A 144179-nucleotide genomic window follows, 5' to 3' on the forward strand; every position below is an offset into this window, starting at 1 on the left:
GCCTCCGAATTCTCCAATCGAGAGTAGCCCTGTCTGTAATTATATATCGTCATGTGTCTGACGGTTTAATTTCATGGCGTCGGCAACGTTGCACTTTTGTGTTATAGCTTAGACATACAGCGTAGATCCATCTATCTACAGTTTTGGAACAAATATTTGGAAGCATTTCGTAATCCTGTAAAGCAGTTTTTGACAAAAATATTTTCAATTTCTTTTATATATTTTAAGATATGAGCTAAATCTGATGTATTTTTTGTTCCAGTACTGCTATTGTTACTAGAATGACTATCGTGACTGTTATATCCTTTCATATCTGTTCTTGCAGCTTGCGCATTAAGATCTCTCGTTACTATTAGATTTATGTAAGTAATAATTCATATTATTATTATTTGAGGATTTCGGTCTGCAATATCGAATACATTTTTTGGGGGCGGGAAAGTAGAGTTGTTAATATTTCCAATGTTAAATTTCGGAAATGGAGTTTTGACCGGGTATTGCGGTTAAGTTTTTTGTTTTTAGAGAATTTAATACATCCACGATGGGAAGCAGGGTGGCGACCGAAGAAAATCGCAAAAGTGGATGTTTCCAGTTTACTTGGATAGGTGCAGAAAATGGGATTTTGGAGTATAACTCGTAAATAAAAGGCAGATTTCTTTGTATTGCCCTCTACGAAAAATTAAGTTGCTGACTGAAATAAAACTCGGCGTCCTTTTAGACTGTATTATGCTTTAGAAAAAAGTTCTAAAAATCAACCGATTACTAGTTTATTTTTCAAGTAAAGAAGCACTGTTGGCATACCCATATTCTTGTGCAAATCATCAATTAACATTTCAAAATTTCATTGCAAATTCCGCGAATTTTTTATGATATGATGAATTGTCGTCACTCTCTGTAGATCAAGTATCCGATGTACGTTGCTGAAACCTACTGTGATAAAGTTCGTAAGCTGAAGGAACAACTGAACTACAGCACCAAACTCCGCCCATCAATGGCGAAACGCTTAAGACGCTGAACGCTATAAATTTTCCCTGGGTCCCATTCCAGGCAAACGCGTTTGCTTATGGAAGTTTTCTCCGTGTGTAATTCGGATATGAGATTGTTTACCTTAAAAGGTTCTCCTTAAAGGCAAGATACCTTAGTATATATATCTCTCTCATCATCCATCTCTCATCTTTTTCCATTACGAAATAAATCAGATTAAACTAAACGAAACGAAACTAATCAATAGACATTACAGAAGCACAATATATTCCAAACCACAGCTTTGCGTAAAGAAGCAAAACTGTTTTTTGTTTCAAAACCTTCTTTATCGTCTAACCTTCTATGTCGTCATTCCGTTTATTTTGGATCTTGCATTGTCGCTTCGCAAGGGCCCTGAAACTGGTGAGGGCCTTTTCAACAACATTGCACTTGTATTACTTAGGCTCATAAAAGTGATGAAATAAAAACGTCCTAGAAACGGAGCAATATCTTGAAGTAAAAGTATGAGATCCATATATCACCGGGGCCAAAAATGGCGTTTGTTATATGAGAAGAAACACAAGACACGCTGAGGGCTGCACCCACGCTGACGAGAACTGTAGTATAGGTGCAATACTTATCAGCTTCAAGTGCGATAATTTTCAATGAAACCTTTGCAATAATGTGATTTGCCTATTTGCGAGGTAACGTGTTGCCACTAATATTAGAAATTAATTGTGTAACCCAAAATATCTCATCTTCTTCCAGTGATGCCTAGGGAAGCTAAACGGGTAGGTCTTCTCTGGGGATGGGGGGGATCCGCCAGCAGCCCAGGGGTAAAAATACTAAACATTAGCAGCTCTATCGAGGTCGAATCACAAAAAGAAATAGTACGGATCTGTGTGACGTTAAAAGATGCACAAATGTTGCTCACGAAATTATTTTAGCACTTAACACGTTAGACTTATAATGCGTTTTAATATTTGAAAGTTTAACAGAAACACTTGTTATTTATATACTTTAACTGATAAAAAAATCTTGTGGGGGTGTTAGAAAGCGCTTCTGAATGAAACATAATTCAGCTTTTGAAAGCTTACACCACCTTTTTTTAAAGCTTTAGAATCTTCAAACTACACACTTTGTATAACTTGAAGAATGAGCTTTTACGCATATTCCTGAGCATGCTTTCCTAGATAAAGTGTGTGTGTGATTATGGCAAAGCCTCGAGGGCTGTCTGCCTAAAGGGAGGGATGCCTTCATGCAGGACTTTCTGAAGGAAACTGGTTCGTATACACGTTACACATGGGGAAAACCACCTAGATAAGGATTTTAGAATTGCTTTAGAATTCGATCAATATACATCAGTTACAGAATCATGGTCGCACACTCTCTAACTGAGATTTTAGAATTACGTTCCTAAAAGCTTCAACGATAAACAAACAGCAGACCGATAAAAAGACCTCGTTATCAAAAACAATAAAACTAAGATTCTTTTTTCCATAGCCACCGCTCTGCCTTAGGAGGGCAGCGCAGTTTTATTAAAAATTCATGTTGCAGTTAACTCATTTAGCTGAAGTTTGTGTAATTTTGAACTGTATATACCACAAGAGTATACGATAAAACTAGTACGTAACACATTAGTTAGAATGTCTTTCAGTAAATATAATCTCAGTTTCTAAATAATTTTAATCCCTTAACCGTGCCATATACTTCAGAAGAACGCACCACAGATGGAAAATGTGTTTACGGTTTAATTTTGTTTTTTATATCAATACAATAGTGAGAAAGATCTTATTTACTTAAAAGAAAAAAATGAATGCAATAACTACTATATTTTCGTCTTTGGCATACACATAAAAAAGTAATGGATTGCTCACATCTGGCACTGAATTACAACAGATAAAACACAACTTTGAAGTTAAATATCATGTAAACCAATATTATTAAAACAATATCATTTTGAATATTCAAATTTCATAAATCTTTTACTGTACGATATTTGCCCAAACACGATAATGCACTCTTTGCAATAAGCTAGTTCTCACATTGTTTCCTTTTTATGAGATTTACGATAGCATAAAAAACACTGTCTGGTTACAGTAGATTCTTTTTCGTTGGCGAAACATACTGAAAGTATCGATATGTTGGCCGCAGGAAACTTTCACAAGTACGCCCTAGTAACTCAATATTTAGCTTACTTTGTTTGACAATTTTTTGCTCAATTGCTATTCTGTAGTTCATGTTATTTTCCACACGTCCTGCTGAATTAAACATAAAGGAGAAATTCCGTAATGTCTGGTCTAGAAGATGGAAAAATAGCATTTGGTAATACTTTTTACCCCGTTTTTCTTTCAACTGGGTTGTCTGTAACATATTGATCAACTTCTTCAGCACCTACCATGATGTTGGTATAGACATGAGCTGATTTTAGCTTAAGCAAATCCTTCGTAATGGCGCGTACTGTGCCGTACCTATCAATAGAACTTTCTTGCAACAGTACATCGCCCAACTGTGGAGAAGTATAATAATTGAAGGAGACCAGACAATATCCTTTGCCTAGCAGTGGTTTCACCAGTGATCAGACGTACCAAAATGTTCAAACTCATTATCATGCTTTATGCCTTTTCCTGCGTAAATAATACTGGAAAAAATATCCAGTTTTGCTCTCGAATAACACAAATGTCTTGATCACAAAGCAAGATCTTTTTAGCGGCATGTATTGGATCCATCCCGGTCAACCCTTACAGAGCATCAGATTTTCATTTACAGTGACATCGGAATCTGGGATGTATAAGTAAATAAAATGTGGCTCTACACTTATATGCGCTCTAAGATCACCAAATGTGACGATATGTGCTCTGCGCTGGTTTTTGGCGCGATTGCCTGTTGTATGGCAACCCTTTTTAATGAAAACTGTTTTGCCAGAGTAGTTTTATTGTCCGTTCGTTCGTGTCGTGCGTGTTTTTAAATGGCCTATGTTGCAATGAGAGATTTGGTTGCAAGAGGGTCTCGGAGATTAATTTTAGTGGCTGTGCATGATAGAAGTTAGCAAATGCTGATGCAATGTATTAAAGACTGGACTGAGCCTTGTACAACTATTTTTTTGGGATAGCTGGAAATCTTATAAGGATTTAGGAAAAGAAGGTTTTGAACATTTATTTGTGTACCATAGTATGAATTTTCTCGATAGTGTGTCTAGCTATCATATAAATACGATAGTGCTTACTTGGCGCATGTTAATGGCGGTATGAAATTGGTATTTCTTCTGTTCGAAAAAGCATTCATTCATGGTAAGTACATTTTATTTTACTTTTCTTCTTATTTTGTAGAACGTTATGTTCGTTGTGTTTTAGTATGAATTTCTATCGTTATTTTTTTTTTGAATTGTTTGAAACTTATTTTAGTTATTTTAGTTTATTTTGTTGATTAGTGTGTAGTGCCTAGATTGCGCAATTCGTAGATGTTTTTTAAAGTTGAAAAAGAACGCTCTGTACATGGTGTTCTTTGAAATTTATTGTTGTTATGTTAATTTATTAAAGCGAGGTGTTCGTAGATTCGCTCGTTGCTTAGATTGTGAAATTCGTAGATTTTTTTTAATTTAAAACATATCAGTGTGTACATGGATTCTTGTCAAATATTTTGGGTTAGAAACTTTATGGTTCTGCCATCTAAATTTTTTGTTTTTGTTTCGGATTTTTAGCTTAAATTGCGTGTTCAAAACGTGGTTTTGCATGTGCGAAAATCGCGTTTTTGGAGACATTTTAGGCTAAATTTCGAAATTTAGACAAAAAATTTAGATAGTAATATGGCAGCGGGGAATTTGGCGACCTGAGGGCGCAAATAAGAGTAGTTCCGAAAATGTTTCTTTCAGATGTTAAAAAATGGGCGAACTTTTATTACGTTTTGCACTAGGATGTGTTAGTAGAGTAACATCTTCATTGTTCACAACATGCATATATATATTTTGTTATTATCTGAAACTTATTATGCCTCATAACATTGCGGAAGAATGGAATTCAGCACACGCCGTTTTCGACCGAAACATCTCTACAGCTGGCTTCCTTACAAAGCCAGCTGTAGAGATGTTTGTAAAATAGACTGTAGAGATCCTTGTAAAATATCCAAGGCAAGATAAATTTTCCTAGAAAGTCTTTCCCGATGACATCACTTCCCTTTAAGCATACAGGCCTTCCGGATCTGCCATAATCAACTAAACCAAACCAAACATCCCCGTTTCAGCAAGAATCATACAGTTTGGCCAGTCGACTAACAGTACAATCAGTGACAATTACTGGTTAGATCTGGAAACAAACCTCAAAGAATCGGTCGCGATTTTACTGGTATTTCTTCAGGTCTTAACATTAATACGAGCCGTTTTCCTTAGAAAGTCCTCCAGAAAGGTATACCTACTTTTATATTAATGAAACCTCACATACTATTAACATAATCAAATAGTTCGTGAACGGGGAATATACTGCTTCAGTTTACTAGTAATACGAACACTCATTAGGGGTGGATCTGGGGAATATGTTCATTGCGAATATTCGGAGTCCGTATTATAGAATATCAATAAACCGAAAAATTGTAACATTGCGTCCTAAAACATAACCATGCGAAAGAAACACTTTCATCCAGCGATCCTAAAAGTGAAAAATAGCACAGTTACTTGAATGGAAGTGGAAGACGTTTTTCTGCGCGGAATTTTCTAATTTTCAAATAAGAAAAAGAGCAAACGTGTTTGTGATAAGGCCTTATAAAGCTCGTATTTGAAAAATGCAGTTACAGTGATAGAACATCTAGCGTAAAGATTTATTTAATGATAACATTTGATCTAGCCTATATTTCTTCTACATTTTCGGTAACCGCATCTTTTATTTGCATTTCTTACAAGTCCTTTCTGTAGTTAGGTTACATGCAATGTGCTTTGCCCAACCGTGCAGAAAGAATCGCTTCAGCCTAAAAAATTTTAATTTTTGTTTGTGTAATATTGAACTTTGAAATTAGTATTTCTCACTTATGGAGTAATCTGTGAAAATATCACGACTTTATGTTCCATAGACTTTTAGAAATTGAAATTTAACAATCATACGCTTCGAATAGTCTAAAACACCCGTTTCTCAGATTATAGTACATGTACCAGTGGTCGTACATTAGTATGGATATACCACTGGTGGTACAATAGTTTTAGTGGTGCAAATGTTACATAAAAAATTAAGCGAATGTTCAAAATGAATGTAAAATTGTCCCCTTTTAACACTTTGTTTTAATCTTTATTGTTCAAAAACTCATACATTTTTCAAGTTTTTTCTTTTACGGCTCTAGCTTTGATGTGGGCCGATTGACGAAATTCAACGTGCGTTATTCATGCCCCGAAAACGTGACTTAGGATATGTATTAGATTTATATATAGCATTGCTCTAATATAGGTATTTTGACACAAAATCTGACTTTTTCTGAAATGACACGCCAATTCTTTTTCTGTATTTCGATTCTACGACTCAAATTATGCCACAGTGCCTGGTTTTGTAAAAGTCGCAGGAGTAAGTTTTAAGAAATTAGCTTTTAAAATGTTAGCTCTTCAAAGTTAACTAAATTTGATACATATTTATTAATACCTGTTTTTTTATTAAACGTACTTGATTCCTTCTTCCAGAATTCGAAATTTCGGCTTATACAAATTTTAGGATCACTCTTTCCAAGATGAAGTCTCTTTTCTTTATCACGATTATTTTTTGTGAAATTACCAGAAATCTGAATGGAAGAATTTTTTCCGTTCCTATCGTTAATAATTTCTTGTTAGCCCAGAAGGTACGTTAGTCGCGAATGGAATAGTCAGACTCGAAACGTCGTTTTAAGTTGAATCACTATAAATATTTATAATCGATTTTCAAATTGTTGCCACCAAATGCATCGGCCTGGATTATATTTAAAGAAATTAAATAATGAAGAATCTGCACGAATGAATGCACGAATGAATGCACGTTTCTTCCAGTGCGAAAAAACAACGGTGCTTAGAGCCATCCGCTTTTGAGAAACGTAGTCCTCCATCTGACCATGGATACCTGGAAGCCCAGACATTGAATGCCGAATTTGTTTTATTATCTATTTCATATTGTGTAAAACTTTAGTTATGAATTTTTGATTAACAAATTTACCGATTTGAAAGCTAGCTGTAGCAATATTGTACGCAATAAAACATTTTTATCTGCAGCTCATGAGACTGTCTATCGGAAATCCTAAAGAAGTGCTGTTTTTATATATTTTGTGATTTTGCTGTTGAATTGAATTTTATGCGGTGTAAGCACCAAAACGTGATATCTAATAAATAAAGTTGTAGAGGTATTAGGAATTTTTTGGAAGCAAGAGATATTGAAAATAGGAGTAACGCCTTCGCCGGGAATCAAACCACGGACCTCTCAATTACGCGCTGAGCTTGCAGACCACTACACCACGGAGGCCCGCCAAGGAGGCAGGAGAAATACCTTATAAAGTGAATGCACAGTCATAAAAAGACAAAAAATGTTTTGTAAAGCCGAATTGATGGGATTAACTGAGAAAAGACTGAAAAGAACAGAAAAAATATATGCAATAGTTAACGCCGCATCATCGTGAATTCAAACATGTACTGCTATGCTGCTTTTAAAACTTTGTCATTTTGCTGTTGAATTGCATATGGCGTAAATGCGAAGAAAAAGATGTTTAACAATGAAGCTAAAAAGACAAAAAAATGGGTTAGTAGGAGTGAGTGTACCAGCCCACTGATAAATTGTGAAGTCATAGAGGAGGTAAGAAACGATAAGAAACTATTTTGGGTGATCGTTAAATTTGCAAAACCTCCAGATATTTCTTTTAATAATTTTTTAATTTGGCATTGAATTTAAAGACAGGTTTACAACCGCAAAGTAGTTTTATTTCTGTGTGTGTTGTATGTTTGCAGTAGAATCAGGAAAACCATTAAGCGATATTTGATAATTGAAATATCGTCAATAACAACCTTACTATGTCCCTATTTACTTCTTCAAGGAATATTACGTTTCGGTAACGTTTTTTCAGAAGAACGCATCTTTGTCTAATTCTTTCCATTTTTTGAAAATGGATTGTTTGGAAGGATTATTTTGAAGGGTAACTTCCCTTCTTTCAAAATTCAATACGTTTTTAAGACTTTCAAACATTCTTCATTACGTTATCTTTCACACGTGAAACGCGCTGTTCTCACGACACATGCAATTAAAATACAGCATTTCATAAATGCATATTTTCATAACTGTAAAAACATTGCTGATACTTGCAGAAAATAAAAATAACGTACAATTTAAGCTATAATATTGAGATCTCTTATAAAACGTTTAACTATATAAAATGCACTGTATATTACACATTTAATAAAATCACACTTTTCTTTAGGAGCACTTTCAAACACTTTGGACAAAATATTTACATGACAGATATTTTTACTTTGATGAGCAATACGCTTTTATAATTTATAAAGAAATTAATACCCGGAGGGAAAAGACAGTAAAATGCTGTGGAACATCAGGTCAGTCTACTATTTTATTTCTCCGGTTAATTTCCCCTATACACACTGGAGATAAAAAACCCTTTTTTATTTTTGTACAGTGTTGCCATGGCATGCTTTGAAATCGTTGAGTTTGTCAATCAAAAATTCGTTAAAGTTTTACAAAATATGAATTACATAATAAAAGAAATTCCAAGTTCCAAATCTGGGTCTGAGTTTCCTTTTGAATATGTTCCAAGTCTGGGTTTCCTCCCGAATGGAAACGTACGTCATTCAAATTTCGATGGCTCTAGCTACGGTTGATTTTTCACAGTGCGAGAAACATACACAGTCATGCAGATTCTTCATTATTTAATTTCTTTAAATATAATACAAGGCTGTATTATTTCGTGGCAACGATTTCAAAAGTGAATCGACATTTATAGCGAATCAGCGCAAAATGCCAAAACGAAATTTATAGTTCTGGGCAAATTACTCCTTTGGACTAGTTAAACTTTTCGTTGCTGATTATGGGCACTTGTTACAAGAATTTCCATGGGCTGTAAGTAGAGGATTATGACAGTTCCAGCTCGGGAACTTTAGGGAGCGGGAGTTGAGGGAGCTCCCGAGAAGGAAAGGTCAGCCGTGGAAGGGAGGCTTATCTGAAAATGGGGACAGGGAACCTTATCGAGCTGCTACGTCACAGAAAAAATCCAAGTGCTTAGGTTTTATTAATTTGGTGATTTAGGCATTGAGTAGTTATATGATAATGTGTAAACTTGCTTATTGAATTCTTAAAAACATATATCAAGTAGGTGTTTTATTTGACTGATACAATTAATTTCCTTAAACACATATATAATAAAATGTTTTCTTCACAGTCTTTGGAAAATAATTATTTTGTTACATGCCTAAGGTGGAATGTCTATAATACTGCTATATATAATGGGTTTCATTCACACATTCTTAAGTAAATCAGAAGTTTATTAAAATGCAAATCATACTGAATACTATTTTTTAATTTGGTGATTTAGTAGTGATACGATAATGTGTAAACTTACTTATATTGAGTTCTTAGAAACATATATCAAATAGGTGTATTAAGTGACTGATACAATTATTTTTTTAAAACAGAATTTACTGCATAATAAAATGTTTCCTTCACAGTCTTTGGAAGATAATTACTTTCTTACTTATCCTATGACTGAATATCTACAAAACTGCTACATGTCATCACAATTATATTTTACTGATTTACCGGAGGTGATTTCCTTCGTTAATAAATTTTTAGCCTTTGTGTTTTTTCTTCGTATTCCAACTGTTTTACTACGTATATGATGATTATTTCCTAGGTACCCTTAATGACGTTTATTTTCGAATTTAACGATTGAGTGATTCTATACACTCAATTTTACCTTACTTCTTAAATCTTCTTTTTATAGTTTCACATTTACTTTCCGTAATCTTCATTACATTACTCATTTTTATTATTAAATTCATTTTATCCAGAGTTTTTTCATACTTGTTAGCCATACTTTTAACTTACTTGTTATATTTTACGAGTGCAATTACTAAAAAACGCGTTTTATGTGTTATATTATTCCACTTTAGATGTAAACTTTTAGTTTGTTTTGTACATTTTAACCTTCACACTGTTTAATATACTCTAATTTTTAACCAATTTATGTTTTCCCACTATATACGTGACTTTTACTTGATATCTTTCATACATTTTAACCTCCATAATTCCTATATTTTCACATCATATACCTCACTTTTATTTAATTTTAGGTGTAAATTTTAACTTCTTTTCTATTTTTTAACGTTTTTAGTTTCCAACATACTCTTAATTTTAAATAAGTTTCTATATTTTCACACTATGTACATGACTTTCATTTAATTTATAGCTACTTTCATACTTTTTAACCTTCTTAATTTCAAATATACTTTTAATTTTAGTTTAATTCCTATATTTTGTAACCATATATATTTATTTCATTTAATTTTAGATGTAATTTTTAACTTGTTTCGTACATTTTATATCTTCGTAATTTTTAAAGTACTCTAACTTTGAACTTGCTTATTACATTTTCCTACCATATACCTGACTTATTTAATTTCTAGATATAAATTTTAACTCCTTTTCTATTTTTTATCGTCTTTAGTTTCCAAAATACTAAGAATTTTAACTAATTTGTTATATTTTCACATGACTTTCCTTTAATTTGTAACGATTTTCATATGTTTTAACCTTCGTAATTTCAAACAGGCTCTTAAGTTTAGCTTAATTCCTCTATTTTCTTACCATATGTATGAGCTCTAGTTGATTTTAGGTATTATTTTTAACTTGTTTCGTACATTTTATACCTTCGTAATTTATAAAGTACTCTAATTTTGAACTTGTTTATTACATTTTCCAACCATACGCATGAACTTTTGATAATTTTAGATGTAATTTTTATACTTTTCTGACACCGGGTTTCTTTCTTGTTTCCAACATACTCTAAAATATTTAACTCTGTTTTATAATTTGTGGTTGTAATAACGCTTTTGATTTTACTATTTCAGCTAAATTAACATACTTAAATTTCTTAAACATAGAGGTAGATTTCTATTAAGCATTTTATTTTACAACCTTTAACTGTTATTCATATCCAATTAGTTGAGCCCACCAGCGGCCGAGCGGTAAAGTCGCTGAGCACTGGTAGTTCAGTCCGAGGTTCGAATCCCGCAAACGGGCTCGCTGCATATGTGTTTTCGTGGTTTTCCCCATGTGTAACGTGTATACGAGCCAGTTTCCCTTAGAAAGTCCTCCACGAAGGCATCCCTCCCCTTAGGCAGATAGCCCTAGTGTGCTTTGACATAATTAAATACACCACCACACACCACCAATTAGTTGAATAGCCTTTACTTACTCCATATTTCATAGCACTATTTTAATTTGCCAATTCTACAATTTGTCATTTGGCAGTACTCTTACCATGACTTTGTTTACTATTTTACTTCATTATTAACTTCATTTGCATTTTTAAACTTTAACATTTCCTGCATATTCTGGTATTTCCTTTTAATTCTTAATACCCTTTATATCTAAATATATGTTTTCAGGCTCTTCAGTGTTACCAATGTTCAGTTTTGAATCTTGATTCTCATTAAGCTAGTTTGATAGATTCCGAATTTTTAGAATGAAATCTCAACTTTCATCCATAATTTTAGAACCATATTTATTCTTTCATGTACTCATACAAAATTCTTTCTTATTATTTTGAACGCTCAGTACCTTTTAATTCAGTAATTTGTACTAATTGAATGCATTCTACATCACTTTAAATGTTTCGGCTATGCACATTTTCACTTTATTAACTTTTCCTACATGAATGACTTTCATGGGAAATTGACGATTATTTACGTTACATGTACAAAAGAAATTTCTAAGAAAAACATTTCAAGTATTGAATAAGAGATGAAGGATCATCGATTTTACCCCTAGGTTACAATTTCATCTCTTGAAAGTTTGTTTTATTGAGATACATTTATTTATAACGCATAATGTTAACACATTTTTTTTTTAACTTCGTTCAGTTTCAACTTAATTCACTAGAAAATTTCATATATAGACTATTTTATAATTTCTTAGACTAGGATGTTCTCTCGCAAATGTCAATCTGCATTAATTTATTTACCGACTTATTTTCTTATGAACGAAATCTTGTGAAGTATTTTACACAACATATATCATTACGAGTATACCTATACTTACAGAAGGAACCAAAGAGTAAGAGACATTTTACCCAAATCTCCACTATAATTTCGAATATTTGAACCTTCTTCATCACAAATACAGAAATTTCTTCGCAGAATACTCAGCATTTAAATATCCCTTACTAATACACATTTAATAAGGAATAACTCATTTGCAATACAAAATTACACCCAAATAAGTGTTACGTTTTCTTATAATAGTACATATATGTTTGCATTACAGGAACTTTCTATGCATTTTCGAGAAATGTAATTTTCTAAATATTACCTTTTTCCGAGAGAAAAACTCCAAAGACCACCCAAATCATTCATCTTTTCCTGCAGTATTTCCACAGTACAGAATAACTATCTTAGAACTATTTTTTAGTATTAAGAACTACATATGAAGTAAGCATTTTTCACTATAGAATATTTAAGGTTTTACCCAAATCAGGATATAATCTTTACTGAATTTAAGTTATTTACCCAGAATTCAAAACAAATGTTTAGAAAATGGGTGATAGAAAACAATATATTTACCTAAAAAAGGAGTCTTAATACATTTTTATCGGTTCCAGATTGTGGGAAAAACCTGAAGTTCACTTTATCTACCCTTGTCAGTATACCAGAAAGTCATGAATCATTCTGTAGTACAATTAACACTTTACATACATTTAACATTAATCCAAATAATTTTAATTACCTTACAACTAGGATTTTTAAAGAAAAGAATATTTATGCGATACATTATTAAATTGCTCCCACGCGTTGTTAAGGAAAATGTAATTAAATATTCACACTAAGAAACTAGCACACTAAGAAACATCCACTCAAAACATAATAGGAAACAGTTGACAGCTAAATAAAGATACATTTCAATATAAATAAACTATTTTTTATTAAAATACATACTTACTAAAATATTTTTTTTCTTACAAATTTGCTATTCGATCACGTACAGGTGACAACGAAATATTCTTTAAAAAGTCTTCATTATCATAAATACAACAGCAAGTGTCCTTATAAAGTTTTTGAGCAATTCTTTTAAAGTTCATTGACAATATAGCTTTGTCAGTATTATTCTTAGCTTTTTCCTGAGTCGTCTCCATTATACAGGGGTGGCGACGTTGACTTGGATCATCGACCGCACATCCCTCACCGATAAACACCTCGTTGAGACTGGTTAAGTACTCCTCGTAAATAACATTATTAACTTTCTGTATGCATTGCTCGCTAGTTAAATGTTCCAACTGCTGGCATTTTGATTGCCGTTTTCTTATCTCATGCGGTAACACATGTTGAAATAGGTTAGTTTGGATTGTCTGTGTTATTTCACTGTATACATATGAAAGTTTATCGGTTTGATATGACTCTAATTCAAAACAATTTGCTAGGAGGCGGACACCACCGTAGGGACTTTTAAAAATTTCTTGAAGAACACATTGCGCGTTTGCAGAAAATACCGCCAACTGATTATTGGCTATGAAGGATGCTTCCGAATACTTGAAATTAAAGTTTGGTAGTTTTTTCATGAAATCATACCACGTCTCAGGATTCATACTCACACCCTCAAGAGAAGATCCACAGTTGAAATTATTCATTTCTGCAAAGTTGTGTATAAGAATCCAAACATTGTTATTTCTACTTACAACGATGGAAAGACGAGACATCCGTTCTAATGACCAATAATTGATCACTTCATCAAGATTTCGTGATGACTGGTAATGACACACTCAGCCAGTCGTCCTGGGGTATCTCGAGCACCTCATCTTCTAAACATGGTTTCCTTACGAGGAAAAGTTATTTTATTCATGCACGGTATAGGGATTATGTTGTCATAATAACCAAAGTCCATTTCATCAGAAGAACGCTTCGCTTGCGGAGATATAATTTTTCTAAACGTCAAACTTATTCGAATAATCTTCACTTCGAGCTGGGATGGGATACCGTGTTTCCAAACTACATTAGTGGGGGGTTTCATCACTAGAAGCGATCCATGTTCCAGACTCAGAATGTGAGACATATAATTCTCTCTTGTAAAATGCATCACTCCCGTCGCACCTTAACTCAGCGTGGGAATGCAGTAGGAAGGATCCAGGAAGCTTTCATCGTCTTTGTGCGCGGATATCTTGCCATCTCCGTCAGGGTATTTGTTGATCAGAACGTAATTATATTTTTCGTGGGTGAGGGCTTCCACTTCACTTTTAATTTGGTGCAGCATAGGAGTCCAGGCCTGGGCGACGATCGATGTCCCCGAAAAACTGTAGGTGAGTCCATCTTCATCTCCGAAAGCGCAACAAAGTCGAGCTGGAATATATTGGTGGCCGTAAATATTCAGTTTCACAGGTTGGAAAGGATACGTACAGAGTTCCTCAAAAATAGAATTAGCCTTTTCTTTACTATGAAAATCTTTGAAATAGGATAGTATTAACTGATCATCAAATATTTCGGTCATCGTGAGAGTTAAGAATGACTGCTTTGAAGTACAATTCGTCAAGATTAGTAATGAAATGAGAAATCTACTGAGATCGAATATTTCTAAACTTATTTATATAATCATTTACTGATAATAAGGATCATTTGATACATTCTTTTAATCGGTAATCGCCTTATTTATTCCGATAACATCATGGTTTCGAGAACGATGTCGATATATCGAACCTTGTCATGATGAATCATCTACGGATAAACAGATAGGGTAGCCAGTATCACCATAAGTTGGTAAACCTTCGATTAGGGAAATGAAGACCTGTTAAAATAGGATGTGTACACATCCAATTTTAAGAAGCCTCACTTATGTCACTTCCTCTACTACTGTATTTTAAAAAGAATTCATTTTACTTACAATCTGAAAGCTTTCAGGTTTTGCGTTACTCCCAAAGAGGTGTTCATTTACTCTTTTGTATATTACTTTTATTTATTAAATATCATGTTCTTCGCACTTAAACTATAAAATTCAATTCAACAGGAATATCGCAAAAATGGGCAAAGCTTTAGAATTTCCGATACATAGACTCGCACACTGGAGATAAAGATTTTTTCGTACAGTGTTGCCATTGCTCGCTTTGAAATCGTTGAGTTTGTTAATCAAAAATTCGTTAGTGTTACGAAACATGAAATAGATAATAAAACAAATTTCAAATTCCAAGTTTAGGCTTCCAGATGACCATATTCGGTAGAAGATTACGTTACTCAAAATTTGATGGCTCTAGGTACCTTTGTTTTATCCCAATGCGAGAAACATACATACATTTATGGAGATTCTTCATTATTTAATTTCTTTAACTAAAACACATGGCGACAATGTGAAACGTAAACCGACATTTGTAGTAACCAACGCAAAATGCCAAACGAAATAAATAGTCCTTGAGGGCAAATTGCACCTTTGGACGAAAAATAAAAAGTCGTCTGCAACTTGAATCGGCAGCTTTAACTTTCCATGGCAACTTTAATCGTTTTTTTTTTTTTTTTTTTCTTGATCGCGCTCCCGCAGTAGAAAAGTACAATTAAAAGATGTCACAAACGGTATACTTTTCACGAAAATGAGTTTTTCTTGTAGGAATGAAGCTTATGCAGGTTGGGCTGTCAAATACTTCGGAAACTGCATTCTTAAATGTTTGAAAAAATTCACATTCCTTAGTAAAATTCGTCTGACTTAGAAACAGGTTACCATCCGATGATGCCAGCGATATTTAAAATTATATTCACAGTTTGAGATTGTATTATGATAATAATTATATAACCAATTATTTACTCACTAGTTTCCTCATATACTCATGCGTTTTGTCTATTTTAAAATTACAATTAGCTGCATAATTTATTTAAGTTATCATTTTGATGAAACTACTTGCCTACTGCAGGCAAAGTGGTGCCTTTGGAATAATATATTTTTTAGTTATATGTATTGTGGGTGAAAACCGTGGGTATTTTTCCTCTCCGAGGTCATAGCGGCTCTAACAACGTTAATATCGTTATTAATCTCTCGTGCATTTGAAATAGGTGAATAATAAACAATGTGCATGTTACTGGCAATATTGAAACGCAGGCTCGAGAGCCGCATGCATTTTCTCACACGAAGCATGTAATTATTTTTTAAATACATTTTTATGCCTTTTCTTCTCTTGTTTGTATGTCGCCATTTTTTTTTTAGTGTAAAATAAAAGTTATTGCTATGTTCCATCATTGGTGTTTACGTCAAATTGTTTAAGAAGTATTGCAGGGTGTGGGTGAAAAACGCGGGTATTTTTTCCTCTCGGACGTAGGGGATCATTGAGTGCTTTTTTCTTACAATCGTTGAGCAGCGCTGTTACTGACCTTCTTTTACTTTCAAATCTTCATCTTTACGATGAGTTCTAGTGTTCCAGAAAGCTCTAGAAATAAACCTTTCCGAAGCGATTTTAAGAAATAAGAATTTAATGATTACAGTTTGTGATGAAGAATCACAATTAGGAAGACTGACCATCCCAGTTACGCAGCCAACACGCAGAGCGAGTGAGATGACTGGCATTTCTATTGCCAGCATAAATAGAATTCGTAAAGAATCTGAAAGTAAAAGAAAATGTTGAATTTTCTTCCCCTAAAAAAGGAAAAAAAGAGAGAAACTGTTGTAAGTACAGGCTTAGATAATTTTGATTTGGATATTATAAGACGAGCAGTTCAAGACTTTTATATCAAGGAGACGAAAGTGCCAACTATAACCAAACTGCTTCCTGTATTAAAAGACACAATCAATTTTCCTTCGCAAAGAGAAACGCAAAGGAAGACTCTCCGAGAAATTGGTTTCATCTGGAAAAAGTCCCGGAATAATAGAAGCGTTTTACTAGAAAGACCTGACATTGTTTTGTCAAGAACAATGCATTTGAGAAATATTAAAAAGTACAGAGAAGAATCCTGTCCCCTAATTTACATAAATGAAACATGGGTGAACAGCAATTTAACGTTTGGAAAATGCTGACAATCAAATGAAGTCAGTGGGATTTTAGAAACAGGGAATGCCTCTCGACGCATAATAATTTTATGTGCTGGTGGTGAGATGGGTTTCATTCCCAATACTAGTTTAATTTATAAAGCGAACTCTACAACTGCCGATTATCGCGGACAAATGACTCTTCAATATTTGAAAAATGGGCAAACGAGAAGGTAATTTCAAACCTACCGCCAAATTTCGTTATGATTATTGATAATGCGCCTTACCATTCGTGGAGCTAAATAAAACACCCAATGCCTCCCAAAAAAGCAAGATATAATGCAGTAGCTGACAAATCACAACATTTCTTTTTGTCCGAATTTGCGAAAAGTGGAGCTGCTGTATTTAGTGAAACAAAATGCTTCCAAAGTCAAATCTTTCAAATTTGATTGTATAATGGAAGAGCAAGGCCATACAGTTCTGCGGCTCCCACCATATCACTGTGATATAAACGCTATAGAATATGTATGGACTGAAGTAAAAAATTATGTTCAAGTCAGAACATGACTGCAGATATAAGCATGTCAAATTTATTACGTTTCACAAACGAGATTATTGAAGGTGTTTCGGTGAACAACTGGAAGACGTACTGTGATCATGTAAAGAATTTAGAAACTGAATAATGGAGAAAAGATGTTATTATAGAAGAATTGTGTGAACCATTTAATTTTACTGTGACCGACAATTCGGATTCTGAATTCTCTACGAGTTCCAAGGACCCTTAATGCTACGTCACCAAAATAAATGTAAAGGGGGAAAAAGGTATGGCATAACTAATTAAAACTAAAATCATTTTATGCAGCCTCTTCTCATTAAATTGCTTTAATTTATTTATAGGTAATTTGATTATATTTATAAATATATTTTATTAAAGAATATTTAACAGATAAAAGTTTTTCATTCAATGTTTGAAAGTATTAAAAATTAACTAAGATGCATTATATAACTTATTATTAATGTATTTGTTACCTATTAAATTATTAATAAATTAATATTATCAATTAAATATGTATAAACTGATGATGAATTGTATTAAGACAAATAGTTCTTTTCATGGTTTTTCTTTGAAATGTCACGATCTGATGTTTCTGTGCATTTTAATTTAATTCTGTAATTTTAAAATTTCACGGTACATCAGCTTAAAGTGTATAAAGTGCAGACAAAAAATTTCTGTTGCGCAGCACTCGAAAGATAGAGCGTGATATGGAAGAACCATTTAAATCTAAACCGGGTTATTGCACTCACCACTACATCACTAACAGATATGCCCACTTCGCCCCAAGCCGGACGTTTACATAAATCTGGTATTCGTGGTCGGACAGTGCTGCCATATTATTAATTTGAATTACATGCATTCAATTCGGTAAGTTTCACTTATTGACATTGTTCAATTTTTCAACATTGGTCTAAGTTCTTTCCCCACATGTGAGAGATTTCTCATTAAAATTTCTCTAAGATAAATTTACGGTTCTACGATGTTTGTCGGCATAAAATTTAGATAATTGAGTGCAACAATTACAATTACAGCATATGGAAGTTTAGATATCGTTTGAATTATAACAAATTTTAGCATTATTCATTCAAAAATGAGATATGTTTTCTTTATCCCGATGATGTCTTCTGAAATTACTAGAATTTTGAATCGAAGAATTATTTCCGTTTGTATTATTAAGGAATTTTTATCCCAGAAGGGACGTTAGCCGCGAATGGAATAGTCACGCTCGAAATGGCATTTTAAGCTGAACCACTATAAATGGCGTATCAATTTTCAAATTGTTGCCCCCAAATGTGTTCGCCCTGTATTATATTTAAAGAAATTAAATAATGAAGAACCTGCATGAATGTATGCATGTTTCTCGTATTGCGAGAAAAAGGTACTTGGAGCCATCAAGTAAGTAGAGCCATTTTTGAGTAACGTAGTCCTCCATCCGAACATGAACACCTGGAAGCCCAAACTTTGAATGTCGAATTTGTTTTGTGATATATTTCATACCGTGTAAAACTTTAGTAATGGATTTTTATTAACAAACTCAGCGATTTCAAAGTGAGCGGTGGTAACACAGTACAAAATAAAACATTTTTATTTAAGCTCACAAGACTGTCTATCGGAAATTCTAAAGATTTGATGTTTTTAAATATTTTCTGATTTTTTCCTTATTTTTCCTTCATTTCCTTATTTTTATTACTTACTACGTGTAGATTAAAGGCAAAAACCATGTTTCTGTAAAATAAAATATATTATATGTATTCAAAGTAATTTCATATCAGAAGTACTGTGAGATAGTGCTAGTGTTAAGTATTTCAGAATGATAAATATTGTAACATGACACCAAATTTCCAATATTTTAATGTGGATGTAATTTTTTGAAATATATATTTCGTTAGATTTGGAAAGAAAAACTATATGTCCAAACAATGAAGATGTGATTATCTTTGAACTCTGCTTTTTATTTCAGTGATGGTCTACTTTGATTTATAATCTTCTTCATCTCCAGTAAATGTTTTTGTAAGTACATAGGTAGCAAATCTAAACAGATGTATATGTCAGATATTTGAAATCACAATAGCAGGTTAAAAAGTAGTGTAAAACTTTTCTTCAAGAGATAATATTAACCAGAAATCAGAGACTTTTAAAACTTTACCTCAGCCATAAACTTTACATATAGCAAATACCAATTTTCAGTTTGGAAATAAAATAAATATAAAATAAGTATATAAAAATCACACCATATAGGAGTGAGCAGAGTTTTGTAACTCTTTGTAATGTGCGTGGTTTCACCCGAATATCGGGCGATATCTCGCTATCGAGAAGAGCGAACGAAGAAAGGGTCACTACTTTTTTTGTGTGAGAAGGAACCGCTTTTTACTAGAGCGAAAAGTCGCTCCCTCGAGATTGGTGCCATTTTGGCATTACAGGGAGGTGGGATATCCCTCCTTTGGAGTCGGATACTACTCTTTGGAGTTTAAAGTGTAATATAGGGAAAACCAAATGAGTAACAAATTGGTTATACGATTTTTTCCGAGCTCAAACCGTAAATATTATTTTAAAAATCCATGACATTATCGAACAAAAAGTATTCCCATGTCAGATGCATTTTTTGAATAAATATGATTTTTTTTTTCAAATTTGAAGCTCTAAATTTCCGAAGTATTTAAGTGCAAACTATGTATGCTGCATTCATTTGTTTAAAAGTTAGTAATGTTGTACCACAGACTTTTCTTTAAAATTTATCAGAGTGAAGAAATAGTGCCGTTAACAACTATTTAAAAGTAATCCCAAAGCAAGTTTCGTAAAATTCCACATAAGTGTTGATTGAGACATTATTGTTATTTATAATGGAAAATGTAACACAAATCTAAAACGAAGACTTGTTGTAATAAAAGAGTTGTTGTAGTTACTAATCTCGCTTGTCAGAATCAGATCAAGACCACGAAATCCATCGTGGCAAGGGTTCAAGATTGCGCTTGTCTTTGGCAAGTATCATTAAGACCATACATCTGACTGTACCACTTTGTCCATTTCGGCTTTTAATTTTGAACGTGAGTACCCCGATGAAACTTGTCTGACAGTCTACTTCCGATCTTCCACTAGACGCAAACTGTACAGAGGACTTTCAGCTCGCCCGTATATTTGCAATGCTCTCATGCCGCTGGTACAATATTCATTTACAAACATTCAGATCTTCTCCGGAATTCGAGCCCGTGTTCTTTGGTATGCCAGTCAGCGGCGCTAACCACTCTACCGATTGGAATGTATAAAAATACTATGACAAAGCTGAGGCTGTTTGTCTTGTAGTTCAATTGGAAATATTTATAAAGTTTAGTACAAAGTCAACTATATGATGCATTTGCACTTAAGTTAAACTTTTACGTAGCTTACCAGTAGCACAGCCGCTGTCTAATGTTGGCCTTCCGATGCATTTGCCAGGAACTGTAATTTCATGAAGCAGCGGCGATCACTCCACTAGCCGAGTTGAACTGCTACTTCTAAGCTGTGCCTCACTGAGTTTAAATCTGTATAACCGTCTGATCTGAGACAAAATTGTGGCATGAACAAAGAAGGATAGGACACCTGAAAATGTAGGAGTTAATGATTCTTAAGAATAGCTTTCGCAAACTTCCTGAAGGTGAAATATTGTTTATGCTGGTCCGAAAGTAAAGATTTTTTTGCATTCATTTTTGAACACAAAGTTGCAATTGGAAACTAATGAATATTTTTCGATATTTAAAAACTTAAAACGTTCCATTTGGCTTTATTAAGACCGATAAACTTAGAAAACAGAATTGAATCAATTTTTTATGAAATTAATCTAACGAGAAATTCAATCAGATACAGGTTGGTCACTCACGGTATACTCTGGAGAAATTTGCATCTGCATGACAAGAGTTATACCTTTCATTTGCAAAATGTTTAATTTTTATTCCCAAAATGGGAACAGATCCCTCTTCCGTAAGACTTCTTTCGCAAGCAAATGAAATAATCGTTCTACTTAGACACAGGTTCTTCGATAAAGTAACGGCTCGCACAATGTGTACTAAAAATGTCTAAGTGGGTAAAAGATTATGGAGTTCACTTAATAATTGAGCTAAATTGTAATTGTGGTTCATAATTAAGGTAATTATGAATCAGATCTAAGGTTCAGGGTTTGGAGTAGATAAACGCAGAAATATATTACCCCGTAAATTTTATTAATATAAGTTTTAAATTTATTCAAATAGGAAAATAAAGAAAAGTAAACCTACAAAATCTCAAAGGCAAGCAATTAATGCATTCTTAAAATTAATCATAGCTAAACCGTCAGCATAATTCTGCCATTTTAAAAAGGTTAAATTATTTTATATAATAATATTTTCCTTCTTCTTTACGTTAACTGCATATCAGTTTCCTATACGTAACTCTTCTTTAATTCTGAAATGCGTTACTGTAATTTTCAGTAACAGAATTCGGTATTTAGTACGTATGTTTCGACTGGATACGTGTTGACGTGAGAATACCGCGGCAGTAGACTTAATCTAATACAGTTAGTTGTACGATTTTCGATCAGATGATGACATGAAAAGTATGAATAAGTAGAGGGGGGAAGTTCATAGTATTTTGAAGAGAGTTCATATCATAAGCAGTAGTAGAGTAGCATTTCGTGCAGACATCAGTAATTAGGAGACGGTAGTAACAGTGCAGATAGCCTTGAAGTCAGGGGAATAACATACGCGACATCATCCGAACTTTATCTCAGTTGCCTCCGCCTAGGAGTTTGCCGATAGCAGTATGGTTCGAGAAGGAGTGGTTGAATTGTAACTGAAACTGCTGAGCTGGTGGGGTAGTGTCCTACATAGCAGGCGGAAGGAAAGCAAATGGTTTTAATGGGGAACGTAATGCAATGTTGAAGTAGTCTCCGCCCGCCGAAGTTAGCGATTGATTTGTGCGAATTTAAAGCAAAGGCATTTCTGTTTGCGGAACTTGTCTTTTTTTTATGTTGATTTATGAATTGAAGTGTTAGTGCCTTTAAAATCTATTTAAGTAGAATTTGCTCGATGCAGGCTCTCACAACGAAACTGTTGCACTATGAGAAGAGAAAACAAGTGAAATAGACACAGGGGGGCGTGAGATACTAAGGAGCTGGCTGCAAGCGAAAGGTGTAAGTCCTCTCCCGTCCCTTTGGCTGTCGTCATTGAGAGCTTGGGCAATAATGTTAGAAGATAATTATCACGGCCAGCTTTGGACAGCGCGGGACGACCAACAACATGGCATACAGCAGCAAATGTGGCAGCTGTGTCGGATTTGATCATGGCGAACAGGCGCAAATCGTTCAGCAAGATGCAAGAAGAGATAGGGCTTGCTCAAGGAATAGTGCAAGCGATTGTGCATGTGATTTGAAGATGACAAATGAGTGTTCAAAGTGGGTGGACCTCGGACTACGCCTTGCTTGACAAAATTAAGGACGCAGTCAATGGCCAACATGTTGAATCTTCTACCGAATTGCATGCAATTCTCTATATGTAGTGCGCAAACACCTCACAGATTAATTTATCCTTTCGGAACCTCCCAGCCAGATGGCAGAATTGTATTGACATGGGCAGGGATTATTTCTTACTGATGTACTATTACTTTTCTTTAATAAATTGCATTCCGCTCTGAGGCGGCATTTGCGCCATTGATTTCCGTGCGACCTAAGTATATTTGCTTTAAGTATCACCGACCACCTCGACAACAAAACCAGTAAGTAAAAATCGGAATTAAGTATTCGCTACATAGCCACCGCTCTGCCTATTATAAGCAAAGCAATGTCTTTTAAAATGTTATAAAAATGCTGCATGGTTTGGAAGCTCTCCGTGATTTTAAAGTACATATAGCACAGACGTATACGAAAAAACTAGTGCGCAAGTAATTAATTGCAATTTTTTTATAATAAACAGTAAACATAATTTTGAAAATCCATAGCGTCATCGAATCGAACATTGTTTTCATGACAGATGCATTTTATACAGAAATTTCCCGAAGTAATTGGCAGTGCAATCGTTATACGCTGTATTCATTTCTGTAAAAGTTGGTAAAGTGTTAGAGGTTTACTCTTATAGTTAGTCATCAGTGATAAATGCTGTTGGCTGTTTGACTCATAGTCACACATTTTTTCCCATTTTAGATCTCGTTTGCGACCGGTCTGGACATTATTATGTTATGCGCCCTCGGAGCAAATATATCATTGGGCAGGATACACCGCAAGATTACAGAGATTTCCCGGCAATTACATGCATGAAAGGACGCATAGCAATGGACGAGAATACCATGCATTTGTTCAGAAATAGAGCCGAAGTATTTGCGAGATTTCCTGCATGACTAAGTCTCAGTGTATTACTTTTATATTATTCTCTACAAGACTGACATAATAATTGACTCGGACTGTTAAAAGATTTTTTCTTTATGGTTTTGTTTTTAAACTTAATTTTTTAAACATCAAATATTTAATCTATGTGTACATTTACTTAATGACGGAAGTTCTCAATCATCTTCCCACAAACTCTTGTAAAAGTAAAATATTATTATGAAAATTAAATATTCTAACAACTGTTGCAGTGTCAAGTAATATAAATAACTAATTCTATTTATACTAGTATTTGTATGTTACTATATTTACTATTTATTATTAAATTTCAAAGTATTAAATTACCTTCATTAATTTACAGTTACTAAAAACATTCTGAAAAAGAACTACTCCAAGTCTAGCGGCCATCAAAGGCGGATTCAGAAACGAATGCGATCACGGGCGTCTTCATCGCATTTTCCAGGACTGAAAAGAGACTAATGCTCTTTACAGTATGAAAGTTCCAGTAGGCAAGACTGTCTTTTTCTGGAGGAAATACGTGAGTGGGATGACTTATAAAGAAAGAACCCAAATTAAAATTATTATACTTGTTTACAGTTGGCTCATGTACTGGTACAAGAAATCTGCTGATATATACGGTACAGTACGTTAAATTACGAATGAGTTGCCATCTGATTTCAGAAACCGCATTACGTGAGGTGACGTTCGACAACTGAACGCGGAAAAGTGAAAGAAATTGAAGCTAAAAGTAGTTTTCATGACTACAGAACTCCTATGAAAGGTGTCGATAAAGTTGATCAATATGTTACAGACAACCCGGTTGCAAGAAAACGTGGTAACAAGCATTACCAAATGTTATTTTTTATATTTCCTAGATGAGGCATTATGGAGCTAGTTCTTTGTGTATAATTCAGCAGAAGGTTCTTAAAATAATATGAACTACAGAATAGAAGGGTCCGAACAAAGGGTGGAAAAAAGTAAGCCGAATGTTCAGTTGCCAGGGCGTCCTAGTGTAAGTTTGCTGCGGCTAACAGATAGACACCTTTAGAACATTTCACCAACGGAAAAAAATCTACTCCAACCAGAGAGTGATGCTATCGTAAATTCAATGAAAGAGGGAAGAGGATACTCTAAAAGGAGACTCTAAGGAAGAGGTGGGGTGTGGTGGTGGTGCTGTATTTAATATGGCAAAGCACACTAGGGCTATCTGCCTAAGGGGAGGGATGCCTTCGTGGAGGACTTTTTAAGGGAAACTGGCTCGTATACACGTTACACATGGGGAAAACCACGAAAACACCCATGCAGCCCGCCCGTTCGCGGGATTCGAACCTCGGACCGAACTACCCGTGTTCAGCGACTTTACCGCTCAGCCGCTGGTGGGCCCTAAGTAAGAGGATAAGACTCGAGCTTATTTCAGAGTGCAAGTACACGCTTGTTAGCAGTACCGTGTTTTGGCCTTTATCATACTGTAAAAGATTTGCGAAATTTGATTATTCAAAATCATACTGTCGTAATAATATCTGTTTACATTAAGTTTAGCTACAAAATTTTGTTTAATTTGCTGTAATTCAATACCATATGTATCCATACGTAATTCAATACCATACGTGTTCCCTATGTGTAACGTGTATACAAACCAGTTTCCCTTAGAAAGTCCTCCACGAAGGCATCTCTCCCTTTAGGCAGATAGCCCTCGACGCTTTGACGTAATTAAATAACCTAACCGAATCTTAAAGCATTGTCGAAGAAGAGCAGAATTATCTTCGATTCCTGTGGTGGAAGGATAGTGAAAGTAAAGAAATTGAAGTTTTTTTGGCACCGCAGAGTAGTTTTCGGAGTTACCTGCAATCCTTTTGTTCTTGGAGCAGTCCTTCGTCATCATCTACAGAACACATGCACAGAACGTAAAGAAATTTCAGAAAAAGTATTGAGATCGATGTCGAGAACGGCGTCGCTTCACTAGACACAGTGAAACTCAACATTATATAGAAACCTCTACACAGTTAATGCAAAATGCTAAGTTTGATTAGAGAGGCATGGAGTTTACCAATTTTAATATAGTAACTCCAGAACTAGAAATATCTTATGTCTTAGGAGTGCTGTGGATTCGAAGAACTTACTTTATCTTGTGAAGTTGATTTAAGAACTCCAATGATGGAACCATTTACATTTGAGAAACTAATTTTTTAATGTATGGTTCAATTAAAGGGGCTGCAATTCTTAGGATGTTCTGAAAATGTTCCTCCGATATTCGGGTCTAATTTTATTCTTAGTGTAGTTCACTACTGAAAATATTTTTCACAAATGTACGTACTGGCAAATACCGATCGCAACATATAACGCATGACTATACAGTGACATATAATTATACCTCGGTAAAAGTGATTTATAAAATTCCAACAAAGATGCGTCATTAATGTTTCATTGAGCGGAATGCCAGATATTAATTCTGCATATTCTGTTTGAAAATTTGATGGCAGTATCGACTGTGTCTCAAAAATAGAACAAAGTTGATTTATTTTCAGAAAATTTTAAAATTTATTTTCATATCCTTTTATCAACTCAGAAAGTAATGCTGCAAATTTTTACGGTTATTTTTCCAACTTGTTGAAATTAGATGCATTTTTTTCACTCTAGTTTTATCTAGTAATTCAGCACGCATTTTACGTAAGTACAGTTCGAAGGGTCTGGAAGCATGTCCCTCGATCTTGAATACGGGTGTTATATCCCGGTCATAAAGATTAAATATATCCTGAGGGGTGATGTCTTAATATTTTTCTGGCGCTTCTCTCTTTTCTCTTGTGTCGCATTGACCCGCGCTTTGGACACCCCTGCTTTAGTCCTCCGTTGTTAATATTGTTCTTCAGTCAGAATCTACCCGCTTTAAAATCATAAAGTCACAACTAATATTTGATTTTTTACATTTTTTTGTATATATATATATATATTTATAATTTTTTCGTAATTTTTAGTCCAAAGGGGTTTTGTCCCTGAAGGACTGCTCTGTTCGTTTTGCGATTTTGCGTTGGTTCACTATAGATACTCGTTACACTTTTCAAACTGTTGCCACCAAATATTAGAGTCCTGTATTATATTTGAAAAAAATTAAATAATGAAAAATCTGCATGAATGTATGTATATTTCTCTCATTGTGATAAAACAACGGTACATAGAGCAATCGAATTTTGAATGACGTAATGTTACTGCGAATATGGGCATGTGGAAGCCCAAATTTAAAATTTGGAATTGGTTTTATTATCGATTTCATATTTTGTAAAACTTTAACGAATTTTTGATTAGCAAACTCAAGGATTTCAAAGCGAGCCATGGCAACGTTGCACACAAAAACATTTTTATCTTCAGTGCGCGAGACTCTGTACCGGAAATTCTAAAGATATGCTCAGTTTTAAACTATTTTGCGATATTGCTCTTGAACTGAATTTTATGGTTTAAGTGCGAAGAACGTGATATTTAATAAATAAAGGTAGCAGACAAAATATTAAAAAAAACTCCTCTTTGGACGAAATTTAAAATCTAAAACGTTTCCTTCTTTTTTTTTTTTTTTTTTTTTTTTTTTTTTTTTTTTTTCCCTCTATACTTTTATAACATAAATAAATCACAAAGCAAAAACAGAGAGGAAACATTCTAGAGATTAAGAGGCTAAATGGTATATGACGCTAAATCAGAATGTGGTAAAGTTGTGAAAACGCGAGGAAATATCCAAGGCAGGAATTAAGTGGATATGATGTGATTTTTAAAAGAACGGATCGATAACAGTGCAAAGAAGGCCACTTTTCATTTGAACTTCAGTTAAAGATGGCAGTTTGGCACAGTCGGGGAGTAGTAGCGATTTTAAAAAATTGAGACGTCCAATCCTTCACGGCGCCGAGTTTGCAACTGAAAAGTCGAGGCCTGTCTGCGCCTCTAAGCAGCAGGAGACATACCGTAGTCCCGAACCATGGTTCTTAGTCGTTTTTGTGAATACCAAGATAGTAAGTAGGCAGAAGGCGGTTAAGACATAGCGTAGCTTTTGTAAATTTTTAAATATATTTAGAGAAGAAAAAAAATTAGTAAGTATCAAATTGATTATACGGTTTTCGTAATAGGTATAATCTCAAATATTATATTAGTTCAATGTTTTCAAAAAAATATTTAAATTCTCAAATTGGTAATTTTGTTTCACTTGAAAAATGTGCATTTACGCAATGTCTTGAAAATGTGTCTTAGATAAGAGCTTTCAGAATTTCTTTAATTTCCGTCAATTATGCAGCAAATGTTCATCGTCACACACACTCTAAATCAAATTTTTGAATAACGTTCCTGAAGCTTTTCTGGTGAACGTAAACGTGAAGAAAGAACACCAGGTGGATAAGTAAGCAATAACTATAAGAGATATGTAATTTATGCTAAACCCACCGCTTTTCCTGTAAGAGAGAAAGCAGTTTCATATAAAAAGTTTAACAGAATTTACAATTGCGAGTATTAGTTCTGAACTCCATTTTAAAATAAGTGTGTATGAAAAAACTAGTAGTTAAGTTGGTTATGATTTCTCTCATAATATTTGTAATTTCAAACTGTAAATATACTTTTAAAAATCCACGCCATTATAGAATCGAAACATGTTTCCACGTCAAGTGCCTTTAATGAAGAAATCCGAAATTCTTCGAAATGAAGAGCTAATTTTCGGAAGTTTTTGAGAGTTTAACCTGTTTAAACTGCATTCATTGGTTTAAACGTTAGTAAGGGTTATCTTATTTGAAGGAGAGCTATTATTTGGATTACTGGAATTTGACACATTTAAGTTTTTCAAAGCACTACTTATTAGTTAGATTAATAGGTTCAGAAGCCCTTTGAAGGCTTATTTTGTGCAGCAGAAACCGAATTTGGGGTTTGAGCAGTAGGTTTCTCATTGGGGTTTTTGTGCCTGATTTTCTCCATATCTGCGAAGTGCAGCTGAGCTGGTTCTCTCGATTCTAGTTCTTGTACCACAATTCTGTAACTAGTTGATATTTTTGCTCAGCTTAAACTTCGATCATTTTCTTTGCTTGTCATATCCTTCACGAAAACTTAATAACCCAAAGTAATGTTGTACTTCTGTACACTTCCTGATCACTAAAATCTCACTTGAGGTATTGTGAAATTTTGTTGGATAATAGTCCTATAAACGTTTCACTTTGAACTACGCTCTTTCATTTTCTGTAGCATCCCGATATGCATACAGATTCCGTTTCAAAGAATTCTCACTTTAAACTGTCGTTTTCTGAAGAACTGAGTAGACACCTTTACTTTTGGCTCCGAACTCTAGTTTCAAATAACACAAATTAATGCAACATCTTTCGCCTTTAAGAGATTAATATGAAATATCCTATAAGAAATGAAGAGAGCAGTAATCAAAACTGAATGGAAGATTTGATAGCATTGTCAGCAAATCTGAAATCCGAAGCCAATAAATCTCGAACCCACAGCTTGCTCATACTTGTACTCAAATTATAGCCTAATTTAAGAAAGAGAGGTAAGAGAAAACGAGTATGAAAATTTAAAAAAAAAAAAGTGTGTTTTCTGTACAAATGTCAGAACGCTTCAACTAGTGTGTAGTATCAGCGAACTGCAAGATACTTAATTATACTCGATGTCCTTCTTGTTTAAGTTTGTATTTATTATAAAAGTACAGACAAACTTTAGATGAACTTTAACATAAGTAAACGCTGGAATCTTGAAGCTCACTTTCTCGACATAATTTAACAAACATATAAGTTACTTGAAGATAAATATATGATTCAAAAGGAAACCATATTTGTGATTCCTATAATTAATTTTTTTAGAGATAAAATTTTGAAACGAAATATTAACTCTCTAAACTTTTAATTGGCAATGCTGGAAAACTCAATAGAGGTGATGATATTTAAGCTGGAAGCAGGAAAAAGGCATGCATGCTTTTATGCGTGTAGTGACTTTGCGTCGTGCAGGCACTTGAAGTTCTAGCGTTTTTGATTTGGTTTGGTTAATTGATTATGGCAGAGCTCACTAGGACTATCGGCCTAAGTTAAAGGACACTTTCGTGATTGACTTACTAAGGGAATCTCTCTCGTATATGTATTACACATGGGAAACACTCTAGAAACACACATGCAGCTATCCCATTCGTCTGTTATCTATCCGCGATGAGAATTACCAGCGATTCAGCGATTTTGCTTCTCTGCCGCAGCTGGGCGCGAACTGCTATCGAACCAAAAGTCTTTTAGATACGGTGATAATAAGTATGGTGCTCGGGGGACATTTGGATTCGTCCGCTGAGATGTCCTTCAGCAAAGCCTGGAGTGTGACTTCCCCTTCATCGCGAGTGTAATTTGCCCCTTCTGGTGCTGTTCGATGCTCTCGATTATGTGACAGCTAAACGACGAATACCTCTCGACCATACTCCTCGATTGCTTAAGTAGCAAAGTGCCTAATTGTTGAGGTGAGCAGTCTTTGAAATTTTGCAAAACATGAAAATAAAATAAAGTCTGGCGAGGAAACACTGTTTGATATGGAATCTACTGGGAACAAATAAACTACAAGCACCGAAATGCTGTTCAAGTAACAGTGAACCTTATTAAGATGATGACAAGATTACAAACTTTATTGCAGCAGGAACTTAAACACTTATTAGTTTCCGTTTCATTTCAGCAGCAAAAGATTCTAAAAAGAAATGTTAAAATAAAAGAAGTTAAATTTAAATATTATATTTATTAAGCGGACGGTGGACTTTAAAATAGCTAAAAATCAACCAAAATATTGAATTTGATTTTTTACTCTCGTAATATGCCATATATGTAACTACATCGTATGCAAAAAATCGAATTCAAAGATTTTAATTTTTAAAGAAGTTCCAAGCATTTAAAATGTATAAACAATGTAAACTTTGCCCTTTAAATTTTGGAGAAAGTGTTAAAAAATGTATTTGAAGAGCTCTAATTTATATATTTGTTCAAAAGACGTGTTTATTTCTGAAAAAACAAAAGGCTAGAAATGTCAGGATTGGCAACTATTAATGAATTTAACTTTGGTTATGTAAATGCTATACACGTTGAGCATCGGGAAACTCGTTTCCTCTATTCGTTGCAAAAAAGCGTGATCAAAGTCGCTTGAACCAAAGCAAAAAGAGAAGTTTACCAGCTTGGAAAAAAACAGAAATAGTAAAAAACATTGTAAAGCATTAAAAGATAATGTAAATCTGACAAATGAAAGTAAAACATAGGGTGCTATTGAATATTAAAAGTTTCATTGGATATAATGCATAAATTGTTTCTCCATATAACTTTGACTCACAAACCGATTTGAGATATGTTAATATTTGTCATATTAAATATTATGAGATTAAAAATAGTTAAATGATACGAACATGTTATCTAGTGTTTACAAATTCATATTTAAAGTAAATTTTCTGTTTCCCATGAGCATGTATGTAAAGGTAAGTTTGAAGAAAAACTTTAAATTCAGTTTTCACAAAACAAATTTTTTGGCAGTTCCTATGTCTCGAAAATGCTCCATGCGACTCATTTTTCGTTCAAAATGAAAGATATTTGGAAGAAACTACCTTGTTATGTGTTATATTAGAACTGTGTATGCATTTAGATAGAACTGTGTATGCATTTAGATAGTGTTATATTAGGACTGTGTATGCATAGATAACAATTATTGCATAAAATTGATAAGAAATTTCGAAAATTTCTCTGAAGCAATTTTATCGAAAAACTTAGAAATATTTCGTCAATTTACAAATTCCTGAGATTTTGAGAATACAATTTTTTTTTTTTTTTTCAGTTTACGAAACTAATTCACAAATTTCAGGTATATTTCTCATTATGTTTTAATTTCCGTTAAATATGCTACCTTATACATTATATTTATATATATTTATATCTTATTATTATTATAATTTAAAGAAATTTAAAATTAAATTTTAACAAACACGTATAAAAGTAAAAAAGCAAATTTAAAGAAAAAAAAAATTTTTTTTAAATGTGTAAACATATAAAAGATTTAATTCTCGAACTAATCTACAATATCATTTAAATTCAGAAACATAAGCAAATCAAGTGCAAAAACAATCCATGAATATAAATTCACTAATTTAGCAAATTAAAATTAAAATTAATTCAAACAATTTTTTAAAAATGCATAAATGAATGACTGTTGAGCAGGCAGGAGACAGACTTATCAAGGGAAAGTTGCCTCCAAACCTAACTCTCCAATCATTCAATTCGTGTTTCGTCATTCATGCAGGCAAGGGTAAAAGTCAAAACCAAACGTAAAAAAAGAAGAATGTCCAAAAAGAAATACCAATAAAGTGGTATCCTTAGAAATTAGCATTTAAGAATTAAAGTTCTAAAAGGTGTGGTGTATTTAATTACGGCAAAGCACACAAGGGCTATCTGCCAAAGGGGAGGGATGCCTTTCGTGGAGGACTTTCTAAGGGAAACTGGCTCGTATACACGTTACACATGGGGAAAACCACGAAAACACCCATGCAGCCAGCCCGTTCGCGGGATTCGAACCTCGGACCTAACTACCAGTGTTCCGCGACTTTACCGCTCTGCCGCTGGTGGGCTCAAAGTTCTAAAAGGAAAATACTAATGAAGTCGATAACCAAGTACTACCAAAATGTATTAATTTATATATTGAAAAGGGCAGGCATTAACTTTATAATTTTTTGGTTCTTTTTGATATGATAACATTACCTTAAACCTAAGCTGGAGGGTAATGAAGGATATAGAAGAGTAAAGAAATTATTTGTAAATTTTTATTGTAAATAAATTTGTAAATATGTATATTTAATCAATACTGGATTCTTTCTTTTTACTAATAAAGGGCCAACTCTTTTCAAAAGTATCAATTATAGCCCGAATTGAGTGAAGATTTTAATCTTCTTCTTCTAATTTTCCATACTTTAGCTTAGTTAAGTTTTGATATACCAATTGAAATCAAGTTCATTAAACTTACAATATTTTCTTTCATTAAATTTAACTTCTTTAAGAAATTTTTGAGAATTTTCTGGGAATTTTTTTAGAAGTTTCTTTAAGGACTTCGTTTCAAAAAATTTTGGAAAATTTTTAGACATTTTAACTTTTGCTTTAAAACTTAAATTTTAAAACATTTAATTTTTACTTCATTACCTTAATTATTTGCATTACAATATTTACACAATTTTTCAACAGAACACACATTTCACATTACAAACAGTTTACATTTCTTAATTCACAATACCACTTTACTCTATTTTACTTCCAGCAAACTTGATTGGCTTAACTCCCTAAATAAATGATCGTTAAAATTAAAACTTCAATTACATACCTTTAGGATTTTTAATTTTTAATTTAATTCAATTTTTTCTAGATTTATTTTTTTATATTTTAATTAATGTTTGCAAAAAATTTTTAATATGACAAAGATAGCAGCTTGGCACTCAACTTTACCTACATAAGCGCCATCTATTTAATTAATTTGAAGAACACACTTCCTTCTCTATAAAAACACTTTTGCTTTCCTCAACGCTCATATAGTAGGTAAGTTAGAATTAAAACTTACTATTTACTTGCTTTAAGTATTTTTTATGTAGTATTTAAGTATTTTCTAGATATGAAATTATATTTTTAAGTATATATTTGTTTTTTAAAAATTGTGAATTAGTTCTTTTTGTTTCTTATTGGTTTATATGGATTATGTATAATTATTTTTTAGTTTCTTTTTATTGATATGCATATTCGTGTCGGAGAGGTTTCTGTAGACAAGGATTTCTAAAATACATTGGTTTCTAGATTATTTTTTATAAAAAAATATTTTTTTTAATTTAATTTTTTTAAATAAAGTTTAATTTAATACTTGACTTTACTTGCTTGTTTCTCAAAAGACTTCATTAGTATTTTCCTTTTAGAACTTTAATTCTTATATGCTAATTTCGAAGGGTACCACTTTATTGGTATTTCTTTTTGGACATTCTTCACTTTTTACTTTTGGTTTTGACTTTTACCCTTGCCTGCATGAATGACGAAACACGAATTGAATGATTGGAGAGTAAGGTTTGGAGGCAACTTCCCCTTGATAAGTCTGTCTCCTGCCTGCTCAACAGTCATTCACTTATGCATTTTTAAAAAATTGTTTGGATTAATTTTAATTTTAATTTGCTAAATTAGTGAATTTATTTTCATGGATTGTTTTTGCACTTGATTTGCTTTTGCTTCTGAATTTAAATGATATTGTAGATTAGTTCGAGAATTAAATCTTTTATATGTTTACACATTTTTTTTTTGGCTTTAAATTTGCTTTTTTTAATTTTGGCTTTAAATTTGCTTTTTTTAATTTTGGCTTTAAATTTGCTTTTTTTAATTTTGGCTTTAAATTTGCTTTTTTTAATTTTGGCTTTAAATTTGCTTTTTTACTTTTATACGTGTTTGTTAAAACTTAAATTTAAATTTCTTTAAATTTAAATTTCATTCCTTGCAGCAATGGCGCAAAGAATTATTTAATTGAATTTGTATTTAAATTAAATTTAATTAAATTAAATTTATTCTTATTAAACAATTATTATTATTATAGATGCACAGCCCCGATCCTCCTAGCCGACACAAGCCGGCCGTATGATCGAAAAATGGGACTGGCCAGAAAATATATATATATAAGTAAAAACATATAAAGTCTAATAAAATCTGAGTTTCAGTGCCGAATTTCAATTCTATCCTTGTTCGTATTTATAATCTTTATTATTGTCTCTGCAAGTGTACATTTATCGACTAAGTGCCTGGCGTCTCCAAACTTATAATAAATAAAGCATTTATCATTATTCTGCAGATGGAACTGATTAAAATAAGCCGGGAAACACCCTTAATCAGGAAGTATCTGATTTAAATCAACATTATTTATAATATTCATCTTCTTGTTTATATTTTTCATTAACTCTTTTTTCTTATTAGACGACTCCCAATAAAAATTCCATTGTGTATAAATCCAGTTTTCCATTTCAGCAATGGTCTTTTTTCTTGAATCTTGGATATCAGAATTTTCGGTCCCATCCCCAAGTGCGATCCCATCCCCAATTATCAGTCCCATCCCTAAATTTATAACCTATATCAATTAATTTACTGAGATACTGTATTTTAAACCTTTTCTGCTCCAAAATCTGAAACTTAACTCTGATCAACATTTACTTTGATGCTGAATCACAGAAATTAAGCTGAATTATTATGTGAACTCCATAATTTTGCATAACTCCATAGTGTAGGAGCCATTGCTTTCTGAAGACTTTCCGTCAAAGTAGAGCAATTATTTCGTTTGCCTGCGAGTAAAGTCCCACAGAAGGGGATCTGTTGAGTTAACCTTGGATTCAAAAATGAAAGCAAACTAATTCTGAGTTTCGAACGAGCATATAACAATTTGGCATTTAGAAATTTTCTAGCAACTATTCAGAAGTTTCTCTAACACCTACATTTTGAAGTATTCTATTCTTTGCTCACGTTACAATTTTTACTGGGGTCAGAAAATTATACAAATTTAATCTCATTGCGGCAAAAGCTTAAAAGTAGGAATTTAGCTCGGCTAGTGTAGTGATTGTCACTGGCTCAATAAAATGTAGTTGCAAACAAAATCCGTCTGAGGGCAAAAATTAGATAGTGGCTGTACTACTGGCAAGAATTTATGTGTAGTGTAAACCTATCACATGTTTATATTGTTAATTAAACTTTGTGTTTGTAAATATTTCAAATATAGTTAAAAGAGAAATCAACCTCATTCTTGTCATACTACTTATATCACAATATGTCTTCTTTTTAGATTTGTGTTTTATGTTCGGTTATAAACCAGAAGAACGTCTTAATAAGCTTTTATGGATTTTCTCCAAACTTTCTTTGTGATTACAATGAAATAGTGGTTAAGAGCACTAATTCTAAGAGAATAATGCTAACATAATTTTAAATGATATCCGTTAGGTTAAGCGTTCACAGATAGTTTAGCGTTCCTGTTACGTTTAGCCTACCCAACCGAATAGTCTGTAAATCAGGCTCCAATACGGTTAGCGATATCTCAGGTTAGCAAAAATAACGTGATTCCCGAGCTGATGATGTAACATAGTGGAGTCGATGATCTTTTAGACAGAAACTCTGTTAAGAATTAGCATTTCATAATACTTAAAAAACACGAATACTGAAAGCTAATGGTCTGAATTGAGAGTTACATAAGCAATCTTACGCGGCCAGCGAAAACGTTTTCCATTCAGTTAATTAGCATTTTTATGAAATTAAATTTTATATTAAGCATTTGAAGATATCTTAAGCTTTTAATGGTTCAGAGTCTAGTTTTACGTTACTTTGTTTACGATTAAAAACTAACGTGAATAATACCTCTGAAAATTTATAAACGATGATATAAATCTTATTCAAAGATTTGATGATTTATATGACTTGGCATCCAATCATTTTCATAATCATTGTTTTTATAATGATGTTTTACTCTTTTTTGCAGCTTGCATAACGTTGATTTAAGCTTCAGTGCTTACGAACATTCAATCGGTGCACACATTGATTACACACGTGTTGATTACAAAATTATATAAAAAAAATCTTATAACAAAAGAGATCAATATTTTCACAGTCAGAATCAGGTTTCCGTTCATTGTTGAGACACGCGAATTATTCAAATTTATAGAGATTAAAATCAAAATGATATAACTGTGACATGGTCTCAGGAAATCTCACAAATATATCGTTTCTGTTCCTTAACAAATGTATGATATTCCCATTCATTGTTACTGATACATATGAGCATCATATGTACTTTCATATACATATGACTATGCGCAGGACAAGTGGTCAGCTTTTCGCAGGACTTTCGGTGTTTAGTCTTTAAGCGAATTTGGTACTAATTTTATGGACCCATTCATGAGAAGAAAGGCTGAGTCAACCTTGCCCAGCCCGGTGAAAATTGATTCTTCTGATGGCGTTAAATTAAACTGATGCATAGCTTAAAATTCTTACTATACCTAAGTCTATTGAAAGTAGTAAATAATATCATGTTTTGAATAATGAAAATGTTTATAATAATAATGCAATCCCAGAGGTTCAGCGTTTACAACAGCAGGTGAACAATAGCCGGCCCCATCTACTCCTCCCATCTTAGTTAACACTGCCAGTCTATCACATGCAGGAACTTTTATAAAAGGTGACAGAGAGTACTGATGCTAAATTTCTCGGCAAATGAATGAAGAATTCATGAAGATTCTTCATCATAATGAAAATAACCATCGTATACTTAGTGTTTCTTCAAAAAACATGGTGTTGAACATCACGGTTTCAGTTCCAAATATGCTACATTTATTAAGAGTGTATTACGTTGATTAGTCTGTAATTATTTTCTATGAAACCGCGGTTTTAGTAACTCAACTGCCTTTTTATAATTTTCTCAAATCAATAACAGACTTCCTACGAAAATTTCGACATCAAGTGTTGAATATATTTTTAAGTAATTAAACTATTCTGCATAATTTAACAATTCGTTATCGTGAATAGTACTTTTAAACTCAGCCCAAGAATTGTGCCATTTGGGTGTTTCGCCATCAAATATTTTTATTACTAAACTTGAAATTTTAAACTGAACAGAATTCAAACCCGATACTGTAGAATTTGGTTACATACAGTTATTGTGCACTTTAATTTCACATCTGTTTATATAGCTGTTTATGCGCGTTTTGCAAATTAAAATCTTTTCTTTATAATAATTATAATCAATTTAAGAAATTACAACAATTTTCTACACAATTAGTGCTCGCTGTGCCACTTCAAAGTTTGTATAATAAGATCAGCTCTGTCAAATTCTGCAATGAATAACTGTGCCGGGATTCTGAACTGGGAAACAGTAAAGAAATCTTCAACAAATTTAATAAAAGTTTTATCAGTAAATTCACTACTAACGAGGATGTCAAAAATACGGACATAGGCTATACAAAATACATCTCTCAAGAAAGCGTTCGCAACTAATCCAGCCTTCCTATTTCAGGTAATATTATTCAGCTTTACATTCATCCCATCATCTCATATCTATCGATTTTAATTTTTCTTCATGAATAAGCAAGAAAGAACAAGCATGATGTCAAAATGGCAGAGTGAGACTTAAAATTCAGCAGCAGTTATAGTCTTCCTTTTCGCCATCGACAGAACAGCTGGTTCATTGTGTTAGGTGCTCATCAGCCTGTTAAATCCCGGTGAATGTAATAAAGAAAAACCGGAGCTTAGTATGCTCTCTTCCTGGAACAAAATTTCCTAGTTAAAATATTCAAAAAAATTCCCTTAGCTGTGACACCGAAGTTTGTAAAACCACCACTTCGCCATTAAAAGACGAGGCAGTTTCATTAAAAAAAATACCGGACATGTTTTCTTACTTCGAAGTGAGAAAAGCAACCAAAATTTTTATACCGTATAAGTTCAGGAAAAAACTGGTACGTAATTTACGGGCAACATTTGTTTTTTATAAAGAGTACAAAATTTGTTTATTTAATATTAAAGTCGAATACGCTTTCCCATAGGTTCCTGGTTTCAGAAATTCCCTGTGTTGCTGTTTGCAGCTTTGCGTTGTTGGGTATCAACTTACAGATGTCGATGAACACTTTATTTAAAGTACCGTTCTGTTTTGGGGTGAGTTCCAGTAGAATAATAATTAAAATAAGCAATCACGGAAATATAAGCTAAACATCTGTAAATATATATATATATACTAAGAAAAGATTTTAATTGTTAAATGCAAGAGAAAATTAAGAATTTATAATAAAATATTAAACGTAGTGGATGTAAGAATTTATAATAAAATAGCGACATAAAACTTGGTTTATTAGTATCTACAATATTCATAATTTTATATACAGAAATACTACTTATGTAGTTCTTTTCGATCACATTGATTTACTACGTCATCATCTAGTTTTTATAAAGTTAAGTTGAAGTGAAGTGGCAATATTAAGTCACCATGAAGTCAAAAAGAAAAAGGACTCATTATCTCTTTGTGAAATTCGATGTGGAACAATGTAAATAAATGTTAATGTTATAGGCGTCAGAGTAGTGGCTAGCATCCTCCTATATTCCACACATTATCAAAATTATTGTTATTCAAAAACTTTTAATGGATAATATTACCTCCTATAAAAATGTTTAAAAGAAGAGCGTACAAATTTAAAAGCTTGCATTGTCGATTAGTAAATAAACTCATTCATTCATGATACTGCTTAGTATGAGAAATGGAATTAAGTTCTAACTGATATGCAAACATTTTAATAATACAATTATAAACGGAAAAAATTAAAATATCGACTTCATAGTCCAGACGATAAAACGGATTTAACAAACTATTTATCCCTCCTTAGTAGCATACTCCCATCAAATATCATCTCTGAAAGATGCTAACGTTTTGCAAGGCTCCTCCTTAACTGCGCCGTGACAATGAAAAATATTTATTCGCGATTACCAAACCAATATTAATTCGACTATCAGATATACAATTTACGAAATACTCGAATATAACTGACAAATGCCCTTCCAGAATCACTTTCATTCAAAAACGTTTTCCTATATTACCGAAATTAATTTTATACTTAGCTTTGTGGAAAATCATTGACGAGTTGTTTGAAACAATTGACACATTAAATGATTCATCGTATTCTTGCACTGTTTAGAAATTTTGCTTTTAGAGACTGGATATGTTACATACAACAATCTATTTTTGTTAATAAAGGAATTAAACCATTTCAAATATGAGAGTCAGAAGATTTTTCACCCAGCCCATTAGCCTAATCATCTCCTTTGTGTTTACACTTATTTAGGCGTCTCCTCTTTCTCTTTTTATGATTAAATTCTCTACAATATCTTTTTGTTCTTTTGCATTTCTTTCGCTCTTTGTACTTATAATCCCAAAATGCATGCTTATCCCGAATGGGATATCAGTCTCGAAACGACATTTTGCGTCAAAACACTTACATGCTCTTTTCAAATTGTTACCACCAAATATTATTACTCTGTCCAATATTTAAAGAAGTTAAATAACGAAGAATCTGCATGCATGTACGTATGTTTCTCGCACTGTGAAAAAACAACAGCAGCCAGAGCCGTCAAGTTTTGAACAGCGTAGTCCACCACCCGAACTTGTCCACCAGGAGCCCGAATTTGGAATTTATTTTATTCCCTATTTCATATTTTGCAAAACTTTATCGAATTTGTGATTAAAAAAATAACGACTTCAAAACGAGCAGTAGTAACACTGTACGTATTTCTCCTTCGCACGAGACTGTCTTTCGAAAATTGTAAAGCTATGCTGGTTTTAAATATTTTTGTGATTTTGCGGTTCAGTCGAGTTTTATGTCGCCTAAGCGCTAAGAATGTGATATTAAATAAATAAAGTAAACAATGAAGTAAAAGACAAAGTAAGTCTTTTAAATGGTTCTTAAAAAGAAAACTGAACATAGAGGCGATGAACTGAGAAAAATGTATGCCAACACTTAACGTTGCATCGGGAGTTTTAGGCGTATACTGTTATACTGCTTTTATAATTTTTGTAATTTTCCTGTTGAAGTACACGTGGCGTAAGTGAGAAGGAAATTATGCTTAAGTTGAAAGAAACACAAAATGGGTTGGTAGGAATGAACAGTAGAATTGTGTACTGCGAGCTGCGCGGATGCGTGAAAAAGCTTAATAAACCCTTCGGGCGATCATTACATTGGGAAACCTTTCAGACTTCTCCTCCCCCGCCATTTTTTCTTTTTTTTTTAATTTTTCCATTTTCAGCTGCAGAATGTTTGCGTTTCATACTTACAAAAATGTTTCGCCTCTGAAGCAACGACGAAAAATTTGTGCTGAAGTATTTCTAAATGCTCATTTGGTAAAACAACGATAAAAATTTTTCGCTGATGCAGCGGACAGAAACAAAAAGCTTTTTTTTTTTTTTTTTTTTTTTTTTTTTTTTTTGTTATTTGTGTTCTAACCCGAATCACGTTTTCCATAAAAATGTTTTGGTTCTCTTTCCCTATATTTCAGTTCAACAAAAATGTTTTATAATTGAAACAGAAATAAAAAAATTCCTGCTAAAACGTTTTCATATATATCTAGTAGCTTACAATACCGCGATCGATATTTTCGCTGATATCGTAGAAGAAAGATGTCTCCAAGTCTATTTTCACTAGAATGTAACCTTTTAATGTAACGTTAAATATGTAACGTTTTAATAAAATTTAACATAAATTAGAATTTTGCTTAAAATTGCATTGTAATGTTGGATAGAAATCTCATAAATCAGCGGAAAGGGTATGCATGAAAAAGCTTTATAAGGCACTCTAAGCATATTTTAAAATATTTTTTCCGCATACATCCAATTTTTTTTCAAATATGAAATACTGTGCCTATTTTTCCTCTTTTCCTGCTAATACTTTTGAATTGAAAACTGGGAGGCGAACTGTTTTCGAAAAGATGCCGTCGATGAGAATGTAAGCAATCTTTGCTAAACATTTTACCCATCTCAAGACAATATAGTTTGCAGATTATGTTGCCTTGCAGTTTGCACTGTGTCAGATTAACAAAATGAATGTCGTTTCGGAGCTTATAAAACAGCATAGTAGAGTCTATGCTCTATTAGACTCTCTTAAAAATTAATATTTCATTATTGTCAAAAATACTAATCTTATTATCTAGTGGTCTGAACCTAAAGGCCGTCCAAGCAATCTTACGCAGCGAGCGAATACATTTTTCGTTCAGTCAGTTAAGCATTATTACTATACTAATTATTATGGCAACAATTGGGAATTAAAATGATTTTGAGTCCAATTTTAGATTATGTTGATTATCATTAAAACCGAACATGAGCAACGCCTCTGAAAGTCTCTAAGATGTGATATTAAACTAATTCAGAGATCTGATATTATGCATTTCATTATTTATATGACTTGGCATTAAAATCGTTGTAGAACTTTTTATTTATATAATTACGTTTTACTTTTACTGCTGCTTGTATACTGATGTTTGAAGAATCAGAGAACTTCAGGATTTCAGACAACGTACACGTTGACTACAGACATGTTGATTAAAAAAATTAAATTTATGGAAAAAATACGTAGCAAGAAAATGCAGATCAATGTTTTCCCACTCAAATTTTCGTACGCATTTGAGACACGTAAATTATATCAAATTTGTATAGGATAATGATATAAAAACTATTAAAACATTCTATCGCTTAATATGTTACAGAAATACTTCGTTTCTGTTTCTAAACGTATGCATGGTATTCTCTTCTCGTTCACTACTCTCGATCAATATTAGGATTTATCTCTGATCGCTTTTTAAGAAAATCTGTGATAAACCATTACGAACTTATAATAGAATGCATGCAGCTTATTCAAACTGGACTATTAAATACTTTGGAAAATTCATTCTTCAAATTTCAAATTTCTTCATGAAATACATATGACATGGAAACAGGTTTCGATTCGATGATGCCATTTATTTTTAAAAGTATATTTACAATTTGAGATTATTTTTATTATGAAAACAATTTGTCATGAATTTGTTACTTCCTATACTGTTCAGATACATACATTTTTAAGATTGCCAAAACGTATGCGTAAATTTATTCTTACTGAGCATGTTATTAATGAAACTGCTTTGTCTATTGCTATGTTAGGCAGAAGGTTGGCTTTGGAGTAAATTGCAGTTTTTTTATATTCGTTCTGTACTCCAATTGTTTCTTCAATTTACGTTTCGTCGCAAAATGGTTTAAAAACGTAAGATATGATATTTCGTAACGTAAGATTAAAGGTTTAGATATTTCAATTGATATTATCAAACTTTTCTTCAAAAAAAAAATAATGAAATAATATAATTTCCTATAAAAAAGCTTTCATGCCAAAAGTTTTTCATATATTTTCGAAATTAATTTCATATTTAGCTTACTGGGAAAAAGTGTGTCAGTCGTATGTGACTAGGGATAGTTTAAATTATTAAATGTATTTTTGCACTGTTTACAAATTCTGCTTTTACAGATTGAACATACTACATACAAGAATTGCTTTTGTCAATAAAAGAATTTTACCGTTTCAAATATGAAAGGCCTAAGATTCTCGACCCCGCCCATAGACTACTGACCTCTCTGAGAATACACTTATTTTAGAGTCATCTTTTCCTCTTTTTATCATTCGACGTCTCTACAATAATTTTTATTATTATTTTTTTTTTATTTTTATTCCTTTCGTCTTTGGTTCTAATGAGCAGAAAACGGACGTTTGTCCCTGATGCGATATTAGACTCGAAACAGCATTTTTGTCGAAGCACTTAAATGCGTTGTATCACTTTTCATATTGATCCCACACGATATTACAGCTCTGTATTATATTTAAAGAAATTATATGAAGCATCCCTGGGTTAGGTGCTCATTTTCAGCCTGTTAGATCCCCCTGAATGAAAAAATAAAAACTGGAGCTTAGTGAAATATATTCCAGGAAAACACTTTTCACAATAAAATGTTGAAATTGGTAATGTTTGCCTTTCAGTTAAAGAAACAAGTCTGAGTTGTCATAATGCTGCGAAAATTATTCCTATAAAAACGTTTTGGAATTTTCTTTTACGTTCGCACACTTTCTATACCAAATGGAGAATTGTCAGCATGAAATTTCCAATCTACGTTCGCGATTATTACATTGCTGCAACGCATAGAAGTAATAAACACGCAGAAACATTTTTCAGCTGTAACAGAAAACATTAGAAAAACACCACCAGACAATGCAGTTTCATGTAAAAAATGAGAAACAAAACAAATCTTGACAGGGAAAGAAAGGAGAGTATCTAAAGTTTTATACCGTATAAAGTATACGCGAAAACTGTTGCGCAAAACCGGGCAACATTTTTTAATCGAGAGAACAGGATTCGTTTAATTACTATTAAAAATACACCCATTGCCATAAAAATTTGTGCACCAAGAAAGAGTTGTCAGAATGAAACGAAATTTTACATATATAATTACTACTTTGATATGTGATTAGAAAATCAAAGAAAAAAGGATAATTTATTGCAGAAAAAAGTACACATGAACGGAAGTCTTAGTACTCTGTCGAACCACCTCTATCGCGAATGCACGATGGGAGCATTGTGGCATACAAGTTCCGTATGGTGTCCTGAGACATATCGTTCCACATTTGCTGTAAGTGCGTCTGTACATCGGCTAATCTCGTAGGCAGTGAAACTTGCCGTCCCAAATGATTCCAGATATGACCGCTTGGTAACAAATCTGGGGATCGAGCAGGCCAGATAAGGGTACTAATGTGGCGAAGGCAGTCTTGTGACATCCGCGCTGTGTGTGGCCGAGCACTGTCTTGTTGAAAACAGGCTCCTGGGTGCACCGCCATGAATGGTAATACATGTGGCTGAAGGATGTCATGGACGTACCGCTGGCCTGTCATTATGCCATGGATCAATATTAGGGGTGACCGTGTATCGTAAGCAATGGCACCCCATACCGTCACACCAACTGCGGGAACGGTGTGTCGCTGTAAAGCGAAGGCAGGCTTGAGGCGTTCACCACGAGGACCACACACACAAAAACGATTGTCATCAATGGTTAAATTGAATCTAGATTCGTCGCTGAAAATGACCTGGTTCAATTCCGTTAAAGTCCAATCCTTTCGTGAGCGAAACCACTCCAAACCAAGGCGTCAGTGGGTGGATGTAATTGGCAGCACGCGTAATGGATGCCACTATACCAGATGTCCTTCAAACCAGGCGCCTTGCGATGGTTCGGGAAGATAAAGGGTTCTGTAATGAAGCAGCTGCCTGTATCTGGATAGCGGCCAAGGAGGCAGTTGGCTCTACGCGTGCATGTTTTATGATGTGACGGTCGTTTCGACGAATGGTCTGTCAAGGGCGTCGCCCTGTAATTGACGTCGCTTCTGTCCACTGGTTCCAACACCTCCTCAAAGAAAAATCAGAACGTCCTACCTGACAGTTACTTGCTGAGCTAACCACCCAGCTTCCATCATCCCGCTGAATCTCCCCTTCTCGAACTCTGACAGCTGCTGATATTGGCTTCGATGACGGCGTAACGGCATGTCTACTTCAGCGTTTCCTGAGTAAAAGATTAAGTACACTCAAACAGTTCCTAGTTCCGCTGATATGCTGGGATTATCATGCGAATCTGCATGACGTGATCCGTCTCTCTGAAAGTAGTGCCATTCGACGCCTGGCTATAGCATTTCTTAACTGGCTGCTGCGGTGGTTGAAGGAGCACTGAGGGTGAGGTAAGGGGTGTGACCATTGCCAGGTGGGTGTTGAAGTTTCAACTCATTGGTCTGGAGGAGTCTTGATTCGCTGTCCTGTGTCTCATGAGTTGATAACGTCTGATTTGTGGTGAGAATACTATACAGCATTTTTTACAAACAGTAATATAATATGAAAATTAAGACGAATAAGATAAATTATACACATTTTTTACACTGTATACAAGTCCCTATAGCATTTCAATATTCGTAAATTAGGTAGAAGAATTTGTATCAATCGTATGAGCTGCAAAGGGTGTAAGTATTCGATCTTCGTATAACAGTTTATAATGGAAGGTACCGAAATAGGTCAGAATTTCGCACTCAAGGTCTTTCGTAAAAAAGTGTTCATTATTTCGCTTGAGATATTTGTCAAGAAAATCCAACTCCAGGTCTTTATGCAGCTATTCGTTACGCACGTAATAGTGTGCATTAGTCATCAGACGGAGAAATTTATATTCTACAATTTGCAGCTTATGGATGTTCTTACCCGTAACCGCAGCCCAGGCACGTGAAGCGTAAGTTAGTATGGGCCTAATAGTCGAAGTATAAATACGTTTTTTCTTATTCAGGTCCACTCTGGAATTTTAGACACTCAAACAAGCTCTGCTAACCTGTTTCATAGTCCAAGAAGAACGAAGTTCAACGCCCTCAAGTGGCATACAATCACGCTGCATTTCTAATCATCTGCTTATCTACCCGACATGTATCTTCATTTCAAATTTCATTACGATCCCACAATTACTTTTTGGTGCGCAAATTTTTATATTAATGAGTGTATATTGCGTTTGCCATGTGGATTACCTGTTTCCAGAATTCTCTTTGTTGCCGTTTTCAGCTATGTGTTGTTGGGTATAAACCTACAGATGTTGATGAACGCTTTACTGAGATTACCATATTGGGTTTGAGGTGAGCTCCAGTACATTAATTATAAAAATGTGCAATCACAGAAATAAAAGGAATGCAGCTGTAAAGATATATATTAAAGCGAATTCATTTATATTATTACATTGCATTAAATATGAAAATTATTTGGCAAACTGTAGCATCAGTACATATGGATTTAAACTGTTCTGAAATTTTGTCTGCACTGCTATATACAATTTTAGAAGCTATTTCTATACGCTCAGCATATGTTGCCCACTAGCGACCGGAGAGTTAAAGTCGCTGGGCACTAGATCCATTCCACGCGGACCAACGAGCCAGCTGCAAGGGCGTTTTCGTGATTTTGACTAACAGCCTTTCTGCATGTCTTCATGATGTAACAGTAGCATAGTCGGAGCGTATTCGAGAGATCCTGGTTCGAGTCCCGGCTAGAAGTATTGCTCAATTTTCATGTTTCCTACCACGAAAATACTAGTAAACTACACTGGCGCCCGAACTAAAAAGTCGTAGATGATGTTTTTTCATCACCAGAATTGGGCGTTTGAAACCGCCTAATCTCCAGTTGCCTTTTGAAAGACGGAATATATAAGCTATTTTCTTCCTCCTTTCTGCAAGCTTTCGTGGTGTAACGGTAGCGCACTCGGCGCCTATTCGAAAGATCCTAGTTCGAGTCCCGGTAAGAGTATCGCTCACTTTTCGTATTTCCTAATTCCAAAATCCCAATGACTCTACGGTGCCGCCCGAAATAAAATATAGTTTTGATGATGATTCTTCACCACCAGAATTTGGCGATGGGGGTCCCGTAATTCCCAGTTGCTCTTTCAAAGAGAGAGTACATAATGGTATTTTATGCCTCTTTTCTGTATGCTTTCGTGGTGTATCGGTAGCACACTCGGCGCGTATTTGAGAGGTCCTGGCTCAAATCACGGCGAAGGCATTGCTCACGTTTCGTATTTTCGACTTCAAAAATCCGAATGTCTGTGCATTACTGTTAAAGACTAAATATGTATGCTATGAGGGCGTGGTATTTCGTGCGTCAGATCGTATGTGTATTGAAGTGGTGGTTTCGGATCATTGCTACAACAATCGAATATTACTAAAATTTGAACATTATTTTCTCTTAGCTTCGAAGATACCATTTTGTTACCAGAATCTGAACATCATTTTCCCTTAGCTGAAGCTATATTAATTTGAAAATAGATATTTTTCAAAGGGCGTGTTTGTATCATTTAAACAGTTAGAAAATGCAATAAGAGGTTGAAGAATTAGAGAATTATAGATTATAGAATGGCGTGGACCTGTATATTATTCAGAAAGTTTTATTTTTCTATTTTGAATAATTATCACACGATGTGTCTATTTGAAGCTTTAAAAAAGGAATAATTAGCAAGTGTGAGGAAAATGCCATAATTCTAAGCTTTGTTAGCTTCTTAAATATTTTATTCTTCTCCTTTAAAATTTAAATTGAACTGAAGGTATGTGTGTTAGTATTATAATAAAAATTTTATTGCTAAATGCATTCACGTTTTATTATTCCCATTATTAAAAAGAAAGAATTACTAGTCACATAAACGTTTAAAGCACGAAGACAAACGTCACAGAAATCCTGTCCCATCGTTGACACTTTTGTCCCTTCACTATCTGTTGTCTTCAAAATCTTTAAGACGTTGTTTATCCTTATATAGTTTGTCAGTTACTACTTTTTTGAAAACTCTTTTTTCTTTAAATCTTCTAGCCGTTGCTATTCATTATTTTGGAAATTCTATCTTGCCGTGACCACCCACTTAAAATCGTTGGGTTACATTTGCAGATTTTCTTATTTAAAAAAATAATTGAAACAACTTTTTCCGCTAATTATTAACATCAAAATCCTTAATATTTAGTGCGTTATTAATTGCACAAGCAATTGTTAACGTAATTCACCGATAAATGTTTTTTAAATTTCCGCTACAGTATAATTTTCGCATTAAAATATATATTTTAAATCTATTTATCTCTCTCTCTCTCTAAATATATATCTATATATACATAGAAGTTGGCACTGTTACCTACAGACACACATGCATTTTTACAGTCTCAAATTTTCTCAAATGCAAAGCTATGCAGATGCCTCAGAACTAATTTTGCCTCAAAACGAATTTAGTTGCAAGGTTTTATTTAGGATTAGCATTCCGAACCAGTCGTTGACGTTACGTTCGTTCATAGGAGTATTACCACCGTATTTTCCTGAATACTCTCATTTCTAAATATATTATTTGTAAATGTTTACTTCTGCCAAATTTTCCCTATTCACCACTGCATCCAAGGTTTAAATAGCATTTCTTATTTGCATTACTCACGATCACGATGGATATTAACTGCATTTCACTGATAGTTTGAATAGAAATAAAAAAAATATAAATAATGCTTTAAACCCTCAGCATTTGATATTACGACAGGAGGATACTAAAACATATAATAGTACTACTTTGTTCACTTTGTAAAAAATTTCCTTTTCGAAGTAAAATTACATCAATTTTCTGCACAATTCCTGCTTGCTAAGACAATTTAAATATTGTATAAAGCATTAAGCTCTTCAACGAATAACTGCACCGAGACCCTGAATTGGAAAACAGTAAAACATTCTTCAAAAAATTTAACAATAGTTTCATTCGCAAATTCACTGTCAAAGAGGATATCAAAAATATGGATGTTGGCCATATACAACACATCTTTCAAGGAATCTTATTAATTCACAATTAATCCAGTCTCCCTCTTTCAGGTAATTTTATTCAGCTTAATGTTCACCCCATCACCTCAAATCTATACATCTTAATTCTTCTGCATTCATAAGCAAGGAAGAACAAGCATGCATTCGAAATCTTGGAGTGAGACTTTAAAATTAAGCAGCTGTTTTAGCAGTTAGTATCTTGCCTTCTTTACGCCATCGACAGAGCAACTGATTTATTAGGCTAGTTTGTTAGCTTGAGTTTTCACAGATAGTTTAGTATATTAATAAGGTTTAATCATCGCAAGCAAACATAGTTTTGCATATTAGGTTCCCGTGCGGTTTGCGCTGTGCCAGATTAAAAACATGAATATGGTGTCTGAGCTGATAATACAGCAAAGTAGAGTACAGGATCTATTAGACTAAAACTCTGTTAAAAATTAATAATTCTTTGTGAGCAAAATACATAGGTCTTATAAGCTAGTGTCTGACCCTAGAGGCCGTCCAAGCAATCTTACGCAGCCAACGGATGCATTTTCTGTTCAGTTAATTAGCATTATTAGGATACTAATTATTATGGCAAGGATTTGTACCAATTTCAGGATTTGAAGGATTTTGAGTCGAATTTTATATTATTTTGATTCTCATAAGAACCGAACATGAGTATTTTCTCTGAAAATCTGCAAACTGTGATAACTAATTCAGAGATTTCAAGTTATGCATTTGATTACTTATGACTTTGCATTAAAATCGTTGTAGAACATTTTATTTTCTTAATTATGTTTTACTTTTATTGCTGCTTATTTTAGATTTTTGAAGAATCAGAAAACTTCCGGAATTAAATCAATGTATACATTGACTCAGACATGTTGAAACAAAAAATTTAAATTTAAGGAAGAAAGATCCAGTAAAAAATTGCAGATCAATGTTTTCACATACAATTTTTGGTACCCAGTTGAGACATGTACTCGTAAATTATACCAGACTAGTAGAGAATAATAATATAAAACTATTAAAATTGATACTTGTGTGTTTAATAAATCTCACAAATATTTCGTTTCTGTTTCTAAGCAAATGCATGGTATTGTCGCTCACTACTGTCGATGGATATTATCATTTGTCTCTGAGAGCTTTTTAAGAAAACCTGTCCTGACACTTTACTAAAACAAATGCATACAGCTGATACAGATTGAACTATTAAATATTTAGGAAAATTAGTTCTTCAAATGTCTTCATGAAATACATATGGTATGGAAACAGGTTTCGATTCGATGATGCTAAGGATTTTTAAAAGTATACTTACAATTTGAGATTATAATTATTGTAAAAAATATTATAACCAATTTCTTACTTACTGGTTTCTTCGTACACTCTTGCGGTACATATATTATTAAAATTGCAGAAATGTCATCAACCTTTTGACACTATGATTTGCTTTTAAATGAAACTGCGTTGCCCATTTTAGGCAGAGCGGTGGCTTTGAAATAAATTGAAGTTTTGTATTTATTAAACCGCTGTGTTCTGTTCTTAAATTATTTCAGTTTGCTGCTCACTGTAAATGCTATTAAAATGTAAATCACAAGTATGATTTGCAGCGTCCGATTCCTATAAGCTCCATTGGAAAGTTTTATCAATTAAGTATTTAGTGGGCGATTTTTTTTCACGTGCGCGTTGAAAAAGTCATGTCGCATTTCACTGTATACCTCCCCAGAGTTAATTACTCAGCGTAACCATGTCGAGGAAAGTGCTGTTTGGGTATTTATGTGTTTTTCGATCCCTGCTGTTCTGCACTTTTGTGAGTGATGTCTTTGCCGTGTTTGAGAGCTGCGATTATTATCATGAATATTATTTCGGCTAAAGATAGTGAATTTCCCGCGTTGGGAAATGCTTCGAATAGTGTGAGTGAAAATGACGGTAGGTCTACTTCGTTGACCGATGCCTCGTGCTCTTCGCATGAAGATGATATATGCCTTGATGCGGAATCATCTACTCATTTTTATTTGTGTGTTAATCCGGATAGTTTGGAATTCCTGAATAATAAGAAGTTGGATGACAATTATTTTCATAAATTATTATCTCTGGATGTTTCAAAATGTGATACTTCGCACTGTTGACTTGCTCATCGAAAATTTGGAACTTATCCGTGTTGAAACATAGGCTTGCGCTCTTAAGGAAAATATCGGTTCTGTGTTGCATTACTAGAATTTACCTCAATCTAATGAACTTCAGGCCTCTGAGTAACATCGCCGTGATACTTTCAACAACATTAACAAACTTGAGGACTTCGATAATCGGTAAATTAGATTTTTTTTTTTTTTTTTTTTTTTTTTTTTTTGCCAAGCAGAGAACGCTTATCATCAATGGGCAGTATCAGTGGAATTTCTTGCAATATGACCCTCGACACAGGAGCCAATTTCACCATCACTGGGAAAGATTTAACTCAACAATTTAAAGATAAACTCATTTAGACACCATCTTGTGTTACCCTTCAGACACTGTATGGTGATAAAATTGGAACGGATGGGAAATTAAACGTAAATATCACGTTTGGAAGTGCTGTCTACCGTCACAAGGCACGTGTGGCATATATTACAGATCCATGTGTACCCCAATTGGACTTTCTAAGGAAATATAGTTTTTCCTTTGAATTTGAAAATAACGAACTATTCAGCCTCTAAGTTCATAACTATTAATGATCAGAAGGGATCCTCACCTGGAAACGCCGGCGCCTTGTCTAGAAGACCCTGCTCAGAAATTGGCCGATATTGTGCAACGGTCGAAGAGAAACACGAGCTGCTGCACTCGATCATCCAACAAGTTACCGCTTCAACATCAGCAGATCGAGACCAGTGAAGTGATGACGACGGCAGAAAAGACCAGCTGGAAGACGGCAACATTAAATCCATAATTGATTTAATGGAGGTACTCAAATTGAAAACCTAATTGGCAAGATATTTCGATCTACAGTCCGACGAAAAAACAATACAGGTCTCTTTGGAACTCTTTCCACATTTTGAAACAGCGTCTTTTACCGGAAATTCGAATCGGACGATGATAAGGCTTTTCGATGGCAGCTGATACCTCCAAGATACTTAAAGAACTGCATAGCAGCCCTAAATGAGGCCCTTTTGGGATAATGAAGGCTTTGCAAAGAGTTCGTGAGTGCTTCTACTGAAGTAATGCAAAGGATGACGTGAAAAAGTGGTGCCGCTCTTGAGACGTCTGTGCAGATTGGAAAGGTCCAATCGTCTTTTACTTCTTCGAACCTCGTCAACGAACGGCTGATGCAACAAATGGTGGCTAAAACTTCAGTCGTTTTTTTAAATGAAACCGCTTTGCCTATTTTAGGCAGATCAATGAATTTGGAGTAAATTTTTGTTCTATTTAGTCTTAGGTTTTGTGCTTAATTTTTTCCCTTCAGTTTTCTGTTTACCGCAAAGCTATCAGAAACGCAACTCAGAATTCTCATTTAGAGCCTGTAAGTAGAGCGTGTAAGTAGATAATCCTCGTGTGCTTTGCGATCGTCTAGTAAACCAAACCAATCCAGGACTTCCAGAAATGGAAGGTAGTAGAGTTATCGCCAGGCGTAGTAAAACATCCTCGTTGTCATATATATTATTTCACCCAGTAACCTGAAGCGTATCCTATTCCTGATCAAGAAGCTGTCAGAGTAGAAGTATTCGATTTCTAGGTTCGGAGTTCCCTCTCAGTCACATTCGATCAAAGAAGACATTTTGCATCCGCTGAAATTAGAAACCTCTGCAAACCACTCAGAATTGACGAAAGCAAATCTACATCTTTATATCTTCAGTCAGACGGCATGGTAGAGAGGTTTAATCGAACCATTCTTAACCTTTTAAAAACGGGCCGAAATTCTGATAATATAGCCTTCAGACCGGCGCGATCCAAAACACTTTTACCCCCTCTTTGACATTTTTCTAATGAGAAAAGTCGTTAGTCCCCTCCAATGGATGCAGTAAAATTTACATGTTCGTCGGACGCTGTTCCATAGTAGATGGGTTGCTAGATTTGCGATTTTTTTCGATGATTATTTTTCTTTCATTTAAATGAAGTTCTAAATAAATAGTGCACTGGATGCTGTGCAATGTTTATATTTCATTTATTATTTCTGATCAATCTCGGCAATAATTTGTGAATTTTGTAACTTTGTTTTCACATTTCATTTATATTCGTATATTTTCATATTAGAAATTAGAAAACGAAAACCAAATTTTACAAAATATAATAAATAGGAACTAGCTTTGTAAGTCTGCAGGTTGAAATGCGATTTTTAATAACATATTTTTATTAACAAAATGATGGTAATGACTAATTTAATGAAATAATAATAATAAATTCATTAATAATATTTATTACTATTAGATGATTAGAATGAGATTCAATACAATTAAATTTTGAGATAAACTTACAGTCATAATAAAGCTTTACATAACAATAACAGAGCTTTAAATCTGCTTTTTTCGATAATTTTGTTATTATAAAATAAAAAAGAAAATCAGAGATACATTGGCTGCGTTTCATCATTTAACTTTAACAACTATTACATTGGACTATCAGGAAAAGGACGTATATCTTTAACGAGAATTATTCTTTGCAAAATTGGCTTTTGTTTGTTAGAAGAGAAAACAAAAATCTGTGACCTATTCATGCAATCATCAAAAGTATTTTTCAATACAGTTTTAAATGTTTATGAAGAATTATACATCAATTTCCTTTCATAGCCAGAAATTTCGTCTAAAACCACCATTATATCCAAAGGTTGAAGTGTATTTTATTTTCAGCGAATATTCTATTTGCACATAATATATTTTCTAATTTATTTTAGAAAGAGTACTCTTTCACGTTTTCAAAAGAATAAGGGCATATTGGGTGTTGATACTTACAATGTAGTAAAACTGCTTTTCATATTTCTTCGAGTAATGAAAACGACTGCCCTGGAATATTTTCAAAGGAAAATTAAGAAAACTGTTTACTCCAAATTTTGCATAAAGTATCTTCTCGTGTATTTCTTATTTAAAGTGTGAAATTTTCTCTTTGAAAAATGAAAAATCATGAAGGGGGCAAACTTAATTCATGGGAAAAAATTTTGAAATGCAATAATTCCATCATAATATGAAATAGTGGAGAATAGTGCAATTCAGCTTATTTATTTACAAATAATCCCCCCATATGCTTAATTTATATACTGTCGATTGAAAAATACAGGTTAATAAATTAAACCGGTTATTTCAATACTTTTTCTTTATCAATTTTTTACGGGCCCTTCTGTAGAGCGGTAAAGGTGGCTGAACAGTTGTAGCCGGCTTGTATTTGAATCCTGGGTAAAGGGTTGGATTTATGGTTTTGTGTAACGTAAATACAAGACAGCTTCCCTTAGAAAGTCCTCCGCGAAGGCATTCCTCCATTTATACAGGTAATTGTTGTGTGCTTTGATGTAATTCAGTAAGTGAACAAAATGAATCCAATCAAACACAGAGAACGGGTTGGTTACATGTGGAGTTTTCCAACAGGAACGTAAATGCGAGCAATTTTCTCTTAAAAAGGTTTACACGAAAGCATCCATTCCCTTAAGCAGATAGCGTTCGCGTGCTTTTCCGTAATCCAGTCCTAATTGTCATACATTTAGTAGTAAGTTGAAATGCACCTTATTACAGACAAAATAACATTCCTTTTTTACAGATAAATTTTTTATTAACTTGTCTGAATTCCCTTTATCTCTTGAGGAGTATAAGAATTTCAGCAAATAAAACTGATTTTTATGGTCGAAATTTTATGCAAAGTAGCTGATGTCTTGATTCAGTTTAGTAGAAGTTACGTGAGCTCTAATGATATTTAAATACTTTTTGCCAGATGCCATCCTAAAAGAGGGTCTAAAGATAAATTGATTTTATTTAATTTACAATCAATGAAAATCATTGAAAGCAATCACTGAATGAATCAAAATCACAAAAACTATTATGCATGCAATTGTCTCTTATTTATCTCCTGATAAATCCTACATAATTGAAGCACATTGAAAACGTTAACAGCTCTTAAGGGTTTTATGCACTCTTCAAAAAAAAAAAAAAAAAAAAAAAAAAAGGTCAAAATAACATCTTATTATTCATAAGTATAAAAAGGAAGTAACTTAGCGGTTTTACCTATTTTCTAGATGGACATTAAATCTAAAATATTAATCTAATCTTATTTGCTGTGATTAAAAAGCATTAAATCTAGTAAGCTTAAACAGCGTGCAAAATCACTGACTTTTTAATCAAAAGTTAGTACTAAAAAAAGTTAGCACTAAAATTATGAGCCAATGCTCTAACGTTTGAGAAAGAGATGGCTTCTATTTGATTTTCAAGTATTTTGGAGAGAGCCGAAAACTACAGTTTTTGCCAAAATGTAGCCAAACTGATAAGAACAGAGAGGTAGGAAGTAAGATGGAGTCGCCCTAAACAAGTTTCTCCGTACCCTGCTCTGTAGCACCGGCGATCCCTACGTGGTGACCAAAACATTGGGTCATTTACCATTGAGTTCTATGGGATTTGACGCGTTCGGGTGTAAATATTTTGTAATTACGTCGCAAATATACATATAAATGTATATATTTTCTTTTTCTACAACACTTCAGAGTCCTAAGTATGTGAAAACAACATATTTTTAAACAACATTTCATTCTGAACGGAATTAAATGCTATACTTTTCACAAGACAGTTTTCTCAGAATGGTTTAATTTGAATGAAATATTTCACAAGTTTTCGTTAATTACATTAGAAAAAAAAATTAAGGTAATTCGATTTTATTCGGTTAAGGTACAAAAATTAAGATCAAAGTTTATTGTATTATTAATATTAAAATTATGCATTATTTCTTTTCTATTTATAGAGCTTCTTCCTAAAATACTTTCTTAAATATGACATGATTTTTTGGCTTCTTTTAAATCGAAAAATGTAAGTCAATTTATAATTAATGCTCTATTCGGTTCATTTTAAATTAGAGAATTATTAGGAATTAAATAGTATTTGACTTTCCCTGAACATTTCTGAAAGGGAATAAAATAAGTTTTTTTTTTTTTAAGTATTATTTAAAACTTGTAACTGAGTTATTATAAAATGTAAAAGGAATAATTCTTTTAATTATACTTATCAGATTTTTTTTTTACCCTTCATTTCAACAATATATATTCCAAAACTCTTTATTACGTTCTTAAGTGCGCATCTCATAGCATTTGCTTTACAATACCTTTTAACAGATTGCTTTCCAATACGAACAATTCTTGCTTAAATAGTTTTATAACGTATTTGTCAACAGGATTTCAATTTATGTTTACAATTCAATATTAAGGTTATTATATATTTAGATAACATTTATAATCATTATAAATTAGATACATTTAATCATTAGATTTCTTCACAGTACTTTCACAGTTGTTTATAAGTGAATAAATTCTTCATTTCAAATACATTTATAAATAATTTAATGAATATTTAAGTATTTTGTCGAAGGCAGATACATGCTTTTTGCAAGCACATGCATAAATACCCATACACATTTCCTATTTATCATTTCCGGCATGTGCAAATCTTTAATTTCTGTGTATTCACTATATTTTTCGTGTAAAGTAATTTACACTAATTTAGCATACACCCGAAAGTTTTACATAAAAAATATATATGAATATAATTTGAATGAAAATTATAAGTATTATTTTTAATACCCACTCAAAGGTCAGTTTTTCTTCAAAATTCCTCCACGATGGCATCTATCTCTTTAGGCAGATAGCCCTTGCATGCGTTACTCTATTTAATAAAAACTTAATCTGACCTATGTGCCTAATTACAAATATTTTAACATACATAATTTTATATTTACATTTAGCCATCAAGTTTCAAACTTTTCAAATCTTCTAGAAAATAAATTTTGGCAGATCTCTTTTAGCAATTTTCTTAAAATCTATATTTTTGTAGTGCAACAGCTTAGGATTTTATTAAACAAATTCATAATTAAAATCGCTGTTGTTAGTTATCGAAAAATAACCAAGATGTGATTTTTGCGTAAATGTCAGTAAACTATACAAATTGCTATTATCCATTACACTATGAATGTTTCTTTCATGCGAGGTGTCCCTTTTTCGATTTCTATGGAACTGTCGTGTGTCGAAATACTATCAGAATCTTGTCAAGCGAGCTTCTGAATGTAAACAAAGAACACCCCGTCTGGTGACCCAAGCTTCAAAGCAGTGCTTCACTTCTAGCGCGGAATGGCCCCTCCTCCCTTTCCTACCTCCATGGATAAGAAGAGGGGAAACAATGCGTATCCAGCGGCTATTCTGAGCAGCGACAATGGACCACCCAGAGATCTACAAATAGGCGATTCTCTAAAATAGGGAGGGGATGGCTGGTACGACCATGGAGGTAGGAAGTAAGACCTCCATGAGTAGGACAGTTGTACCACAGCCGGCGTGAAAGAAAGTCATTTTCCCGGTACAACTGCTGTACCGTATTCGTATTTGTGCACTCTGGCATGAGCTACTTTAAGAGCTATTGCCAGTAAAATTAGTATGCCCTAAGGCTATTACAGTTGTTGAATCAACGGGTAAAAACCCCGCCATAAAGACCAAAAATAAGCAACAAAGTCAAGGTTGAGCAAATGGTGCGAATTAGAGAGCTATGCAGTAGGATCGTGGTAGAGATTTTCTGTTTGTATAGTCGTTTACTGTTGATGTGGTAAAACATGGCGTCTGGGTGGAGTCTCACAAATATCCATAGCCAATGGCGTTGTTACAAAATTTTCAGTGCGTGAATTAAAGATGATTAATAATTTATCTAGTAGATTTCTTGCTTGGGGGATCAAATTAGGTGATGAACAAATGAGAGAAAATTTGTAAAAAGTTGTTTCAATAAGTTATTAATTAGCTAATAATCTAAATGTGAGTAATCGAGAGCGACGAATCATAGCGCTTGTACAGGTCACGTGTCCTGACTTTCTTGAATTACGATATAATATATCATATGACGGCGATTTCTGTAATAATATTTGCAGTAAGTATTTACAGTAAGAGTATTTACAGTCAGAGTATACATTTGATGCAGTAGTTTCATAATATTTACAATAATAGAACTTGAGTAGAAAATCTTGGGTAGATAAAAAATTTCTTGATTACGAAGTATATACAGTAATAAATGAAAATTAAAGTTCACTCTCGTTGTCGAGACAATGATAATGATAAATACAATGAGGTTAGCGTGTTAATTTGAGTTTGCAATAAATTTTATGTACATAGATGAAGTAAAAAGGAAATTTTTCTTGGGTAAATAAATGCTTTATCATGTAAGTCCATAAAAACGCTATCAAAGTTCTCTCTCTTTGCAGAGAGACATGATAAAGCAACAATGATGATGATAAACACTGATGTTGATTTTTGATTTGATTTCTTTTGAGGAGAGAGGATTTTTGTTTTTTCCTGTACCAATTTGAATTATGGTGGATGGTCCTTGGTCGTTTTACTACGTAGTCAATGGTCGGGTCGTAATTTGCCAGTGCGTTGATCGCTTCATATTGAGAATTTTGTACTTTGGTAAAGAACTTATGGGAATCTATGAGAATTTGAGATTGAATGGGTTTGATTTTTAATTCTTCTTGGATAAGGGTATTGCGAATAAACCAGGCGCATTCGTTATAGAGCGGAGAATTTTGTTTTGCAAGATATCAAATTTTGCTCTTTCTGTTTTTAAAGCCGTTGCCCATGCTGGGGCGGCGTATAGGAGAATTGGCCTAATTAAAGTTAAGTAGAGCGTCCTTTTTACTGTTATGTTGAGTTTGGATTTTCTGCCTATTAAGCTGTAAATTGCCATGAAGGCTCCATTGGCTTTATTGAGAATCTTTTCGATATGGCTTTTGAATGTTAATTTGGGATCCAGGTATTTATAGTTTTCATTGAATAACTCCGAGGTATTTATAGTTTTCATTGAATGGCACATTTTGTCCGTTGATTTTGATATTGGAATTAATGCTCTGATTTTTCTTGTACCTTCGAAAAAGGATTACGCTACTTTTGCTGCTGTTAAGATAGATTCTCCATATATTACACCATTTGACTACGTAGTTTACGTGGAATTGAAGGTTTTCTACTGCTAGTTGTGGACTTCTGGACTTAGATAGGATAACGGTGTCATCTGCATATTTTAGTAGTTTGGAATTTAAAGGAATAAGCATGTCATTAACATAAATTGAGAAGAGAAGCGGTGTGAGCCCGCTTCCTTGCGGGACGCCACTTTGGAAGATTTTCTTCTGAGATAAGGTATTGCTAATCTTTACTTGAAAAGATCTTCGTTTAAGAAAAGACATAAGTAGTTTTATTAAGCTGTTTGGGAGAAGAAAGTTGGTGAGTTTGTAGATTAACCCATCCTGCCAGACTTTGTCGAATGCTTTCTCAAAATCGAGAAAGCATGCTGTGACACATTCTTTGTTAATAAAAGCTTGAGAGATTGTTTCAGTTAAATTAAGGATCTGATGGGTAGTGCTGTGCCCTGGTCGGAAACCAAATTGGGAGTTTTCAATTAGTTGATACTTTTCCAGATATTCAGTGAGCCTTTTGCTTAGAATTTTTTCGAAAATCTTCCCTATTGTGGGCAGGAGACTAATAGGACGATAGCTGGTGGTGAGGTTAGGATTTTTCCCTTGTTTTAGAAGGGCTTTTGAATGTTTCCATTGTTGAGGATGGTAGCAATTTTTGATGCAGGCATTGATAATATTCTTAATTAGGGTGAGACAGTTGAATGGAAGATGTTTAAGAGCTTTATTTGAAATTTCATCGTGGCCGCTGGCTTTGCGGATTTTGAAATTAGAGATGATAATTTGAATTTCTTCATTAGAGGAATTTCTTCATAAGAGGGATAAAATTAGTATTTTCTATCTGTTTTAATTGGTTAACAGTGTTTTGGACTTCTTCTTCTATTTCTGGGTCATCAGGGGGGTTCGGTGTCAAAATTTGGCTAAATTCTTCTGCCATTATATTGGCAATTTCATTTTCGGTGTAATAATACCTTCCAAGGTGGGTGATGGGATTGAGGTGCTGTCTATTATCTTTTCTTATGGCGTTTGCAATCTTCCAAACTGAGGTATGGTCGATATCAATAATATCAAGGATATTGCTCCATCTATCTGATCTATGTTGAGAGACTTCGGTAGATATCCTGCAATTCAAGTAATTAATTTGCCTTTTGATAGCAGGGGCTTTACTGAGATTCCAGGCTTTCCTTAGTCTGTTTCTTCGTTTAATTAAGTCATAAATATTGTCAGGTAATTTGAATTTTTCTCCGGTGGGATGATTGTGCTGGAGTTGTGAATCGCATTCTTAATTTTAGTGAAAAGCCGATAAATTTCTTCTTCAATGTGCCCGCAGTGTTCGAGAGGTGGGTTGCAATCAATATTATTAAGATAGTTATTGAATTTATTCCAGTTAATTTTGGTGAGGGCTCTTTTTGGTGTTGGATAGAAGCCATAAAAGTGGAAGTTGATAGGGTAGTGGTCAGAGATCAGTTCTTCTATTACTTGGAGATGGGGTGCCTGGTTTATGTCTTTAAGGAGGAGAATATCAAGAATATCTCCACTCCCTCTGGATCCATAGTGAGTGGGGTTGTTCGGGCCAATGATTTTAAGGTCTTTGTTGAAAATATGAGAAGAAAGTCTTCTACCGTTGGTATTAGTAGATCTAGAGTTTCAGTGAGAGCGCTTTGCATTGAGGTCACCTGCTATTATGGTGGGGAAATTAGTAGATGTGAGGATGTCAGTATCTTGAAGATTAATAGAGTCGGGTGGGTTATAAACTGCAATAAATAAGAAGGTTTCTCTTGCTTCACTATGAATGAGAACTGGAGTGTATTCGATTTTCCTTGTGGGTGGAAGTTTTATCGTAGTAAATTTGATGTTATTTTTGATCAGGATTGCTGTGCCTCCTCCTGAATTGTTGGTTCTGTCGTTTCTTAGTAAATTGTACCCAGGAATTTTGAATTCGTCTGATCTTCTAAAGTGAGTTTCGTTTAGTAACATGAGGTCAATTTTATGCCTGATTAGAAAGTCATGAATTTCTTGTTGCTGTTTCTTTGCCCTATTGGCATTAAAGTATGAGATTTTGATGTAGCAGTTTGTTGCTCCTATTAGGTTTTGTATGTCATAACGGTCGTTAAAATACATAATCAATATTTGTAAAATGTTCAAGGGCTTCCATCCCTACCTCTATTTTTGACATTAGAGATTTTGCTGTTTTAAATTTGGAAAAAAATTCTTTTGCTTCATTGAGGTGTATTTTTATCATTCAATGAAATTAATTTCTTGCTTTGGGGGTTCTTTAGGATTGGATGTACATTCTGTAGGTTGATTGGAGGTGGGGGCAGTTGATCCTTGATCTTTTATCCATGCGGATGACTTTGGTGTAGGGTTCGCCGATATTGCACCCGGAAGAGGGGGAAATTGGCTTCGTTCAGTTCTGGAACTGGTGGAGGTGCTGGAATTTGTCCTCTCTGTTGCTGTTCTCTCCATTTCCTAGAAAATGTTTCACATCTCCTGTATGTGCTGACGTGGGGGCCCCCACAAAGGGCGCAGCGAGGGGTCACCCTTCTTTTGGGTGCATTGGTAAGTTCCATGTGGCTTTGAGCATTTCATGCAGCGTGGCTTATAATTACAGAGGGGTTTTGTGTAACCATACCTCTTGCATTTGTGACATTGAACCGGTCCTTTTCTTTTTTGGTAGGGTTCGACCACTACATTTAGCCCTCTGAGGGTGCCTACATTGTATATTTCCTTTCCCGCTTTGTTGCGTTTGACTTCAACAACGAACAAGGTGTATTTATAAACAGAACCGTCTTCCTGTAATTTAGTTATTTGGCGGATCTTTTTGACAGGTATGTCTCTATCCTTGAGCTCTTTTTCGATTTTTTCTATGTTACTCTTACGAGGGAGTTTTTTAATTGTTACCTTAATAGGTTTCTCCGAATTTAACATGAAAGTATGGGAGGGAGTACCCTCTTTTTTGAATATATCGGTGACAAGATTGTAATCCTCTGGCGAGTAAACTCTAATAACAAGGGTGTCTCCTTTGAGATCTCCTTTTATCTTTTGGATCCCTGCGTCTTCAAGTCTTTCTTTAAGGATTTCCCAATCTGCGTTAAAGTCAGATAAAACTATGGGAGGGATATGGGTGGCAATTTTCCTTGGGGTGATAAATTCCCCTGCAGTTTCGGCTTCATTGCTGTGATTTTCTTGTGGTTTCCATTTTATCATTTGGATTAAGAGGAGTGAATTTATTATCGTGGTTAGGGACTTCGTTTTCAGTATCTGATTCTGTATTAGATTATTTATTAGTGATTCTGGGTGAAATGAACCCTTCCTCGTCCATAGTTCTGGTCCGAGGGCGTTTTCTAGGAGTGCGGGCTACTGTTCTGGTGTCATTGTTGGTTTTTGAGGTTTTAACAGAGGCGTCACTTTTTCCTTTTTTCCTGATTGTTCTAGGCACTGATCGAGGTTTAGTAGAGGTATTTGATTGAATCGGAGAATTATCTGCGCTGTTTTCTTTTGTAGAGCAGTTAGTGTTGGTATACTTATCCTCGGAGATTTTGGTGATCGAATTTTTAATATTTTCAATTTCTGCGGTTTGGGTAGGTTGAGAATGGGTGATTCCCTCCTGAGAAGGCTGATGTTTGCTGTTTTCATTAAAAAGTTTAATGATGGAATCTTTAGCTTTAAGTAGTTGTTCGTAATCTTTAATGGAATTAGGATTATCTGCGTCTACCACGATCCTTTCTAATTCTGTATCGATACGGGTTCTAAGGAGTAAAATTTGGCTAGGGTCGAGGTCCAGAATACGAGGACGCTCGCCCTGAAACAGTTTCATAAAATCCATGAAGTCAATGGTATCCATGTGATCCTACTTTACTTGGCCGCTGAGTTTGGTTGGCATGATTGAAAGACTACTTACCAGAGGCAAGGATGTTCTTGAAGTTCTCGATGACCAGTTGATAATGAGTAATCCAAAAGAGGATAGAGCAATTATATAGCAAATCAACGCGAAAATAAAGTCGGAGTAAAATCCCGGATGTGAAATGAAAGCTACCTGATATTCCGCATATCAGATGCTGTTTGGCCTTGTGATCTCCTGTTTGATCGCGCCCGGATGAGCCTTTATCGCCTGAGGAGTACATCTAGGATCTTGAGAATCGGTTTGAAGTGATGAGTAATTTTGCACGAGAGCAAGGTAGCTTGGCGACGGAGAAGATGAAGACCGGATACGAAACGAAAGATCCAGGACACCGATTCAACGATGGAGACAAGGTGTAGTTGTGGAATCGCATTTGATGGAAAGGATTCTGTCCTTTGTGTTGAAGTATTTCTAAATGCTCATTACGTAAAACAACGATAAAAACTTTTCGGTGATGCAGAGGACAGAAACAAAAAGCTTTTTTTGTTATTTAGGTTCTATCCCGGATCACGTTTCCTATAAAAATTTTTTGGTTCTCTTTCCCTGCATTTCAGTTCAACAAAAATGTTTTATATTTGAAGCAGAAATTTAGAAAAAATGCCTTCTAAAACGTTTTCATATATATCTATTAGCTGACAATACCGCGATCGATATTTTCGTGATATAGTAGAAGAAAGATGTCTCAAAATCCATTTTCACTAGAATGTAACGTTTTAATGTTACGTTAAATATGTAACGTTTTAATAAAATTTAACATAAATTAGAATTTTGCGTAAAAAATGTACTGAAATGTTGGATAGAAATCTTTTAAATCAGCGGATAGGATATGCACGAAAAAGCTTTATATGTACGTATATTTATTTTATGCATATTCTAAAGTATTTTTTCCGCATATATCCAGTTTTTTCAAACATGAAATACTATGCTTATTGCCTTATTTTCCCCCTTTTCCTCCTAATGTTTTTTAATTGAAAACTGAGAGGCGAAAATATATTCTGTTTTGGAAAAGATGCCGTCGATGAGAATGTAATCAATATTTGCAAAACATTTTAAGTATCTCAAGCCAATATAGTTTGCAGATTAGGTTGTCATGCTATTTGCGCTGTGTCCGATTACCAAAATGAATGTACAGGGTGATCAGCGAATAAGCTCTGATTTCAAAATTAAATTTCTCTACTAAAAAGATCGATAGAATTATGCGTTAAACTGTATGTTCATTAGCAAAACTGTAAAAATGGTGTACAAAAGTTTAGAAAATTTAGTTACGAAAATATTTAGCAGATGGCACTCGGCGCTGAAAGCTCTTTTTCTGAAAAGAGTAAAAAAAATAAAGTGAAGCAGACTTTGCAATAAAAATACAATTTTTTCAAAATGGTTACCGTTCGAAACAATGAGGTGGCGGAAACAAACAATGAAATTTGACATCACGTCTTGCAATGTCTCAACGGTAATGGAATCACATGCAACACCAATCAACGATTCAAGCTCATCTAGAGTAGCGGGATTGTTTCGATGGGCAGTGTCTTTTAATGCGCCCCACAGAAAGAAGTCACAAGGACTCAGATCGAGACAATATGGAGGCCAAGCTATTCCTGTGTCAGTAACTTACGGATAATCTAACGCAATTACTCTATTCCAAAGTATTCATGAAGAAAGCGAAAACCTTTATCTGTTCGATGTGGTCGAGCACCATCTTGCATGAACCAGTCGATACCTGGTCGATCCTCCAACGCTAGTTGAGTGCTGACAAATTGTTCCAAAATTGTAACGTAACGTTCAGCAGTTATCGTTTCTCGTACGATAAAGTGTCCGATAATGCCTCTGGCGCATACCGCAGCCCATGCAGTAACTTTAGGCGAATGCAGTGCTTTTTCTTCACACAAATGAGGAATTTCAGAACCCCAAAATCTCCAGTTTTTTTATTAACGATTCCATTCAAATGAAAATGTGCTTCAGTCGTACTGATCATTTTCGAATTTTTCCAGTTTTTAGAATCACATTTTTAGAGGTTATTGCGATTAGAGTGACATCTGTTAACGATTATCGTAACTATATTTTCTAAACTTTTGTACACCATTTTTACAGTTTTGCTAATAAACGTACAGTTTACCGCATGATTCTATCGATCTTTGTTGTAGAGATATTTAATTTTGAAATCAGGGCTTATTCGCTGATCACCCTGTATCTTATAGTTATTGCTTAGTTATGCACCTGGAATTTTTTCTTTAAGTTTAATTTCGCCAGAAAAGATTCAAGAGCGTTGTTCAGAAATTTGATTTAGAGTGTGCGTGACGATCATTCAACATTTGCTGTATAATTGAGGGAATTTTAAAGAAATTCTGAAAGCCCTTACCTAAGAAACATTTTCAAGATATTGCGCAAATGCACATTTTTCAAGTGAAATGAAATTATCAATTTGGGAACTTAAATATTTTTTCGAAAACCTTTTTCCTTGCATCAGCTGTGGTAGTTATTTATCAAAATGTCTGAAAATTGTTTTACTACTTTCACCTGCATGTGACACATTTTTTTTTTTTTTTTAACTTGATCATAGCCTTTTTCTGAGTAACTTCACAGAAGATTTTCGAGAAAGCTAAATGTGCCTCATCTGTCAACCAGATGCAGTTCACATGAAATCTGTCGTTGTCGACCATTGTTACAATCTGATTCTCAAAGTCAACCCTAAAAGGTCAACCTAAAATGAAATACTTCTGATACTTTAGAATCTGATTCTAAAGTATCAGAAGTATTTCATTTTCTTCGTATTCACGTTTATAATTAATAAACATATTTTTAATATTTGACACATCAGTAAATACAGCTTTTTTGAGTTTTCATTGCTTTTACACGACTTACTGAAAAATGTGATTGTCTGTATGACATCTCTTCCTTGTACCCACATTTATAATCAATAAACATACACAACATACAGAAGTTGAATCACACTTCCGAATTACGCTCTTGAAAGTTTTTGCAGTGAACAGCAAACGGAACGAACAATTTAAATACAACCAAAACAGTACAAAAAGAAAATTACAGATTATTTCATAAGCTACGCTCGGCCAAAACAGGCAACGTGGTCTTATTGAGAAAAAGAAGCTGAAACATTACTACACCGTTAAAACTGTTTGCCATTTTGAATACCTGTAGCACAAACGTATATGAAATAACTAGTAAGTAAAGAACTGATTATAGTTTCTTTCATAAAAAATGCGAACAGAATCTGTATATATTATTTTAAACAATATAATGTTATGATAATCTCAGGCTGTAAATATAATTACAAAAATCCAGTGCATCATTGAATCGAAACCCGTTTCCATGTCTGACGAATTTCTTGAAGAAATTTCGATTTCTTTTTAATTTGAGAAACAAAATTTCCAAAGTATTTGACAGCTCAACCTGTATAAATTTTACTCATTTTTTACTTCCTTGGACGAAGTAAAAAGGAAGTATTGTAATCGCGAAAAGTTTCAGGCACCATATTTCAACGAAAATAGCCATTTTGACAGTTACGTATCGAATGCAATTTAACGATGTTTTTGCGTGATATCTGTACGTAAGAACATAATATAAAAGACTTGTTTCCTCTAAAAATTAGAAAACTGCTTTAAAATTAATTCTGAAGTGAGATTTTCGTGGCGTCTGTACGAACGTATGTATGTACGTTCGTACGTACGTATCTCGCATAACTCAAAAACGAGTAGCCTCAGAACGTTGAAATTGTGTATATAGGTCTGCTGTAACATGTAGATGTGCACCTCGTATTTTTGTTGCAATCGGCCGCACCAAACGCATATAAATATACTTACATATATATATCCACTCTGTTACCCGGCTCAGTGATCTCAGTTTCTTTACTCTTATATTTTTGTAATTTGTACATTTTTTGCTTTAAAAATGATTGTATTATGTTGTTTTTATCTTCCGGTTAAGGTTTGTATGCCTTTGTATGCAATATTTTTAGACTTATCAACAATTTTAGAGTTGTCTAAGTGCCGCTAAGCCTTTTTTTTATGGCGGCCATTGATGTTTTTATTTGAAACAGAAGACTAGTGGATTTGTTTCCAATTTAGAGAAACTTAGCTTCGCAACAACAAAAATAACGCGTTCATTTGTTATTGCCAATTAAATCATGCTTAATTCTTTCTGGAATTGTTTCGAGGAAATAAGTGTTTAAAATTTATTTCGTAATTTTTAATATAGATATTTTGAGTTTTATGTATTTTTGCCTTCTCGCGAAATGAGATTTGAATTAATTAAATGAGAAATACTCAATCGTCTGTGGAAAACATTTTTTAATGATATAAATTTTGTGCATTATGAGTTATAATATGAAGGAAATATAATACTGAAGGGGAGTCATCACTTTTGCGCAACACAAAAAGTGAGATTTTTTGCTGATTTTCGAGTTTTAATAAGTCAAATTGCTTTTGTCATACATATAGGAAATTTTCAGTGTGTCATCTTTATACATAGATGATTATCTTTCTTGATTTACTTTACTTAATACTGTATAAGAATTTGTTTTATAAAGAAAAAACTAACTGTATTTTCCGAAAATTTAAAATTTGTACTGAAGCACTTCGCGCAAACTGACAGTAATACAAATTTAGTTGCAGTAATAATTTTTAAGTGAATCTAGCGCCAGAGTGTAGCTATGGTAAACAAATACTAGAGTGAATTTTAAAGAATGAATTTATTCTATTGTGGTTTATGCGCTGTCGGCGAAGTAGATTTAATTCAATCCAATTAGTTTAAATGAAATTCAAGAAAAAATGCGTATAATTTAATATTCCGTACAAGAAAGTCATGTGGTGTACACATTAGATTTTTCAATGTTATTAAAGGGTTATTACAGATTTTCTCAAACGTTATCAACGATAAATGCTAATACTGATCAACAGGAAACTCCTAGAATACAGCACATTCTTTTAGAAACAGAAACAAAGGGTTTCTGATATTTTCTGCACGACTAAGTGTGAAATTTTATATTTTAATGCTAATCTGACATACGTTACAGACAATGAATTTAAATTATGAGAGAATTAAGTCTGACATAATTTACGTATCTCAACTGGGTACGGAAAATTGATTCAGACTGTGAAAAATATTTATCTGTATTTGGATAGAAGATTTTTTTCTTAAATTAAAATTTCATAAACAACATATCTGTAATCAATGTGCAAACTGATTTAATGCCTGAAGCTCCTCAAACATTTTTATACAAGCTCCAACAAATATAAAACAAAATATTCTAATAACGATACGATTGTAATGTAAAGCCATATAAATAGTACTCGCAAAATTTGTATCTTCAATTCTTTGGATAAGATTTCTATCACAGTTTGTAAATTTTCAGAACTGCTACCCATGTTCCTTTTTACTGGTACTCAAACTAGTGTAAAAGTGGAATCAAAAATTTTAAAATGTTGAAATATCACCAAATTCGTGCAATAAAAATTAATGTCAGAATAATGCTAATTAATTGAATGGAAAATGTATTTGCTGGCCGTTTAATATCAGTCCAATTGTCTCTAGATTCAGACCAGTAACTCTTAGAATTCGTGTTTTTTTCGTAGTATGAAATTTCATAGTATGAATACAAGTTCTTAGCAGAGTAGAGAATTAGCATTTCGCAGTATGTAGACATAAACATGATAATTCTTAACCCTTTGTGGCACAGTGTTTCCGGTCTGGAGACACCTAAAATTTTCCTTCTGTACGCACAGAAAATATTGAATGTAAAATGATTTATAGGTTACTCTGAACCTTCTTTATTTACAGTAAATGGCAGCTCTAAACAAACCAGTCCATGTATTTTACCCATGTTTAATTTTTTAAGACACTCATTTTTCAAAGAAATCTTCCAGATTTTTTAGGGTATAAAAGAAATTTCTATGTAATTTTTTGGCTGTATGCTAATCTCTTTATTCTATATTAGTTTTAAACTTTTACCTTGAAATCTTGCCTAAAATCAAGCGGCGAACCCTAGGTGTGCCCAGAACGGGCTCACCGATAATCTAGGACAGCTGAAAGTCTGTATTCTTTGTTTCTCCTCATCTCATCGGTCAGTTCATTGAGAACAATGCTCGTTTCAGCACTCTTTTCGAAACTCTATTCAATCATTGTGCCACTTTGGGCACACCTACAGAATTAAAACGATAAGTGCTATCTTCACAAAATTTTACTTGTGTACTCCTCCATGCCTAATTAGACTGCCTACCTTATGTTTTATCAAAACTCCGACTTTATAAGGTAGCTTGTCGGAAAAGGTTAACAGAGTTAAGAATTAGCATTTCATAGAGTTTCAGTATAATAGATCATAGTGGCGTTGATCATTCGATGCCTGTGCCCGTCGGATAGGACCGAAAAAACGAAGCCGAGAGAAGCTGCAACGTTACAATGTAAATTTGAACGCATCTCATTTGACATCCTGTAACCTCAGCCACGAACTGCCGATTGCAGCAAATCTTCATTCTCAATACTTACTCCTCCAAGTGGCCTGAAGCGTATCTTATGCCTGATCAAGGGGCTATCTCTTTTCCATAGGTAAATGATACAGCAGAATATCCAAATTTGGAGGGTCTCTTCAGCTATATTCCGTTCAAGGAACAAATTTTGCATCGGCTGTAATTAAAGAACTCCGCATCGACAAAATCCAAATGATATCTTAACATACCCAGTCAGACAGTATGGTAGAGATGTTTAATCAAATCTTCCTTAATAACCTCTCGCTTTCGCTATCAATATATTCAAAAATCATAAATTAATAATATTATTTAATTACCCAAATATGTAAGTAATTGTTATTTATAGTATAGAAAGAAATAGCTATTTTTTCACATCGGCCATCGTTAGTATTATGCAGTGAAGGCTCGCCGCATGAATAAAATAAAAGCGAGATTCACTTGCATTTTCTATATATGCGATATAGTATATGGGTTTTCTTATATATAGCACACATTATGCAAACGAGAAAAAACCCGTCTTTTGTCTTCTAGAGGAAAAGTTCAAAAATTTCTTTCAGCAGTCAAACCTGAACAGACCGCAGAATTTTCAATGAAACCTACATAATTATTTGATTTGCTTATTTCGAAGCTCTCGAGTTGTCACTTATATTCGAAATTATTTGTGTAACCCGAAATAAATTATCTATTTCCAGTGCGGTCCTTGGTGGCTAACTGCTTGAACTTCTCTGTTTAAAGCATTAAACATAAAAATGTCTGTATACTGTAGCTGCTTAATGCCTGCATTCAAGGGAGTGCCCGAGTATCACAAAAAGTTGAATCACAAAAAGAAATAGGACGGATTTTCGTGAAGATAAAATGTAAGAACCTTGCTAACAAAACTATGTTAATATTTACCACGGTAGATTTACAATATGTTTTAATATTTAAATGTTTTGTAAAAATCTTAGATTGTTATTTAAATATTTTAATTAATTAAACCTTCCTGCGGGGCTTTAGAAACGCGAAAGTGAATGAAACCTCAAAGAATACATCTATAGATAAAAATTATAAATTATTTCAGTTTCACGTCAGATGTTGAATTCTCAACACACACGCTTAAATTGAATTTCTTAATTAAATTCCCAAATGGTAAACAATGCCATCGAAAAAAAAAAAAAACAGTAGAAATTCAATTTAAGTGAAAGCCACCGCTCTGACTGAAGTACGCAAAGCGATTTTATTTAACACATCCTTTCTTATGTAATCTGAAGTAAAACATTTCGAAATATAAAAATTTATAGAGCGCAAGAATATAGGGAAAAACTAATGAGTAACAAATTGGTTCTATGACTTTTTTCATAATAAATATAATTTTAAACAGTAAATATAATTTTAAAAATCATGGCTTTATCGAACATAACTTATTCCCATGTGAGATGCATTTTATAAAAAAATACCTTTTTTTTTTTTTTTTTTTTTTTTTTTTTTTTTAATTTGGAGATCTAAATTTCCGTAGTGTTGACTGTCCAACCTATATATGCTGCATTCATTTGCTTAAAAATTAGTAAAGTGTTATCACAGATTTTTCTTAAAAATTTATCAGAGGGAAGAAAAGTGGCCTTAAAAACTATTTAACAGTAATCGCAAAGAAAGTTTCGTAAATCCCAAATAAGTGTTGGAGCCATTCGGGTTATTTATAACCGAACATATAATACAAATCTAAAACGACGACTGGTTGTAATAAAATAGTTGTTGCTGTTACTAATCTCTCTTGCCAGAATCGGATCAAAGCCATGAAATCCATCGTGGCAAGGATTCAAGACTGCGCCTGGCAAGAATCATTGACAACATACAGATGGCTGTACGACTTTGCTCAGTTCGGTGCTTAATTTTGAACGGGAGTACCGCGGAGAGATTTGTCGGACGATCTCCTTCCGATTTTGCCTCAGATATAACCTGTCGAGAGGACTTTCGGCTAGCCCGGATATTTGCGATGCTCTCATGCCGCGGGAACAATATCCAATTACAAACCTTCATATCTTTCCCGAGATTCGAGCCCCTGCCCTTCGGTATAGCAGTCAGCGTCGCTAACCCCTATCCCGGCTGGAATGTTTAAAAATACTCTGACAAAGCTGAGGCTGTTTGTCTTGTAGTTCAATTTCAAATATTTATAAACTTAAAGATTAATTCAAAGTTAAATATATGTTACGTTTGGGCGTAATTTAAACTCGTAAGTTACGTAGTTTACCACTAGCAAAGCCACTATGTGATGTTGGCCTTTAAGATGCATTTGGTAGTAACTACATTTTAATGAGGCAGTGGAGAACACTTCTCTAGCCGAGTTGAATTTCTAATTCTAAGCTCTGCCTTATTGAGTTTAAAGTAGTTGAACCTTCTGATCTGAGCCAAAATTCTGGCATGAATAAAGGATAGAACATCTGAAAATGTAGGAGTTAGTGAATCTTACGAACAATTTTCGCAAAATTCCTAAATACGTGATTAGGAAAGTGACAGCCTTTTAAATCACCACTACTAGGATATGTACATATCCTAGTTTAACAAGGCCTCACTTCCCTAATCACGTGTTTACCAATTTAATATAATAAAACTACCCTATGTTACCTTAGATGACTCATTTTCATAAGGTTGGATATACTGGCTATCGTCTAGGAAAACAGGATTCTACACTTCTAAAAACATGAAATGTGCTTAATATATGAAATGTGCATAGAATTTTATAAAATGTGCTTAATATATGAAATATGCACAGAATAATAGAAAATGTGATTAATTTTGAACAGTTTAATGTATTCGTTAAGTAGGTACTTGAGCATTGTAGCCTATGTTCTGTATGTAATATAGATTATGGGATATCATTTTTATTCACAAATTTTCATGAAAGATGAAAAATATATGATATTTTTAAAATTTTTTTAGTGTCTTTCAGTAAGCGCATGCAAGTAAACTTGTATGTCACTCTCTAATTAATGTGAAATTATATATATTCTTTGAAAACGATTTGGCTATGTTCTTAGAATCTACGAAATTGTGAAATATTTGGTATGAAACGATAAAAATATTGCATGAATTTTAGTATATGTTCACTCTCATTATTGAAGATCTCTTTTCTAAATTCTGAAACAGTGATGTTTTTACTCTTATTATTTTCAGAATTTGGTATTTCTTCAATTAAATAACTGTACTATATTGAAAATTCAAATATTGTATTAAATGGTTGGTTTCATTTAAATGGCTTAGAAGTAAAAGAGCGGTATGTTAGGCATTTTCTTTCAGAAATATATCCGTATTTGAAAACGCTGTAGATAATTTTCCTTACCGAAATTGTTCTAAATTTTTAAAATTATATGGGTTATATGATGCTATATCATCATCTAGAGTGTCTGTTTTCTTTGCAAATAGTGTATAGAGTAAAAATAGGAATTGAATCTTCTTTCTATAGCAGAATTCATTAGTATTTCTAGAAGAGGAATTAGAAAAAAAAAATTCATGTTTTTGTAAAAAATAATGTAATATCTGGTTGTCATTATAGTAGAAAGCGTTTTATTCAAAAGTTTCAGAGTGCTAAAATATGGTTCTGAAATTAAGTTTTCTGAAAATAATTTCTGTATTTCCCAATAATATAAATTAAAATAGTTAAAATTAGTATTCTTTTACACAATATGAGTATGAAAACTACTAAAATAATCTGTTGCAAACGTATAAATTTTAACTCGGAGATGAAAATCGTTGCTTGGTTTTCTTTCTTCTTGTGACGCTGGTCACTCCCCTTTTCCCATTTCCGACGCTTTCTCACTGCCCGTCCAGACTGTTCAACGTCTTGTGCCCAATTGGGATACTTAGTCATAGATCCGGCAACGTCGCGTGCTCTACAGCGACAGCCCGGCATAAGACTATCAAAAAAAAAAAAAAAAAATCGTTGCATATATTATTAAAAAATATCAAAATTTGGTTTGAAACTGAACTACTGAGTGATAAATATAGATCTCATCGTTATTCTTTCAGGGTCTAATAGTAGAATATATCCTATTTTTTAAATAAAATCATTTTCTTTTTCCGATGGATAAATTAGGAAAAAAGTGGGAGTTTCATTGAATATTCTCTTTCATATAAACGGTTAGATTTAGAAAATGAAGGAAAATTCCTAAAAACATTTTTTCATTTGCTTACTCTTACTTCTTAAGTGTTGATAAATTATCATAGGAATACTCTTTTTAACCGTGTATTGCTTATAGGTAATAATTTGCTACACAGGTTTTATACTAATCCCTTACAAGATTTCACATTTCATGAAAATATGCATAAAGTGGAGGTGTTAAATAATGAACTGTATGTTTCCACGAGAAGGTGGTAACTTGACTGCATATACGACAGCCAGTACGAGTAGGCGCTAAGCTGCTATTTAGATTATAAAAGTGGTAAAAAACTGTGTTTATATCTAATAAGCGAGAGAAGGCGCAATAGCACTTGTATTTAATTCAATCTGTACGTTTTCTGTTATTTTATTAAATGTTCTGTGGTGTGAAAAACGTCGGATTTGTTAATGGACCTTACACTAGCATCCTCAACTCCCCTATCACAGGAAATCTGGGGGCTCAGTCCGAAATACTTCAAAGAAGGTGCTGTGAAAACTTTGCTTTATTTCTTTCTTCGAGATAGCGATACTTTTGTTTCGTTTTTAAAATGAGTTTCTTAATTAATTTAAAGAAAAGTGATTTAATAGTAATTGCGGAACAAATCGGAGAGACTGTTCCACAAAATGCTAAAAAGGCTGACATTAAAAAAATTATCCAAAATTCTGATGTCTTCAAAACGAACGTTGAATTTGTTCGTGGCGTGGTCAAATCGAACGCCTATAACAAGTAATGAACACTATCTGTTAGAGATCTGTTATCTAAGACAACTACACCAAAATACGACCATGCTAGAATATTTTCATCAACCAATGCAATTAAAACAGTTATTAGATATTCATTGAGTTTTATCTAAAAATTGTCTTTCGTTTCTAGTCCTTAATTGATTCGTTGCTTTTTAGTTTTTCGTCGCATGCAGTTATTAATTTAAAGCAGCCGAAATATATATTTAAAAAATCAGCTCATTCAAAAAATCTTCCAAGCAATTAAATCCCCTCATTTGGAGTTCTCGTTCATTGCTATGGTTCAATATCAGAATTTATCTCTGATAAATCTTTCAGAAAATATGTGGTAAACTTGTAGTGACTTAGCAAACGAGTTCAGAGCTTACACAGTTTGGAGTGTCAAATATCTCGAAAATTTATTTCTTCAAATTTCAGAAAGATTGAAATTTCGTCATGAAATTCATCTGATATGAAAACGGGTTTCAATTCGATAAACCGTCGGAAGTTTAAAATTACATTCAGAGTTTGAGATTATACGTATTACGAAAAAGAATTATACTCAATTTCTTACTTGTTACATTTTTCGTATGCAATGTATAAATTTTTAAATTTCAAAAATATTGCTATGAGCTTTTAAAATTATATCTAAATTTTAAGATTATACTTAATATGAAAAGAATTGTAACCATATTGTTAGTTATTAGTTTTTTAACGAACTCTTGCACTACATGCGTTTTAAGTACTGCATGTTTTGGTTCAATCTGATCGATCATTGTAATATTTGGATTTTTACCACTCTCGTCAAGTACAAAGTCATCTATCTGACTCCTTTCTTCCTTTGGTCCCTTATGGTCCCTCTTTTTCTTTTCCTATCTTCCGAATTCTCTTCCGAGATTATATCCACGTTCAGAATTCATTACGTCATGTGCTTCTGGGCTTCATTTCATAGAAATGGCATCGTTACACCTTGCAATAGCCCGGTCATAACAACGAGTCTAAGTCATCGGATTTAGGAAGTTTAGTTTTCTTACATGGAATTGCGTTGCCTAATATAGGAAGTGCGGTGAGTTTAGAGTAAGTTGTTTTATTTTTGCTGTTTGTACGTGAATTATTTCTTGCGTCTGATGTTCACAACAGAAAATATCAGGATCGTATTTCAAAAATTTGATTAAAGCCTGTGCGACGATAAATCAGCAGTTGATGCAAAATTCACGGAATTTTAAAGAAATTCTAAAAATCCTTATTTATAGATCTATTCTCAAGAATATACGCTTAGGCTTTAAAGCGCTGAATTATATTTCATTCATGAGTATTTATCTTAATCCTCACAGGACGACTCTATCAATTAAAATATTTCAATAACCGTAAAGAGTTTTTGCTAAAAATTTAAATGTTAAAACGTAAATTAAGACTAACGTGTTAACTATTACTACTATTTCTTCAGAAAAGTTTCTTCATGTTTTAACCTCACGAAGATCCGTCCTGTTTCCTTTTGTGATACGAACAGGATTAATCATCCATTGTTCAGCAATTTTACTACTCGACTGCTGTTGGGTCAACAATATAAGCAAAGTATGGTGTAAGCAAAGTACAATATATAAGCAATGTTCAGATTTAAAATTCTCAAATTGCTAGTTTTGTTTCTCTTGTGGAATATGCATTTACCCTTAATATTAAGAATGTAACTCTAGGTAAGAATTTTAGAATTTAATTGAAATTCTGTCAAATTTACATCAAGTTATGAATCATCGTAAAACAAGCTCTAAATCAAATTTCTTAATTACTTCCCAGGTAAACACGAAACAGATAAAAGGATTCAGATAAAAAATTAACCTGAAGAAAAAGGAGAAGAAAAATTTATTCTAAAGCCACCGCTCTGCCTATAACAGGCAACGCAGTTTTATTTAAAAAGGGAAGTATGCCAGAAAAAAAGATTATGAAATGCAAGGAATTTTAATATACTTAGAACGAAAGATTGTACGAAAAAATTGGTATATAAGAAATAGTTATAATTTTATTCATAATGAGTATCTTTTGAAACTGTAAACATACTGTTAAGAATCCATGCCATCGTGGAATCGAAACCTGTGCCCATGACAGGTGAGTTTCCTGAAGAAATCTGAAATTTTTTGAAGTTCGAAGAACTAAATTTCCGAAGTATTTGACAGTCCTACCTGTATAAGCTCCATTCATTTGCTTAAAAGTTAGTAAAGGGTTGTAACAGGTTTTCTTATAAAGTTTTTAGAGATAAATGCCAATATTGATTAATAGCTATGAACAAGAATGTCGTGCATTTGTTTAGAAACAGAAATTTAAACAAATAATTGAGATTTCTTGCTCAACAAAGTTTCAATTTAAAAGATTTTATATCACTGTCTATATGTGTGATATAAATTACGTGAATGAACTATAGTCCGGAAAAATTATTCTGACTGCGAAAAAAATTATTTTCATTGCGTTACAAGATTTTTTTCTAAATTATTTTTTAACCTACATGCCTGCAATCAGTTTGTGCACCAGATTTCAATCATTATTATACTAGCTGCAATAAAAATAAAACATAATTACGGAAAGAAAATATGTTAGCAACAATTTTAATGCCAAGTCGTATTAATAATCAATTCTGTATATTCAAATTCTTGAATAAGATTTGCATTACAGTTTTTGAATTTTCAGAAGGGTTATTCATGTTCGTAATCAAGCTAATATAAAAATGTACTCAAAACCTCTAAAATCTTAAAATATCTGCAAATTCTTGCATCGAAATTTAATGTTATAATGATTAACTGATTGCAAAATGTATTCACTGCCGGCGTGTATTGTTTCGAAGGCCTCCAGTTTCAGACCACAGGTTTATAGGATTAGTGTTTCTTTCGTTCTATAAAATTCTAATTCGTAACGGAGATTCGGTCTAATAGATAATGGATTCTATTATATTGTATCATCAGCTTAGAACTCACATTCCTTTTGTTAACCTGAGATAGAGAAAACGGCACGGGAAAATAATTCGCAAACTGTGTTACCATGAGTTCGATAACACGTATTCCAAAACTGAATTATTTGTAAACAGTCAACCTTACGGCTAATATGTAAAATTATCTTAATCTAATGGAAAACTTAAAGCTTTTAACAACTATTTAACTGCAATCAAAAACTGAGTTTGATGAAATCCAAATAAATTTCATTAAGCTATTCTTGTGGTTTATAATGAAAGATTTAACAGTGATCTAAAACGATCGCTTGCCGTAATAAAAGTAGTTGTTGATTTTACTGATCTATTGTCTGAATCAAATCAAGCCCACGAAATTCATTGTGGCAATGAATTATGATTACTCCTATCGTTGGTAACAAGCTAGTGCAGTAATAATAGGACACTTATAAGTTCTGCTCCCAGTTTTAAAGAAGAGCACCCCGGGGTGGGAAGCATTCGAGGATATCCCACACTTTTTTCCCTTAACACATTTTGGGGACTTTCGGTCGCCGGTTATTTAGAGAGCCCTATGCCGGTCAGGCACGATACATTTACAATCATTCATGCCTATCTAAGTTTGACCTTGAGATTCGTGTGTGTGTGATTATGGCAAAGCCTCGAGGGCTATCTGCGTAAAGGAAGGGATGCCTTCGTGGATGACTTTCTAAGGGAAACTGGCTCGTATATACGTTACACATGGGGAAAAGCACCAAAACGCCCATGCAGCCAGCCCTTTCGCAGGATTCAAACCTCGGGCCGAACTACCAGTGTACAGCGACTTTACCGCTCGGCCGCTGGTGGGCCTGACCTTGAGACGCAATTATCTGGATCTTCTTTAGTGAGGCAGTAGCCGAGCTAACTCCCTACTTTTAGTCAGCCGCATTAAGTTTAAATTTGTAAAAATTTCTGATCTGAGCAAAATTTGTTGCATGAGCAAAGAAGAATAGAACACCTAGAAATGCAGGAGTTAGTGAAACTTATAAACAGTTGTCACAGACTTTCTAAATGTAAAACTTTTTTATGTTCGTTCGAAATTCAGAATTGCTTTGCCTTCATTTTTAAACACAAGATTTCTTCTAAAAAGAAAATAAATGTTTCCATTATTTAAAAAGCTCGAGGAATTAAGTTGATCACAATATGCTCTGAAAAAATTCATTTTTATGCCAAGATTTACATCTTTAATTTGAAAAATGCTTAAAATTTATCAATCAACAAATGAAAGATCCCCTTTTTAACAGACTTCCCTCGCAGGCAAGTGAAGTAACAATTCTAATTAGACTCTAGTTCTTCGTGAAAATAATGACTTGCACAATATGGACACATGCAAATGCGTATACGATTATGGAGTTCACTTAACAATTCAACGTAATTTCTATGTGTCAATATCAGAAAAAAAGTTGATGAATATTAAGTTTCAGACTTTGCAGAAGAAAAACGTTTAAATATATTATCTCCCTAAATTTAATAAATATATGTTTTAAGTATATTTAACGATAAAGTATGAGGCAGCATGTATGATGGAAATTAAAAACTAATGAGAAATATATCTTAAAATAATCTTAAAATAATGATAAAATAATGATCTTAAAATAATGATTTATTTGGCAAGCGAGGAGAAAATAAATTATGCTCGCGAAATCTCAGAAAATTTGCGAAATACCCGAAACAATTTTTTAAATTTTCGAGATATTTATCTGATGAAACTGCTGTGTTATCTATTAACGTTAATAATAGATGAATGACTATGTGTTATTCAGTAAAGTAATTAGAAATATACCAGGAATCTTCAATTTATTTGGTAAACGCGAAAAAAATTATATTCGCGAAATATGAGAATTCACCTGAAATTTTCGAAAACGTCAGAAGCAATTTCTCGGTAAAATTGCTTCAGAGAAAATTTTTCAGATTGTTTCTAGATTAAATTCTTGCATTACTTTTTACATTATCCTATTGTTAAACATTTTTAAAGACTCTCTCATGAATTTTAACTTGTTTCAATACAAAATTCTACAAAAGGATAAAGAATTACGTCCTTATGCTGCCCATCTCATAAGAGATTTAAATTTTCGAACTCCAAACAGATGTGCTCCTGAATTTGTATATATTGCATATATTTATTTTTCTGTCTCTATTTGAATTTTCTCTTTGTATTTTGTGCATCTGTTTTCACCTCTACTATGACTTTAATCTCATATTCCAATCCATTAGGACTCTACTTTGATCTCTCAAACCTAGGTGAAAATGTTCCTTTCTACTCCATATTTGTTAAATTGTTTCCTCTGGGAATCCCACTTGATGTATTTTTCCTGTGGCATGCCTTTAGGGCAAAATTAATTACAATTTTATTAAGTCTCACACTTTGCGGAATTCGCAGTATAACGGCATAACGTTACTGATCTTCGACATTCTACATATCTCAGACCCCAAATGACCTACTAGATGGTATTCACTCTCTCGTGTAAACCAGTATAGCACGAAAGTATCAAAGCACCTCTTTTTGATCGATTGCCATTTGTGTAGAACTGGAAGATACATCATTCGCTGCGCATCAATTGAGTAACCATAACATTATTTTTCAAGATTTAGAATTTTGCATAGGATTGTTTATTTTAATTTTTCTTGAGTATAGTCTAGTTGTACAGAGTTTGATTACACTTCGTAATTCTGCCTGCCACTACTGTGTTAATTTACGTTTCTGTCAAGCTTCTGTTCCATTAGCTTCTTGTTTAGAAATTTCAAATATTATTTTCTGGAACCTCTCAAAGTCTTTAAATACATCTCGATAAAAGCGTCCAAGCTTCTTCCATGACCTATTCTTTGTAGCATTCACCTCATCGAATTTTCAATTCATGGCTTTATATGCAGTTCTTTATTGAGCGAGTATCGGACCATAGGTTAACCTATCTATGATACTATGTCATCGGGGTGGCACCTTGACATTTCTCTGCCATTTCACTCTCCCGTTTGAGGTCACATTGTTACTTGCTTCGACAGCGCATTGGACGCTCCGATTTTAATGATTCGTTGTTAAATCTATTGCTTATTGGAAGTGTTTATTGATCTAGTGCTTATTACGTCTTTCTGCGCCATGACTTTATTAATAATTTAAAAATAAAAGTGTTCGTAAATTTCTAAGACTTATTGATAGTAATATATTTTAATGGCTGAGGTAATTCGTATTTTCAGACTGTCTTTCACCAAGCCGATTTCAAAGAGGAATATATTCTATACATTAAGCACTCTTTAATGGATTCACATGGATCTACTATGTAATGCATACGCATTCTGGTACAACGTACAAACCAAGACCACATTAGTCTAAAACTCATATTATATAAAATGAAATGACACATTTACAGAATTTAACTTTTAATACCGATTAACTATTACACCTCTTTTGTAATAAATGTAACTCCTTCTATTATTATATTGCATACAGCAAGCGGTAATTATATTGTGTATAGCAAGCAACGGCAAGCATACTTAACGTTGAATAGGACTTTCACCTGTATTTTCATTTTTCCGTCAGAGCATCCTCACTCTAGATTTTTCTACAGAGCTCGTAACATTACTTATTTCATGATGGTTTGCAATTACAACCAAAATTTATAATGAAATTTTATGAGTAAAATATCAAATAAAATGTCACACAATTACAAGCTGTTTCCATTACATTTAGAAATATGATATCTTAATAAAGTTTTTATATTACGTAAATATAACTTTTTCTCCTCAGCCACTGCTAGTGTTAGGCAGTGACGGCTCGCCATATGAATCAAGTAAAATCACTGATTGAGTTAAATGTCTGTATATACGCTTTCTTATACATAGTGCATACTGAGTTAATTTCAAAGGTAGCAGTCACACCCGTGGCCTTTCCTCCTAGGGGTGAAATTCCGAAAATTCTGTCAACAGTGAAACCAGAGCACAGACCAGTTTCCAAAGAAAACTACGCAATTATGTAATTTGCTTTTTTGGGAGCCAAAATATTTTATCTTTTTCCGGTGTTGCCGAGGAAGATAAAAGGCTGGATTCCTGGGCATTATTGCATCAAACGAAAACAGCAATGCAATAGCTGCTGAATGCTTATATTCAAGCGAGTATAATTTTTCCTCTTGGATTATTAACCACGATAAATATGCAGTTTTGTGTAATATTGGGGCACTTGTGACTTTTTTATTATAGTGGAGGACACATCACCAGCGGAGGTGTAAAACTGCTGAACACTGGATGTTGGATCTAGCTCGAGGCACCAAACGACATGGGAAGTTAAAAATTGTAGAAAATGTCTAACAAAACTACGTTAATATATTAAACTACGTTAGAACATCACAGTAGGCTATCTTGCAATATGTTTTAACATTTGAAAGTTTAGTAGGACAGCTTTACTATTGCTGAAATATTTTGATTGATATAAGCATTCTGTCGCACTGAAGAAAAGCCCTCCTGAATGAAATAAATCCAGCATTTTAAAATGAATATTTTTTTGATGATTTAAAAATCTTTGAACCGCTTATTATGTTACACTTGAAGAATCAAATTTACGCATATACTTTACTTGGCATTGTACTCATGATAAGAAATTTCTTTAAAATTACGTCAATTCTACATCACGCGCTTAATTATCATTACTCGAGCTCTAAGTCAAACTTTTGAAATAAGTTTTTAAGAGCTTTCTCAATGAACAGTAGAATGATTAAGGAAACTAAAATTAATCGGAAAGCCACCACTCTGCCTAAATAGTCAGCGCAGTTTGATTTAAACAAGTGCAGGAATACCTTCCCAATTTTTGTACTTATAATACATATAGCACAATAGTGTTCGAGAAAACTAGTGATTAATAAATTTCTTTAATATTTTTCAAATAATAAGTGTAATTTCAAACTGTAAACATAATTGTAAAAATCCATGGCATCATAGAATCGGAACCTGTTTCGATGTGAGATATATCTCATGAAAAAATCTAAAAGTGGTTTTATTTAAGAACTAATTTTTCGAAGTATTTTACAGTCCAATCTGCATAAGTTTCATTATTTCTTTAAATATTAGTAAAGCGTTATCACAGATTTTCTTAAAAACAGTTGTGAGAGATAAATGCTAAAATTGATCGATAGAAATGAAAGGAATATTATGTGTTTGTCCAGAAACAGAAACGAAGTTATTTGTGAGATATCTTGCAAAACTAAATCTCAGTTTTAATTCTTTTAAATTAATCTCTACAAGTCTTTAATAATTTACGTGACTCAACTAAGTACGGAAAATTGATTTTGAATGCAATATATATATATATATATCTGTGTTCTGTTTCATGATTTATTTTACATTTAATTACTTTAATTAACAAATCTGTAATCAATGTTTGCACTGATTTAATACGCGAAGTTCCCAGTGAATTCACTTATCATTTCACAAGCTGCAAGAAATGCAAAAACATAATAGTGAGAATAAAATATCCTTACAACGATTGTAATGCCAAGGTTATTTAATTAGTCTCTTCTGTATCTTCAAATCTTTCAATATCATTTCCAACACATTTTGTAGATTTTCAGATGAGTTACCCATGTTCGTTTTTAATGGAAATCAAAATAATGTAAAATTGCACTTAAAGATTAAAAATTTCCACAAACTAACGAAATGAAAAATATATTCGCTGGTCGCGTAAGATTGCTTCGATGGCGTCTAGGTCCAACCTGCAAGACAGGTATTCCGCCCACAGCTAGTCGAGAATAGACCCTAACATTCTACGGAAAAAGAATGCCTATTTTCCTATAATGCATTCATGTTGTCAAATTTATTATGTCTAAACTTAAAATATTATTGTAAAGTTACTTTCAGTATAAATGATTCCTCGAAAATTAAGGCCTCTTGCCACCTTCTTGATGCCCATTGTCAAATGGAATCTTTAAACGTGGCCAAAGGAGAAATATTGTCTTTTTAAAAAAATCTGGTTTACGGTTTTTTTAAATACCACTTTAAACTAATATTATGATGTAATAATATAATAATAATTAGTCAAACGAAATTTAGGGGGTTTTATGTCAACCGCATGGTATTTTTAACACTGCGTTTGAGCAAAAACAGAATATTGTTTATTTAAAGGATAATAAGCAACATACAGTATAATTTTTGTTGTAGGAATGATTTCCGAAACGTTTGCTTAGAAAAAATTCAAGACAAAATCGAAAGTGAATGCCCTAATGTTTCAGTGAAATGTGCAGAAGGATTTTAGATGTAAAGCCTATTTTCATTTTTCTAGCAAACATGTTAGTAAGTTTCATGAATTAAAGTTTTTTTTCTTTTAGTGGTACAGTAGCTGTGACCTATACATCGAGCATTCACTGCTGGACAGTACATGTATAAGTAGAGATAGATAGAGATAAATAACTAATAAAGTACTTGGCTGATATAAACTCATCATTCCGATCTTTAAAAGTGTTCAAATAGTAAAAACAGGACACTGTATGCTTTTACAACATTATTTATGACGTACAGTATTTTGCCCATATGAGGTATTTCTTCTTGATAGAGATAACTAAAACTAGGTTGCTGAATTATTGCATTTTAAAATTCTTTCCATTTTAATTCATCGTGAATAATTTTATTCTGATTAGTCTAATCTCTCTGTCTGTTTTTCTCTCTTACTTTTTTGTTTGTGCATTATTTCTAGCCATCTATATTCTAGATTTATATCCTCTATTTGTGTGTTTGACATTTAATTTAACGGTATTTTGCTTTAGATTGAGTAGTTTTAAAATAATTAAATAATTTATTGCGATTTTAAAAATTCTGTTATTACTTTTTCGCGGTAAAAGTGTTAATATCCGTCAAATGAAACTAGAGCCTAGAATTTAATTATTTATTAAATCTTGAACCTATTTCCTGCGGCAAGCGGTAAAGTGACTGAAGATTGGTAGCTCGGTCCGAGGCTCAAATTATCCGAACGCGCTGGCTTCATGGGCGTTTCCATGGTTTTCCCCATGTGTAACATGTATACGAGCTAGTTTTCCATAGACAATCCTCTACGAAGGCATGCAACCCCTTAGGCAGATAGTTTCCGAGACTTTGCCGTAATTACATATAACGACATAAACCATAAACCAAACCGCCTCTCGGAACACTTCCTATTTATCTATGCAGTGAATAGAGCAACTGTTTGCAAATAACAAAATGTATAAAGCTGTTTGGGCTAGGTCGAGAAAATGGTATTTTACATCTTGAGTAAACCAGTCTTTGAGAATGTCTATATGTATCTAAACTGATTATTGGACACTTCCCTTATGAGATAATTCAGTGTATGTTAAGAAAATATATGAAACATTTAATTTTTTTTCAAATAAAAAATTGTAAAATTAAATGCTTTCTTTCTAAAGGAAATATTCTGATGGAAAATTTCTAATGGAAAGTTTCTAAAGGATAAAATCTGATGCGGAAACCACATAACTTCCTTGTATGGCGTACTAAACCATACACACGGTTTGCTGCACATCATATAAACGCATTTCTTCGAATTATACACTTTAACTTGAATAACTGCTTCCTGAAATAAGGTTGAAAATGACACCGAAAATTGCAGATTTTGAAATTAAATATACTGCTCGATTTTTGTCGTGCGAGAGTAAATTTCTTCCAGTTTTATTATTTTAGAATGAGTGTAAAACATTCCCAAATGCGAGTGTACGAACCGGGTGATTGAACTAAGGTTTAAATTTACTTATTTGTCAGGAAAAAAATTAAATTTGACATTGCCAAAACATGAATATTTTCGTCATTTAAAACATTTCGATAATTGAAAGTATATGACTACTACCAACGATTGCGAAAGTAAAGGTCGGGTAGGGACGTTTAAGCCGGATATTGGTGTACATACACTGGTGTGCAAAAATTAAGGACGAGACGGTTTTTTCAATATAACTGTACAAAAGCTTTCCAAATCAACACATTTAATACCGTAAGATCCCCAATACGTAAGGACATGATTAATGTAAGCAACACTTACTAAAAGAGAAATCAGAGGGATAAAAAGAAGCTTTATTGAAAAAGTAAAATGGAGCGCAATGCGACTGAAGGCCGAAACATCCCTGTGATGGGCGTCCAGCAAGAAACAACCGGTCTTTAATAGGGGATATGATCTCCCCTGACTGCTAGGCAGATTTCACAGCGTCTGCCCATGCTGAGAATGAAGGTGTCAATGAGTTGTTGAGGCATTGCTGCCCATTCGTCTTGCAGCGCCAATCGAAGCTCCGGAATCGTTACTGGTGGTAAGGTACGAGCTGCCAAGCGTCTGCCTAGGAAATCCCATGCATGCTCGATGGGATTGAGATCCGGAGATCGTGCCGGCCAATCCATACGTTCAATATCCTCATTCTCTAAGAGCTGTTCGGCAGCTACTGTGCGATGACATGGTGCATTGTCGTCCATTAAAAGGAACTGCGGACCCATAGCGCCTCTAAAAAGACGCACATATGGAAGAAGAATCTCGTTACAATAACGGGTCCCATTGACTGAACCTGCGTCGAAGATGTGATGGTCTGTACGACTACCAAGCATGATGCCTCCCCAAACGAGAACACCGCCACCTCCATATCTGTCCCTTTCAATGATGTTCGAGGGATGATTGCGGCTTCCCCGCTCTCTCCAGATGAGAATCGCTACTCAGACTGAATCTGCTCTCATCTGTAAAGAGTACTCGTCCCCATTCATTGTCTCTCCAATTCCGGTGTTCCCGGCACCACAGAGAATGCCTTTTCCGATGAACAGACGTTAGAGGTACACATCGTACAGGGCGTCGTGCAAACTGACCACCACCGTGCAGTCTTCTGGGCACGGTAAAACGCGATATCGGTCGTCCAATCGCCTGTGTCGTGTGTCTAGCGATTTCTCCCGCTGTCTGCCGCCTGTTTCTTCTGGTCTGTAAGGCAATATACTGGTCATCTGCGGGTGTGGTTCCTCGTGGACGACCACTACTAAACCCCCGGATAGCTGTTCCTGTAGTTTGAAATTGTCTCCAAAGTCGTGAAACGATGCTGTGAGCAATTCCGAACTCTGCAGCCACACTTGTCACACTGCGGCCTTCCTCCAACTTCCCAATGATTCGACCTCGGGTAAAAGCATCCAGATGTCGTCTGAACAACATATAAGATTGATTATTCGCCATTTCTCACTGAGGTGTGATTTTAACTGCTATACGGCGTGCAAGCTCTTTGCCAGAAATACTGATCTTACACCGACAACAAGCTTTATATTACTCAGACACTCCCCCATTACGTCTACCTGCATATCTGCGCATGTGCTACCGTACATCCCCTTACTTAATCTCCTGATTGGTCTTTCTGTCCGCTCTGCCTCTTCGTTCAGCTGATATGCTAATTTTTCGACTTCGTTCTTAATTTTTGCACACCAGTGTATATGTGAGCTTATACATATACGTTTGGTACTGCTGAGGGCAATTTAAAAGGGAGTTGCACAACTACACGTATATATTTAGAAAGTTTTAAACGTTCTACAACTAATCGCTATTGAATTATGCGATACACACACACACACATATATATATATATATATATAAGGATCCAAAATAGTCATTAAGGAAAATAAAAGAGAACGTCAACATGACAGGAAAGTTTAGGGAGAAAGAAAACTTTTAGGAACATTAAAAGTTTTAGAAAAATTAACAAGGAGTTAACGGAATTCTATCTTGAAACCTTTCAATTCTGCGTCCAACAGGCTAACCAATGGCCTATGTATATTCCTGTATTTAAAAAATTGTTTTAGTATTTTATAAACACCTAAAAAATATAAGAAACCTTTCGATACAGAAGAAACACATAAGAAGACATAAGAAACTTTTAACCCATAACAACACATAAGAAACCTTTCGATTAAGAACAAACAACATAATAGAAACCTTTCGATCCAACACATAAGAAAGAACAAAGGTAAAAAAGAATAGGAAAGATATTAGAATTAAAAGGCTCCTTGGGCACATGGATTAAAATCGTAAAATAGCAATGTAAATGATTTAGCGGGAATGAAAAATACCAAGGCAGAATTTAATTAACGCAAAATTTAGTGGTAAATTTTACGCTAACTTCTTGAATTCACCCGCTCTTACTATTACGTACTGAGCATGCGTATAGGAGGACAGTTCTGTTTTTTTGAAGAAAATTAGATTTCTTAATTCATTACAGATGGGATCTAAAGATAAATTTATACAACACAAAAATAAAATCTTAAAATAGCATTAATAAATATAATTCAGATGAATTGTAATAAATTTATCTCAGATGTTAATTTTGAGGCTTCTGTAGTTTGTTAAAATACGAAGGAAAAAAGAAGCGATGTAACTTGTTTACTAACCAATGAGACAGCAGGAAGCATCTGTACCGACATCCGACTGTATGGAATTGCATGCGAAATGAATGCTGTTTTTGTAAAATGGTCATCATGCTAAGCAAAATAGTTTCTCTTTGGATAAATTCAATAGGATAAGTAACGCATTTAAAATAATTTATTAATATTTAAGTATTTTCAAATGAAGCAAAAATTATCATTAATGTTTTCCAAATTTACTCAATTTTCTTTGTTCTACAAATTCAGTTTGATTTATTGCTTCTTTCTGTATTATAAAGTAATACTTTTTATTGAAAATAATACGAATTAAGTATAATTTCAGTAATATAAAATATGCACCTGAGAGATTATTTTATGGAATTTTAGTATTTAAAAACTGTTGTTGTAAAGAGCATAGATTGCAAATGTTGACGTTTGAATACCATTTATTTTTTTTGCAGAAATGCTTCATAATGATGTCAGTACTTTTATTGGGCCAAACCATATTGAAAATTCCATAGTTATAATTACGCAGATTTTCATAATATCTTGCCATAAAGATCACGTCCTAATATTAGAAATTAATTGTATAACCCAAAATATCTCATCTTCTTCCAGTAATGCCTAGGGATGCTAAACGGGTAGGTCTTCTCTGGGGGGGGGATCCGCCAGCAGCCGAGAGGTAGAAATACTAAACATTAGCAGCTCTATCGAGGTCGAATCACAAAAAGAAATAGGACGGATCTTTGTGACGTTAAGAACTGCACAAATGTTGCTCACAAAATTATTTTAGCACTTAAGACGTTAGACTTATAGTGCGTTTTAATGTTTGAAAGTTTAACAGAAAGACTTGTTATCTATATACTTGAACTGATAAAAAAATCTTGCTGGGGGTTTTACAAAGCGCTTCTTAATGAAACATAATTCAGCTTTTGAAAGCGCACACCACCTTTTTTTAAAGCTTTAGAATCTTCAAACTACACACGTATAACTTGAAGAAGGAGCTTTTACGCATATTCCTGAGAATGCATTCCTAGATAAGGATTTTAGAATTGCTTTAGAATTCGATCAACATACATCAGTTACGCAATCATAGTCACACACTCTCTAACTCAAATTTTAGAATTAAGTTCCTAAAAGCTTTAACGATGAGCAAACAGCAAACCGAGAAAAGACCTCATTAACAAGACTAAACAATAGAACTAAAATTATTTTTTCCATACTTACCGCTCTGCCTCAGAAAGGCAAGGCAATTTATTAACAAAATCACATTACGATTAGGAAGCAACTGAAGTTTGTGTAATTTTGAACTGTATATACCACAGGAGTATACGAAAAAACTAGTAGGTAACACATTGGTTAGAATTTCTTCCAGTAAGTATGCTCTCATTTTCTAAATAATTTTAATCCCTTAACCGTGCCATATATTTAAGAAGAACGCACCAAAGATGGAAAAACTGTTTACGGTTTCATTTTATTTTTTATATTAAAACAATAGTCAGAGAAAAATCTTATTTAGTTAAAAGAAAAAAATAATTTCAATAACTACTATATTTTCTTCTTTGACATACACATAAAAACGTAACGGATTGCAGACACCTGGCACTGAATTACAACAGATAAAACAAAATTTTGAAGTTAAATATCATGTGAACCAATATTATTGAAACAATATCATTTTGAATACTCAAATTGAATAAATCTTTTACAGTATGATATATGCCAAAACACGTTATTGCGGACAGGCATGTACTGCACTCTTTGCAATAAGCTGTTTCTCACGTTGCTTTCTTTTTCATGAGATTTACGATAGCATGGAAAACACTGTCTGGTTAGAGTAGATTCGTTTCTACTGAAAGTGTCCATATGTTGGCCGTAGCAGACTTTCACAAGTACGCCTTAGTAACTGAATATTTATATATATCTTATTTTTTTCGACAATTTTTTGCACAATTGCTATTCTGTAGTTCATATTACTTTCCGCAAGTCCTGCTGAATTAAACATAAAGCAGGAATTCCGTAATGTCTGGTATAGAAGATGGAAAAATAACTTTTGGTAATGCTTTTTACCCCGTTTTGGATCAACTTCTTCAGCACCTACCATGATGTTGGTGTAGACATGAGCTGCTTTTGGTTAGGTTAGGTTATTTAATTACGGCAAAGCCTCGAGGGCTATCTGCCTAAGGGGAGGGATGCCTTCGTGGAGGACTTTCTAAGGGAAACTGGCTCGTATACACGTTACACATGGGGAAAACCACGAAAACACCCATGCAGCCAGCCCGTTCGCGGGATTTGAACCTCGGACCGAACTACCAGTGTTCAGCGACTTTACCGCTCGGCCGCTGGTGGGCTGAGCTGCTTTTGGATTCAGTAAATCCTTCCTAATGGCGCGTACTGTGCAGTATCTGTAAGTAGAACTTTCTTGCACCAGTACATCGCCCAAATGTGGAGAAGTATAATAATTGACGGAGATCAGACAATATTCTTTGCCTAGCAATGATTTCACCAGTCACATAACCACTTGATCAGACGTACCAAAATGTTTAAAATCATTATCAAGCTTTATGCCCTTTCCTGCGTAAATAATACAGGAAAAAATATCCAGTCTTGCTCTCGAATAACACAAATGCCTTGATGCCAAAGCAAGATCATTTTAGCGGCATGTATTTGTCATATATACCGCTAAAAAGATCTTGTAATTTAGCCCATCTAGGTCAACTCTTACAGAGCATCAGTTTTTCATTTACAGTGACATCGGGATCTGGAATGTATAGTAAAGAAAATGTTTCTTTCAGATGTTAAAAAATGGACGAAATTTTATTACATTTTGCATTAAGATAAGTTATTAGAGCAACATCTTCATGGTACACAACATGCAGATAATTCTTTTATTATCTGAAACTTACCATACCTCATAACATTGCGGAAGAATGGAATTTCACACGCCGTTTTCGACCGAAACGTCTCTAAAGCTGGGTTCCTTACAAAGCCTTGTAAACCATGCATGCCAAGATAAATGTTTATTTCGTTTACATTCGTTAGAACCCAGAATTTTGCTCTGCTTTTTGATTTCAGGGTTCGCCTTTGGATATATTTTGTGCATATCTATTAATTTCTGTGGTGATAAAGTGCAACAAATTGTTATCAAAAAACAGCTCGTAATATTCAGTTTCTTGCGTTCAATTTGCGGTATCAACAGTTTCACCTACTTGTGTTGGTCGAAACGGAAACCTTGGAGGGGCAGGAGCAATGAATTGTAAATATAACAACTTCTATTCTCTAGAGGTAGCAATATCACTATCGTCATCACGTTCTGTATATTCGTCTGTAGAGACATCGGTATCCTATCTGGAAGAAGCTAAACTGTAGTCCTTATGAACGTGTGAATAAAACATTACAAAAAATTAATATCAATTTAACGCAAAACACCCTAAATAACAATCGAAATTAAATATCTAAAAGCGAAACTCTCATTCCCGACACGTGTGTGTTTTTAGCTGAGCATCTGAACAAGCCCCGAACAAGTCGTTGAAGACGTAGGACCAAAAGCGCCAATGAAATTAGTGAATTAAGTCTCAAATTAAATTACATTGAATACGAATTTAATTCGGTCCTTACGAAAGAGAACCACTAATTTTTCTATTGCCCGAAGTCAGTTCAGGCATCAGAAATAGTAGTTGCCCAAACTGTTGTCCGGCGACACTGGCAAAAGGGGTTAAAAATCTTTGACATCATCGAATCGGAACCTGTTTATATGTCAGATATACATGATGAAGGAAGTTGAATTTTTTTAATTTAATGAACAAAATTTCCGAAATATTTGACAGTCCATCCTGCATAAACTGCATTCATTTGTTTAAAAGTTAGTAAAGAGTTATTACAGACTTTCTGATTGATGCCAACGAACCAGAACATCATTTGTTTAGAAAAAGAAAGGTAGTATTTGTGAGATTTTCTGCACTCCTAAGACTCACTTTTAATATTTTAATATTAAACTTTACAAGTCTATGTTAACTTACATGACTCAACTAGGTACGAAAAATTGTTTCCGATTGTGAAAAAAACTGATGTGCATTTTGTGACAATAATGTTTTTCTTTAATCTAATTTTTTTTATCAACATGTCTATAAATTGTGTAAACGCAAAACATAGTTATGGAAACATGTATTCTAACAATGATTGTAATGATAAGTCATATAAAAAATTAAATCTGTACCTTCAAATCGTTGAATACGATTTATACCACAGTTTGTAGATTTTCAGAGAATATTTCTATATTTAGATATAGAAAATATTTTCGCTGGCAGCGTAAGATTGCTTTAATGGCTTGTAATTCGGGCCACTAGCTTTTTAGGACTTTTATTTAGAATTCTCGTTTTTTTCGTACTATTAAATGCTAATTCTTAACAGAGTTTTAGTACAATAGATCATGGACTCTACTGTGTTGTATCGTCAGAACGGAAATCACATTCCTTTGTTAACCTGAGATAGTGGAAACCGTGCGGGAGTCGAATTTAACAAATTATGTTTGTATCAGTTTGGTAAGCTTTAGTACAAAACTAAACTATATGTTGAAGACTCAGCCTAATGACTTACTTACAAATGATCTTACCCTGTTGAAGAATTAGTACCTTTAACCACTATTTAATAGTAATCACAAAGCAAATTTGGTGAAAATCCAAATAAAAGCTGATTGTAGTGGTTTATAACCGAAAATATAACAGAAAGCTAAAACAGTGACTTTTGTAATAAACCCGTATGACAAAGATGAGGCTGTTTTCTTTTGTAGTTATATTTCAAATATTTATAAACACAAAGTTTAATTAAATATTAAATATCTGATATCTTTATACTAGAGTTAAAATCTGACGTAGCGTAGCAGTAGCGCAGCCATTATTTATATTTTGCTCTGAGTTAAATTTAACAGGAACTACCTTTCATTCAGCCTGTGGCGAACATTCCAGTAACTGAGCTAAATTAATACTTTTCAGATGTGCCACATTGAGTTTAATTTGTATAACTATCTGATCCGAGCAAACATTGCGGCATTAGCAAAGACGAATTGCGTATATCAAAACGTAACAGCTAGTGAAACTTAACGAACCGCAAACTTCCTAAATGTGAAATTATTTTATGCTTTTCCGAAACTCAAAATTAGTTTTATTGTTTGGGTTCAACGTTCACCTGGAAATAAACGAATAGTTTTCGTTATTTAAAATCTTCAAGAAATTAAATTAATCACAATATGCTTCGAAGAAATTTTTATCTACATGACAAGAGTTACATCTTTAATTTGCTGAAAGACTGCTTAGCTTTTATGCGTCAACAAATGAACAGATCTTCCTTTAAACACATTTCCCTTGAAGGCAAACTTTCTCGACTTTAATCCATCGAAAAAATAATGGATCGCACAATATGAACTTACACAAATGAACATATGCATAAAATTATGCATAAAATTATTGAGTTCATTTAACAATTCAACGCGATTTTTGTGATCCAAAGTTAAGTTAAAGGTTTATCAAAGTTAAGGTAAATTTAATTGAATTTCTGTGATTCAAAGGTAATGTTCCATCAGATTTGAAGTTCAGACAGGAGTAGAAAGACTTATATATTATCCCCGTTAATATATTATCCCCGTTATCATATTATCCCTGTTAATATATTATCCCCGTTATCATATTATCCCTGTTAATATATTATCCCCGTTATCATATTATCCCTGTTAATATATTATCCCCGTTAATATATTTACATAGAATATTTTTAATGGAAGATGTATCTGAGGAACTATCCTGTGATAATCAACCTAGTAAAATCTTGTATCAAATTTCTGTCATTTTGCACCTCCTTTAACCGCATTCTTAGGAAATTGTTAATACACACATAATTTTGTTAAATATTAAGTTAAGTATGAACTTTAAAGGCACCAGAAGTAAATCTAAAATTAAAAGCTACTGAAGAACATAGCTAGAGTTTATCATATCAAAACAATAGTGGGTTGAACATGTCAAGTGTAGACACAGATATCAAGTCAAATAAATAAATAACATAGTTTAACATAAGGAAACATTTTCATAAATTTGCGTGGTGAAATGTAAGAGCAACATAAACCCAGTACAAGTGATCCGGTACTTAAAATAGTGAAAATTAAAACAAACAGATAACTGAAGGTTACATTTGTAGTTAAAACATATGGTGGCTTTATCTAAATATGAGAACTGAAGAAGAATAAGACAACATGCCTGACTTAAATTATTTAATTTCCACAAAATGAGGTGATAATTTTAATGAGACCGTCTAGTGAAATTTCATAAAAATATTGAAAAATATAAAAATATTTAAAATTTAAAATAGACATGCCAAGATTTTAATACATATTTATTTAATTCAAGCACATTAAAACGTACACAAAAATATTCTTAAGAGCTCTGTTTATTGCCTTTAAATTACTGAATTTACTACTCGATAACCTTAATAATTAAAATTGAGAGTATCTCTGGCTTTACTGAATGGCAACACGCTGCCACGTCGAAGATAAAAACCATTTTATTTCCGGCTACTGCAACACATTGCTTTCTTGGAGCCAAGCTTCTTAACTAAGATCGAAATAATACATATTTTTCACCTGAATCACACATGTCTGGCGCGCTTTTTTTTTTTTTTTTTTTTTCGAAATGCTAAGATTTGAAAAGAAGAATTCAAACAAAAAAAAAAAAAAAAAAATCCAAACATGCACTAAAAATCATGGCCATTACTTTTTCATCCTTTTTTAGAATTTAGAATAAACATTTGCGATTTTTTTTCTGCTCCTAGCGTTTTCCTCGTTATACAAAACAATGTAAATGGACTCTGAATCTTATAAATCATCAGGCGTCTTTGTAAAAAATGTTGAAAACCCTCATGTAGATAACAGACTTGAAGTCAAACTACAATATCTTTTATTTAAAAATTATTATAATATATACATATTCATATTAATTTATTAATCTGTTGTTTGTTTATATCTTCATTTCTGGAACGACTGATAAACTACTTTCTAGTAAAATTGTCCTACATTTTGTGCAAACTACTTATGTAAATAGTTGCTACCAAACTTATGTGCACAAATTGAAATGTTTTATAATACTTAAACTTGCATTCCTTAAAAATGTTTTATCATTTAATCACAAGTTTCAGAAGTTAATCTGAAACTATCTCCAATGGAGATACGTGTAAATAATACTTGTAATAGCAACTGATCAAATAAATGTGTACCTTACTTAACTACTTCCTGGTAATCATACAGTGGAAAGCAATTTCTGGAGTCAGTCTCATAATCTTGTAATAATTATTAGTATGTATATATCACAGATATTCCTACATTATTACTTGGCTCGGTGAGCTTATATTTTCTGTTCTTATATATCGGTAAATTGTGCCTTTTCTGCACTAAAAGTAATTGAATTATTTGGTTTTTATATTACAGATAAGGTTTTTATGAATTCTGTTAATCTATATGTAATAGTTGTAGAATTATTAACAATTTAAAAGTAGCGAGTTTCGACTAACTACCATTTGTTCACATGTGAAAATCTGCAGAATAGTGAATTATGTCATTTTGTACAGTGGGGACCCAGAGTAAACTTGCTGTTCTGTGCACCAAGATACCAAATTGCTTGTTTTTGCGTAAAAACTTGTAATTTTAATTGTAAACATCGATTTTTAATTGTATTTGATGTTTTATGTTTATCTGTGCTTAAGTGCGAACAATGTTGTGTGAACAATGAAGATTTTTTATGTAAGTTTGATGAAGATGTTTTATGTATTTTTGCTTTGCCGCGAGTTTGGAACCGAATTCATTGAATGAGAAATATACCTCTGATGAAATATGTTTAAATGAAATGCAGGAAAAAAAACTTAATAGGCCATGCCAGAAAGTCATATGATGTCCACATCAGATTTTTTTGAAAGGCGACAATCTCACAAGTTGGAGATAAAATTGTTATATTTCGAACAGTGTTTCCTATATTTGCTTTCAAATGGTTGATTTTGTTAATAAAAAATCTCATGTGTACACCACATGACTTCCTTGCACGGTATATTAAATTATACGCATTTTTTCTTGCATTTCATTTAAACTTTATTGGATTGAATTCGTTGATAGCGCATAGAATAAATGCATTTCTTAAAATTCATTATATTTGTAAACCATAGTGGCACTCTGGCGCTAAGTTCTCTTAACATTTTATTCATTTGATAACTCAGAATGCAAAAAATTGATATCATCTGAAGAATTATCTAATCGTTGCCACATGTTCTATTCAAATATCATAATAAATTTAAAACGATGTATAACAGAAATTAAACAAACCCCCCAAAAAAACAAAGAAAAAGAAGAAAAGAAACAGTTTTTCACAGACGATTCAGCACTTCTCATTCAATTATTTCAGTCCTCACTTTGCTACAAGACTAAATTAACAAAAACTCAAAATAGCTATATTAAAAATTACGAAGTAAATCGTAAACTCTTATTTCCTTGAATAAATTCCAGAACGAGTTATGCAAGATTTAATTCTCAATAATAAAAGTAGGCGTTATCTTTGTTGTTCGAAGCTTAGTTTCTCTAGATTGGCACCAAATTCGCTATTCTTCCAAATTTTAAATGTAAACAAACATGGCCGCCATAGAAAAAATAATTAAGCTTAGCCGCACTTAAACAAATTTTAATTTGTTGATAACTCTAACAATATTGCATGCAGATTTACTAAAGGCATAAAAACCTTAATCGGAAGATAAGAACAACGTAATTCAATCATTTTTAAAGCAAGAAAAGCACAATTTAAAAACTTATATGAATAAAGAAACTGAGAGTAGTGAGCCGGGTAACAGAGTGGATATATATATATACGTGTATTTATATACTTTTGGTGCGGCGGATTGCAACCAAAATACGAGGTGCATATCTACATGTTATAGCAGTCCTATATACAAAATTTCAACATTCTGAAACTACTCGTTTTTGAGTTATACGAGATAGGTATGTACACACAGACGCCACGAAAAATTCTCTTCGGGAAATGGATATTTTCATTAAAATATGATGCATGAAATTTTTTGCAATCACAATATATCCTTTTTACTTCGTACCAGAAATTAAAAATTCATTAAATTCGTATAAATTATTTAATAAATAGAAGGAAAATTCAAAAATGAAATTTCGGTCTTCGAGTTGCCGATGTTCGCGTAGTATTAAAATTTCGGTAGCTCTAGGTTGTGTCGATTTTCCACACTGCAAGAAACATTCATGCAGACATACATATTCTTCATTCCTTTTAAGAGTAATACACGGTGTTAACATCTATTGGCAACAATTTGGAAAGTGAATAGGAGAGAAAACTGACAGTTGCAAAAATTATGTTTCGAGACTAATAATACCTCTGATGCTAACAATACCATATAAACCATTGATTTCTGCACACTAAGACAGTGTATACGACACGTGCTTTATTGATTGTTTCGCATCAAATGCAATAGATACGGGATTCAATCTCTTGTGACAAAAAGACGCTTTTGTTGGCTGCTATAAACTGTTTAACAGTTCTGTGTGTATCAGCTTGGAGAGATTATCTCATGCAAAAGTATTCATTTTTATTGAATTCGTTGCCATACCATTTTCAGAAACTAATAATACAGCAATCTTGATTTTTAATGAGAGATATTTTTCGTATTATCATGGCATGGAAAATTTACTGATTTATTTGCTACAGTTTTGCAAAAATTATTGATACAGAATATCTGTTTGTTACAGATAATAACTCTTTGATTTCCTGGTTACTTCGGAATATATGTGTATGTCGATTTCTGTTCTACGTATGTATCCGATACTTTATGTTGTTTCCTTTTAAAGGACACCATTGCGGAATCCCGTTGCTTACATCTTGTTAGTTCATGGAAACTGAACGTTTTTTAAATACTAACATGTACAATACATGCAAACATCGCTTTAATAATGAACACATTATTACGTACTTTTCATTTTAGCGAAAGCTGCCAACTAATCTATAATTATCATTAAAAGTAAACGCAATTTTGCATAAAATAGTACATATATTACTCTAATTCATATTGGTACATATATTACTCTAATTCATATTGGTACATATATTACTCTAATTCATATTTTGCATTTGAGTTCCATTTCGAATACTCAAAACTTAAACACAAAGAACTAGAGGCAGCAGATACATAAATCAGTTTATTGAACGCAATTTAACAGAAACCAGCAACTCACGATTGATTGGCGTCACAGGGATCCACGCGCCGGACGATCCTCAGTCTATGCACGGAAATTGAAGTCCACGGTATTCTGGGATAGTAAAGGCATTCTGCTCATTGACGTATTGGCGAGTGGTGCTCCGGTGAAAGCTGATCTTTATTGCGCTTTACTAGAGAACATCTGAAGAGCCATTCAGAACAAATGGTTTGGGATGCTCAGTGCTGGTGTTGTGGTGTCCTACGACAACATCGGACGCATACAGGGAATTCCACAAAATATATGTTGCAGACGTTTCCCTGGGAGATGTCTGACCATCCATCCCATGGCTCCGATCTTGCTGTCAAGTACTTCCACGTGTTATTGCACCTGAAGACGTTCTTGTCTGGGCACACTTTCCTACAGTTGAAATGTTGCAGACAACTGTGACGGGCTGCCTTCCTTCCCAGGCGACAGACTTCTATGACACTCTAATGGAAAAAGGTAACCGACGCTATGACAATTGGTATAGTTCCGATGTTTCTTATGCTGAGAAGTAGCAGAAATATAGCTGTATCTTTTGCAATAGGTCTTTCCAGGTAATAAGGCTTTGTTTTTTATGGTTTGCGGCAAAGTAATTTTTCGGACGACCCTCTTATTGTTTAAATAATCATTATCAAATGAATTAACCTTCATCTAAATCCATATCTAAATCTATATAAATTGAATCTATATAAATTGAATCTATATAAATCTAAATCTATATAAATTGAATTGAAATCATCATCTATATAAATTTCCTTCTAAATCCAATCAACTTCATCTGCTAAATTTAAATCATCATCTAAGACATCTAACTAAGCATAACTACCCAAAACACATCTTCATGTTAAACCATCATATATATATTATCATCATATCATAATCGTCATTGAAAATATCCCCAAATTAAGATAAATCATCATAGCTCAAATCAACTAAATAAAAAGCAGTATCATCTAAATCACCATCATCAACAATATGATTCTCATTTGATCATCGTCTTCATGACCTCAATCGTCTAAATCACCATCAAAATTGTTATCTGAATAACCAAGAAAGAAACTATAAAATTATCATCAGATAATTCAAAACCATCATTTAAATAATCATCATCATCGAAATCATACCTTCAGTTTAAACCGTCGTATATGTAATCATCACCGTTATCATCGTCGAGATAGATAAATGATAATCCTCCAGATCATCTAAATAGAAAGCAATATCAACCAAATCATCATCTTCTTCATCCTCATTTAATCATCGTCTTCATTGCCTAACTCCTCTAAATTATTATATAAATCACTCTGACATCATGTATAAAATCGTCATCAGTCAAAACTATGTCACCATCAAATTCCTCTAAATATTTATTATCACTTAATACACATTGTCATTTTAACCAACATGTATATCGCGTCACCATGATCATCGTCAGAATAAGATAAACCATAATCACCCAAATCACGTCAGTCATTCTAAACCATCCTATGTATCATCTTCATCATCATCATTGAAGTCGTCGTCAAAATAAAAGAACTTCACCTAGATACAAAGCCCAATCACCTAAAGTTTTATTATCATCCTACTCAATTATTCATACTCTTCATCACTAAACCATACACTCACGATCACCTAAATAAAAATTCATCAGCAGTTAATCTAAATCGTCGTCCTTAAAATACCAGTTAAATTATTTAAATCATCGTCGTTTAAATCATTTTTTAGTGTTTCGCTAGTGTGCCGTCAAAAAGGGCCAGTTTCATTCAGGAACAGACAGAAGGATATCACCGGTACTTCACTATCGTTGGTACAGGTGTAGTAACCAACCGCCCTCAGGAGATGCCAGAGGCTTGGGTACGTAGCCGAATCCTATGCCATCTTAGATAACGTGACACTCGGAAGTGACGTAAGAATTTGAATAACATAATGTTTCAAAAAGTTTTGTTTTTGTGACAACGAAAATATTTTTTAAAGTTTCATTTCTTCCGGAAACGACGAATTGTTTTCTTTTTTTTAGGCAACGGCCTCTTGAACCTCTTGAAATCTTGTTTGTAATGACATTAAAAATTTCCCTTTTATCATTAAATCTGTATTTGTTTTTAATTGAGCATCTCATTATTTAATGTTTGTTCATTTTGCATAATTTTAATATAATAATAAGCAAAATGCAAAATGTTAATCGTTAAAGAAAAATGCGACAAGAGATATAAAATTAAAAATTAAAAGAGAAAGAATTAAATTTATATATCAAGTTTTACCAGAATAGAAAAAAAGAGAAAGGACTTTAAAGAATAGAATAGTTGAAGGGGTGTTGAAAGCCAAAACATTTCATAAAATGAGGATTTCTGATATTCGCATTTTCAAATTCTCTACAATTTTAGCTTTCTTAAAACACTCTTCTTTAATCTCTATGAAAATTAGAACTGTACAAAATCTAGCTTTAATTTGTCATTGAATGCTTTGATAATTGAGAATTTTTACATAAACACGCATTTTTCTCCGAACGTGATTTTTTTATGCTCGATGTAGTACCTGTTCTCAAGAACTACTGCTCACAGGTATCTGAAATTTTTATACCTTATTTACTACGTTTCCAAATATTTGTCGAAATGAGCTTTTTATTATAATCAGTGCTAAATTTTACTATGCGTAACAAAATATTCTGTAAAATACTCTAAAATTTAAAAATGATTAAAAAGCTCGATTCAGGACACTCAGCTAGGTATTGTGATGTTCCTTCCCTTAGCGAAAGACGTTTCCAGAGCATTTTATCCGCGAGGGGCGAAGGACGGTTAAAGGAAGGGACGTAGTAACGCCGGAAAACAGAGTGGAGTCAAGGTGGTGGGCAGAATACGAGACTTGTGACTTTTGCGGTTGGACCGGCAGTCATGCCGTGTGCAAAGAGATAACTTAAGCTAAATGTATAGTAGTGGTATTTGTTTTATTGTGTATTGTGTAATAAATTAGTGGATAAAATTTCAAAGCTGATGGAGATTATTTTCCTATTATGGCGAGTGCATGACAAAATAGACGAACCCGCCTCGGAGTTGAAACGGCGCGAGGTGCAAATCGACGCAGTCGATAGGATAAGATTGTGAAAATGGAAATCACTAAATAGTGAAAATAATAAATAAATATGGTCATAAAGTAACTGCAAGTTATAAAATGAAATTCGGTGATAGTTCATGAATGGATCTACTGTAAGGATCTTAAGTTTTACTAACGTTTATTTTATTTTAAATCTTTACTATCACTTCTTATTTTCTACTTCCGGCCAGAATTATAAGCGTTAAGGATTTTATGCAAAGTTTGTCTGGCGAACGCCAATTATTTAAGTGTGGCCTTTTTGCCAAGCAAGAGAGAGGAAGCAGTGAGTTCGAAGCAGGCCGCTTACCTTAGAAGTTACGCAGTTGCTATTTGCCTTCCAGGCCAGAGGTTTTAATCCTCTTGATAAATTAAACGTATTGTAGTGTTCACAGTCTCTGTGCTACATACGCTTCCTGTTATTATAAGGCCAATCTTCCACGTATATTGTTCTAAAGTTAAATTAGAGTTTAGTTTTATTTTGATATCTTTTACGTTAGACCCCGAGTGGAGGGTCATTGTATTCCGAAGTACGGAAGTCATTGTATATAAAGAAAAATAAAGGGTTTTGTATACCCTTCGTCTGTATCCTGTCTACTTACTACAATTAGTGAACATAGCTTTAGTAAGCTCTCTGTTCCTAGTCAGGTCATTGTATGTTTCCGAAGAAGGTTAGAAGGAACATTGAACCTGATACTACGATGTGAGAAGATTTTTATGACGAAAGAAAATGGCGCGTTTAAGGCCATGTGTGCGAATAAATTCATCAGATTTGTGAAAGCTTGATGTGCTAAAAAGTTAACAGCCAGTGTGTGGTAAAATGTGATCATCAATGTTATTCATCCTAGTGAAATCGTGAAAAGTTAAATCAGGGGTAACGTGAATTACCGTGTTATAATCATGTCATGTTACGTGTGAGTGCAGTGTGCTCATGATTAAAGTTTACAGCATCAAGTTGTGCTCTTTGTTCGACATTTTCACTATCGGGATCAAAAGTAAGTCCTTCTTAATTTATATATTAACCATATTAACTGAGAAAATTAAAATTGTTTTTATGTCTGTTAGTAACATGATTCGAATGCCAGGCGTTAAAGCCAATAGACACTGAGAAAGTATATTTTATATGCAAATGAGAAATTATGGTTCTTATTTTTAACAAGATATAGGAGATATTGCATGTTAAATGAAAGTTAAAATAGTTCGAAAATATGATATCAGAAGTGATTCTGAAGCATTTGATTGTTTACTCAGGTTACTAAGCAAGGTCGAACGGACTTTTTTTGTTGTCTTGTTTTTACCAAAATGTTTTAGTCACTGAAGTTAATAAGTTGATTAAAAATTAATTAGTTTAACCATTTTAAACAATACGTTTAATATGTGTGTCAATACAGGAATGCGTAAATGCGTTACGGCGCAATGCCGCAGTATTCAAAACATTTTATTTTCAGGCTAATTTAAAAGATTAGCATATTTCTTTTTGTGTTTATGTGTTTAACAATATATAGTTAAATATATGTTAAAAGTTTAATATGAGATCTATTATTCATTATTGTGTTCCCTAATGATAGTGTACGCTAAATGAATAATGGTAGTATTCAGTAGTAATGAAATATGTACGTTTGCCGGCAAAATCAAGTGTTATTATTGTATTGCATGTGTAAAGCTGTAAAACGGAAATATCACAGATTAATAAGGGTCTTAAAAGGAGAAATATGGTGTTAGAAGAATCGGACGAAGTCATAAAACCCATGCAGACTTAAATTAAGGAAATGGTGCTACAGCTAAAAAAGTGTAAGTTGGAGGTAGATGAGGCTAAAAACCGGTTAAAAGAGATGGGATTTAGGGAAACACAATTTGAGAGAAAGCGAGATAAAAATTAAAGAAATAGAGCGTAGGAAAATAGATAAAGAAGGAAGCGTATCTGAATCAGAGGAGGATGGGTTTCCGATTCTAAGAGCAAGGGAAACAATTATTGAAACATTTGAAAATAATGAAAGGAGTTATGATTGACCCACCATCGAAAGCTGAGAAATGGCTGTTCTTTTTACATCATGCTGAAGTGATTCTTAATCTCTATAAAATTTCTGAAGAAGGTAAAATTATTTTGCAGAGTTTAAAAACAAAAGTTAAAAGTTTGATCGCGACTTTCGATGAAATGGATTTAAATAACTATATTATTATTAAAGACACAGTATTAAAAAACTCTCGGAAAAACCGATCGAGGCAGGCTGGTGGCGTGAATACGAGACTTGGTACTTTAGCGATTGAACCGGCAGCCATGCCGTGTGGAAAGAGATTACTTAAAACATGTTTTGCGCGCTTTATATTATGTATATAGTTGACTAGTGATATTTGTTTTATTGTGTATTGCGTACCGTTATGTGTAATAAATTAGAGGATAAAATTTCAAAGATAAAGATTATTTTCCTATAATGGCGAGTGCATAGACGAACCTACCTCGTGGTTGAGAGAGCGCGAGGTGATAGATGTACTTTAATTACGTAAAAACCTTCAAGCGTGTAAGAACAGATTTTCAGAAAAGGTAATCCAAAAATTGCCAATTTAACATTGTCGCTATAGGGTTTCGAACACCCCTTAATTAAAAGGAGTAAAATATTTTAAAAAAATGTCATTTATGGAAATACAAAAAAGAAATATATTTAGCTTATAAGAGTATATAATATTTCTGTAAAATAAAGTGAGCATTTAAAAACAATTTTTTAAAATAAAAGGCCAAAAGGAAATTTTTATAGTTTTTAAAATAAGTATTACTTTTGTAAAATGAAAGAAGTTAAAATATTTTTAATGTAAAAATAGCGAAAAGAAAAATTTAAATTAAAGTTTAACATTATTAAAGTTAAATACTGAAGAGAAAAACATTTTTGACACGAGAAAGGGAAAATAAAAGAATTTTTATTTTCCCTTTAAGAAAGAAGTCAAAATTGCATTTACACAAGTTGCAACTTTGATAGAGATTCGCGTTCCTTTAAGCCTCGGGCGTCTTCCTATGACGGTCGGTTACTATTAAGCTTGTTATTGTAAACTGGCTATTCAAATTACAGTCGGTATGCGCAAAGGGGGCCTGAATCTTCATCCTGAAAAATAAACAAAATTATTGTTACACATCACATAAAAATATCAGTTAAAATGATAATTCAATTCTGAGTCACAAGCATGAGAATATTTGAGAAGGTTATATGGCATACGCAAATAACCAAAATGAAAGGTACTCGAAACGGATGACTGTGCACTGTCTGCAAAAGTTCAGACCGGATCTTGGTCGTTTGTGGTAGGCATTGACTTCCAAGTACAAAAGTGTTTTGAAAAACGTAAATGTTTGCGCTTTGGTACTTTTAAATTTAAAGTCATTTGTTTTGTAAAAATTACGAAGCCTAGCTCTTCATATGTTTCTCCGACACTCATAATTTTATGAGGAAAAAGTTTGCACTCGTTATGAAATAATTTTGAACATAAGTATCTCCGTCTGATTTCGATGGACATTAGTCAATTGTTTTGTGATTTATTTCTTATAACCAAAACGAAAATTTCCGAAACAGAAGTATAGGTATTGGAGGAAAAAATAAGTCAGATTTCGTACTTTGTGCAATATTAACCGTTTAATATTCGAAAAGACAAAACTTTGCGTCATTTAAAACAGTTTATTAATTGAAGTATATCCACGGTTGCACAAATAAAGAGCGAGTGAATATTTTGTGGACAGAGAGTGTACCATTTGACGAAATGCATATTCAGTAGGGAAGTGCCTAAAATGGTGTAAATGGATACGATTGATTTTGTGGGAGTAAAATCTTGTTTACGATTAAATCTTAAATTAGCAAGTTATTTATTATGATTGAAATAGTAAAATGTAGATAACTGGTACTTTTATTTTCAGCTTTTTTGAAATAAACACCTTATGCAGCGTGCCAAAAGAAAATAAAAAGACCTCTTTCAAAATTTAATGCTTAACGTTCTTTTTTGGAAATGAAAATATCAATTAACAATAGACAAAACTCGTCCTTGAACTTGTAAATTATTCTAGAAATCCTTGACTTCCTTTAGCTGGTAAAAAACTGAAATCTCTTACTAAATTTGGTATGGAATATGCCAATAAATTTCAAACGTAAAAATGTGCGCCATTTGTTTTTACATAAAAATTTCTTATATAAATAATTCTTGGATTAGACGTTTTTTGAAAGGTATCTTGACCCAAAACGTTTAAACTGTTTTCTTGAAACATTCATTTGCTATTGAAAATTTTATAAATATAACTAGGTTGAGTTTTGAATAAATGAAATTACAACGCATAACCACATTTTTGGAACATTTTGTATCCGAAAACGTGATCGCATATAAACCAAGTTGTTATATCGTTTAATTACAATGCATCAGGTCTTTAGTAAATAAAGAAAGCAATAAAATACACATGATGGTTTGGCAATACCAAAAACATCATATCCCGCAACAGCTCTTCTTGATTATTTCATACCTTAGGAAACATGAGCAAATATGTCAATTGCGGAAACATTGCAGTTTGGCAAGCGATAAGGTGGTGCGCAGGAGAAATGATTATCGGGGAAGATATTTCTGCAAGGCAGGAGGTGATTTGTATTCATTCTGGATGTGGAAAGGAATGTTATTCTAGGACTTCGAGAAATAAGGAACATAATTTGGATAAGAGTGCACTTTCGACCAAAGTGAATTTGCGGAATTAGGAGTCATGTTTCTTCTTTCTGTAGTCATTTGAAGCCGTGGTTCTGATGTGAACATCAAAGACTTAACGATATCACATTTGATTTTAGTGAAGTGCAGTTCATCCAGTGCTTTTTTTCAGCAGTAGTTATGGCTTTCGCCGAAGGAAACAAACACAATGCAAGTTTCAAATGCCAAGTCATTCAGTTAGCGAAAGAAAATGGAAATCATGCAGTTTGGTTTTCGTGAATGCTTCGTACACGAGTGGAAGAAACATGACATTTTACAATGATTATTGCGGCCAAGAATAAATGTGTATTGCATAAAGAAGTAATGAAATAGCTTACCGTCGGCGAAAGTGTTGGAAACTACATTGTAGAAAATCCTCATTATCGCTAGAATGGATTAATTGTAACAAGAAACAGCGTACGTTTCTTTGCCTTCAAAATAGAAAAAATAAGTGAAAATGGAAGTGAAAACTCTAAAGCAAACTGAGTTTGTGTATTCGATTTACTTCACGGAATAATTCAGTTCTCCGAGAAAAAAAGGCAAAATTTTTTCAAAGGCTTCGGAAATAGAGATAAAGCTTTGATGAGTTTTTAAAAATATGGAAAAATTTCATTACTATCAGGTGTTGCAAATATGGATGTCATTCCAGTAGTTTTGATACGGTAGGAGATAAATAAACAATGATATGAAAGAAAAATAACGGTTAACATAGAAACAATAGGCCAACGAGAAATCTCAACTCACCGTACTGATCTCCTGCTTAGCCGACCGTACGAAATGTGCAGTTTCCCGAAAGTGTTTTCACCCGTATTCACGAGAAATGATTGGCGGAGAAAAATGTTGTGAAACTGTGGATAAGAAATATTTGGCAAAAGCTTCCTTTTGCCTCAGATAATCAAGAAAGTCTAATACTCTGGGACATGTTCAGCCTCCATCTAACGGATAACACAAATACGTTGTTGAAAGAGTGTTATACAGATATGACAGTTTATCCAGGCGGATTATTGCCATTAGTTTAGATATTAGACATATATGTCAATATATCATCGATAGAATATTTTAAACATCAGTGGAATACTCGAGCAAACGTGAAGGTGAAAAAACGAATTACAAATGGAGACCAAATACGTCATGCCAGTCCATAAATAGTGTCAGTAAATAATAAAAGTACGGAATAAAATTAAACCCATTTTATATATGGGGTATATCTGACGGTCTAGATGAAACGGAAGATGATTATTTATCTGTGGATCAGAGAAAATGTGACGGCGAAAATGAAACAGAATTCGATGATGTGCTTGAAGGTCTAACTTAGCCGAATATGAGGAACTTGGATCTATGGAAGTATGGATCAGATGTGAAGGTGAAAATGAAACAGAATCCGATAACGAAAATTTTTAAGTACATAAACTGTGTTATTTCTTTTAAAGAAAAAGAATTTAATTACACGCAGAAATCTAATTTTCGTATGCTCACTCTTTCCATATTTCTAAACATAACATTTTTATAGCTGGCGTACAGCGCGCACCCATAAATTTCCATCGTACATTTTGTCTTAACATTGCGTCTTATACGCCTGAATATACGGTAATCAACTTTAATGAAACTTTAGTGATATGGATATTTATATGCTTGCTGAACCATTATATTCTGTTTTTTCCTTCTATTAGTTTACAAATGTTTTCAAAATTTCGATGTTACGTTTTCGATCTTTGTGTTGAGAAAAGAAATTATGAATTAAAATTTTTATCTCGGAAAACAAAATTCCAAATCAGATTCTAATGATGAAGTGAAATTTTCTATAGCTTTAATTTCCGGATTATTTAAAATTAAGAAAAAGAGAGGAAAAAAAGAACTGATTTGGGTAACCAGAATATTTAGCCATTCAGTATCTATTGATGGGAATGTATATAACTCTAATGAATAGCACAGAAATAAGATAAAATTACGTTTCGGTTTGTAGACCTTACATTTCAAAATGGTTTTATATATCTTAAAGCGCATAGCAAAAGATAAGGCTCTCAACCGCTTTTTGAGTAATAACGTCAGAGAATAATTCTTACAGTTACAAGGTTTTCAAATAATCCATTCCTTCAAAAGTAATCTATTGTGTTAAGATAATGTGTTTTCGAGGGCAGAAAATGAAACAGAACGGCGAGATCCTTCAGAGTATGATCCTGTAATGCTTTAACAAATCTTTCGCAGTCTTAAGTAATAGAGAAATGTGGTAGAGCTTCATCTTACACTATGGTAATGTAGTCAGATTATTTATATTATGTGACTATGTGTCTCTATTCGATGTGAGGGAAAAAACGTCTCCAACAGGTTTATATATACGATACCATTCAGATAAACGCAAAGAAAACAAACATTTCCATCTAATAATTTTTATTTTATTTTAAATATACCATTTTCTAGTTAGATAACCAATTTGTGAGCAAGAATTTGTATCGTAACAGTGAATCATATTGCTGCCAAATTCCAAATATACACTCATGTCCATAAATTAAGGATAATTCGGAGTCACGCGGAAATCGAACTCTAAAATAAATATATCACCTGTAAAATCACTACACACAATCTTCAAGAATCATATGCAAATTTCAGGAAGTAACCCGATGACACCGATGGTACGTCACAATGACGAGAGTGTAAGAGAGTGATATATAAGGAATACAGGCAAAGAAGTAAAATTGGCCGCAGGAGCTTTATAAGCATTTCAGTGCAATAACCGAATAGTTATGACACAAAGGACGCATTTGGATGATTTTTTACGTGGTAGAATTATCGGCCATCTGGAATGTGGGCGTACCCAAGTGGAAGTATCAGACGAACTTGGAATTGCCCAGAGTGTCATCTCCAGGCTTTGGCAACGATTCCAAGATGATGGTAATGTGAGTAGAATTTACAGCACAGGTCGCCCCAGAGTTACAACGCCGAATGAGGGCCGGTATTTGGCAGTTACTGCCAAAAGAAACAGGCGCAGCACAGCCTCAGACCTGTCTCGTCAGCTCTCTTCAGCCACTGGTACGACAATTTCAAGGCAGATCGTGTACAGAAGCTTAGGGCAGATTGATCTATATGCTCTTAGACCTGTCAGATGCGTTCCACTTACTGCAACTCACTGTCGCCTGCGGTTAGCCTGGAGTAGAGAGCATGCATTGTGGACACCGCAACAGTGGGCTTGTGTGTTTTCCGACGAGTCTAGGTTTAGCTTGCAGTCTGAGTCTCGCCGGATTTTCATATGCAGAGCTCCAGGTACCCGTTACCAGCAAGAAAACATCATTGAACGACACCGTTACGGTGGTGCAGGCGTGCTCGTTTGGGGTGGAATTATTCTGAATTGCAGAACTGACCTGCATGTTCAAATTGGAACCATGACAAGCCAAATCTATCGGGACGATATTCTGGAACAACATGTACGTTTGTTTCGGGGCGCCATGGGCGCACAATTTGTGTTTATGGATGACAACGCCCATCCTTACAGTGCAAACATCGTCAGCGAATGCCTTCAATCATAGGATATCACCCGTATAGACTGGCGAGCATTCTCACCGAACTTGAATCCAGTAGAGCACGTGTGGAACATGCTTGGCCGACGAGTTGCAGCCCGTCAACCTCCTCCTACATGTCTACTGGAACTTCGAGAGCATTGCTTTTTGAGTGGTGTAATATCCCCCAAGATCAGATCGATAATTTGATACTCAGCATGCCTAGGCGTTGTACGGACTGTATTGCATCGTCTGGGAGACATACAATGTATTAACGATCATACCAACCATGTAATATTGGTTTTTTTAAATAGTTTTTTTTTTTTTTTTTTTTTTTTTTGTAATTTGCTCCAGGAAAAAAAATCGCTATTTTTTTTTAATAATATCAAACATAAAGCATATTTTTTTGCTCTTTACCTTTTGTTTAATTAATAAGCTTTACAAATAAGTCAAATTTGTTTTGCTTCTAACTCTTCCATTGCCTGATTTTGCATTATCCTTAATTTATGGACATGAGTGTAAAAAACTAAAGTTCACGAATCACAAACCTAGATTTTCTGTGAGATTTGAGGTGCGAAGGAATCTCTATTTTGAATGAAATCGGAATTGATATAAATTCGCTTTATAACATATTATTCAGTTTATTTATCTAATTATATTATGATTCTGATGTAATGTATACACACATTTGAAAAGTTATTTCTTTTGCTCATTTCAATATTTAATCTTGAATTTTTACACTAGAAAAATCCTGAGTAGACACGGAAATTGTGGTATGTCAAACTACATTTAAACCAGGTGAAAGCAAATTAAAAGCTAATGTACATACTACAATAGTTTTTAATTTGTTTAGAATTAAAATCTTAGTAATGCAACTCAAGCTGGTTAACACATAATTAAAAGCGGATAAACATTCCTTTTTGAACGTTTCTTTGAATCTTGATATAAAGTTCAATAAATGTCTTCAGTTGGATAATACAGCCCAGGGTCAAACAAATTTTAAAGAATGATTATTTAGAATATCACTAGTGGGTGTATGAATGAAATTTTTATAAATTAATTTCATGAGTTCAATTATGAAATATAAGCGCTGCAATATTTGCACAATTTAAAGCCAGTAGCACAACATAAATGTATTGTTGAAAAACACTTTCAGGTGTAAAGCTATGAGTTAAAAAAGTCAATCAGCTGGGACTTTCCAGGTTAAACCGAAAGATCTGGCAGCCATGAAAGGCACTGAAAACATAGATCTGAACTACGAAGGAGTGTACTTAGTTGCTGCTAAAATAATGCTGATATCTTAAAGTTAGCATGACTAATTACTAGCTATTAATATATCAGTAGCTACACTTACCGAGCAAAATATTATCAAATGCTGTCCATATACTAAGAATACCATAAAGTTCTTGATAATAAAAATGTTATTGATAAGAAATTTTGGTAAAATGAAGCAGGTATATGATTTATTTGTTCTATTTTTCTTTTCCTGGTCTTGCTTCGTTTGGTCATTAAATCAATCGTTCTACAGTCGTTATCGAGTTCTGGCTCTTTTCGCAGTTCATCCGGTTTCCTTTTCGGGTTTGCCAGTTCTTTTCCGGTTCCAGCTTGTTTTTCAGATTAGGATTCTTTTCCGTTTTTTGCTTCTTTTCCAGGTATTGCGTCTTTTCTGACTCGTCTATATTTTCCAGTTCTGGCATCTTTTCCGGCTCTTGCTTCTTTTCCAGTTTTTGCATTTTTTCCAGTTCCTTCTGCCTTTTCAGTTCTTCTTTGTTTACTAGTTTTTGTATCGCTTTCAGTTGTTTCTTGTTTTTCAGTTCTTCTTTCTTTTCTAGTTTTCAATCCATTCCAGTGTTTGCTTCTTTTTCAGTTCTTGCTTCTTTTCTAGTTTCTGTTGCTTTTCCAGTTTTTGTTTGTCTTTCAGTTCTTCCTTCTTTTCCAGTTTTTTCTTTTTTTTCTGCTCTTGTTTCATTTTCAGTTCTTCTTTTCCCATTTTTGCTTCTTTTCCTGCTCTTGCATATTTTCCAATTCTTGTATGTTTTCCAATTCTTGTATCTTTTCTGGTTCATGCTTCTTTTCTAGTTTTTGTATCTTTTCCAGCTTTTGCTTCTTTTTCAGTTCTTGCTTCTTTTCTAGTTTTTGTGTCAATTCCAGTTTTTTCTTGTTTTTCAGTTCTTGCTTCTTTTCCAGTTTCTCTTTCTTTTCCTGTTCTTCCTTTTTATTCAGTTTTTGATTCTTTTCCAGTTTTTGCATCTTTTCCGGTTCTCGCTTCTTTTCCAGTTCCTTCTCGTTTTCCAGTTCTTTCTCGTTTTCCAGTTTTTGCTCCTTTTCATGATCACAAGGAGGATTTTGCAATCTACAAAATAATCGGTATATCTTTATTTCAGTAGTAAAATAGTGAAAGTAATGCAATGACAATCACGTTTAACATGCACAACACTTCCATATTTAGACACTATATAACACTTTTGGCTCAGTTTCATAGGGAAAAACTCCCCGTAGATTTATTGCCTGGCAGAATGGTTTTCTACAAAGGGTGAATTTGTTGTTTTCGTTGTTCTGACCTAAAGCCAAGCAGATAAGTTAAAGCATTTTGCGTTATTTGTATGCAATAAGCGGCCTCCATGAATCTCACGTAGAGCGTAATAATTTGCAAAGTTTCAGTGACTTAGTTTTCCTTACTTAGTTTTTACATAAGTTGCAATAATAATAACAGAAATAATAATAAGGTGGCTTAAAAACAGAGGGAAACAATGACGAAAATTGCAAAATAGGAGGAAAAAAGGAAACTGAAATGAAAAGGGAAACAACTACAAACAAAGGATGGAAAAAGCATTTTAGAAGATATACACGTAGCGTTCTTTCTGAATCAGCAAAACCTGTATTTAAACGAGTATACGTTTGAGAGCTTTGGAGTCATTTATTTTTTGAATAAATTACTATTTCTTACGCATGCCGGATATTTTAAATTTCTTCAATGTTTGTATAATTTACTTACGTATTTTGTATTTTAACCTTTTCTTATTATTATCCCAGTAGAGGTAACCTGACACCTCATTAAATTATCTCCGAGTTTCCTCATTTAAGTCATCTTCCTCTCAGATCAATCTCTTTGCATCGCTGGCTACAAAGGTTTCAAATTTTTTCTCGTTATTCCAAATTCGGAATATATTGCTGGTCTATTTCGTCGTCCAGCAGAGCAGCACTAGGACATTTGCCACCATTTGTTTTCAAATGAAAATTTATTCTCATTCTTCAGTTGCATTCTTAGTTTTAATTATTTATACAGGAAGAAAGAAAGAAATCAAACAAAGCAAAACAAATTAGGATGAGAAATATCTGTTTTCTCCTATATTTATTGTTCCCTGTAATTTCTTTTGCCTGTTCCATTAAATTTATTGAAGGAAAATTTGCTAAGTCTTTCAAAATGTATTTCCTAAATCCTTATGCGAATTAAGCCTTTCTGAGCGTTTCGGCTACACTTTAATGGCTTTTGCAATTTAATGTTTGAATATTGACAGCTGCCTATACTGAAATATTTTCTCCATTGACCTCGAAAAAAGAAGAATTAAAGTTCCAGGAGATTTTACAATGAAGGACACATATTTCTTATTTGAAGGGCAAGAGGAAAAAAAGATATTTTCGGATGGGAATATGTAGCATTTTAAACACCGTGTTTGTAAATTTCATCATATAGTAGCAACACTTGAGTCATAAGTAATTATACACATATATGAGAGAGACGACGACGACGAAAAATGAAATGGCAAAACATGGCCGAAAACACTTTCCTGGCCGATACAAACAACACAAAACTCAAGAAAGAACGGACACCAGTTATGCTTAGCACAAGAGAAATTAAAAAATAGGAACAAAATTAGACACTTATGGACCTCAAAGAAGGTGTTCGAAATTACGACCTGCACCCTGATGCAGGTATCACATTTCTCGCACATCGAACATAATATTTTCTGGAAAATACCGTGCATCCCCAGGACTTTCCCAGCAGCTGTCACGATATGTTCCACAAGTTCCTATGTGACTTCTAACAGGGGTTTCGTGCACTAATGTGTTGACGTACCCTGAGAGGAAGTGTAATGCAAGTGAGGTCTCGTGATCTTGCTGAACAGTGCACTGGACTGTCCCTGCCAAACCCATGTTCAGGATACTTTCCGAAGGAACTTTCGAATACTCTTTGATGACGATCCCCTGTTTTTGTTCTTATTTCTTAGTTTACTCTGGGCTAAGAATAATAAACAAATACCTTTACAGTGTTCGTACCCTATTTTTCTTCTGTTGTCTCTCGTCACTATGGCTTCAGGAAAGCGTTTCCGACCATGCATTGCAATAAATAAATAATAAATATATTTTCTTTCACGGTATGTTACCGTGAAAGACCGAATTTGGAGAATGTCGACTTTCACCGGAGAATGTCTACATTCACCAAATACGTCGGTGAAAGATGGAATATTGCATTACATTCTTGTACATTCGGACCCTCACCGGTGTATGTCGATAATCACAGATATGTTCTGGTGTAGGTCGAAAAGAGAGGAGTATATGTACACGCTGTCATTGCAAAAGGAAATGTTCCACAAATAAATGAAGTAGTAAAAGCAAGGTCCTCTTGTGCAATTGAAAGTGTCCTAATAGTTTAAGTTGTTGCAATAAATAAGATTTGAATCACGTAATTTAGTAAGTTTTTAACTTCTATTATTTTATTTCTCATTTTGAATGTACAGTGTGTTTCAAGTTCTTATATTCTTAAGTTCTTATTTTAAGTTTCAAGTGCGTTTTTTCGCGGCCGAATTACGGAGAAGAAAATATAATATTCTTATGTGTTCAACATTCACCATTAGTAGATGGTGAATGTCGACATTTACCGGTGTAAGTCAGAAATACGAGTATTTGGAAAATATTTCGAACATACAACAAGCGACTATGTGAATGTTGACATTCACCGGTAAAAGCCGGCATTCTCCAGATTTCGGTGTTTCACCGTAACATATATACGATAAACGTACATATATATATAGACATATATGTATATTTGTGTGTGAATTAATGTTAGGAATTCTGATCGCACATATTGATCTATAATACAGAGCAATTTTGGCAGATGAATAAGAAAATATTCAGATTTATTTCAATTCACATTTGCGGCCCCAATTCATTTGAAATTCTAAACTTACCTATTTCTAGAATATTTATATTTCTCATATTGTTGGAATAGGAAGAAAGTAGCACGACGCCGTGTCAGCGGTGACAGAGATAGAAAAAATGTGCATAGTTCTACAATATTGTGGTTTAGTAAGAGAAATATTTGATTCAGGAAATTTTATATTCCCACTTAGCTAAGTCATCATCTTTAACTGAAATCATGTGATGGGGATATATATATAAACATATATTTTAATTAATTAATTTTTATTTATTAATTTGTTAATAATTCAAAATTATTTAATATTACATATTAAAAAAATAATTGCAATGAAAAGTTAGAATCTCGAAATTTTTTTTATGTTGGATGAGTACATTCTCAAAACTCGAGCTAAATAATATCATAAATCTCTGTAAATGTAGAAATATATATTCTAACAGAAACAGGCAAAGAGAACAATTTATATTAGTTTTTTTCCGAATAGAGTATGGGATGGATTTCAGTGTTCACTTAATTTGTTTTACATACATATATATATGCATATTATTTATAAACATAAAGTCCTTTTTGTCTCTGTTACTTAATTATATCAACTATTTGACACTTACTTCTCATTCACAAATTTTGCAAACTCGCCGTTTAAACACGTGTATTTTGTATATTAGTTTTCTGTTTAGATATTTCATTATTTAATGCAATAAAGTTTCCTCATAATTAAAAGGTATTACAATAAATTTGAATTCTTCACAATGTGATTTTTCAACTTAAACATTTATAATCTATTTTTCTAATGAAGGAATGAAAAAAACATTACGCATTATAAATCTGAAAACGTATTATTTTCCAGATCAGCGTTTTTGTCAAAAAATTATTCAATGTATAATTAAACTGGACCTGAAACATTATATTTTGTTTTGTTATTTTTTTTCGAAATGACTTACGTCTCCGACACGTATTGCAATCTTAAACATTGGGGATCCAATTCTACTAGTAATTGTTCGCTGTAGTATATTTCTGCTTCTCCTTCTTCTTCTTCAAATATACGTCGGTAATTATTTGCGCTGAAATATTTTTATTTTATTAAATATATATGTTCATATGTTTGAAATCATTAATTTAATAAATGATTATTTATACGTTTTTTGTCAAAAGTAATAAGTTACAGTTTGCGAGCATTTTTACACATTGTCAAAGATTTTTAAAAGCGCTATGTTCCACGAAGAAAATATCTTTACTTATTCAAAATCTTCAAAAAACAATAAATATGGAAATGAATATTCGTCTTATTAGCCTAAATTCCATTATGAGGATATACAGGTATAATAGGAAATAAAGTTGCTCGCACCAGCAGCTCAAGATGCCATATTAAAAGGTCTGATTGACATCTATCATCTCAAATCAAACCTTGCAATCAGGAAAAAAATTTCCAAACACGCTTTAATAAAATAACAAACAGGATGGGACGAGGAAGATACAAGATTGCTCCACGGTTACATCCCGGAAGTATCCCTATAAGAAATAAATTTTTTTCTCCAATTAGATTGGCAACAAATCATGGAAAGTTTCCATTTTATTTCCAGAGATACTTACTTAAGAAGGCACTTTAAATGCGAGCGCGAAAAACCTGCAAATCTAGCAAAACCTAAGCTTTATAAATGGCACTCTCCATTACTTTCCATTCTTAGAAAAAATAACCAGGATTTGCATTAAAAATTCCAGAGAAACTTTTTTCTACAATATGAAGTGTGTGTCTGCACTTCAACAATTTATGAAATATATTATTGAAAGTGAAGGAACTGTCATTATAAGTATCTAAACATATTACAAGAGTGAATAAGCAAGTATTTAAGAACAAGTAAAATTTTTAAACTGTGGCTTCCGTTGACCAGGCTGATCAAATTTCCAGTCGAGCGCAATTAATCAATGTTTGGGCTCTCAACCTGATGGCTGCGTATGCTGAACCGATGAGTGATCAATCGTTTGCACAATTTCTGCACAGGATTAAAAATTGCCTTCCCACACACTTCTTCACTTAACGGGCCATGCGTTCAAAACATAGATTTACACGTTAACTCAAATGTATAAAAAATTAGCGAAAACAAAAAGAAGTATTAAACGCACAATATCTCTTCGGATCTTCCTATGTTCCTGATTATTACATCTGCTGAAAACAATTTAATACGTTTAAATGCAATTACATTTCACTGAAGTAATCTATTAATTTTTTAACTCTTTTCTGCTGTTGAATTCAATAAATTTATGATGTTTGGTATTTCATTTGTTTCCAGCAACACCTAGTCTCCTTTGGAAAGAAAAATAATATGAACTTTTGTAGTTAAGAAATTTAGATGAAAAATTAAATTGGACTGAAGATAATGTCTCGGTTGTTTCCGTTAAATGAAATTGGCGCTTTCCTAATTCAAAAACATATCTCCATATGTATACATAACATACATGTAATTAATTTATACAGTAAAAAAAAGGTTCTTCTCATGGTATCTTGAAATGGGTAGATACGATAGCTGGAAAACAAGTGTCGGACAAAAGCGGAGCTGCAAAGAGTGATTTGTTGTACTGATATTTCCTTTTAAGTAATTCTGTTATTCGATGCATGTAATTTTGTTGAAATTCGTGTTACAAATTGCCTTATTCTCTGATGTAAAAGGAATTATCCCAAATTTTATTCAGAAGATTTAAATAACGGTTTCGATCGCAATACGCAGCAGTTACTAGTAAAATATCTGGAGGAGTGACTTTTTTGACGTCATTTAAAACGCTTAATTACAGGGCCGTAGTACAATTCCCAACCCACCCCCCAAGCCCAGGAGTATTGCGATATACAATAGTGACGTGATCGAAGTTTCTTTGGAAATAGTCGTTGTCATCGCATATTCTATTTAAGTAATCATAGTCATCAGCATCATTATTTACAGCAATGATTCTTAAATGATTTCGACCTACGGCTCCTAATGACGCCGCTGAAAACTTGCTCAACAGTGAGAAAAAGAATATTTAAAAATACAATAAAAGCTTGAAAGCTAGAGAAAATGTCTGAATTTAATTTCCTTTTATTTAAATAACGCTTAATTTTTTAAAGGAAATTGAATATTTTAAACAGGAATTAACAGTATAAATATATGTGGGATTTTGCCTATTTTTTTTTTTTTTTTTTTTTTTTTTTTTTTTTTTTTTCTTTTTTCTTTTTTTTTCGTAACATCATATCCTCTGGAAGGGGGGGGTTGAGTTTGGAAGGAGGTACCCTCGGATTTCAAAGATTCTTGGTAAAACTTTTCGACTATTGTTATCTTCCTACGATTACCACTCGAGATATTATATAAAATTTCGGAAAACGGTAATTTTTCGCATTCATTTCTCCAAGTGGCCGAAGTCTAGCGCGCTGGAGGTCAAACTGCTTTATTTGGAAATATGTTGGCCCTTCTCACTTTCAAATCGTAGAGTTTAAGAGAAAATGTTAAGTTAAAAAAAATATGAAATAAATAGTATTGCCAAACTTGAAACTTATTGTTATTATTATTTACGTTTATATTCTGAAGTTGAAGAAAGCACGTGATTCCATATAACGTCATTGTATGTCGAAAATCTTTAGTTAATGTCAGTATTTTAAATGAATAGCTGCTTTTGGCAATTTTCATGTTTCATCTTTATATACGTGACACGATATGCTATCGCTACTGAGATTTTGAAATTTAATAAATAATTCTTTTACTGAGATTTTGAAAATTTGTTATATTAAAAAAATTTAAATCATAACCTCAAATGTATTACCTGAAGTGTCAAAAGTCTTTGTTTCCTGACTTGGCAAGAAAAACGAATCGCTGGTTGCTTGGAAAGAATGAATACATTTTCTTCATAACGAAATGTTTCTATGCATTTTATGCTATTCTAATTTTATTAATAAAAATTTAATTTCTTTTATTGTATAGTTCCTTTCTGAGTAGAAGTTTAAACTTCTGTAGGTATTTAACGTATTTTAGATGCAATGTTACTTTACTACAGCTACATATTTTTTTTTTTTTTTTTCAATTTACTAAAATGTCTGAACGCAAGAAGACAGCACAAATGTTACAGCGAGTTACAGAAAAAATGAAGTAAAAAACACTAGGAGACTCAACAGGCAAGTACAAGAAAACTTGCGTGCTTCAAAAATGAAGATACAACTAGAAACTCAGCAGGCAAGCATAGTGACAAGAAAGGTTACGCATTCAAGAAACTGAAGTAGAAACGAATAGGAGTTCCAGCAGACAAGCAGCAACTCAAGAAACTTCGCTTGCTCAAACTGTATCAGAAACTAGTAGAAGACACAAAAGACATTCAGAAAACCAAGAAACACTGCGTGCTCCGGAAAGGTAAGCACTCTCCGCGTCATCGTCAGATTCGACAGGAAATACCAGAACAGCTCAAGAACCTGCATAAACAACTCAAGACGCTGCAGATTACGGATAATTTCGGTTCGAAGAGGCAGAGCTTATACGAGGAAACAAGCTTCGCATGAACGCATCACGACATACACGTAGTACTCTTCACAATGCAGGAAGTTTACTTTGAGCAACACACTGTATACCTAGAGCTCGTAGATATATATAGTAAAGATTTTGCTTTGTCAACAGCCCCCTAGTAAAATGTATGAAGTTTATATTGACATCTCACAATACCTGAAAGAATTTTTTCTATTTACTTCTTCATTTACTATTTCCTTAAATTTTTTATCAGTAATCCTGTCTATATATTAGATATAAAAATCAGAAAAATTTAATTATCTTTAAATGTATCTAAGTGATGAATACTTCGCCCTTGAAACAACACGATGTAATTGTAGATACCTAGAAAGTAAAATGTATTCAGCAGGCTGTACAGCAAGTGACTTCTATAAATGGGGATAACACAAGAATTTTATATAATGTTATATACTGGCAGAGTTTTAAAATAAGAACATATACATCAGTGTTTTAAAAATACGAATTTTGCATCAAACTGCAAAACAAATATTTTAAAATCTGCCTTTCATGCATAAGAGTTCAGCATTCGGAAAATTGTATTTTCGTAAACGGTTTAGCAAAAATAACAAAAATTATTGCCTTGAGAAATGGATAATCTTGGTATGAATCCGAATTACGTCAAGACTAACCGTCAATGGTTTTTTTTAACGCGCCCTTAATGTATATATATAACCCTTAAAAAACGTAAAGTCAGTGAATTTACTATCCGAGTGTGTCTTTATATCTTGAGTATTTAAGAAATAAGAAATTCATTTATCTATCTGGATAAAGCTGACGCCATTGCCCGAATAACAATGTTTATTTAACACTTGATATAACCAACTTCATATACATCTTGAAATAAAACATAAATTTCCTAATCAGATACTACCAATTGCAGAAAAAATAGAAAATAATGGAATTTGTAATAACACTACAGGTAACATACCGAGGAATAAATTGCGCGGCAAAACTGATGCAATCTACAATATGTAAACCAAAAAATTTATGTACCGCTATAGAAATGCAATAGAATGAGAAATGAAACTATGATGAGATTTATAATGAAAAATTTACCATAAACGATTAATATGTGACATTAGTAAATATATACTTTTGATACTATTCATTTAAATATGCTGAAACTTTCATAATATTCATTACTTACAAACGCTTTCTCATCCATGGAAGCATAGCACAAGCCATTCTCAATTCAGTGCTGGTGCACGTCAATAAAATAAGGATAAATCCAAATTTTTACAAAAAATCAATCGCTTTGACTCGTTTCTCAAAAAACGTATATCTACAAATGTAGTATTAATATATCACATCAATATAATTCGGGATCATAAAATCTCCAAACAACGCATTAAACGCAAAAAATCGCATTAAGGCAGAATGAAGAATTTTCACTCTTACAATGACTTTTACAACAATATAAAATAGAATCGAATTTCTAAACTAAGTGTTCATTGTTACACCATATTTCATTCTTGGGGAATCTTTCAAGATTGTTCAGTAATTCTAACTGTTAACTGGTTTAAATAGAATTATGATTTCATATATATATGCACAGACTTATATATGTATATATTAATACGTATATGTAGTAACATACATCATCTTATTATATGTAGGCGCATAGATCTAAATTAATTATACTAGTCAACATCATTTATATATTGATAGCAGCATACTTTTAAAATTATTTATTACTATCTGCTTGCTAACGATTATATAATTAAATACAGTGGTACCTCGACATGCGATTTTAATTCGTTTCGTAATCTTGCTCGTATGTCAAATTGCTCGTATCTCAAAGATATTTTCCCTATTGAAATTAATCGAAATGCCATTAATCCGTTCCAGCTTCCAAAACACTACCTCAGTTGTTTTGGTTAAGTGTTTTTGAATAAGAAAAATGTATTTTCTTATTCGAAAACAAGAAGAAACATTTATTTATAAATAACAAATACATAATCTATAAAAACCTAATTAAAAGAAAAAGTGAAGTGCCTACGGAAGCGCTTAATTTTTGTCACTGGTCTTCGCTTTTTTCGTCATGCTCTGCTCATTTTCACCCGCAGATCGTTTAAAAAAACTGTCCAAGAAGGTTTGTTTCTTCCTCCCTGTTAAGGTAATGAGTTAGGCAAGTTTCGTCCGATGCACGAATAGTTGCAACTTTTTCGCGGTGATTTTTATCCACGAACTCTGCAACTTTCTTCCCTATTCCGAAGATCTCTTTTATATCTCTTGTAGGGATAACCTCCTCCATCTCTGGCTCCTCTTCAAAACTAATTTTTCGTTGAACCACCGTATGCTGCTTCAAATGCAGATCGTGTAACACCTCGGTTGTCAGCTCCTGAGACTGTTCATTGACGAGTTCGTTCACGTCTCTCTCATCCACCTCCAGACTCATGGATTTTCCCAGAGAAACAAGCTCCTCTACTACTGACACTTTGGGTTCCAATCCTTCGAAGGCCCTTTCAGCTACAGCCTTAGGCCACAGCTTCTTCCATGCAGAGGTTTAGGTCCTCGTTGTAGTACCCAGCCAAGCCTGATCAATAATTCTTAGGCATATGACGATCTTAAAGTGGCCTTTCCAGAACTCTCGAAGGGTAAGGTTTGTGTTCTCCGTCACCTCAAAGCAGCCCCAAAAAATGTGCTTGGTGTACAATTTCTTAAAATTAGAAATCACCTGCTGATCCATGGTCTGCAGGATAGGAGTGGTGTTGGGTGGTAAGTAGGGAACTTTTATAAACTTGAACTCTTCGAGTAAATCATATTCGAGATTTGGTGGGTGAGTAGGGGCATTGTCGAGGAAGAGAAGATCTTTGCATGGGTAGGTTGTTTTTCTGTAGTTATTTTTTAACCGAAGGGCAGAACACCAGGTTTATCCACTCTACAAAGAATTTCCTGGTGTCCCACGCCTTCGGATTTGCCCTCCACATAACTGGCAGTTTTTCTTTTAAAATATTATATGACTTAAAGCCTCTGGGATTTTCCGAATGGTATACTAGCAGAGGCTTGATTTTAGTCGCCACTCGCATTGGCGCAAGTTGCTAGATTTAATCTATCCTTCATGGGTTTGTGACCTGGCATCGCCTTCTCCTCTGCCGTTATGTAAGTTCTATTCGGCATCCTTTTCCAGAAAAGCCCTATATCGTCACAGTTGAAGACTTGATGGTGGATGTATCCTTTGGCTACTATCAGTTCGGAAAACATTTTGATGTAAACCTCAGCTGCCTTCACATCCGAACTTGCTGCCTCACCATGCCTGACGATGGAGTGAATGCCGGTCCTTTTCCTAAAGTTGTCAAACCAGCCCCGACTGGCTTTAAACGAGTCTTCCGATTCCTCGTTTGAGAAGTGTGTGTGATCTTCTTTAGCAAATAACCGTAAATCGCTCGTGCTTTCTTACATATGATGCTTTGTGTTAAGGTTCCTCCTTAAAGCTGCTTCTCTCTCACCCACACCATCAGTAGTTTCTCCATCTTATCTCCATCAGAGGTCCGGAGCTTAGAAATTATTGTAACGCTCTTAGTTGGCGTTATACCCTTTATCAACTCCTTTTGTTTAACCCTTAGCCTGTCGAGTGATTTTCTACGAATACCTTTAAAAATGTCACTAATTTTGGACCGAGCTTCCCTTAAAATGTCGGGAAAATAACCCTAAACCTCTGAAAAATGCCAGCTATTGCTATTGTTAGTTCCTTCCCCTTCCAGGACACTTGATCAAGGGTTCCGATTGTAAGTGAGATGGATTACTACCATAAATATTAGTACCCGTAGATGTGAGCTGTGAAGAAAGTTGCAAAAGACTCGTTTCTCCGTGATGACCGTATGATTGCTGCAGGGTTCACTTGCGAATACTATCTTAAAAGTTTTCTTTCCTCTTACTTTGAAACAACTTGGCTTTAAAATTTACCCGCTCTTTTTTTAATTATTATTGTTTACTATAAGTTGCCTAAATCTCTGGGTCATTGATTATCATATGAATTTCAATGCAGCTTGGTTAAACTGCTATTAATAAAATTCCTATTAAAAATATCTGGTGCAATATTCATTCTTTCTGTGAGATTTCTGCAACATTTGAAAAGCAATATTTATAGTTCGATTGCATTTGATACTATTTCTGATTTTCTATGTTTTTGTCATAAATTAAAAATCTTTAACTCTTTCAACATTTTTCTATGTTCTTCATTAACATGCAGATATTAATTTTTTAAATAATTTCTTTTATTTTTAGATATTTATTAGATTTTATAGATATTTATAGACAGATATTTTATACATATTTAGCATAATATTTGTATAATTATTCTGAAAACATCTGTTTTATTATTTCTGCCAGATTTAATCAATTTAACTTGATGTGATTTTTAAACTTGCTTTTTAAATAAACTCTAGTTAAATATTAAGGACATTTCAAAATTTTAACATTTCAGGCATATTTAATGCTGAAATTTACTTAGTTTTTAAAACGGATGTTATTTTCTGGAACGATTTCGTTTTTTGAATGAACAATGTATACTTAAAAATGTATACAAATATACTTTTTTAAGTAAAATTAAATATTCTGCGAAGCTAAAATTTGGTAACTGAATGTCTTAATTTCAAGGGCGAAAAAAAAAAAGATTTCTCTGATTATACGTGGATAGCTGTTTTGAAAAAGGATGGGTTTCAAATGTGACTTATTTTTCATCTGATTTATGAAAACAAAAAATTAAGTGATTTCAGGATATAGCATAAACATTTTTTTTAAATATCTTCTCGATCTCAAAGAAATTAAACATGCCCCTGGTATAAATAAATAATAATAATGCCTTTGGTTTCCGCCTTATTCTTAAGCAGTAATTTCGAGATTTTTTAATACAAACATTACGGTATTAACTTTTAAACATCTGATCTGTTTTTAAAGCAATAAACAAAACATTTAGGAGTTATTTAAAGGATGAAACGGTGATAATATCAATTTAAAATTTGCATTTCACTTTTTTTACATATACTATTCTATTCTGAAAGGGAAATTTAACCCGAAACAGTCTTCATGAATTTTCAGTTGATCATGAATTTATTGACTGAGTTTAAAAATTCTTGCCTTCCTGTCCTTGAAACACTAGTACACTTTGCCTGAAAAAGGATTGAAAACATTACCCTATAACAGAAAGCTGAAAAGGAAAAATGGCACATAGTTAATAAGAAACAAATTTATTAGCTTATTATTATATTATTTATTAGCTTACAATATAGTTGTTGAATATGGTATTTTTGTAAATAAAGGGTATTATTGTACATTTTGTAAAAAATAAGTAAGCATTATATTTATTAATTATAAAAATTATTTATTATTTAAAAATTCATTTTAAGAATAAAATTCAATTTTTTGTGGAATATATTTTTGAGGATAATTTTTTTCCTAGGAATCCCAGCATTCAATTTTTGGAAGCATTAAGTTTTAAGAAATTGTCTTGCTTCAACGCAGATTTAATTACTCACATGAAATCCCTAACAAAAGAAAATGTCTTTAACAACAGTTTTTATTAGAGTAAATATTTTTATTATTTTAATACTACTTATAATATACAAACAAATATTTCAGTTCACTACAGCTGATTGAATAAGAATGCTGGATGTGTGATGTTTGTCCTGGATTTGTTGTTGGCAACCGAACAGGTTAGCGGCTTGGTGTCTTTACAATTTTCCCCATGCGTAATGCGAATTCAAGCCAATTTCATTTTGAAAATTTTCTAAGAAGATATTCTCTTAAAACAGATAATCCATGACTATTTTAACAACTATAAAAGAATAATTTATGAATATTTTTCGTTTTACGACAACACGAGCAAAATAATTTTCTCTGAAAAAATATATGCACCAGCACTTCTTATCGGCCGCCGTTAACTGCATCGTTCTTATTCTTTACAGTATTTTTTTTTCGAAGAACTTTTTGTCAGTAAAATGCACTATTTATAATCTGTCATTTTATTTTGTTCTGCTGTTATGTAAACAATCAACTTAATATACATATTTCGTAAGCTGAGAAAGTCCAGTAACGGTCGAGAGTTAAGATAGTTGAACATGTTAAATCCTTGCGGCTGCATGGGAGGTTTCGAGGTTTTTCATAAGTGTATGGTGAATTACCAGCCTGTTTCCCTAAAAAAACTCTTTTTTGAGGTAAGTAACCCCTGTGTGCTTTACCATAATCCAAAATCTTTGGCGCATGTTACCTTATTATAAAAAAGGGTTCAAACTGATTTTTAGCTTAAACATTATTTTCAGTATTAATTATAACATCAATGGCATCAATAGTATTCTCAATATTAATTGCAGGTTTGTATTCATACATATAATGTACATAAAAGCGGCAGGTAGAATAAATTTATATGAAATTTTATATCATAAAAGTTTAGTTTAAAATTGTTCACAGCACTTGAAGATTATATTCCTAAAAGGAGTTGCGTCTCGTAAAGGACGTTTAAAGGGAAAGAATTCGTATTCGTTCACATGAGGAAAAACGAAGAAACCTCCCTTGCAATAAACCCATTTGCCGAGATTTGAATTCCTTCAAATTACCAGTCTTTAATGAGCTTACCGATCTTAGCGCTCAGGGGTCACACATATTTAAAAAATTGCTTATTGTAAGAAAAGGGTAACAGAAAAATTTAGAAAAATGTAATAAGAGCACAATAAGAATTTAATTCACTTAAAAGAGCATCCTTTTTGTTGGGGGGGATTTAAAGAAAATAGTAATGTTTTCAGCTGAGTTCATTCATCAGAGAAAAACTTTGCATGTAAAGCTGTTTTTTGAAATGTTTCACTATACAAGTAATACAAAATGAAGCATAGAAATTTTTTTTCTCACATGCACCAAATGCCCGCATTACCCTTTCCTGGATTTGAAGAACTCACACAGAGAGAGAGAGAGAGAGAGAGAGAGAGAGAGTAGAAATACGGACAACAGATTTTTATTGGTGTCTGACTAATAGCTTTGGGAATAAGTAGTCTTTCAGTCACTCAAGCTCCGTCGCATTCAAATGCGAACGGTTCTCAGAAGCTATTCGAACAAACAGGGGCAACGGGTTTAGTTATACTACATTACAAAGAAGATAAAAGTGGCGTCCACTATGTTAGAGGAAAGGCTTTTTGGTGGGAAATTTGGTAAGAGTTGGCCTCTTATCTGTTGATCTACGTCTGTAAAGAAATACCGCAGAAACATGTGTTCAAAAATACCACTTTTATACTTCTAAATACTTTCGTTCTGACAGCAAGATTTTTTTTAAAAAATCAAGTTGTTTTCAATATAGAAAAAAAAAGTAATAACCTAATTTAAATTGTTTTTCACAGAATCAAGTAGGAAGATAAAATATTATTATATTTTCGTAGAGATTATTTTGCGAGTATTGTTTTTTAAGTTACGAAAATCTCACCTAAGTGCATGTATTTTCAAATCAGATTTATTTAATGCCTAATTTACTAAGTTGTCTTAATTTACCAAACAATCGCACTTTCGAACATATAAAATATACATTAATACATACATAAAAATGAAATAAATTTTGAAAATAATGCAATTTAGGAATTAGTGTATTAAAAATAATTAAAAATTTGTTGTGATATCACTTTTTACGTTATATGCATCTATTTTATTTTTGTAATATGCGTTTAAATTTATTTTATTTCGGTATATGCATTTATTAGCCTTTGTTGTCAAATTTTATTCGATTATTTGAATATGGCAAAGCAAACGGGATCTGTCTGTCTAAGGATAGACAAGTGGCCGTGGTAGGCTTTCTAAGTAAAACTCATATCCATGTGACTTATATCCATGGGAAAAACTATGAAACCCAACCATGCAGCCAATTTGTTCGTTTTGGTTTCAATGCGAGTGGAATTAGTAGTAATCAGCGGTCTTAGCTAGGCGGGCCATTATTGGGCTCTGATAGAATTTGAAAACCTGATAAATCGTATTTAATAAACATAATATCAGTAAACGAACCAGATTTATAAAAGAAATAAATAAAATGCTTGTATCGGACATAACTAAATCTCGATATAACACATAATTACACTGATAAAGTGAGGTGTTATATCACTGAATTCTAATACTAAGCGGAATATACATTAATTCTACATATAGAAAATTTTAGCAAATTTCGCAGTGAATGTCTGTCGGAAAAATCCTTATTATATACAACGTTATTTTAAATTCATTGCATATCTCGTATTTTTACTCTTGCCTCAAAACACATTTAATTTACAAATAACTTTATTTTTTATTTAAAATTAATAACTTTATTTCCCTATAGAAATTCCTCTTGATCTTTTCAGTTATAGGATAACACGCGCGAAACAATTTTCTCTTTACAAATATATGCGCTAGTAAGAAAATGCACTTCGACAGCAACTCATTTCGATAATGGTAAAATTTTTCTAAACATAAGAAATTTGTTACTTAAATTCATTTTTTCATTAAACAAAAAAAAAAAAAAATAGAATGAGACATTATTAAAAATGTTTCATTGACATTTCATATTCTGAAAACAAGAAGATTGCTATAAAATCAAAGAAAAAAAACAGCATATTTCATTTAACGGGGACCAACTTTGAGGCATAAAATTTTCAATACAAAATATTTTAAGCATGTTATGCTGTAATCGTTTGGTTTATTTAATTATGGCAATGCTGTAATCGTTTGGTTTATTTAATTATGGCAAAGCACTCGAGAGTTATTTACATAAGGGAAAGGATGCCTTCGTGGAGGACTTTCTAAGCGGAGCCGGCTTGTGTACACGTTACACATGAGAAAGACAAAGCATCCATGTAGCTAGCCTTTTGCCGATGTTCGAACCCCGGATAAAACTACCAGTATTCCATTGTGGGCTAGCTTGGATAACGGAAAAGATCAAAATCTCATAACAAAGGCTAAATGATAGCCTGTATAATACAAAGTTATTGCCATTTCAATAGCATAAAGTGACTTTCGCGATATTGTATTTTATTTTATTTAGCTCATGACAAAATATACGAGGACTATTTGGTAGTTTGACCTGGATTGAAACCTCTATGAACTGGCTCACCACATTTGCGTTTTCGTGAATTTTACCTGTATGTAACACCGGTACGAGATAGTTTCCCTTGGAAGGTCTTTCACGAAAGCATACACTCTTTAAACAGATCGCCCTTTGCGAGCTTTGTCATTAATCTAACAGTCCAAACGTAATCCCAAGCGAGGAATCGTAGTCAGAGCACGTCTTCGTGAAGGACTTTTTAAATGAGATTGGGTTATATTCGCGTTAAATATAGGCAGCAAAAATCCACGAAAACTGCCATGTAGCTAGCATCGCGAACACATAGTTATTGGTTTTTAATTTGGTTTGGTTTTATGTGATTACGGCAAAGCCTCGAGGGCTATCTGCCTAAGAGGAGGGATGCCTTCGTGGAGGACTTTCTAAGGGATACTGGCTCGTATACACGTTACACGTGGGGAAAATCACGAAAACGCCCTTGCAGTCGGCCCGTTCGCAGATTCGAACCTCAGACCGAATTACCAGTGTTCAGGGACGTTTACTGATCGGCCGCTGGTAGGTCACAATTATTGAGTACCAACGGATTAATTAAGTTAGGAATTTAATAACTTTCATTCGTAGTGCTGCTATCAGCACTGACATTTGGAGAGGTTATTTTCTAACGAAATTCTTTTAATGTAATTAATTTAATTCGTGAGCTAATTGTTCCTCTGACTAATTTTTGTGCGCAGTATATGTAACTCTTCCATGCATTAACTGTTTTACTTAACTTACACTCCATTAATTTTAAGCGATTTTATACCGGTAGATTTCTTTCCAAAAAAGTTCCAAGAAATGCAAACTTTTTCCCTAGATTTTAAAACTAATTTGTATTTCAAATCTTAATAATAAAATTTTTAAAAACAAATATTTCTAAAAATTCCTGCTGCATATGAATTTATTCGATTTAATTGAAGTTTTCGAGTAAAATATCTTCCAAACGACATCCAAGAATTTTTTATATGTCAGTTCGCGTTTACAAGGAACACACACGTATTCGCGTTTACAAGGAACACACACAGCCACGTATTCGAATACAAAAATCAGGCATACTGAAAGCACATTTTTAACATTTCAAAATGTAAAAAAGAAAAATATACTATTAGAAACACCCGCACTTGAAATACGAGGGCAAACAAGATAGTTTGCAGCATTTTATATTTTATCCTGTTCTTGATGTTGTAGTCAACTTTTAATACATTGTATAATATATGGTTTATTAGAAAGTACGTCTTACGTTACAATTGTTACTTTTTCCTGTTTCTTCTAAATTTCGGTAATGTATTATAAGAACGAGCGATTCTGTTTAACTTTCATTTGTATAAATAACCACAAGGCAAACTGTTGTAAAACGATTTATCTTCATTCACAAGCTTGCAGTCGTTGGAAAGATAATGCACACCTGCTCTCTTACAATGATTCTTCATTCTCAGGACCCATCCGTAAAGTGTTCTTTTCAAACAGACTTCACACCCTATTAAGACTTTTGTGTCTGACAGCCGCCTGCAGAAAGGTAGGGGAAGGAAGACCAGATCGCGTCTTAAGCAATCTTCGCGAAATTCGGGCTTCGTGTATACACGTCTTAAGCATTTCTCGTGCGATTTGAAATTCGTGTAAAGACGTCTTAAGCATTTTTAAAGGAAACTCTAAAAACGTTTAAACACGTCTTAAGCAGTTAAAGGGTTAAAATAATTAAAATTTTTTATTAATTTAGATTTTTTAATGTAATGATAGGAAAATAGAATAATTTTTGACATTTTACTTTACAATTTATAAATAAGATTTAATTGACAATTTGTTTGTCCTTGTAAGAAATAAAGTTTATGTAATTTTTCCTTTAAATTTGTGAATATCTGGTTTGATTGAAGTGTTTGCAATTCTTAGGAAGTTCTCAAGATGCTTGTTCCGTTCTCTGGTTCTGGTTCCCCTCTCAGTATGCTATACTATTGAAAATATTTTTTATCAAATATACTAGCTTCCAAATAATGATGACGATAAATAACATATGACTATGAGGCATATTTACTTCTCGTTAGGCATGATTTATAAAATTCCAGTCAAAGGACATCATCAGTTTTCTCTGATCTGAAAGTCACATAGCAATTCTGTGTATTCTGTTGAAAATTTGCTGGCAATATCTATATCGACTGTAAAGAGAGTCGCAAATGTGCATAAAATATTTTTTTCCGAAAGTAATGAAATGCATTTTCATATTTTTGTGACAAACCAAAAAAGAAATTCTGCCTATTTCATCCCATTTTTAAGGCTATGTGCGCCCACACGGTTGAAATGCAAATAAATATGTGCATTTATTTGGGCTTCCTTTAATCTTTCCATTCAGCACGCGATTTATTTCATTCCATATCGAAGCGACAAACAGAACTTTGTGCGTGTTGAAGGCCAATCCTGAATCTCGATCTCAAACGTAAAATATGTCAACGGGTTCTTGTTACATCTCTGACGCTTCTCCGTTCGCTTCTTGGGTCGAACTGATACTTGCTTTGGGACGCGCGCTTTGGTCAAAGACTCGACTTATTGTTATTTACCATGAATTAAGACTTTTTAGGACATTTATTCACTTTGTGATCCCCCTGGAAATTTTCGAAAGGGAGAAAATTAATTCAGAATGTGGTCGCGACCCACAGTTTCAATACCACTGTTTTAAATCATTTGCAGTTTCAACTTCGATAAAAAAGAACAGATTGATAAAGTAGATTCATAATGCAGTTATTGTATTCGCATTCTGATGTAAAATATAATTTAAAATTTCCGATTTACTTTTAATAAAAGTAAAAAATCTGGGGGATAAAGGAACTTTAGTCTCGGGTAATAAACTTAAATTAAATTAGGATACGAAGAGTGCATTTGTATTTTCAAATAAATACGATTCTGAAGTTTGGCAGTTTTGAATGAATGGAACTTGAATGAAAATTTGCAAAGCTGTGAAAGAAAATTCATTTTTGCTTTAATGATTTTTTTAAAAAGTCATTTATGTACATTCATAGTCATCTATTCTTAGAATATTTTAATTGCACCATTAGGTTTACTTTTAAAACAGATTAAAAAAGAAAAAGATTAAAACCCATTGTAAACCTGAAAATGTTACGTTAGAGGATTTTAAAATTTTGGTTGAATTTAAAAAGTTCAGAATTGAAAGCCTCTATTTTCTACCATTCTAAACATATAATACGAATAAAACACTAATCATTTAAGCAAACATTCTAGAAATAGAGGCCGTCGAAGCAATCTTACATGACTCGCGGATGCATTTTCCGTTCAGTTAATTATCTTTTTTAATGGTAGATTGTGAACAATTACAAATGTAACCCAGTCCATTAATCTATATAAGGCCGGATGTGGTGGTCTCTTTACTATGGAGGCACCTAATAGGTGGACCACCATCGCCTTTCCTATGAAGGGACGGACAGTTACAACCATGCCCTCTCCGGGATTCGAACCCAGGCCCTGCGGTATGGCAGTCAGCTTCCCTGCCCACTATACCGACTGAGCGGCGTTAATTAGCAATATTAGAACATTAATTTTTATGACAAGAAATTGAAAAAATTTTAAGATTTTGATTGCTTCAGCCCAGTTTCACATTATTTTGATTACCATTAAAAACGAACATGATTAAGGCCTCTGAAAATTTGCAAACTCTGACATAAATCCAAATTAAATACTTGAAGATACAGATTTGATTATTAATATAAATCGGCATTACAATCGTTGTTAGAATACCTTGTTTTCTTATTCAATGTTTTACTTTAAATGCAGCTTGTATATTGATAACTGAAGTCTCAGGGAACTTCGAATATTAAATAAGTGCTCACATTGATTACAGCCGTGTTGATTAAGAAAAAAATCTTTCAACAAAACGCAGATTAATTTTTTTCACAGTCAGAATCAGACTTAGTTGAATCATGTAAATGATCTCAGATTTGTAGAGATTTATATAAAAATATTAACATTTAGACTCGGTTGTGCAAAAAATCTCACCTTGTTTTTTATTTATAAAGAAATGCACGATATTCTCCTTCATTGCTTTCGATCAGTATTTTATTTATCTGTGATAACTTTTTGAGGAAATCTGTGATAATGATTTACTAACTTTTAAACAGATGAATGCATCTTACGCATATTGGACTGTCAAATACTTCGGAAATTTAGTTTTTCGAATTTCAAAATTCTTCTGTACTGTTTAAGTAGTAATTCCCAGTAACCTAACATTATCAAACTGTGAGGTTCTCGAGCCGCGTGAACGTGAGTATGAGTAAAGGGGGGCTTAATGATCTGTTGTAAGAATTTTGTGGAAACATTTGTGTGGGACAAAACACACATCACTCTGAGAGAACAAGTCTCAATTATTATTAGGTCTCAGCCAAAATATCTGTATGTGAAACGTCGAAGGAGTATTTTATTCATTTCTGTAAGCATTTATTTACTTGTACACCAACGAATTTCTGTCTAAAACTCTCCACAGCTTTAATATTTAATTATTGGCACTTCTTGCAGACGTAAATAAGATTTAATCAGAAAATAACGTACAATCTGAATCAGATTTCAAAATTACCTTCATGAAAGCTTACGATGAAAACAAACTGAAGAAACAACTTAAACACAAAACAATACAATAGACAGTAGTATATTTTATTCCAAAGACACCACTCTGACACAAATAGGCAAGGCAGTTTCTTAAAACATAATCTGAAACTATTTTGGCATATCACGAAAGATTATCAATTTAAAATACATAAAGCGCAAGAGTGTATGAGAAAACTATTGAGTAACAAATTGTTTATAATTTTAATCATAATATTTATAATCTCAAACAATAAATTATTATTTTAAATATCAATGGCATCATCGAATGAAAACCTCTTTCCATGTGAGACGAATTTCATTAAGAAATTTTAATTTTTTTAAAAATTTTAAGAATGCAATTTCCAAAGAATTCGACAGCGCAGCCTGTATAAGTTTCGTTGATTTGTTTAAAAGTTAGCGAAGGGTTCTACCAGATTTTCTTTAAAAGTTATCAGAAATAAATGCTGATATTACTCAATGAACGAAAAAAATCATACAATTTTTTTGAACGAAGAATTTGTGAGATTTTCTGCACGACCAATTCTTAGCTTTAATATTTTAATATTATTAATCTCCACAAGTGTGGCATCATTTACGTGACTGAAATAGGTAGGAAAAATTGGTTCACATTCTGAAAAAAGTTTATCTTAATATTCTAACAAGGTATTTTTTTATTTTCTTAACAACATGTCATACAGGCTAAGAGTATGTAAAAAGCTAAAAGCTAAGTAAAAAGTAATATATAATTATGAAAACAAAATATTCTAACAACGATTACAATGATAGGCCATATAAATAATCAATTCGATAGCTCCATTCAGAGCCATAATAATTCTAATTAAGTGAATGGAAAATGTTACCGGTGGTCGTGTAAAATTTCTCCAAAGGCTTTTTTCAGGATTCGTGTTTTTCCGTCCTATGAAATGCTAATTCTTAACAAAGTTTCGGTTTCTTACGTTGTATCATCTGATCGGAAATCACATTCTTCTTGTTAACTTGAGATAGCGCAAACCGTACGGTAACCTAATTTGCAAACTGTATTCGCTTGAGTTGGGTAAACTTTATTACAATGCAAAATAATCTGTGAATCTGTGAACACACAACCTAAAGAGTACCTAAAAACTCTAAATTATAAAACATACAACCTAAAAACTCTAAATTATCTTAACATTTTTAAACATTACTTAAGTTAACAACTATTTAACTGTAATCACAAAAGAAATGTGGAGAAAATCCAAAGAAAATGATTACTTCATTCTTGAGGTTTATTACCGAAAATACAACACAAATCAAAAACGCTGACTTGTTTTATTAAAAGTAGTATGACAAGGATAAGGCTGTTTTCTCTTGTAGTTAAATTTCAATTTAAAAAAGCGTAGTGGCGAACACTCCACTAGCCAAGCTATACTGTTACCTTAAATTTATGTAACTTTTTGATTTGAGCAAACATTCTGGCGTAAGTAAAGATGGCAGACATGAAAATGTAAGAGTTAGTAAAACTTATGAATAGTTGTCGCAAACTTCCTAAATGCGAAATTCTTTTATGATCGTCTGAAACTCGGAATTAAATTTAATTTTTTATTCCAAAGTTGCAGCTGTAAATAAACGAATGTTTTTTAGTTATTTAAAATGCTCAAGGACTTAAATTAGTCAATATAAGCTTGGAGCAAATATTTATCTCCACGACAAGAGTTACGTTTTTAATTTGCTAAAAGAAGGCTTAGCTTTTATTTGTCGACAACCGAACATCGCCTTCTATCAGACTTCACTCGCAGGCAATCGAAGTAATCGTCCTAATTAGACTCCAGTTATTCAAAAGGTAATGTGTCGCAGAATAAACTTTATAAAACTTCCTGGTGTTAAATATGTTTTTAGTACTTATATAAAGTAAGCAAAAGATAATGTTAACCATATAACATCACCAATGTAGCAATTTAAATTATTTTAAACTTTTATTTTAAATCAAAACACCAGAATGTTTTAGTCATCGTTATGTACTAAAACATCAATTTGTTCATTAGTTCAAATAGTACTAGGCTACTGGAATTTGCATTCTGTTTAACATCATAAGTTAAGTTTTTAAGCAACCAGTTATGGCGCATGTTAGATGTGAAATTTCATTATGATTTCGCACCAATATTCTTGACGAAACAAGACTGAATTCCACCTTAAATGAATTTGCCTTGAAATTGAAAATGAAATGTTTCTGTGCTTTTAACTATAGCATTTTTTAAGATCCTTTGATTTATATTATGTTCTTTATCCTTACATTATTTTAGTAAATAAGGATATTACATTTTGTAATCATATTTCATTCTAGACGTTTTCAAAATAAAATGTGCTATTGGTCATGCTGCTAATTTAGTGCATACATTCCCTTGCATTTCATTAAAATAACTCTCACTCTGATATCTGTAAAACTTAAGCATAAGATATCAAAACAAAATTTTAGATAGCGATATGTATATTTATAAGGTATTGTCCTTTTTATTCTAATGTCATTAGAGGCCAATTTTAAAAAACAGAAAACATTTGCTTGTCTAAATATTAAGTTGAACAAATTATTTCCTTTTCCTAAATTTCATATATAACTGCATGTTAACGGAATGCTGTTATTGTAAATTGATCATTAAGCTAAGCAAAATGTTTCTCTCTGACTCTGTTCAATAGGTAAAATAGTTTATTAGTATTTACGTATTATCAACTGAGGTAAAAAAAATCTTTTTTGGAAAATTTGCTCATATCTTGTCTAAAACTCAGCTTGATTTAATGTATCTTTCTGTATTATAAAGTAATCTTATGTTATGAAACTTCCTTAGTAACTTCCTTCATATAAAAATACATATCAGAGATTTTTATATGTAATTTAGGATTAAATTACACTTTATTATTAAATTAATTTTATAGAAAGAGTTTGGGAAAGTTTAAGATTTTAATGGCTTTTAGCCCAATTTTACATATTTTTGATTACCATTAAAAACGAGCATCAGTAACACTTCTGAATATTTGCAAACGGTAATACAATTCTTATTCAAAGATTTGAAAGTAGACTAGATTATTTATTAGCATTACCATCGTTACTAAGAAATTTTATTTTCACATTTGTGTTTTACTTTTATTGCAGCTTGTATAATGGTGACCGATATCTCAAGGAACTTTCGGCATTAAATCAGTACATAAAAAATTAAATTTAAGAAAAAAGTCTTGTAACAAATAGCAGATGAATTTTTTTCACAGTCAGAATCAATTTTCCGTACATAGTAAGACACGCAAATTATATCAGACTTTTAGAGGTAATATAAAAACATTAGCTGCTCTACCAAGTCTCAGATTTAATCTCACAAATCCTTCCTTTCGGTTTAAAAAAATGCATAATATTCTCGACCGTTTAAGAAAATCTGTGGCAACACTTCATAAAAATTTAAACAAACGAATACACCTTATACAGGATGGACAGTGAAATCGTTCGGAAAATTCGTTCTTCAAATTTCAAAGACTTTAAGATTTTATCATGAAATATAGCTGACATGGAAAGATGTTTCAAATCTAATGAAACATCATGCATTTTCAAAATAATGTTTACCGTTTGAAATTATGTTTATTATGAAAAAAATAAGAAAAAATTTATTAATCAGTAGTTTTTCCGTATACGTTTTCTCTTTATGTGATTTTTATTTTCACGGAAATGCGGACAATCTCTAACTCATTTCTCACTATTAAACTAAACTGCTTTGTCTATTTAAGACAAAGTGGTGGTTATGTCATAAATTGTAGTTCTTTTCCTTTTGTTATTCGTTGCAAAAGCTTTTAAGAACGCTTTTCGTACGTTTGATTTACTGCGTGTGCGAGGCTGAGATAGAATTTTAAAGGAATTCTAAAATCTTTATCTGTGGATCCATTTTCAAGAATATAACATAGATGCACATTCTTATAGAAAAAGCAATTAACAGTTTGAAGATTTAAAAAAATTTGAAAACATTAAATCTTAAAAGTTCAATGTTTCATTCAGACGCATATTTCTATAGCCTCACCTGAAAAGTTTAACAATTGGAGTATTTAAAATACTGTAAAGGCTTTTTGCTAAACTTTCAAATGTTAAAACGTATTATAAAGGAGTTACGTATTAATCTATTTTTGTCTGCAAATTTTCTTCTTTTTTTGTCTCCACGAAAATCCATCCTACATCCTTTGTTGATTCGAACTGGATCAAATATCTAGTGATCAACAATTTCCTCTCTCGGCTGCCGGTGAGTCCCCCACTGTAATCAAAAAAGAACTTTTAATTTTCCGAATACTCCAGTCACGAAGCTGCATATTTATCCAGCAAATAATAAAAAACATCTGATGTATATACCACATGATTTCATTGTGTCTGGGTCATAATCCCGACAGCCGAAATCCCGACAAGCCAGAATCCCGACAAGCCAGAATCCCGATAGGGTCAAAATCCCGACAAGCCAGATTCCCGACAGGGTCAGAATCCCAGTGTCCAGAATCCCGACAAGTTAATATCTAAATACAAACACTCAATTTAGCTTAATAAAATACAATTTTTAACTAACTATTACATATTACTAATTAAAAGTTTAAATCAAAAAATCAAAATAATTATGTCATTATTTAAAATAATTTTTAACAAATTGAAATGACCGTTAAAATTTGAAATGAAGATTTATAAAATTCTTTTTAAGAAAAAGAAAACATCACTTACACATGCAAACGACATATTTACAGTGACACATTGTGAGCGATACCACGAAGATATTCCATCACAGGTCGATTATCACGATCGTCCACTACAATCATAATTCTCCTTTCTCTGTCATCATCTACCTTCATACGTTTTGGTTGTTGTTCTCCGCGAAGAATGGATTCAACTTGGTATTCTACATGCTCCTGTTCTTTTGGAAATCTTTCTATGATGTTATAAACGCCAACATGGGCCCGTCCAATTCCCATCGGGCTAGCTGCATGGGTGTTTTCGTGGTTTTCCCCATGTGTAACGTGTATACGAGCCAGTTTCCCTTAGAAAGTCCTCCACGAAGGCATCCCTCCTCTTAGGCAGATAGCCCTCGAGGCTTTACCATAATCACACACACACACCAATTCCCATCCTCTGTGCCAAGCCTCGACAGCATTTTGAGTGCGCGGAGCTCCCAGTTGTAGCGAATCAAACACGCTCCAGAGTGCTGGTGGGAACATCGGAGGAACGCGAACGGCAATGCCATTACGCAAACGGCGCCGCATTCTTCCACAAACGTAGTTGTCTTCGAACCACTGAACGACTTCTTGAGCATCGGGTGGCAAGTGAGGAAGTAAAGTGTCAAATGCTGCTGAAATTTCGTCAGCTGGTATAAACGCTAACGCAAATAAATGATGAAGCATTAAACTAAATCTTTCATTTGTGCCGTAGCGAGAAGCCAATTCACTCGATTGGATTTTTCTTCAACCACACTGACACAGATGGAAAAAACAAGCCTTATTAATAACGTCAGGGAAATCTGATTTTGAAGCATTTATAGCTGCCTTTTCTAGATCACTAATGATTCTAGATGGCATCAGTTCAATATTATTTTCTTCAGCGAAATCAATTAAATCTTGGAATAATCTTTTGTAATTTTCTTCAGATTTGCTAGTCATCAATGCATATACTAGTGGAAGAATTCTAAAATTTTGAGATCCAACAGGTGCGTGAATTGTATATACAGCTGGTAAAATATTGTGGGCACCGTTTTAAATGTGCCGTCCATAATCCAAAAAGGTGTCTGTGATAAATGTTTAACATTTGCAACTGTTGTAAACATTAGAATTCTCTCATCTCCAACTGCAGAATCTCTCACTAAAAATAATTCACCAGTTAAAGTATTTCTTAAAGTAGCTGGAATATCAATTTCATTCAATGTTTTTGGTTCTGGTGGCTTTTCGTTTTGCCTGACCCGTTTAATTTTTTTCCGAATAGCTTCTTTTGATGGAGGGTATGGGCGAATATTCTGAGAGGTTTTTACGATGTTGCTTTGAATTATCTGACACGGTTCACTTCCGGTATGCCGAGCATCTTCTTTCAATTGGCTAATACATTTTGCGATAGCAGCTGCACTCGCTTGTGGAGCATGGTTATGCTGAGTAAATTTACGGAGATAATGTTGTCCATTCAGAAATATTGTTGTTACTCGACTTTTGCACATATCGTATTTTCTTTTTTCACAACACCAATAATATAAATCTTCGCGATTCTTATCTTTCACCATTAAATAACCACGTGCATTAATTTTATTGCTTCCTTTTTGAGACGGAACAATTTCACAAATTTCAGCCATATTTTGGAACAATTTAATGAGCAAAAAATAAACCGGCAATCGAGCACTGTCTATCTCGAGGCGAACGTAACCCTATAGCATGTAGAAAGCCTAGAGCTGTATCATTCCGTCATTGTGAAATAGTTCCCTCTTTCTCCTATTCACATAGATTATTGTGAAATAGTTCTCTCTTTCTCCTATTCACATAGATTATTGTGAAATAGTTCTCTCTTTCTCCTATTCACATAGATTATTGTGAAATAGTTCCCTCTTTCTCCTATTAACATAGATTATAAAAGGCTTAATTTTGACCCTGTCGGGATATTGGACAATCGGGATTTCGACCCTGTCATGATTTTGGCTTGTCGGGATTTCGACCCTGTCATGATTTTGGCTTGTCGGGATTTCGACCCTGTCGGGATTTTGGCTTGTCGGGATTCCGTCTCCGTCTGTCGGGATGGGATTCTGGCTTGTCGGGATTTCGGCTGTCGGGATTATGTCCGGATACCGATTTCATTATAGAGAATATTCCAACTATACGTATTTTGTGCTGCATTTCATTTAAACGTTTTTCCTCGAATTTAATTAGAGATATATTTCTTATTCAATTAATTTAATTCTTGCAAGGCAAAAATACCTGAAAAACTCAAAATACCTTCATCAAAAATTGAAAAATATAGAAAAGTATAAAACAGCACATTCAGTTAAAGTCATTAAAAAAACGATTTTTTCCATTAAAATTAAAGTTTGTAGGTAAAAACAAGCAATTAGGCCAGCGACCAAGAAGGCAAATTTTTTGGTGTACAAAAGAGAAAGCTTACTTTTGGTCCTAAACGGAAAAAAGACACCGGAAGGGCAGAAACTCACTTAATTCAGTATTCTGCGAAGTTTCAAATGTAAACAAATATGGCTGCTATTGTAAAAAAATTAAGCTTAAACAACTTTTAAATTGTTGATAATTCTACAACTGTTGCATGCAGATTAACTAAAGGAATATATACATTATCCAGAAGATAAGAACAATGTAATTCCATCATTTTTAAAGCAAAAAAAAATGCAGAAATTTACTAACATATAATGATAAAACAATTGACCTCACTGAGCCGAGTATTGAAGATATTTGTTCACAATATACGTAATGCCATATAAGGATGAAAATGAACAACGCATGAACATGCATTGAAGCATATTTATCACTTGGTAGGCATGATTTATAAAATTCCGACAAAATGATGTATCTGAAAATTTGTTGGCAATATCTATATGGAATGTACAAAGAGTCGCGAAAATGCAAAAATTTTTATTTCTCTTTCGAGAGCCTTGAATTTTCATATTCGTGTATGAAATCAAAAATTTTGACTGCCTATTATTTCTACTTTTTTAGAGTTATCTTTGTCTGGCTTATTGAATTGTAAATTTGTTGAATGCATTTATTTTGACTGGCTTTATCTCAGCATTCAGAAAACATTTTATTTTAACCCAGTTCGGAGAGTTCGGTGTGCCCGTTTTTCTATGGGCCGTGCTTGAATCCCTATGACAACTTAAAGTATATCTTATGGGCGTGTCTTAATATTTCTGTGGGACTTCCCACTCACTTCTTGTATCTCATTCATAGTTGATTTCATGAGGGTGTGTGACGCCCCTGCTTTAATGCTTTTCTGATAAAAACAATGATGTTAAGTTTATGAACATAAACAATAATGTTTGAACTGATTAAGAAGATGCAAAAATACAATAATTTTGGCACCTTTTCCGAAAATCTTGATATTTGATATGCGTCTATCAAATGAAAATGTAAAGCTGCGTATTTTTTCCCATTTATGTTTGTCTAGCGTGATGAAATATAAATTTTAATGTAAGTATTTATCTGGGTTCGGTTTGTCTGGCCATTGAAAACTCATTTTATTTGAATCTAGTTCAGACGAGTAAATATCCCTTCCGTTGATGCTGATGCTGACGGCCAGCCTTAAATAGACACCGCTGCGGTTAAGCATGGTGCGAGGTCTTCATATTCGCTCCGGCCATGATCCAAGATCCAAGTTCTATCGTCCTGCCTCACCAAATCTCTCGGACATCCTGGATATCATCTTTACAAATTCTTCTATCCCTATTTCCTTGGAAGTCAAGGTAGAACTTACATCTGATCATGTACCTGTCATTGCTTCTCTTCATGTTTCTAAAGAAGACCCTCCTATTACCAGAAATAATACTCACTGGATTACATTTCACAATATCTTAATCAAACATCCTCTTATTTTCACTTCGCTTTCTAACAAACAGGATAATCATCTTGCTATTCAAATCTTCACTGACAGTATAATCAAAGCTTTCAGAGATGCTACAGTTACCATTCAATTAACTAACAATAATATTCGACTCCCTCGCAGTATCAGAGACATTATTATAAGAAAGAAACTGATTGCTGAAGCTTTGGCACCGTAACTGGGACCTTGCCTTTAAATAATAAATTATTTATTTAAATAATAAAATAGAAATCAATATTTTTAATAGAAGAATCAAGAGGCTTATCACTGAATTTAAAAACGAAACAAGAAAAGATTTTATATCTAAACTTAATATTAATCCCGGTTCTTTGTGGAAGTATCTTCAAAATCTTAAAAAAGTAGTATTAACCATAGACCTATTCATACGGATACTAAAATTGCTTGCTCACTTAAAGATAAAGTTAATATTTTCTCTGAATACCTGGAAATGCAGTTTACTCGTAATATGGAGCCCATGAATCAGACCTTTAGAGATGTTCTGGAAAGTTTTGTGTATTCCTGCCTTCAATCATCTTCGGCTCATAACACCCCAACGCTGACTTCTCCTATGGAAATTACTAATATTATTAGATATCTCAACATCAAAAAGCCCCTAGAAGTGATCAGATTACTAATAAAATGCTTCGTAACCTCCCCCCTCCTTACCTAGAAATCGTATCAGTAAGTTCGCCAGTATTCTTCACGCTTGCCTTACTCTCAACTGTTTCCCTGATTCCTAGAAGCAGGCCAAGATCTCTCTTCTTCCCAGACCGGTTAAGGATGTGACCAAACCTGATGGCTATCGTCCAAATCAGTTTGTTATCCAGCCTTGGAAAAATTTATGAAAGATATATACTTACAAGATTAGAACCTTTTCTTTACCTGCTACCTAATGATCAGTACGGATTCAGACAAAAACCTCAGTACTTTTCGACAACTTGTTAGAATTGTAGAATTTGTAGGATCTGCATTCCATAGCAAGCAAAGTGTTGCGCTTCTTATGCTGGACGTGGCAAAAGCCTTCCGTTGGCGTCTGGCATGACCGCGTCTGGCATGAGGGTCTCGTCTTCAAGCTTATCGATTTGGGACTTCCCAGAGAAATCATTCTTCTGATCTTCTCTTTTTTGCAGAACCGCACTTTCTTCGTCGCTCAAGGAAATGAAAAATCCAATTCAAAACCTATAAGATCCGGCGTCACACAAGGAAGTATTCTCGGTCCAGTGCTGTATCTTTTCTACATATCAATTTTCCACACCCTGGTTTGGACAATTACTCTCTGTTAGCATGTTATGCCGATGATATGGCGATTGCAATTAATTCTATCGAAGCTAAATATGCAATAGACAAAATGCAAAATTACCTCTATGCTGTAGAAGATTGGTGCACAAATTGGCGTGTAAAAATCAATGCTAGCAAGTCACAACTTTTAACCCATTAACGAGCCCGCCCCTAGGAACGACATGCTTTGAAAATGGCCGTGCTGTGAGTTAACCATGTTTGACAAACATAACACTAAAAATGGGAAGAAATACGAAGCCTGTCTTTTCGATTTTGTGTAAGAATATGAAAATAAATTTCAAGATTTTTGGACAAGAAATCAATGTTTTTGTACTTTTTGATTCTACTTAAACCCAATTGGTATTTGCAAGAAATCGTCGAATAGGATGGACAGATTTGTTGTCTGATATCCAGTGCAAGGAAAAATTAATGTTATCTCTTTGTTGGATTTTATAAATTATGCCTAGGAAGAGATAAATATGTCTCACTGCATAGTCACGCGTTATCCGTTGTCACCACTACTAAGCAGTACATATGTTTGTGTGCGAATATTTTCAATAGTGAATTAAACTAAGAGCAAAATGAAAATCAGATCATCGAATAAATTTCTTGAGAAGTCCCTGAGAATTTCAACTACTTCACTCGAACCAGACATTAAAGTATTATTTTCTCAAATTTAAAGTCCAATAGTACCTTAACATTACGATTTGTTGTAATTACGACCAAAATTGACAATGGAAGTTTATGCGTAAAATGTGAAGTAAAATGTGAGAATAATTTTCTTTCGCTATTACTATATTGAAAAAAAAAATAAGTAAATAATATAATTTAATCACTAAAATATGTTTTACATTTTTTTTTGTTATCATCCATGATTAGTTTTACGCTGTGACGGCTCGTCTAATCAATTAAATAAATGAGAGATTCACTTAAATATCCTATATATGTAATAGACTATATGCCCTTTCTTATATAAAGCACACTTTAAGCAAACTAGAAATAATGCGGTCAAACGCGTACATTTCTCTCTTAGAGAGGAAGTTCCAAAATTTCCTTCAGCAGTCAAACCTGGGCAGACCGGAGAATTTCCAATGAAACTTACGTAATAATTTGAATTGATTATTTCGGAGCTCACGAGCTACCACTCATATTCGAAATTATACGTGTAACCAGAAATATATCATCTTTTTTCAATGTGGTCCTTAGTGGCTAAATGCATGGAATTCTCTGCTTAAAGCATCAAACAGAAAAGAGTCTGTATACTGTAGCTGCTGAACTCCTGTATTCAAGGGAGCGTCCGAGTATAATTTCTGTTCGTCTGATTATTTGCCAGGACAAATATCCAAATTCGTGTACTATTGAGCCATCCGAAAAATGAAATGTTAGAGCTTAGTAGGTAGTAAACGAGAGTTTTGGGACCATTTGGCGCAGTGGCGAAGGTCTGTGTGACGCTCAAAGGGGGAGGGAAATTACGGAGGAGCACGTGTGGGTTGCTACGTCACCAACTACGGACGCGTTGCATTCTGTTCGTGACGTCATCTCGCATTGTCACCTCGGATTACCTTGCTATTGCTACGTCAGCCACATGTTTCATCCTGTTTATGTTGTAATCCGGTTTCATGTACACGTTTATTGATTAAAAGTAGAACTCTCCACTGCTCTGATGTCATACTAAAATGCAACGTGATTGCAGCATGCATATGCATGTTAGAATTTCTAGAACATTTTATTTAGTTCAGCAACGACCACTAGAAGGCAGTAAACTTTCGCACAGCGCTTTCTGATTTATTCTCGTGGATCCTGACCAAGTCCTATATAGAAAGACTCTGGACCCTTTTTCAAGATTTCTGTTCGTGCTGTGTGCTTCGCCCCTACTTTCGCCCTTCATGTTTGAATCAACACTTGTTATTCAAGGTATGTATTTTATCATGGAACCTTTTCGTGTTTGTACTCATATATTCTATATTACTATTTAATTTGAGTACGAAAATCTGTATTTGTGGCA

Source organism: Stegodyphus dumicola, chromosome 11, assembly GCF_044657685.1.
Source record: "Stegodyphus dumicola isolate Sdum_Otavi_A_Nest chromosome 11, ASM4465768v1".
NCBI classification, from domain to species: domain Eukaryota; kingdom Metazoa; phylum Arthropoda; class Arachnida; order Araneae; family Eresidae; genus Stegodyphus; species Stegodyphus dumicola.